Source organism: Watersipora subatra, chromosome 2, assembly GCF_963576615.1.
Source record: "Watersipora subatra chromosome 2, tzWatSuba1.1, whole genome shotgun sequence".
Taxonomy (NCBI): domain Eukaryota; kingdom Metazoa; phylum Bryozoa; class Gymnolaemata; order Cheilostomatida; family Watersiporidae; genus Watersipora; species Watersipora subatra.
The window spans coordinates 71,472,599-71,616,777 of NC_088709.1; the positions used below are offsets into that span (position 1 = coordinate 71,472,599).

The 144,179-nt window shown below is 32.5% G+C and overlaps 2 protein-coding genes across 2 annotated transcripts; both read left to right on the forward strand.

Moving 5' to 3' along the window:
• Window positions 1-17,563: 17,563 nt before the first annotated feature.
• On the forward strand, window positions 17,564-60,418 carry LOC137388514 (putative golgin subfamily A member 6-like protein 19). The gene is made up of 11 exons (XM_068075000.1): window positions 17,564-17,570; window positions 18,759-18,866; window positions 19,530-19,634; window positions 21,512-21,682; window positions 22,002-22,127; window positions 56,114-56,196; window positions 56,527-56,599; window positions 57,404-57,453; window positions 57,926-58,034; window positions 58,978-59,049; window positions 60,273-60,418. Exons 1-11 carry the CDS (start codon window positions 17,564-17,566, stop codon window positions 60,416-60,418), a joined length of 1,050 nt encoding a protein of 349 aa, XP_067931101.1.
• Window positions 60,419-71,786: 11,368 nt separating this feature from the next.
• Window positions 71,787-77,790, forward strand: LOC137388517 (uncharacterized). The gene is made up of 6 exons (XM_068075002.1): window positions 71,787-71,850; window positions 73,041-73,123; window positions 73,450-73,522; window positions 74,039-74,110; window positions 74,679-74,750; window positions 77,648-77,790. Exons 1-6 carry the CDS (start codon window positions 71,787-71,789, stop codon window positions 77,788-77,790), a joined length of 507 nt encoding a protein of 168 aa, XP_067931103.1.
• Window positions 77,791-144,179: the final 66,389 nt, after the last annotated feature.

The window sequence follows — 144,179 nt, forward strand, 5'->3', positions numbered from 1 at the left end:
GCGCAGTACGACCCTGTCATAACAATCTTGAGTCTTCTTTCATATTGACTCTAATCGATAAGCACTGCCTCTTCTCTTATATATTTCCATATTCTTCCTTTGTCTTCCTCAGCCTGCCGAGTCAGCTCACTGGGGGTCGAGTCTTTTGTGGTGATAGAAAGATTTAGCTTGGCTTTGCCAGCACTTGTAAGGTCTGTCACACCAGGCTCTGGTCACAGCGCTCGGCCATAACTCATAGTTAATTTTATTTATAACAAGTTCAACTATCCACTTAGAGTAATTAGCAACATATCACTAGATGTAAATAAGAAACTTTGCTGTTTATTATCAGATCATACTACATTTACCACCAAAGCTGCCATGTACCAGCAGGCACTTGATCAAAGTGGATACGATTACAACCTTGTGTCTAAGCCAGACCAGAAGATTATTGCTCAAAATAACAGCAAAAAGACTAGATGAAAAAAGCCCTATGGTATAATCCACCTTTTTACATGAATGTAGCAACTAACATCGGTGAGATATTTTTCCATATTCTTGACATGAAGTTTTCTCTAGACACATAGTCTATACAAAGTTTTTAATGGAAACTTTAGTAAACTTAGTCACAGCTGCATACACAATGTGAGCAATATTATTAGTGCTCACATTACTAAACTACTGTAACGCCCTAATAAGGCCTCAGAAAATACCGAATCGAGAGATTGCAACTACCAAAATTGTGATGGCTGCTCACTACAAAGAAAGTGCCTGAGATAATAATTTATTTCTAATAGCTGTATGTCCGGCATTGCACAAGTACTGCTATAATTGTTATAGTAGACATCTTGCTCTCCTTGTCTACTACAATCACACTACAATCTACCACACCTTCTTCATCACTACATTTGGCTGGTTTAACAAGACATGCTTGTCAGTCATGATGTAGTCAGTCTAGTCTCAGAGGAGCTTAGCATCGCCAATCTCATTAATCTTATTTTAACTTCCCACTAAAGTTGTGCTTAATTGAGGGCATACTGTTGGCATAGACTTCTGTACAATACACCTGCAACTCGATTACACTGCACAGTGTATGCATGACTGTTAGTTGCTTGCAATCGCTGATGATGTGTTGGATGTTTTCTGGTGCATCCTTACACAGTTTGCATCTAGGCTTATTTTAAGTGTAATCAATCTGGACTTGCCTAGTTGGGACCACTTGCCCCTGTGCTGCCATGATAAGCGCCTCTGATTTGGCTGGTAGATCACCTGTGTTCCATCAAATACAGATCTGTTAGAGGTCACCAACCTCAAATACTTGTTGGTGTTGTATATGTTTTGAGCATCTACACACACGCACCCCATACCACGCACACCGCACACCGCACAGCGCACACCGCACACCGCCCACCGCCCACCGCAAACCGCACACCGCACACCGCACACCGCACACCGCACACCGCACACCGCACACCGCACACCGCACACCGCACACCGCACACCGCACACCGCACACCGCACACCGCACACCGCACACCGCACACCGCACACCGCACACCGCACACCGCACACCGCACACCGCACACCGCACACCGCACACCGCACACCGCACACCGCACACCGCACACCACATTGAGTTTTAAATGCTATATGTCGAACCATTTATTTGATTAGTTTGACTAACAGTTGCATTTTAATACATCTTGTATGACATAATTTAAAAGACATTTCTGCTTGAAACAAAATCATAGTAAATAAAATAGTCTTTAAAATGTATAAAAAAATGCAAACGACTTTTAGTTGACCAATATGCAAGTATGTGACTCGTATGTGGCTGAGACTGAAACTTTACTTTGATCAATACAGTTATACTTACAATGATAAATACTTCTATTAGATGATCATATCATGACTCTCTGTGTGTACACTGATGTGGTCATCAATAACCGTAAATCAAAATTTTGCAAATAGAGTGTAGATAATCATAAACAAACTTTTTATCAATACTGTATAAATATATAATGGGTCTTTCTATAGAACTCGCCCAAAAATTGTGACATGGAGGTCAATATCTCAAATCACCCCTACACTAGATTTAGCATTACTTTTAGGAAGCCCAACTATTCAAATTTTGTAAACCAAACAGTTTTTTGCTGTGTCGTTGGTAAATCTGGCAGTATATTAGTGTTTCTACATCAGGTCAGGGACAGGTTGCCAATGTAACAGGAGACACCATATCATACCTTCAAGTGAATACATTAATTATCAAAAAAAACTCTGACAAATCTAATTACCATGTTTACAATTACTCATCAACAAAGTTGTAAATACCACAAAAGTTACAGACAGAAAATAAAGCGTAATAAGAGTAACGCCACATGGTATGTCCACTTGGTCATCAAAAACTACATAATATGCAGTCACCTTTATTCAAAGATTTTATCAAACAAAAAGACACAAGCTTAATCATCTTTCACCTGTTTTAATACTTGAGTAATCAGGTTACAATGCCATAAGAACAGTTAACTATGGAGTGCAAACAATATACTTTAGCTAAAACAATTGCCTGTCTTATCATACATACGAGTTGCCGATGTAACAGAGACACAAGGGGACACTATTTCCCGGTTACACTAGTAATATTGCCTAATGGTAACACTATGTCATTAATTTGAATAATGTTACTTCCAACATACAATAACAGTGATCATACATGTTTATATCTTTTGATTCCAGTTATTTATGTTAGTTATCCTTAATACAGGTTGCCAATGTAACAGGGACACCAGGTGATGCGGTGTAGCTGATTGATAAGCTTATTTGGCAGAGTGAATTCAACTTTGCAGAGGACAAAAAACGAATTTTCAAAAAAGAGTAATGCTTTCTTTGAATTTATTATCTTACATTTCAGACCCAAATGCTTTCATGTCACACTTTTTGCAACAAAAACTGCCGGGGACAGCACATTATAATGCTTTTTATATCAATAAATGTTGGTCGCTGGAAGTCGTACTTTATGTCTATTGATGTTTGGATTGGTTCTATCCAGGTAAACACTGATCTATTATGATACTGTTTTTACTTTGTGATAATTTAAACGTGAAATATTTGATTTGTTTAATCACACACCTGTGGGCTAGTTCTGTGGAAAGACCCATATACATTCTAGTGTGAATCCCTGCCTACATTTTTTCTTACATGCCATCACTTTTTGTCTCATCTCTAAGTAAGATAAATTTTTCTACATTTTTTATTTTTTCTGGCTATCTTGTAGTCATCGGGTGCTATTATGTCTATCATAGTAGCCCTCTTGTTTTCCTTGTCCACCACTACAGTAGCACTACAATCTACCACACCTTCTCCAATACTACATCTAGCTGGTTTCGCAAAACATTAGTACAATTAATTTATTCTGTACTGTAACACTCTTTATGTTCATACATATATATTCATTTATATAAATAGAGTGTTGAAGCAGGTTAACCTGCACTTAGCTCAAAATGCTAACTTCATACTGGTGTCATAACAGGTCAGTTTGGCACTAGAACATTAGGATGAATATTATTAATTGACTTTTTATTAAATCATTATTTTAACTATAATTACAACTTTTTATTTTAAAAATTTGATTTATATTAATTTTATAGTATTGGAAGTACTAAATAAGGAGAATTCAGCAAAAGATCAAAAAACAGCTGAAATGAAGAGTCCTGAAGATATAGAAAACCACATGCTAAGGCTAAAAGGTTATCAATACTACTCAAATAATTTTATATATAATCTTTGCACACAACAATCATGCTCAAACTATTGTTAAAATTTGATAATAATTTTCCATATTTCAGAAAAAGATCTAGATCGGCAGAGGAGAGACTTGGAGCAGGTCGAAAGAATCTTAAATAAGGAGCGAGAAAAACAAAACATGGAACATGCAAAAATGATGCTGAAAAAAATACAAATGAAAGAATGAATGCTGAACAAGAACTAGAACAGAGGAAGCGAGATCAAGAGCACATGTGGATCGATTATGAGAAAGCAAAGCTTCAAGCCAAAGGCAAGTAAAATATTAGGTAGACAACTCTCATTTCTTAAATCAGAACAACTACTTACTCACATTTGCTGACATGACTCGGTTAGTCGGTTCTTTACTTTGCAAGGTCTTCAATCCTCTCCAGATATTATTATCTAATACTATCATCTATCAGCTAGAAAGATAACATTGTTATATCAGTAATCCAATGTGATACATGATTAAATTACTGAAATTATGAAACCTGTGGCTCATGCAACTCTTAGAATAGTTTCGAAAAATTATTGAACAGGTGCAACTAAAATAATTGAAAATACGGTATATGAAAATTGCTTGACCAATAATTATTGTTTGATTATAGTGGGCTTGATTATAACAGAGCAACTTCCAGACCCTATATATGCGTAACTAGCTGTACCACCTGGCGTTGCCCATGTAATAGAAGCGTATTTGGACAGAAACTTGAATTGTATTTAATATATAACAACGTTTGCCATTCTAACTTTCAAACTACATATCATGAAAAAAATAAAAACAACTGTAAAGGTTTTAAAACTTTGTCAAACATCTGTACCTTTCAAGCTAGTGGCCTGGCATATTGCCAATGGAAAATTCTACAAAGCTAGTTAATAAGGTTAGGCTTCCAATGACGGTAAGCCATGACTTTGAGTCTGCATTGTTGTCCAGCTCAGGTGTTCTAATAATAGCTATAGCCGGAAAACCAACAGATCCACAGACGAACTTTGAGAAATACATATATAGAAGTGAACAAATATAACGTAATTATTATTACTTACTTCAATCATCTATCAGTTATAAAAACAGCATTGTTATGTTGGTGATCCAATATGATACAGAAATAAATTACTGTAAAAATCTGTAGCTCATGCAACTCGCGGTTCAGTTTCATAAAATTATTGAACACGTGCAACTAAATTAAATTTAAACTATATGAGAATGGCTTGACAAATTATTTGGTCATTGTAGGCTTGATTATAACAGAGCAACTTTCAGATCCTATATAAGCATAATGTAAACAAATATAACGTAATACATTATAAACTGAAAAAGTTGGTTTAGTTCATAGCAGTCCAATTTCCATGTACTTTGTTTTTGTAACATGTTTTGATGACAATATCTAGTAATATATTCACAACCTTTGACTGAAATTTTGAACCTTAAAATTACAACATTTATGCACACAGTTGAAATACTTATTTATAGCGAGCTATCTGAGAACGATGGAAATAGAGCTGAAAGAGTATGGAGAAAAGTTGATAAAGGCAAAAGCAGTCGAGAAAAGCCGTTTATGTCTGATTCAATAACTGCTTGTGTTTCAATCATACAATGGCTCAGCTTGCAGCTGTGTAAATGTACACTTTTGATTTGTATAAATAGAGCACATTTAATGATTACTAATTATCTGTGTTATGCATATCTGATATTTTGAGTAATGTTTTTGGGATTTCAAAGTTGTTTGTTGATGTGGGTTAAATATCTGACACTTTTCTGAATAGCCAATGAGAATATATGCTCATGTTATAATTTTATGCTTGTTGTTTCAGTAGATTTTATTAAGAGTTGTTTGCTCTGTGTGATATATTTATTTTACTGCTATTTGTTGTGGTGTATTTATATTTGCTTGAAGAGACTGGCATCAATTATACTTTTTAGTAGTTAATTGATTATAAGTGTGTTTGTGGCAACTGGCTAATTGCATTGATATAAATAAAACACACTACATTATTCCTATTCTTGACACCCCAAACAGCAAAATCAATGAATGTTTGCATTTGACAAAAGTTCATACAAAAGCAGTACCTCAATGCACTCAGTTCTGAATAGATCGTCATGTAACAAGAAGACATATCTGTATATCCCTGTCTAGCATCTCTGTATATCCTTGTCTAGCATCTCTGTGTATCCTTATCTAGCATCTCTGTGTATCCTTGTCTAGCATCTCTGTGTATCCCTGTCTAGCATCTCTGTATATCCTTGTCTAGCATCTCTGTATATCCTTGTCTAGCATTTTTGTGTATCCCTGTCTAGCATCTCTGTGTATCCCTGTCTAGCATCTCTGTATATCCTTGTCTAGCATCTCTGTTTACCCCTGCCTAGCATCTCTGGGTATCCCTGTCTAGCATATCTGGGTATCCCTGTCTAGCATCTCTGGGTATCCCTGTCTAGCATCTCTGACTACCCCTGCCTAGCATCTCTGGGTATCCTTGTCTAGCATCTCTAGGTATCCCTGTCTAGCATCTCAGAGTACCCCTGCCTAGCATCTCTGGGTATCCTTGTCTAGCATCTCTGTATATCTCTGTCTAGCATCTCTGTGTATCCCTGTCTAGCATCTCTGGGTATCCCTGGCTAGCATCTCTGGGTATCCCTGTCTAGCATCTCTGGGTATCTCTGTCTAGCATCTCTGAGTACCCCTGTCTAGCATCTCTGTATATCCTCGCCTAGTATCCATGTGTCTCAATTTCAATAGTATGTACAATACTATTGGCACTTAGACACATGACCATACATATTATTGTATGGTCTGAATAATACGTACAATAATATGTATAATAATACATCTAATACGTATAGTAATTCAAATAATAGTAATAATACGTATAACAACAAAGTGTTCTTGGTTGTCTATTTTTTGCGTGACAATTAGTTGAACTTTCTTGAATGAAATAATTTTCATAAGTTTGTTTATTTGCCGGAAGTAAAGATAAATTGATAGTGCAAATAGAGTGGTAAGATTAAATGACTGGAACTTTTAGAGTGGAAAAATAAAGCAAAAGCTGCATGGATGAGGTGCTTATATGTGAAAGGTTCAAAATGTAAACTAAATACCTCATCTGGACTGTACTAAAAAGTAGCATAATCTTTTAGCCAAAAATTATTAATGATGCCAAATTGTTTATTCTGAGTGGCTCTTAGCAAAGAATAAATTTCCCTGTAATAGCAACATATAGAGATAGTTGCTAAACCAACGAACTAGTTAAAATGAATTAGGTACTGAGGCTAGATAGATTTGTTATGTCATGGCGAAGAAAATATTTTCACAATTTGTATGTTAGAAGTCTTTATTTAGTTAAGCACTTCTAACATAATTTGCATAGAAAATTAACTCGACCATGTCTAAGGTAGTCAGTACATTTTATAACTTGATGTTTTTATGGAATTTGACCTCTGAACTTCTGTCATGCAGCACATTAATTTCATAACTGTAAAGATTAGTTAATCAAGCTAGCATAACCTCAAACTGCTATAGATGTTTATTATACCAGAGAAATGAACATAACTTCAAACTATTATAGATGCCTATGACACTGGAGTAATGAACATAACTTCAAAAGAAGAAATAGGGTCAAATGTAATTCTATTAGCTAATTTATTACTACTGTGTATATTCTATATGACTAACTGAATTAATATAAACAAAACTTTAGTGCATTTTTCCTATTATCAATATGATAAAATACAATGTTAAAATTTTAAATTTCTTTGCAAATGCGAAATTAAGCAATCACAAATCAACAATACAAATATCAAGAGACAAAGTAGAACTCAAATAAATGTGCATAGAAGCTTTAGTAAAAGGCTATAAAATGTGCTATCAGTAAAATTAGCAAAAAATTAAACCAGGCTTCTACTGCAGACGAATTATATGCATAAAGAAACAAATTTTAATAATTAAGAAACTGGAGAGAAGCCAACAAACAAATGCTTGCTTCTCTGAATAAAGGATGGAAATAAAATTTCAGTGTAGTCATTAATATACATTCATTCGCACCAAATCTAAGAATTACATGGATGTATCAATATGGAGATAGTAAAGACTTTTTACGCTTGAAGAGATCAGCTTCAATTGTATTTTTAACAGACAATTGATCGTTAGCGTGCTTGCAGCGTCTGACTCGTTAGATTTACATAAATAATACTCATTGCATTGTTCTCATTATCAATACTGCAGAAAGAAAAATCAATGTAAAATTTTTGTTTACAAAACTTCATATATAAGCAGTACTTGTATGCACTCAGTTCGTAATAGACTACAGTGTACCGACAAGACTCAGTGTAATTGCTATCTGCCTCTCATTGAGTGACAGGGTTTAAGCTGCATGAAATCTTGTCAAGAAGGTAAACTTAAAACCTTGTTTTGGTATTGATTCATTTTGTTACTGTCAAATAAAGTAAAGTGAAAATAAACAACAAGGAAAAGACTAAATCTTGTGAGACCTTTCCTTGAGAATTTCATAAGGCTGCAAATCTAAACTATGCAACCTGTTATATACTAGTATATGCATGTGTATCACCTGAAAAATATTGTCATATTTTGCCTGTGATATAGTTGTGTACGCATGCGTATTACCTGAATAATATTATGATACTCTACCTATGGTCAGCTAGAACATGTACATACATGTATATCACATAACCAGTATTATCATACTTTTTTGTGATATACTAGTATATAAATGTGTATTACTTGAACATCATTATGATACTCTCCCTATAATATACTAATTGCATACATATAAAAATATAATGATATGCTTATAAGCACCGCTTAAATGATATTACAGTAATTTTACTATGATAAATGGTAAATGATTTCTATTATATTGCTGGTATAGTGTGATACTCTACCTATGATTACTAGTATGTATATCATCTAAGGTATAACATGATACTCTACCTATGATTACTAGTATGTATATTATCTAAGCTATAACATGATACTCTACCTATGATTAGTAGTATGTATATCATCTAAGTTATAACATGATACTCTACCTATGATTACTAGTATGTATATTATCTAAAGTATGACATGATACTCTACATATGATTACTAGAATGTATATCATCTAAGATATAATATGATACTCTACCTATGATTAGTAGTATGTATATCATCTAAGTTATAACATGATACTCTACCAATGATTACTAGTATGTATATTATCTAAAGTATCACATGATACTCTACATATGATTACTAGAATGTATATCATCTAAGGTATAATATGATACTCTACCTATGATTAGTAGTATGTATATCATCTAAGTTATAACATGATACTCTACCTATGATTACTAGTATGTATATTATCTAAAGTATGACATGATACTCTACCTATGATTACTATTATGTATATCATCTAAGGTATAACATGATACTTTACCTATGATTACTAGTATGTATATTATCTAAGTTATAACATGATACTCTACCTATGATTAGTAGTATGTATATCATCTAAGTTATAACATGATGCTCTACCTATGATTACTAGAATGTATATCATCTAAGGTATAATATGATACTCCACCTACTGTATAGTTACTAGCATATACCATATTTTATAGTATAATACTCTATCTTGAAAATATTGTTCATTTATTTAGCTAATGCATGATTATCTACTTTAGACCTTTTTTGACTATAACATTGTTGTTTAGAACTTTAACCATCACATCTAAAAAAAAACAACCATTTGTGCATAAAACAGAGAGGTTTTTTGGGTTTATGTAACTATATACCGATGCAATATTCCCTTGCCGGATATATAGTAAGCATTTGAGGCTCATGAAAATCTCTTTTCAACTTTGTACAGATAATGCAGTTATTTACAGCTTTCCAAAAACAGAGTTGCAAATATAAGTTTGTGATCACTTATACAAATGCACAAAAGATAAAAAATAAATGTACAATAGACTTAAATTTTTTTGACTTAAACACAAGTAGAAATATTTTTATATTCCAGTCTAAGCCTTTCTACTTTTATTAATGCAATGACACAGTATGAACATTTTTTATCTTATAACAATATAATTTTCTTTCCTTCCTTGATGTTCTAGTTTGAGTTTTTTTATATTTTTTTTATTTTCATATACATCGTGACATTGCGTATTGAGAGTTTTAATTTTTTAGTTTTAATAGACTAACAAGAATGTTTTAAAGATTTATTGGCCGAAATATCATTAGAATTTATTTATTTTAGCTATTTGTTTTCAATTGAAATTAAATCTTTAGCTTTATAATTACTATTTTTAGTTCTATATTTACAGGATTAAACTTTCTTAAAAGACTTTTGCTGCGGTACTCGGCTACTAAAAATGGACTACTTTAGAAAACTGATTTTTGGAGGTAAGTTTAAATCAACATTTGCAGATGTAAAGTATGTTGATGTTCTAAGATGATAACCAGATTTGCTAGCAAAATATTCTAGGTGTTATACAAAAATACAATGCTGATGCAGAAAAAAATATTGTACTTTTAAAAAAACTATTAAGGCTTTTGCTGCATACTGCCCAACATTTTTATGCAGGCTATAATTTAAAAGGGTCTTAAAAGAGCAAACTGTCTTAAAATTCCCTTTTCATTAAATACATCTAAAGCTAAGTTTTATGTGAATAGTATTTACTAAAGACAAATTAAATAGTTCATATTCTCCAGTTCAGCTGATTTTTTTCATCTGTGAACTAGGCCCGAATTTTTATCTTATACAGCTATGTTTGAGGTTTGTGCTTTGATTGCCATATTAAGAATCTAATGGAAAAATTACTACATAAGAATGTGCTTAATTTAAGATGGACCAGAAGCAGCAGCTAAGGGAGCAATCAAAGGCCTACATGACAGATACCATGGTAGGTGCAATATTTGCATACTTACACCCCTTGAAATGTTTGATGATATGGCATCATTTATATGTTTTGTTGCTTTATGATTAAAAATACACAGCTGAGATCATAGATGAGGTCATAGACGAAATTATCAAAGCTTCATTCGGTGTCCTTCATGCAGTTGCATTAACATTCATTTAATTGTATAAAGGAATATGCTTGTTAAAATGACTTTTACCTTTAATCATTTGAGACTCGCAGATTCAAATGGGAAACAATACTAGTATTAGTAGAACATAACTATATTTGAGTAGATTTGATTTAGTGTTGTCAAGTTAGCTCATACACGACAGCTTCGGCTTTACTCTTGATCTCTAAAAATCAATTACCAACTAAAAATTTTAAATGTAAGCTAAATTGTTAGGCAGAAATAAATTTTGAATCTTGAACCAATTGTGTGTTAAAATGTTATTAAAATGGTTTAGTTTTCACTAATGTTCCTCTTATTTTATTCTCTCGCCCAAAAGTAAGGAAAATAATGTTTGCTATCTTGGATGCATATTAAATAGAGTGCAAATTATTATTAATATGTCAACAGTCCTGTGTGCCAGGACTATACCACTACCAGCATAATTATTTTAATATACTGCATGGTGGTCATATATACATACATACATACATACATACATACATACATACATACATACATACATACATACATACATACATACATACATACATACATACATACATACATACATGCATGCATACATACATGCATGCATACATGCATGCATGCATGCATGCATGCATGCATGCATGCATGCATACATACATACATACATACATACATACATTCATACATACATACATACATACATACATACATACATACATACATACATACATGCATACATACATGCATACATACATGCATGCATACATACATGCATGCATGCATGTATGTATGCATGCATGCATACATACATACATACATACATACATACATACATACATACATACATACATACATACATACATACATGCATACATACATGCATGCATACATGCATGCATGCATGCATGCATGCATGCATGCATGCATGCATACATACATACATACATACATACATACATACATACATACATACATACATACATACATACATACATGCATACATACATGCATACATACATGCATGCATACATACATACATACATACATACATACATACATACATGCATACATACATGCATGCATACATGCATGCATGCATGCATGCATGCATGCATGCATACATACATACATACATACATACATACATTCATACATACATACATACATACATACATACATGCATACATACATGCATACATACATGCATGCATACATACATGCATGCATGCATGTATGTATGCATGCATGCATACATACATACATACATACATACATACATACATACATACATACATACATACATACATACATACATACATACATACATACATACATGCATACATACATGCATACATACATACATACATACATACATACATACATACATACATACATACATACATGCATGCATACATACATGCATACATACATGCATGCATACATACATACATACATACATACATACATACATACATACATACATACATACATACATACATACATACATACATACATACATACATACATACATGCATGCATGCATGCATGCATGCATACATACATACATACATACATACATACATACATATATACATATATATACATATATATATATACTGTATATAAAATTGTTTCCTCACCCCGGATACCCCGTATGGGTGGTAAATTCTGCTCTAACTCGGGTCTCCTACCAGAGACCTGGGAGTTTGAGCACTCGCCTCAAGATCTTAGCTGCTCCCAATAGCGCACTTTTCTGCAACTCACCTGAGTTGATTGCTGTTGGTATTTGGGCAAGCCACATTTTATGCGCCGGTGTTATTGCGCCCAGTGCCCCAATGACTACTGGGATTACAGTTGTTCTTACATTCCAGCATTTTTCAATTTCTTCTCCAAGAGGGAAATATTTCTCTACCTTTTCTTTTTCTTTGCTGGCTATATTGTAGTCATTGGGTACTGCTATATCTATTATAATAGCCCTCTTGTTCTCCTTGTCTACCACCACTATATCTGGTTGGTTTGCTAGGACATGCTTGTCAGTTCGGGTGTAGAAGTCTCAGAGGATCTTTGCGCGGTCATTTTCATTGACCTTACCAGGAGCTTCCTACCAGTTTTGTGGTTTATTAAGGCCATACTCATCACATAGACTTCCATACACAACACCTGTGACATGATTATGCCGCTCAGTGTATGCGTTTCCTGCTAGCTGCTTGCATCCACTGATGATGTGTTAGATGGTCTCAGGTGCATCTTTGCACAGTCTGCATCTAGGATCTAGTCTCTAGTCTCTAGTGTGATAGATTTTCGTTTGGAGTTGCCTTGTTGGGAGCACTTGCTCCTGGGCTGCCATGATTAGCGACTCTGTATTGGCCGTTAGGTTTCCTTTGTTCAGCCACATATAGGTCTGGTGAAGATCGCCAACCTTAGATAATTGTTGGTAGTAAGCACCATGAAGAGGTTTCGTGTGCCAGTCAATTTCTTCATCATCAGGGCGTAGGTCCGTTGTAAGAGCAGCCAATTGAAATTCAGCTAGCAATTTATCTGAAATGGCCATGGAGGCTGCATATGCTTTGATGTTTTGCTCCTCCTCTTTTACTGTCTACTGTACACTTTTGAGTCCCCTACCGCCATCTTTCCTATCAAGATACAATCTAGTAGTATCAGATTTTGGGTAAAGTGCTCCATGCATGGTCAGCAGTTTACGAGTTGCTATATCCGTTTCTTTGATGGCTTTCTCAGTCCACTTTATTATGCCTGCTGGATATCTTATTACTGGTAGTGCGTAGGTATTTATTGCCATGACTTGGTTCTTAGCATTGAGCTGGCTCCGTAAGACCTGCCAAAGGCGTTTTTTGTATTCGGTAATGGCTTTGTGACGTACCTCGGCTTCGTGGTTGATGTTGCTTTGCATAATCCCCAAGTACTTGTACCCTTCTTCTATATCTTTGATGGTACCATTTGGCATTCTTAGGCCATCTGTGAGCATAGAATGACCTTTCTTAAGAATTAGCCTTTCGTATTTCTCAATACCGAAGGTCATTCCGATGTCCTTGCTGTATACCTGAGTGAGGTGTATTAGCGAATCAATGTCCCTTTCTTTGTTAGCGTACAGCTTGATGTCATCCATGTAAAAGAGGTGGTTAATCTTGGTGCCACTCTTAAACTGGTACCCATATTGAGTCTCCTCCAGCATATTGCTTAGAGGGTTGAGGCATATGCAGAAGAGCAGCGGTGATAAGGAGTCACCTTGATAAATGCCTCGCTTAATTTTTACACTCGCCAGCTTTTTGCCATTAGCTTCCAGTTCCGTCTTCCATTTGGTCATTGACATCTTGATGAATGCCACAAGAGCAGGGTGAACATTGTACATACTGAGGCACTCAAGTATCCAACTATGGGGAATTGAGTCATAGGCCATTTTGTAGTCAATCCATGCCATGGCAAGATTGGTTTGCTTTCTCCTGCTGTCTTGACAGACCGTCCGATCCACCAGTAACTGATGTTTGGCTCCTCGGGTGTTGCGCCCAAGTCCTTTCTGAGCACTGGTCATATAGCGACTCATGTGCTCTTCCAGTTTCTCTGCAACTATTCCTGAGAGCAGTTTCTAAGTGGTGGGCAAGCATGTTATTGGTCGATAGATTTTGGGAGTCGGCCCCTGCTTTGGATCTTTTATCAGAAGTACAGTTCGTCCTTTGGTCAGCCATTCTGGATGGTCACCTTGTTCTATTAGGCATTTCATCTGCTTAGCCATTCTAGTGTGAAGTGATGTCAATTTAACCAGAAGGCTTGAATCATGTCATGGCCAGGTGCTGCCCAGTTCTTCATATGCTGCACTCTGCACTTGATGTCCTCTTTGCTGATGATGAGTCCTTGCTGAGCCACAGTGTGTTGATGGCGCTCTTTAAGCCTTTTCAGCCAATTTGCAGTGGTGTTATGAGTAGTTTCTTTCTCCCAGATGTCCTTCCAGAACTTTGAAGTGCTAGATCGGGGAGGCTCAGATATTGGTCTCTGCAGTTCACCTTTGAACTGGGAATACACTCTAGATGGAATATTGATGAACAGTTTTTTCATTCTCTTGTTATCCCGCTTTTTGGTGTACCGCTTCAGTCGTGCCGAGAGTGCTACTAGCTGCTGTTTGGCAGATTCTAGAGCTTCTATTGTGGCGTCCCTTTTTGGACGCTCCAAACTGTGGTTAGATCTCTCACTGAACCTACTAACTTTCTTGCGCAAGTCCTTGATCTTATTTTGTAGCCTCAGCTGCCAGGATGGAATGGCTTGAAGCCTTGTTGGCAGTGGCTTAAAAACCATCTCCTCCAAGATGACGGTTGCTGTACTGTAGATTAAGGCATTAGTCTCATTGATCGATCCAGTTGAGATCGACTCCAGTGCCAAGTTAATGTCTTCTAACAGCTTCTTAGGTATGGCCTTGCTAACTCTTAGTAGTGGTACCCTGCTTCCATAATCATTAGCAGCTGACATCTTGTTGATGATATTTTCCGCAAGCTCTCTCACCCTTGGGTGAAGGTCCAAGTGCATGTCTTCTTTAACCGGTGAGTCAACACATGATCGTGTATCCATGACAGTGTGTTGATATGCACTCCTTGTTGGTTGAGGTTATTTGGGTGAACTGTTCCCTAATTTTATCTGCCTCAAGTTCTGATATGAGGTGCCGCCTGATTATGTTACTCCTCTGAGCTACAAGTTAATTAGCGGTTAGTGGCAATTCAGGGCACATGTTTATCCACAGTTGTCTATCTATATCTAGTTGGATATATATACATATATATATATATATATATATATATATATATATATATATATATATATATATATATAAAATTGTTTCCTCACCCCGGATACCCCGTATGGGTGGTAAATTCTGCTCTAACTCGGGTCTCCTACCAGAGACCTGGGAGTTTGAGCACTCGCCTCAAGATCTTAGCTGTTCCCAATAGCGCACTTTTCTGCAACTCACCTGAGTTGATTGCTGTTGGTATTTGGGCAAGCCACATTTTATGCGCCGGTGTTATTGCGCCTAGTGCCCCAATGACTACTGGGATTACAGTTGTTCTTACATTCCAGCATTTTTCAATTTCTTCTCCAAGAGGGAGATATTTCTCTACCTTTTCTTTTTCTTTGCTGGCTATATTGTAGTCATTGGGTACTGCTATATCTAATATAGTAGCTCTCTTGTTCTCCTTGTCTACCACCACTATATCTGGTTGGTTTGCTAGGACATGCTTGTCAGTTTGGATGTAGAAGTCCAAGAGGATCTTAGCGTGGTCATTTTCATTCACCTTACCAGGAGCTTCCCACCAGTGTTGTGGTTTATTAAGGCCATACTCATCACATAGACTTCTATACACAACACCTGCGACATGATTATGTCGCTCAGTGTATGCGTTCCCTGCTAGCTGCTTGCATCCACTGATGATGTGTTGGATGGTCTCAGGTGCATCTTTGCACAGTCGGCATCTTGGATCGTCTCTAGTGTGATAGATTTTCGTTTGGAGTTGCCTTGTTGGGAGCACTTGCTCCTGGGCTGCCATGATTAGCGACTCTGTAATGGCCGTTAGGTTTCCTTTGTTCAGCCACATATAGGTCTGGTGAAGATCGCCAACCTTAGATATTTGTTGGTGGTAAGCACCATGAAGAGGTTTTGTGTGCCAGTCAAATTCCTCATCATCAGGGCGTAGGTCCATTGTAAGAGCAGCCGATTGAAATTCAGCTAGCAACTTATCTGAGATGGCCATGGAGGCTGCATATGCTTTGATGCTTTGCTCCTCTTCTTTCACTGTCTGCTGTACACTTTTGAGTCCCCTACCGCCATCTTTCCTATCAATATACAATCTAGTAGTATCAGATTTTTTTTGATATATATATATATATATACATAAATATACATATATTTATACATACATATACATATATACATACATATATACATACATATATATACATATATATATATATATATATATATATATATAAATTGTTTCCTTACCCCAGTTAACCCATATGGGTGGTAATTTCTGCTCTAACTCGGGTCTCCTACCAGAGACCTGGGAGTTTGAGCACTCGCCTCAAGATCTTAGCTGTTCCCAATAGCGCATTTTTCTGCAAATCACCTGCATTGATTGCTGTTGGTATTTGGGCGAGCCACATTTTATATGCCAGTGTTATTGCGCCCAATGCCCCAATGACTATTGGGATTACAGGTGTTCTTACATCCCAGCATTTTTCAACCTCTTCCCCAAGAGGGAGATATTTCTCTACCTTTTCTTTTTCTTTGCTGGCTATATTGTAGTCATTGGGTAGTGCTATATCTATTATAGTAGCTCTCTTGTTCTCCTTGTCCACCACCACTATATCTGGTTGGTTTGCTAAGACATGCTTGTCAGTCCAAATGTAGAAGTTCCAGAGGATCTTAGCGCGGTCATTTTCATTGACCTTACCAGGTGCTTCCCACCATTGTTGTGGTTTATTAAGGCCATACTCGTCACATTGACTTCTATACACAGCACCTGTGACATGATTATGCCACCCAGTGTATGCGTTTCCTGCTAGCTTCTTGCAACCACTGGTGATGTGTTGGATGGTCTCAGGTGCATCTTTGCACAGTCGGCATCTAGGATCGTCTCTAGTGTGATAGATTTTTGTTTGGAGTTGCCTTGTAGGGAGCACTTGCTCCTGGGCTGCCATGATTAGCGACTCTGTATTGGCCGGTAGGTTTCCCTTGTTCAGCGACATATATGTCTGGTGAAGATCATCAACCTTAGATATTTGTTGGTGGTTATATATGTATGTATATATATATACATATATATATATTTATTATATATATTATATATATAATAAATATATATATATTTATTATATATAAATATATTTATTATATATATTTATATATAATAAATATTATATATATATATATTTATTATATATATTATATATATTAAATATATATATATTATATATAAACATATTTATTATATGTTTATATATAATAAATATGTTTATATATATATTTATTATATATATTATATATAATAAATATATATATGTATTTATTATATATAAATATACTTATTCTATATTTATATATAATAAATATATTTATTATATACATGTATATATGATATATATATTTTATATATATAATATATATATAAATATAGGTATACAGTTTATATATTCATATATATATATAGTACTTTATTGGCAATAATTTCATTTCACAAACAGAAATGTTTTTCAAATTTGGCCATGCAACAATAATAAAACAAAAAAAGGAAAAAAAAGCAACAGTTAGCCATTAAAATTGAATAAAATTGATTTGATTTTATTGTTTTGCTTCCCTTCATCACACTCATCTTTAACGACATTTTCTTATGCTATTTATCTATAACTTTAGTACTTTTGCAAAAACTGTTTTGAATGAACCTTTGTAAGCATTCTTAATTTTTTGGAAGCAATGAAAAAGCATATTTAAAAACAGACATTATGACCTTTAGCCACCTGAGCACAAGCAGGTAACAGTACGTCAATCTCAAAACAAAGAGCTCCAAACTTCATTGCCTTTACATCCTCAATCCCAACTACAGTTTATTTAGCTGAGAGTGAAGTGGTAAAAAAAGTATTTCAGAACCTGTGGTGAACTGCCTAAGACGTAAGAGCTTGTGTCAAACATAACAGTTGTTTTAGAGTTTGTGGCACACCTATAGCAATTAAGCTACAAGTAAGTTCACTAGAATGTACAACCAAAACACAGCAATCATGTACAGCTAAAGGTTTGTTATAAAATATTGTTTTCATTTTTTTTAAGTGTCGAAGCTTGTTCTAATTTCTTTTTGACAATTTCCCTATTATGACAAGATGTTATATTTATATGTTACAGATAAAAAGTAATTGAAACTATTGAACAGTTTTTAGTGTTCATATTTTTAGATAATCCAGACAAAGAAGCAAAAGAGAAACTAGAGAATGAAAAGCGAGAAAGGCTTGAAGGGCATCAGAAAGAATTGGATGAACGTTCGCAGAAACTAAAGCAAAAGGGTATGCCTTGTCAATGTTTTAAGTATCTCTTTAGAAGTTTTAGTTTTAGGCTGGTAAATAATGTTTTAAGCAGTTTATTTTACAAGGTGCGCTATTTAAAGTGTGCTGGTTAAAGAGGCTGCTTAGAATACGGTCAAGAAATGTGTGAAGCGTGTAGATGGGATTATTTCAAATCTAATGTGTATATAGAGTTTAATGACTATGTAAAGAATGTTGGGAACAGAGTGAAAAATTCAACATCTACAGGGTACACTAAAGGCAAATCGTTTCCATAATTCTGTATTTGCATAAGTTGTAATCTGAAATGATATTCAATAACAACAGCACTCTTAGATAATCAGAGTAGTTTGTAAATTTGGCTAGTAAATTATCAGTTACTATAATAGCTCAATATCAAAACAAAAACTTCTAAAGTGGTTCAACCTGAAACTCAATGAGAACAACACCTTCTAAATATGACAGCTTCAAAGTCTGAAGCAACTAGATTACTTACCAAATAAACACAATCAATCATTTGAGGAAACAAGAAATAGCTATGGGACAGTAGTTTAGATGCTTCTGAATAGACTATACATACTCAAAGTGTATGCAGATGTATAGGTAAACATGTGAACAAACAAAAATCATGTACTAAACTTGCATGTATTTTGTGCCAACTTGTAGAGACAAGGCTTGAAGATGAACATAAAAAACAGGCCAAGAAGGATGCAGAATTATGCGCAAAAGAAAGCCATCTACAAGTTGAAGAAAAATCATTCCGTGAAAGAGGTAACGTATAAAAAACTGCTTTCAACCTTCGTTTAAAAGGAGATCAATTTTATATATATATATATATATATATATATATATATATATATATATATATGTATGTGTGTGTGTGTGTGCGTGCGTGCGTGCGTGCGTGCGTGCGTGCGTGTGTGTGTGTGTGTGTGTGTCCCTTGCTTAAGCTCAGAGCTTAGGCAAGGGACACAAATCCCATTACCAATGAGAGTTGACTTCCTGCCACGAAACAACTAAGTTGCCTCGCAGATTTTAAGAAAGTCAATGTGCTGGCACCAGAGTGCTCAAATCACAAAAGTGATGAGCTTTGCACAAAGGCTAATAGTGCCGCACCTCTCACAGAGTGCTCAACCAAACCGGAGTAAGGGAGCATATACTCATGCTACAGACAGTACTGTTTCGGCTATTGAAGCCTCATCAGTGCAGCTCAGAGCTTAGCTTATATATATATATATATATATATATATATATATATATATATATATATATATATATATATATATATATATATATATATATATATAGTACAAAGATGGAAAAAGTTTTTAGCAACAGTTTAGAGTCATAAACTGTTGCTAAAAACTTTTTCCATCTTTGTACTTATACAGGCTCGGTGGACCACTTTGAGCACTATATGAGTGAAGTCTCAACCATTATCTGTATATATATATATATATATATATATATATATATATATATATATATATATATATATATATATATATATATATATATATATATATATATATATATATATATATATATATTGGACATTGATCATTTTTGCAAAGAGCTAGTTTATTTTCAGCAGGAATATCTCTGGACCTGGATCATTTATGCTGAAACTTGGTCTCAGAGACTAAACTTTGTGGCCAGAACCATTCAAGAGAAGATAAATCTAGTATTTTGAGAAAATGTGACATTGATCGTTTTTCCGTTGAGGTTTTCTTATATATAGCGGGTCTTCATAAATATATGATTGGAGTTATGCACACTTTTGTCAAGAGTATACAACTTCTTTCTTCACTTTCGTTGTAAAAGTTATTGCTACCTGTTGCTTTACATATTTGCCCTCAAGTAGTTTATGTAACAATAATATTTCTCTCTTATTTTTTTCTGCCTAAATCAAAAAATTACAAATTGCCACTATGATGATCAAGACAATTACATATACATATATGCATTAGATATTTCTTCTTTTGAACTTCAGCCTAAAGATGTCTATCTTTGTCAGACATCTCTGTATATTTCTGTGTAACATCCGTGTATTTATTTGATATCAGATGCAGTTCTAATCAATTTAATAGTCATCACAGCTCATTTATAATAAAGCTTGTCTGATACACTTTATGTTTAAGGAATAAAGATAGCGATGATGGCGAGCTTAGCCTGGGAGCCTAGTCTCCATCACATTCATTATCATCGCCTTTACTATAAATGAAGTATTTACTACAAATACCTTTCCTGAGTTATTGCAGGTTGATATCGATTGCCATGTCATACAATACGTATAGGCATGTAATAAATAGCATAATATAAAGAGTAAAGTTGTATAATCAATTCCCATAATCTGATAAGTGATCTTGCAACAGATAAAAGACTTTTATTTATGGCCAGAGTAACTGAACATATACGAGTTTTGTATTACGTTAGCGAGCTTTGTTATCGATTTCAAAATAGGATAGTATAATAAAATAGTATAATAAATATATATAATATATTTATTATAGTAGGATTAATAATAACAATTGCTATTAATCTAAATATTATTATAATTATATTATAATAATTATTATTAATAATGCGAATTTATTTTTAATAGATTAACAATAATTATAAGATAATATTATAAAATGGTGTTTTAGAAGCTAAATTTGAAGAGGAAAAAAAAACTGAAAAGGAACGCATAGAGAAGCAAAGAGAAGATTTTGCAAAAGAAAAAAAAGAAAAAAAAAGACGACTAACAAAGGAAAGAAAACAGATTGATAAGCAAAGATACGAACTGAATGTGAAAAAAGGAGAGCTTGAGATAAAAGGTTGTACAGCATTTGCATGCTTGTCAGTCATCTAGTAGGTTATGCTTGTGTGTTGATGTTTGTAAAGTTGTGTGCTTCTGTGACAGCACTTTGGTGACCATTGACAAGACCAGAAGAGTTTTTTTGTATTTCATAGTTTGCACTTTTTATAATATTGATATATTTTTGTAACAATCAAAAAACTAAGTTATTTTCTGATTAACTATCATGAGCGACTATTGGCTCAGTTTTATACTGATCTTGTAACTTAGTTAAATTGTGTTTTTGGTTTTTGAACAGTTTTTTATTAGTTGAAATTGTACTTTGTGATAACTTTTAGAGAAAAGCATTGAAGAGAAACAGAAGAAAAACGCCAAAAAAGAAGCAGAGCTATGTGCAAAAGAGGACCTGCTTCGAATTGAGCGTGAAAAGATTGATGCTCAAAAAGATTTGATCAGTGCTAAAGGTAACTTATGTTAATTACTGTTTTTAACTTTGTTAAATTACGTGAGATATTCACATCTTTTGAACTGAGGTTTCTTCCTAGTACTTAAACTTTTGAGCCTTTGCACCCAAAGCTCTGCTATTTTCAATTACATATATGTCTTTGCAGTTAGCTATAAATAATCTATATGCATGATCAAAATGCTATAAATTGAAAGTAAAAAACTAGCTTGACCTAGAATTTGTTATACGAATAGCTGAATAAGTAAAGTGAACATAATGTATGTAAAATCGTAGGAAAATGTAGAAACCTGTTCACATCGGAGAACCAAGCTAATGATGAAATCAGGAATTGTTCAGCTATGAGCCTGTGCGATATTGAATTTGCAACACCATGTGCTGTAAATCAGATGAGTAAGGCAAGATAGACAAAAACTCACTAAGCAAGCAGCAAAAACTACAAAAAGAACCTTGTAATTCTATTTAGACAAACAGGAGCAAGCATATATACTAACCAAAAACCTTTACACATGTCTGCATATTTCCATTTTACAATGCTTCATCCTTGATTGCCTATTAATAGCAAAATATTGTGAATGCAAGTTGTCTGCCCCTCCTTAGTATAGCAAACAGAAGTAACTGTTAGCTTTTTATGTTTATTTTTACCCGAAAAATACATTGATTCTTTTTACTTGCTTTCAGAAAAGCCTGCAACTAACCCATATGTTAGACAATAAAACTAAACTAAAAACTGTTGTTTGTAGATAGATTCCTTCTATGTATAATCTATTTTACAACGTTGGAAATTAATTTAAGTTGAATATATACATAGCTTTTAAAACATTAAATGATAAATAAATATGAGAGAAGAAAATTGCTTAATTTATCGCTCGATGCGCATGTCATGACAATAATTGCAGTATTTTATATAAGCTTTAATAAGGACTATAGGTTGAAAAGTGTAGCAATTTTTAAACTGGTCAAAAGATTTTTATGTGATGGCAACAGAATTACTACAATTTTTCACAACTATCTAAGTAATGCTCAATAACTCCTGCAATTTTGCGCATGATTGGAGTTGTACACCTTTTTTATAGAAAAAAACACCACTTCTTGCTTCACTTTCTTTGTAAATGTTGTCCGGGCCTGCTACTGTACAAATTTGCCCTCAAGTAGTTTGCATTACAGTGGTAATTATATTTTATTTCTTTCTGCACAAAATCATGAAAGGAATAAGAATGGCTGCTAAGATAAATGAGACAATTACACAAATGTGTGCTCCTGTCTAACATCTCTGTCTATCTCTGTCAACTATCTCTACATATCCCTGTCTAACATCTCTGTATATCCCTGTCAACTATCTCTACATATCCCTGTCTAGTATCTCTGTGTATCTCTGTCAACTATCTCTACATATCCCTGTCTAGTATCTTCGTGTATACTTGTCTAACATCTCAATGTATCTTTGTCTAACGCCTCTGTGTATCTCTGTCTAGCATCTCTGTGTATCTCTGTATAGTATCTCTGTGTATTCCTGTCTATCAACCTTGTGTATCCCTGCCTATTGTCTAGTATCTTATAATCATCGTGATCAATTTAGTTGACATTTTAGCTCATTTACGTATATTAAAAGGGTTTCAGTTTCACTTTCTTTTTAAGCATTAGGACAGTGATGATAGAAAACTTCACAATTAGAAAGAAATGTCTAGCTGTCTGATGCCTCTTTGATAATTTTTAGAAAGATTGTTGAACTGTAAAGAAATCATGAAAAGGGACAACTCAGAACTCTCTCAAAAGGGCAGCGAAGTCTGCACAATTTTATAAAAAAACTTGGCAACAATCTCGCTATAGTTTTGAAATCAATATGCTTACAGGGTTTTGTGACTTACTAGCGATATCTTTAGCACAGCTATTGTTAGAGTGACTCTTTACATTTGTTTATTTTTATTAGGAATTTATGTTGACGTAGTTTCCTTAAATAACTTGGTACCAATAAACTGTTTTATTAGTTAGAACAGCTTCACTTTTCTGATTGGGAAGAGGAAAGGAATAAAAGGAGGTGAAAAGGAAGAAGCGGGCGCCAAGGCGACGCGAAGGTGGATGGATTAAAATAAATCTTATGAAGACCGGCCAGCTTACTAAAATATTTAATGCTGTAAATATTTGTAATTTAGTAATTGTTGTTAAATCATAATAAGATATTACTGTTAGGCTTTATTTTAGCTTGTATATAGACTTAGTTATTAAAATACAGTCAAACATGGATAACTCGCCCACGGATAGCTCGAACACATGGTTAATTCGAACGGTTTCTTTGGTCCGTTCCCACGCAATGATAAATTGCTATATATAACTCGACCTCAACACTGTTAATTTGAACTGTTTTTTGCCCAATGGCTACCGAAACGGTTGTTATCGCTTTAGAAAATCACTTTATTCAAAGCCATAGAGCTAAACCTCATCTTTTCGTAATTCATAATCGTCGTTATTACCACCATCAGCAAAATATTTTTGTCAATGACTTTTCTAAAGGTTTGGTGAAATTTGATTTATACTGCTATACGATGAATAGCACTGGCTAGCCGGGTCACGCGTGCAAGGATTTTTGCCACGCACATACAAAACAAAAATCGCATGTTGTTTTTGTTTTGTATGTGCGTGGCGAAAATCCTTGAGTGCGTGGTGTAACCCAGCTAGCCCTAGATGAATAGTTTTCTGACGTTGATTCCATGTTGAATCAACGTTGGAATATTGAATGTTTAAAACATCTTAAAAATTGTTGTAATTAAACGTATACGTTGTCTTAGCTACAAAACACTATTCATCTTTTGACCTTAACACAGAATACGTGTGTACATTCAATAAGTATCTATTAAAAAAGCGTGAGTGATATAGAATGTACGTAAAACCTCGTAAAACTTTTAATTGAACTGCCTCGGAGTGTTGCTCTTAATGAATCCCAGGTAAAGTAAGGTAATCTTTGCATAAACTTCAAGAAAAAACGGCAAAATTGATCGTGGGTAAACCCCCAAAAGAAAAAAATGTCTTTTCTTTTGAGCATTTTAACAACGATCAAGTTTTGCCAATGTCAATCTGAAAAACGTCCTGGCAATAACATCACCTCAAACAATGAACCAATCTCAAGTGATAGAAAAATCTCTATACTTTTTGATAAAAAAGTTTTAAACTTTAAATTAGAAGCATTTAATTCGAAACAAGCCATTTGTGCTTTTGATTTATATAATAGTTTGTATATGTACATGTATCTACTAATAAATAAGTAAATACATGGACTTGTGACAGTGCTCTGATAACTTGAACGCTCTGATAATTCGAACACTTTTGCTCGGTCTCGTGAAGTTCGAGTTATCCATGTTTGACTGTATTTCCCATGTGAACGACTGCTCAAATTGGGATTTTGAATTTAAAGAAGAATTTTCGAAGAACTAGATTTGCAAAGCAAATAAAATAGGGTGCGAGCAGGTAAGACCAGCCACAAAGCAGGTAAAAACAAATGTCAAAGCAGGTAAGATAAAGTGCAAAACCAGGCTACAGCTGATAGCCCAGCTCGAGCACAAGTAACAGTGGTAATAGTTTTTATGAGGCGCTATATTGATGTTAGGTGGTACCTTAAGAATTACATTTATGTCTAGCCAACTAGGAGTAAAAATATTAACAAAAATTAGCTATTTACTAATAAAAAAAATCATCTGCTGCTTACTAGTTGTGTGGTGGTATGTGATGTCGGCTCAGAATTGATGGTGTTCAGCCTACAATGATGTGTGTGGCGACATTAGGTGGCTGAAAATTATGAAAGTTACTGGATGTTACAGGAATTAGTTTACATTAAGTATATAATTGTGTTTAACCCAAGTAAACAACATCTTAGATTTAAAAATAATTTACAGCAAGCATTTTTGAACTTCTTCAGGGTTTGTCTGCACAATGCCACCTACTGTGATGAGAGAACACAATCTCTGGTAAAAAATTCAAGCTGTTCTTCTTATGTACCTCAAGCAAGTACCTGGATTTGAATTACAAAGATAGCAATACTAGTTTAACACTGCAGTCCTTGCAGTTACAAGTGCAAGTCCTTGCAGTTGTACAGTGTCTGTACAAGACTTGATACGCATCCAGAGAGATCCAGGCTTTAGCCCTGTCTTCTAGGTTACAAGCAAAGTCTTCGCAACCTTTAAGAAAGGCTAGTAAGAATAGGCTATACACTTAGACTGATTGCTAACTTACAAGCTGAGCTTTGTGTAATTGCATTTAAAGATGAACTTAGACAAAACTTTAATAGATTTTATCAAAAATGTTTTAACGGTGAACTTTTTAACCGCAATCAAACCGCGATCAACATATATATATCTTAAAGGTTAATATAAACAGCAGCCTCTCTAGTTTAATTTGATTTCAAGGTTTGTCTCCACAATGCCACCTACTGTGATGAGAGAAGACAATCTCCAGTAAAAAACTCAAGCGCTTTTGCTTACGTATGTACCTCAAGCAAGTACCTTGCTTTGCGTTAGAGAGATAGCAATATTAGTTTAATACTGCAGTCCTTGCAGTTAGAATCTGTACAAGACTTGATACGCATCCAGAGAGATCCAGGCTTTAGCCCTGTCTGTGAAAAAGTGTTACAAGCAAAGTCTTCGCAACCTTTAAGAAAGGCTAGTGAGATTAGGCTATACACTTAGACTGATTGCTAATTTGCAAGCTGAGCCTCACCCTATTGCTATATAAAGATGAACTTATACAAAATTTTATATATTTTAACAAAAAAATTTGAGTGTTTTAACCGTAATCAAGTTGGTCAATTTTACTCTTAAAATATTCTGGCAGTCAGATCACCTCAAACATCAAAAACAATAGCATATGATAACAAAATGCCGAAGCTGTCTCATAAAACCTACTAAAACGATGTGAAGGCTCATGTTTAAACAAAAAAACAGCAACATATCTAGTTTAAAGGTTAACATAATGTGGAGGTGAAGAACATATGAGTGTGGCAAGGCTCAACATTCGGTAAGACCAGTTAAACAATAAGCCCTTTTTATGTAGAATAATTTTCTTGTATAATTATATATATTATATATATCTATTATATATATCATGTATATAATATTATAACCTATAATATTATATTGTGTTTTGTTGAGTTGTAATATTAACAATATATTATTGATAGGCTTGCTGTAGTACATGTTAATAAAGACGCAAATTGTTGTAATTTTTATGGATGGCGCAAATGGTGCCATTAAATAACGTCATAATAATATTATTATTTTATGCTTGTAAAGATATCGACAAAGCATTCATACTCATACTAGCAATATGAAAACTGCATGGTTTTCAGTTTGTGTTTCATGAACCTTTTATCAGGTATTGCTTGAAGAGAGCAGTAGGCCTACAGCTGAATTTTCAACAGCGCTTGAGCTTACAGCAGACTGAAAGTGACAAATCTAAATTAAACTTTGGCATCAATTAAAACATATTAAAAGTTTGATACTGGAAACATTGAACAAGATTATCATGTCAGTTTTGATTAAACTTAATTTGATAACTGGCAGATGACAACTCCCAACTGCGCTGGTTATAAAACTACCCTTGAGATGTCAGATCCAAGCCATTAAGCGCTAAAATGATAGTCCTTTGTTATATTATTTTCATAAAAATACCAGCAAAGCATTTTGACACTATTCACGAATACAGCAGCCTAAACATATATAAAGTATTAGTTGTCAATCTCGACTGCTTCAGATTTATAAATAGAAGTAATGGCTGTTTGATAAGACATTAAATGTTATTTTCAGCTAATCTCGGTGTAATGTTTAGTCTAACACTGCCAAATCTTACTTAGCTCGTGTGTCAGTAACTTGGTGCACAGCTGGTTGCTCAGCGCACAAATATTTACTTGTGTATTTCTGATGGAAAACATAATAACTATTAGACTACCGATGTTTATTTAGCTTGGTTAATTGATTTCTGTAGTTCATTCCGGTCAAGCATTAGTGTGAATCAAATGGAACTTTTTACAGGTTGATCTGAAGGGTTCACACAGCTTATCACTCAACAAACCTCTTAGTGAATATAGGCATTTACAATATATTTTAACAAAAATGTCAACATACATGTTAAAATAAATATTAACATACATGTTAAAATAAATGTTAACATATATGTTAAAATAAATGTTAACATATAACTATGTTGTAACTGCATAAAATAGTTTAAAAGCATGTACAAGTTCATACTCTAATGTGAAAAGTTTTTCTAAAATAATTTTGGCTAAAATATTCTTCCAAATATTTACACATGTGTCTCACCGCTTTTGCCAATGAAGTTCACTGATAACAACATTTGTTTATTCAGTTCATTATTTCAATATAAGCTAATGAACAATTACTAAAAAATAAAAAAGACAGAAATTAATGTAGCAAAGTTTTACAAGCTAGAGTTGTTGACTTTGAGACAAAGGTTGGTCAAACATCAGCTGAAAATGTTAAAAAAATTAATATATGTATATATATATTACTTTAATGTAATATATACATCATATATATAATATTTATAATATCTATATATAGATATTATAAATATTATATATATATATTATATAATATATATTACTTTAATATAATGTATATCATATATATTATATATATATTTATTATATATGTTTTATTAAAGTAATATATATATATATATATATTATATAATAATGAATCATGAGAATAGGTATGGTTTCAATAATCATAAAGCATTCAGTTCTTTCTCCATAAAAACTAGTTTTTGTCTAAAGATATATTGTTTTTGTAATAATATGAATCATTTTGTGTAAAATTAAAAATTAGGAATTACACAAGTAAAAATTCTTATCAAATTCACCATGGCTAGACAACTTCATTGAGGGTAAGATTGCATCCGATTTCATTTGTATTCCATTTGCTACAAGATTTTAGTAGACAGGTGCTGACTAGCTCATCCTCAGACCCCTGGCACCCTGCATAAGGTCATTAGCAGGCTGTCAGTTGACGTGTGCCTTTCAATTAATCATAGACTTGAGTGCAGAGTTGAGAGTGGTTGTTTTGTCTCATTCCTCAGCTAATATAAATAAACTGTTTGCATAATAAATTCTAGCCATTCTAGAGTGAATAACATGTCAACATTCAGGGGTTCCTGTACCATTCGGGAGAAATAAACACTATCTTTATCCTCTAGTAGTTTGTAAGAAAATATTTAACTTGTTCATATATGTTCAAGCAAGAATTACTATCACTGTTTTTTATGGCACAGTCAATCTACAAGTATTGTATTTAATTGTATTAATTTAAGTATTGTGTTACTACAGTAATTAAGTATTGCGCAAGATGAAAACAACTCAATTCAAAAGACCAGCAAGGTTTGTTGCTTGCAAGTTTCCATTGAATGTTTCACTCTTACAAAAATTAAACTGACACTAGCGAATGATGCGCAAGAAAATGCTGTGCAAGCTATTCCATTTTGAACATTTCCTACATTTCAGTCATTCCTATTTTGATTTGAGCGAAACAGGAGCATGACCCTGTGACCTTTGGTGTAGAATTCCTTATCTTCTTTTATCAAAGCAACCGTGATAATCTGCAATATGCAAGTGTTCATTGAAACATTGGCCCGGTAACTTCATGTGAGCACAATTCCAAATTCACATCATCCCCAGACAAAAACACAGTGAATAATGTTAGAATTCTTCCGATGAGTTAACGCCTGTCAATATTGTTAACAGGTTTCATAACAGACTAACTGCATTGCTTGATTGTTTCGCAAACATTTTCAAAGTAAATTTTAGCTAATACTGATATACTAATACTGTTTTGTAATACTGAAAGATTGTGTAAAACCCTAACCTTTACAAGGTTTTATAGTATGAGAAAAGTAAATTTGTGCAACAATATTTTAACATTAAAATAGAGTTGTTCTATGTATTGGTGGCAATGAATTGACAACATCATAAGTCTCTGTTTCATAAGAATAAATTTATTCTCCTATTGTTTTGGTTTGCAGGGCTTCAGTGTTGGAGTTGTCAGTTCATTATAATGATGAAGTGGCAAAAGCTAATGACAGATCGCGCACTTGGCTGTGTTTATTTTGTAATGGAAAAATTGAGTATTTGTAATTCTAAAATATCTTTTTGCTCAGAGACAATAAAATTAAGTTAATTTTAAATTTACTTCATAAATGACACTGCCTTTTGCATTCTTTAGACACTTCCGTAGCACTGAACGTCTCTCTTACTGTAGATTTACTGCATATTTATTTGTAATAGAGTTTTTTGTTTGAAGTCACATAGTGAGATGAACTTTTAAAATTAACTTTTTATAAACAAGTTCACAGCCATATTTTAGATGCAATTGTAATTCTTTTGTGATATAAATAGACTGTTCGATTTTTTATAAACATTTATTTGATGCAATTTCAACAAAATGTTTTCTATGAGCTTTTTATATAATTTAATTTTATGATTCTTTAATTGAAGATGGTAAAAATTATGCTTTTCAAAAAATAATTGAAATTATTTGTTTTTACTTGAGCAATTTTTGACTGAACTTGTAGGAATTGCCATTATTCACGCAAAACATGTTTTCTGTACTTTTTTGCTTGTTTATAAATAATGGTAGATGCTTAAAAACCAGCATAAAGCAAATCGACTGTAAGATTTTTCTCATGGAAGCAAAATGGCTGACGGGGCAAGAACCACTTGAAGCTGCCTAAATTGTAGTTTATATTACTGCGTGTCAAAGAAGCATATTTCCCTTTCTATCACATACCCCATCAGGCCACATAGTTGCTTGTACTTCTACAACATGCTTATACAAAACATTTTAACATTGGTGCAATTATATTTAGGTTTGTGGAAATTGCACTGGCTGTAGATTCTAATAAAACAGTAATCTAAAGACAAAAAAGCACTGAGTGACATTGCGCAGAGGTCAAAAACTATTGCCACTGGTTGATTTCCAGCAACTGACAGGAGGCTGTGTTTGTTATTTCAACTAATAATTCAACATTATATAAGTATGGCAGTCACCTTCTGTTCATGGTCATTTGGTAGCCAATTCAGGCAAACTTCCGTTAAATACTCTGACAATTAGATAGACTCAGCAAATCTTCTTTCCTGAAAGTTAAAAAATGTGAAGTTCCTAACTAGATAGCAGGAATTTTTATATCTATATTAAAAATAAGATTTGCTTTACTTTAGGCTAATCCTATGATTTTGGTTTGTGGGTAACGTCTGATAAAATGAGTTAGGTAACAGCTTCTGAGGTTTGTGAGTGAATCTTCTTAGTTTTGTTAGTAAAATCTTCCGAGGGTTGTGGGTAACATGCTGATGAGATTTGTGGATAACATCTGCTGTTTTCAATTGTCTTTGCAGTTATCTGCGGATAAGGTTTTCGTATGACTAATCTAAAATGAGAGCTTAATGCATGACCAAAGTGCTATAAATTCAAAGTAAAAAACTAGCTTGAACTAGAATTTGTTTTACGAATAGTAAAATTAGTAAAGTGAACATAATGTAGAATAGCAGGAATATGTAGACACCTGTTCACATCAGTCAACCAAACTAATGTTAAAATCAGTAATTGTTCAGCTATGAGACTGTGAGATATTGAATTTGCGCCATCATGTGCTGTAATTCAGATGAGCAAGGCAGGATAGACAAAAACTCACAATCAAGCAAAAAAAACTATAAAAAGAACCTTACGATTCTATTTTGTTAGACAGGAGCAAGGATGTATACTTACCAAAAGATTTTTACACATGTCTGCATATTTCCTTTTAACATCTCTTCATCATTGATTACATATTAATAACAAAAAATTGTGAATGCAAGCTGCGCGCCCACTCCTTATTATAGTAAACAGAATTAACTGTTAACTTTTTATGTATATTTTTACCCCAGAAATACATTTGATTTGTTTCCCTTGATATCAGGAAAGCCTGCAACTAACCCATATTTTAGCCAATGAGACTAAACTACAAGCTGTTGTTAATAGATAGATTCCTTCAAAGTATAATTTATTCTACAACATTGAAAATGAATTTAAGTCAAATATATATACATAACTTTTAAAACATTAAAAGATAAATAAGTATGAAAGAAGACAGTTGCTTGATTTATTGCTTGATGCACTAGCCACGAAAATGATTGTAGTATTCTATATTAGCTTTAATAATGAGTATAGAATAAAAATTGTTGTAAATTTGATACAGGCCAAAAGATTTTTATACGATGGCAACAGAATTACTACAATATTGGATAGCTTTCCAAGTAATGCTCCTGCCATTTTGTGCATGATTGGAGTTATGCACATTTTCTTAAGGAAAACACAACTTCTTGTTTCAATTTCTTTGTAAAAATTGTCTGTGCCTACTACTGTACAAATTTGCCTTCAAGTAGTTTGCATTGCAGTGGTAATTATATCTTATTTCTTTCTGCGCAAAATTACGGAAAGAGTAAGATTGGCTGCTAAAATGAACGAGACAACTACACAAATGTGTACTTCTGTCTAACATCTTTGTATATCCCTGTCAACTATATCTATATATCTTTGTCTAACATCTCTGTATATCCTTGTCAACTATCTCTATATATCCCTGTCTAGTATCTCCGTGTATCCTTGTCTAACATCACTGTGTATCTCTGTGTAGTATATCTGTGTATTCCTGTCTATCAAACTTGTGTATATTTGCCTATCGTCTAGCATCTTTTAATCATTCTGATCAATTTAGTTAATATTTCAGCTCATTTACAGATATTAAAACGTTCCTGATTCACTTTCTTTTTAAACAATAGGACAGCAATGATAGAAAACATCACAATTAGAAAATAATGTCTAACTGTCTGAAGCCCCTTTAATAATTGTTAGAAATATTGTTGGACTTTAGAGAAAACGTGAAAAGGGAAAACTCAGAAAGCTCTCAACAGAAAAGCAAAGTCTGCACAATTTCATAAGAAACTTTGTAACAATCCCGCAATAGTTTTGAAATCAATGTGCTTACAGAGTTTTGTGACTTACTAGCAATATCTTTAGCACACCTACAGTTAGAGTGACTCTTTACATTTGTTTAATTTTATTAGGAATTTATGTTGGCGTGTTAGTCAATTTCCGTAAATAACTTGGTACCAATAAATTGTTTTATTAGTTAGAACAGCTTCACTTTTCTGATTGGGAAGAGAAAAGCAAAAAGGAATGAAAGGAGGTAGAAAGGAAAAAGCGGGCGCAAAGGCGAACTTAAAGGTAGATGGATTAAGATAAACCTTATGAAGACAGGCCAGCTTACTAAAATCTATATAGGTGCTAAATATTGGTAATTTGGTAATTGTTGTTAAATCATAATAATATATTACTGCTAGGCTTATTTTAGCTTGTATATAAACTTTGTTGTTAAAATAAGTCACATGTAAACAACTGCTCAAATTGGGATTTCGAACTTGAAAAACAAACTTTCAAAGAGCTAGATTTGCCAAACAGGTAAGGCAAGGTGCAAAGTAGGTCTACTACTGATAGCCCAGCTCAAGCAGAAGTAATACTGGTAACTGTTTTTTATGAGACACCATATTGATTTCAGATGGTACTTTAAAAAAGTTACATTTATGTCTAGCCAACTAGGAGTGAAAATACTAATAAAAATTAATTATTTATTAATAACAAAATCCTCCGCTGCTTACTAGTTGTTTGGCTCAGAATTGATGGTGTTCAGCCTACAATGATGTGTGAGGCGACAGTAAATTGCTGAAAATTATGAAGGTTACTGGATGTTACAGTAATTAATTCACATTCGGCATATAATTATGTTTAGCCCAAGCAAACAACATCTTAGATTTAAAAATATTTTAACGCAAGCATTCTTGAACTTCTTCAAGGTTTGTCTCCACAATGCCACCTACTGTGATGAGAGAAGACAATCTCCAGTAAAAAAACTCAAGCGCTTTTGCTTACGTATGTACCTCAAGCAAGTACCTTGCTTTGCGTTAGAGAGATAGCAATATTAGTTTAATACTGCAGTCCTTGCAGTTAGAATCTGTACTAGACTTGATACGCATCCAGAGATATCCAGGCTTTAGCCCTGTCTTCTAGGTTACAAGCAAAGTCTGCGCAACCATTAAGAAAGGCTAGTGAGATTGGGCTATACACTTAGACTGATTGCTAACTTACAAGCTGAGCTTTATGTAATTGCATTTAAAGATGAACTTAAACAAAATTTTAATAGATTTTATCAAAAAAGTTTTAACGGTCAACGTTTTAACCGTAATCAAACCACGATCAACATAATATATATTTTAAAGGTTAATATAAACAGCAGCCTATCTAGTTTAAGGGTTAGACACACATGAGTGTGGCAAGGCTCAACATTTTGTAATAACAGTTGAAAAATAAGCCATTTTTATGTAGAATACTTTTCTTGTATAACATTATATTATCTAGTATTATATAATATTATATTGTGTATTGCTACGTTATAATATTATTAATATATTATTGATAGACTTGCTGTAATGCATATTAATAAAAATGCAGATTGCTGTAATTTTTAGCGATGGCACCAACTATATGTGTTAGGACATTACCATGTACTACATAATCAACTAAGCGTGTATTTTGATGCTGAATATGCTATATTTGGCTATAGAGCTTTTTAACATGCTTTTATGAAAACAATGATTTTTTTCTAGTAAAACCAGATTGCTATCAAACTTTTGATTATATAAATGGGATATATTTTTATCATTTCAGTGTGCACTCAGTTTAGCAAACTAATACATGTGTTCGCGAGAATACTACATGTATAGATTTTTGCTGAAAAATCTATTTAAAGATTTCGTTGAGCTCTGATTACTTTACCTTAATACTTATTTGTGAAGTGAGTCTTACAACATTCTTACATTCTTACATGTGATGACAGGTTAACGTATAATTCCTTTGTGCATCATAAATGAACTGAGTCTATTATGTGCCTCCATCCAGCACCATGAGCAATATTATGTCACTTTTGCACCATTTTAGAAGCCAACAAGGTTTATCACTACTCACATTTTATCTTAGGTATCATCAAAATTACTTACAAACTATAATAATGACTCTTTGAAAGTTTTTTCTGTGCTACCAGTATGAAAACACTACTTTGTTTCGATTTTTGTTATAGAAACTTTTATTGAGTATTGTTTAGTACAGTATAGTTTATCAAGTAACATAGAACCATGTGAGCAACAGACAAAAAGTGATAAAGCAAAATTAAGTTTTAACATTAATAAAAAAATATTAAAACTTTGATACTCGACCCATTTGACAAAATTTCTATGTCACTCTTCACTTAAATGCAATTTGACTACTGGAAGTTGATGGACTTCTACAGTTTGTTTTAGAAAAAAAGTATTATCATGCTCCAATTGCACTGCTCATAAGAATATTTATACGATGGCAAACCTACAATGCTATTAACATAATATTATACAAATAATAATATTATTTTATACTTGTAAAAATATTGACAAAGCATACTAGTACTATGAAACAGCAAGTTTTTCAGTTTGTGTTTCATAAACCCTTATCATGCATTGATTGAAGAGGGCAGTACAGCTGAATTTTCAACAGCGCTTGCGCTTACAACAGACTGAAAGTGACAAATCTAAATTAATTTTTGACATCAATTAAAACATATTAAATGTTTGATACTAGAAACATTGAACAATATTATCGTGTCAGTCTTGATTAAACCCAAATTGATAACTGGTGGATGACAACTCCCAACTGCACTCGTTATAAAAATAACCCTGAGATGTCAGATCTAAACGATTAAGCGCCAAAAATGGCTGTCCTTTGTTATATTTTTCTCGTAAAAATATCAGCAAAGCATTGTGACCATATACAGCAGCCTAAACATACATAAAGTATTAGTTGTCAATCTCGAGTGCGTCAGATCTATTAATAGAAGGAATGGCTGTTTGATAAGACATTAAATGTTGTTATTTTCAGATCATCGGCGGTGTAGTGTTTAGTCTAAGACTGTCAAATTTCACTTGGCTCGTGTGCCAGTAACTTGGTGCACAGCTGATTGCTCAGCACACAAATATTTACTTGTGTATTTCTGATGAAAAACATAATAACTATTAGATTACCGATGTTTATTTAGCTTAGTTAATTGATTTCTATAGTTCATTCTTGTCAAGCATTAGTGTGAATCAAATGGAACTTTCTATGGGCTGATCTGAAGGGTTAACACAGCTTATCACTCAACAAAGCTCTTAGTGAATAGAGGCATTTACAATATATTTTAACATAAATGTTGACATATATGTTGTAACAGCATAGAATAGTTTACAAGCATGTACAAGTTCATATTCTAACGTGAACAGTTTTTCTAAAATTATTTTGATTAAGAAAATTTTCCAAATATTCACACATGTGTCTCACCGCTTTTTGCCAATAAAGTTCGCTGATAACAACAATAATTTATTCTGTTCATTATTTCAATATAAGCAAACAACCAATTACTAAAAAATAAAAAAGCAATAGAAATTAATGTAGCAAAATTTTACAAGCTAGATTTGTTGACTTTGTGACAAAGGTTTGTCCAACATCAGCTGAAAATGTTAAAAAAATTAATATATATATATATTACTTTAATGTAATATATACTTACATCATATATATAATATTTAAAATATATATATATTATATAATATATATTACTTTAATATAATGTATATCATATATATTATATATATATTTATTATATATGTTTTATTAAAGTAATATATATGTATATTATATATTATATAATAATGAATCATGAGAATAGGTATGGTTTCAATAATCATAAAGCATGCAGTTCTTTCTCCATAAAAACTAGTTTTTGTCTAAAAATATATTGTTTTTGTAATAATATGAATCATTTTGTGTAAAATTAAAAATTAGGAATTACACAAGTAAAAATTCTTATCAAATTCACCATGGCTAGACAAGGTTGAAGGTTGAGGTTAAGATTGCATCTTAACCTCAACGGATGCAATCTTAACCACATTGAGGTTAAGATTGCATCCGATTTCATTTGTATTCCATTTGCTACAAGATTTTAGTAGACAGGTGCTGACTAGCTCATCCTCAGACCCCTGGCACCCTGCATAAGGTCATTAGCAGGCTGTCAGTTGACGTGTGCCTTTCAATAAATCATAGACTTGAGTGCAAAGTTGAGAGTGGTTGTTTTGTCTCATTCCTCAGCTAATATAAATAAACTGTTTACATAACAAATTCTAGCCATTCTAGATTAAATAACATGTCAACATTCAGGGGTTCCTGTACCATTCGGGAGAAATAAACACTATCTTTATCCTCTAGTAGTTTGTAAGAAAATATTTAACTTGTTCATATATGTTCAAGCTAGAATGACTATCACTATGTTTTTATGACCCAGTAAGTCTGCAAGTTTAGGTATGTGCAAGATGAAAACAAGACCACCCACAAGACAAGCGAGGTTTGTTGTTCGCAAGGTTTCATTGAATGTTACACGCTTACAAAAATCAAACTGGTACTGGCGAATGATGTGCAAGAAAATGCTGTGCAAGCTGTTCCCTTTTGAACATTTCCTACATTTCAGTCATTCCTATTTTGATTTGAGCGAGACAGGAGTGCGACCCTGTGACCTTTGGTGTAGAAGTCCTTATCTTCTTATATCAAAGCCACCGTAATAATCTGCAATGTCCATTGAAACAGTTGCCCGGTAACTTCATGTGAGCCCAATTCCAAATTCACATCATCCACAGACAAAAACACAGTGAATAATGTTAGAATTCTTCCGATCAGTTAACGCCTGTCAATATTGATAACAGGTTTCATAACAGACTAACTGCATTGCTTGGTTGTCTCTCAACTATTTCAAAGTAAATTGTAGCTCTTATATTTAACATTTTATGTATTACTGAAAGATTGTGTAAAACCCTAACATTTACAAGGTTTTATAGTATGAGAAAAATAAATTTGTGCAACAATCTTTTAACATTAATATAGAGTTGTTCTATGTATTGGTGGCAATGAATTGACAACATCATAAGTCCCTGTTTCATACGAATAAATTTAATCACCTATTGTTTTGGTTTGCAAGATTTCAGTGTTGGAGTTGTCAGTTCATTATAATAATAATAAAGTGGCAAAAGCTAATGACATATCGCACACTTGGCTGTGTTTATTTTGTAATGAAAAAATTGAGCATTTGAAGTTCCAAAATACTTTTTTGCTCAAAGAAACAATAACATTAAGTTAATTTTAAAGTTACTTCATTGATGACACTGCCTTTTGCATACTTTAGACACTTCTGTAGCACTGAACGTCTCTCCTAAACTTGCTGCATATTTATTTGTAATAGAGTTTTTTGTTTGAAGTCACATAGTGGGATGAACTTTTAAAATTAACTTTTTATAGGCAGTTTCACAGCCATATTTTAGATGCAATTGTAATTCTTTTGTGATATAAATAGACTGTTCGATTTTTCATAAACATTTATTTGATGCAATTTCAACAAAATGTTTTCTATGAGCTCTTCATATAATTTAACTTTGTGATTCTTTAATTGAAGATGGTAAAAATTATACTCTTCAAAAAATAATTGAAATTATTTGTTTTTACTTGAGCAATTTTTGACTGAACTTGTAGAAATTGCCATTATTCACGCAAAACATGTTTTCTGTACTTTTTTTGCTTGTTTATAAATAATGGTAGATGCTTAAAAACCAGCATAAAGCAAATCGACTGTTTAGTTTTTACTCATGGAAGCAAAATGGCTAACGGGGCAAAAACCATTTGAAGCTGCCTAAATTGTAGTTTATATTACTGCGTGTCAAAGAAGCATATTTCCCTTTCTATCACATGCCCCATCAGGCCACATAGTTGCTTGTACTTCCACAACATGCCTATACAAAACATTATAACATTAGTGCAATTATATTTAGGTTTGTGGAAGTTGCACTGGCTGTAGATTCTAATAAAACAGTAATCTAAAGACAAAAGAGCATTGAGTGACACTGTACAGAGGTCAAAAACTATTGCCACTGGTTGATTGTCATCGACTGACAGTAGGCTGTGTTTGCTATTTCAACTAATAATCTAGCATTATATAAGAATGGCAGTTACCTTCTGTTCATGGTCATTTGGTAGCCGATTCATGTAATCTTTTTACAAACTTTTGTTAAATACTCTGAAAAGTAGATAGACAGAGTAAATCCTCTTTCCTGAAAGTTAAAAAATATTAAACCCTCAACAAGATAGCAGGAATTTTTATATTTATTTTAAAAATAAGATTTGCTTTACTTTAGGCTTATCCTATAATTTTTGTTTGTGGGTAACATCTGATAAGATGAGTTGTGTAGAGTAACAGCTGCTGAGATTTGTGGGTAATACATGCTGAGGTTTGTGGGTAATACGTGCTGAGGTTTGTGGGTAATACATGCTGAGGTTTGTGGGTAACATCTGCTAAGTTTTGTGGTAAAATCCATTGAGGTTTGTAAGTAACAGCTCTATAGGTTTGTGGGTGATATCTGCCAAGGTTTGGTTAAATATACATGTAATATTGTTGTGAATATTTATAATATCATTATTATGCAATGCCGGAAAATTTTTAATTAGCTCTATAGGTATTCTATGCATAATCACTGCACATTAAAAAGATGTCACGATGCCGCTGCAGTTTTGACAGCTATAAATAAAATTTGCTTTTGGAGTCAGCTATGTTTTCATATAAGCATCACGCCTCAAAGCAAATTTTTAAAGTTAGTGAGGTGCATTCACAAGTGCTGTGAGAATGAGCAAGAAACTGAACCATGTTAGCAGCTCTGCTACGCTAACCATTTTTCCTATGTTAATAGTTTTACCAGGCTAATAATTTTGCTATGTTAGTTGTCTTTTCATGTTAACAGGTTTGCTATGTTAGCAGTTTTGCTATGTTAACAGTTTTGACATGTTGGCAGATTGCCATGCTAACAGTTTAGTTATGTTAAGATGTTAACAGGTGGCGGAAGCAGTTCAATCTAGCAAGCAACTTTGACCAGCAAATAACTTATAAAGTGTTACAATGCTAACGAGTATTCAACAAAAGTATAACACTGACAGACAAAAACTAAACTTTGTTATGACAAAGACAGATGCTATGGCTTCAAACTTTTTTGAAAATAATTCTTTGAAAAAAATGTTTTGTATAGACCACTGATAAAACTATCATTAGAGCTCGGGGAGTATCAACAACTTCTGCTGTTGACAGCTTTTTTTTCTCGTCACTTGCTGCATAAATGAGGTCATAGGTCAGCAGTAGAAAGAATATATTTTGTTATGACTAGCGATGGAAATCTGTATAGCTGCACAATGTATTGACAAAAGGTTTCATTTCAAGCAGGAAGGTTTTATAAGTTATACCATACAAAAACCATACAACAAAAAAGGTAACAGTTAGCCAATAAAATCAGATAAATAGTTGGAAATATAGCTTTTTATCTACCTTTAAAATGTCTGTCTGAAACGCCTTTCTCTGCTAAGAGAACAGATATTAGGTTGAAAATTGTTGAAGCAATCGGCAATAATATTTTCAAAATATTTGTTTGGTGTTGTATGTGATTTGTTCATATAAGTTAAAATGAATTTTTAACGAAACTTTCTAATGTATATTAAAATAAATTATTGGAGCTATGATAGTAAACTTTTAAATAATCTAATGATTTAGCATGCAGGCTGCTGCAATATTTAACTGGATGGGCTGAGGATTCAAATGACCTTTATTGCAGCCTCGATATTCCATTATCTGATCAGATTTGTCATGTCACAAATATGCTATATAAAAGTCATGAATCATTTAAACGAAAGTTTGCGCAGAAATAAAATAGGCCTACATTATTTTGTTAAATTCTTTTGAAAAAAAAATTTTTTATTCTAATTTATTTTATAGGTTCTAATAAAGCTAGTATTGTGAATTTTTAGGAGAGATACGGGAAAAAAGTCATATCCAGCATAGATTCAAATACCCTTGCAACCAACAGTTAGTACAATTTTCGCTTTTGGATGAGTCCAAACACTTTTTAAGATGTCTGACTGTTTTTAAAGGCTATACCTCGTAATTTTATATACTTTTAAATACTTTTATACTCTAACTTTTAAATAAGAGTGTCTGCTTATTTCTGTGTGGGCTATAAGTTTAATTAAGTTTATGCTATATATATATATATATATATTTATCAGTGTTGATGTTGACCAAAGATTAATGCTTTGAATTGACTAAGAATAACATTAAAGTCTATTAAGCACATTGTTTGTTTTATTGGCCAAAATGCTTGCTTACATCTCATAAAGGTTGAGCATGGCCTGGCTTGGGCTTTTTGGCTGATTATCATCTACTGTACACGCTACTTTATGAAGCATGTATTGTGAGTCCTGGCCTAGTGATAGAGAATATCTTACCTGCAAGTGAGAGACCCAGGTTAAATTCACAAGAAAAGTCATTGGTGGTGGCAGGAATGGCATCCAAGCTTAAGTTGCTCTGCACAACTACTAAAACTACTCTTGATCAATGACTGGGGTTTCTTTACCACCCGGTTAGGCATGTTCAACCGGAATCACAGATGCAATGTCTGCGCGAAACATCCACAGCCTTTTCTTGCAGTAAGCCAAGCAGACGTCATACTCAACTTTTAGTTGATTACTCACACTCATACATCTGCTCTCAAGATATAAAATTAGAAATGAATGGAAAAGTTGTGTGTAATTCTTAGCCCTCTTACCACTAACAAGTCTTTGTATAATAAAAGTTAATTAGGCAGCATATATGGTTCAGGAAATTGAAATTTGCAGATCTGATATATTAAACGCATTCCTTAATCTTTTTATCAATATTGTCTGGCATTTGCTACAAGTTTTAAAGCTTTGCTCCTCTTTCCGATGTGACAAAAGCAAAGGTAAGTAAACTAAAGGAACATTGACGATAAGGGAGTTTGGACCAATAGAAAGCCATCCCTCCTGTACTGCATGCCACACATATCTGGTGATATGAACTTCGCATCAAAATTTATAGTTTGTTATTTTAAAGGTTTCCGGTCAAAGAGAGACAGCATTTCTATCATTGGCTAATCCAAAAACAAGCAAACATCAGGGGAGTCATTGAATGTCACTAGTTTATAATAAACCAACAAAGATGTTGTGGTTAGTCAGAGAGCTCTGTCTAGCATCAGTAAAAATAAACTCTTGGCTCACTTCAAGTGCAGTGTCATTATGCGGTTGCACAATATTCGAGTTTGTTTTGTTTTTGAGTACGAGCTGTAATAAGGACCAAGACACTTTCTATATTAAACGTTACAAATAGGTTTATCTATTGATTAGATAGGAATTAGAGTTTATGTCAGAGCCTATCCGTCTTGTTCTTTGTTTCTCAGTCTTTTAGACAAAAAGTTCTTTTAGCACGACAAGCAAAGTTGATGTTAAACTTAATTTTATTTTGCTTAGTTTATAAAAAAAATTAAAATCTGCTTTATTTTTGTCACAATATTAATCCGATTCAAGTTAGTAATATATGGCAACAAAATCTATTAGTGATAATCAGATAGCCCGTTATCAGAGCCCCGATGTTCCCCATAATAAAAGTTGGGTCTGTACGTATGTCCTACTGTCCGTCCAAAGCCAGGTTTTGAGGTTAGGATGAAAGATTGCTTTAAACTGGTCGCAAGCTCATGACATCCAGCTTGATTGATTGACATAGATTTTAGTACTTTCAGACTAATTGTATCCATACTTATTCTATGTGTTGGATGCTCACACCTGACAGCCTCTCATGGCATATTAGACTGCTAGGGTACTAGTGATGTTTAGTACGCAAACATCTTGCCACCGATTCAAATTATTTCTCAGCTAATTTTCTATGAAACTAGTTTAGCTTGTGTTCATGAGTTTACCTTAATCTCTTAAAGGACATCAATTACATAATTTTTTTATCATATATTTCAATACATCAGAGTCTTGGCTTTCGAATGAGCCATTGTTTGACCTGGTGAGACAGACGTTGGTTGGTGTTTATAGGATTTTCTCAGCGCTCTACTACAAAAATGTTCAATGGTATAGACTCGAAAATTCTGATGTCACAATTTTTATATGCGGTGTTGCGCGCTCTTACCGCTTATTTTATCGCTTACCGCTTATATTTATCAACTACGATAATGACTCCCGTGTCAGGCGAAGGTAGGACAACCCCAGAGAACCTATGAAGGTGAAAAAGGAATCAGTGTCATTAGTTCTCTATGTACAGATTATTTCTATGATAAATAACTCAGATTCCAATCACCATACTATGTTTTCTCCGATGATATTATGCACTAGCCCTCTCATTCTATTGTGATGTTGAGGGTCATGACTGAGACTAATTAATTTCCAGCATTGCGTGATCTTGCGAAAGTGCGATTGACCTTTATCATTGACAGTATATTTATTGAAGCATAATTAAGCCAGAACATTTGTTTGTATTGATCAGGCGTTAGCACGATCCCCGAGCATTGTTGATTATCTAGAATTCTAGTTTATTATTAGCGCTCTCTGGGTTTAACAGCACCGATTGTCACGGAAAAGCGCAGCCTCAATGGCAGCGAAAGGGTTCGATTACCTAAGGCTAAATAATAATTGTGACATCACATTGTGGGAACCACAACCAAGTGTTTTTTTATTGCAGGACATACTTTTGACACCCTGTTTTCATAGTTATATTATTCTTTGTGTATTGAATATAGGCTCATTTGAAAGCCAAGACTCTGATGTATTGAACTATATAATAAAAAAGTTATGTAAATTATGTGCTTTAAAGCCTTTGTCAATACTTCAAAAATGAAAGTGGTGACATTCGTATTGTCTGAGAATGATGTGAAAAATGATGCTATTACTGTAGATTTCCAATTTTTAAAATACGCCTCTTCAAATCATTCAATATTTCCACGTTTCTGTCTTTATATTTAATTTTTTTTGGTATGTACTGATAAAGATAATTCTGTTCATGCTTACCAATGCCAATAAAATGTATATATACATTAAGAACTTTCATTCATTTTAAGAACTCCGGCTACTAGGCTGGCAAATGAAAAATGAAGCTATTACATCTGCTGTCCTTGCTAGACAAATATTAAAAGTAGATATAAGAGATCGTCAAAGCTTTGCTCTAGTACAAAGTAAGGGGAAGAGAAACCTGGAATAAAACTCATGAAATCATAAAACCATCTGATAGGTAATAAAGACCTGCTATGGCTAAGAGCACAGCTTTCTCTTTTTGACCTTTGACAAGATCTTGTAAGAGTACACAACACACCATGAGGGAGCGTAGAAACCACTTCTATCATTACTTGTAGTCTGTGGTCTAAGGTTATGACAAACACTAGAGATTATAATTTGTGCTCAGCATGAGGATGACCGTAAATCAACCAATACTACTAATAACTTGTTATCTTTAGAAACACTTGACATATATTAATAGACTAATTAGGGACACACTTCTCTAACTAGTGTCACTGTATATAAAACTAATAATAAGATTATGAAATGTTCAATTGTGTATAATACTAAAAGTTGATGTGTGGTGTCAAGAGCACTATTTGACAAGTAAGAGCAGGTGAATCATTACCTTCTATGGGCATAACAAATCAAAATGAGTATTGGTTGTCATATAGAGATTTTCAACTGATATTGTTAGAGTTATCAAATTTAAGTTTTGTTGACATCTAATGAAAATTTTGAGATGTATTCGAGTATTTTACACAAACGCTTGATGTCTGATATCATACACCATATTTGTCAAAACTTCCTGTTGTCATTTTTGTAGTTTTTGAGCTTTGAGGATTTGCTAACAGAGACTGAATTTAAGTCCTAGTAGTGCTTATTTTTTTCTTTTAGCTTAAATTTAAAGTGTACAGTTTTCTGAATTTAATTTGTCTTTTTTGTTAGCTTTGTTATTGCTTTACAGGCAATAATTTTATACAGGAAATTTTATCTAAATTATGCCATACAAGAATCACAAAAAAACAACAGTTAGTCAATCAAATCAGACACAATAAATGGTTGGACATACGACCTTTTTCTGTTAAGTAAATGGGTTTAAGGTGGAACATTGTTAAATTGGTTAGCAATAATATTTTCAAAAAGGTTTAAAGAAGTTGTATGCAATTTGTTCTAGCTTAGCTTTATCTTGTACGATGTTCTGAAATAAAATTCTAATAAAACAGTATAGATATAGCAGTCATCTCAACGCTTAACAAAGTACATTACTTTATGCGGTGTTTCAGATCATTCAAACACTTGTTAGGTGGTTAACTCTGTGGTAGTAATCAGCTATGAATAACCACTGTAACAACCTAATTAATGGTTTTCATAAAACCCAACAACAGCTAATGAGATGTATAGAGCTATAATAATAGTCTGACACCATACTGAGTGCTGACTTTTTCAAATAATTACATTGCTATCAATAATAAAAGTGCTTTTGTAAGCGCACAATCTTGAGCCCACATATTTGAGCCTGGTGTAGCATGCTCTTGCAAATCTTGCATTTGGCCTTTACTTAAGATAAAAGATAAAGTTACTTGTGATGAAACACAACATTAGCTCACTATCATGCTTATAACTTTTGTCTACTATTAAAATGGAATAAAAACAAGCAAATTATTAGCAAGCAAGTTATTAGTAAGGAACAAAATCAGCAAATCATCTTCTCAAATCAGAGTCAAGTTGTTTTTTCTTAAGTTTAAGTTTTTTGGAAATTATCCTGAAGTAATCAAAAAATTAAATGAATGTAAGTACTGGTAGCATATACAGTTGGCATTTTGTAAATATACTGCTGCACTACGAAGCCATTAGAGTAGTGACATCACAGCTCGTTTGAAATGGCTGCAAATGGTTGAATACCAGAAAGTAGCATTTATATATGTATATAAAGTACAGCACCTCATCATCGCGCTGACTGAAAGTGTTTCTAACATGTTTGACAGCAATTAGTATTAGTATCAATTAGAAAAATAAAACAGTTTCATTTTTTTAAACAAAATTAAAACTGTGCTATTTAAATAATATATTACTTACTATATAGATAGTAAGTATGTTAATATCTAGATCACTATTTACAATAAAACCAGGTATCATGCTTTTTGGTTTTTAAGGTTTAATTATCAAATTATATGTTTTAATAATATAAAGGGTTTTTGGCTAAAAAAATTAACATTTTTCTGATGTGAAGGGCATCAGAGTAATTACAACAGTACTAGTAAATGTTTGAAGCTGCCTTTGCTTAAAATGTCATAAAAGCCTACTGATTACATTTACTATATTATAAAACTCTAAATATGCAATCTTTCTGGACCCCAACGTACTGAAAAAATACCGTAATATCTATAAGTTATTTTTAGAATATTGCTTTGTACAGCCACTCTTGTTTTACTACTAGTATTATATAAAACCTGGACCCATAGGAACAAAGTATGATAGATATAAATGTTGTTGCAATTTCATTAAAATTCCGCATTTTTATATAAGCTGAACAATAAAATCATCAGCTAAGTGAAAGTGAGTAAAAACAAATTAATTTGTGTTTGTATTATGTCTTTCAAAAGTAAGTTGGCAGATAAAGTAGAACCGGCAAATTCTCTGGTCACTATCTTTAGTCTAATACTAGTACTGGCAGCATACACTGGTACTGGCAGCATACACTGGTACTGGCAGCATACACTAGTACTGGCAGCATACACTGGTACTGGCAGCATACACTAGTACTGGCAGCATACACTGGTACTGGCAGCATACACTAGTACTGGCAGCATACACTGGTACTGGCAGCATACACTGGTACTGGCAGCATACACTAGTACTGGCAGCATACACTGGTACTGGCAGCATACACTAGTACTGGCAGCATCCACTGGTACTGGCAGCATACACTAGTACTGGCATCATACACTAGTACTGGCAGCATACACTAGTACTGGCAGCATACACTGGTACTGGCAGCATACACTAGTACTGGCAGCATCCACTGGTACTGGCAGCATACACTGGTACTGGCAGCATACACCGGTACTGGCAGCATACACTAGTACTGGCAGCATACACTAGTACTGGCAGCATACACTGGTACTGGCAGCATACACTGGTACTGGCAGCATACACTGGTACTGGCAGCATACACTAGTACTGGCAGCATACACTGGTACTGGCAGCATACACTGGTACTGGCAGCATACACTGGTACTGGCAGCATACACTAGTACTGGCAGCATACACTAGTACTGGCAGCATACACTAGTACTGGCAGCATACACTAGTACTGGCAGCATACACTGGTACTGGCAGCATACACTGGTACTGGCAGCATACACTGGTACTGGCAGCATACACTAGTACTGGCAGCATACACTAGTACTGGCAGCATACATTAGTACTGGCAGCATACACTGGTACTTGCAGCATACACTGGTACTGGCAGCATACACTGGTACTGGCAGCATACACTAGTACTGGCAGCATACACTAGTACTGGCAGCATCCACTGGTACTGGCAGCATACACTAGTACTGGCATCATACACTAGTACTGGCAGCATACACTAGTACTGGCAGCATACACTGGTACTGGCAGCATACACTAGTACTGGCAGCATCCACTGGTACTGGCAGCATACACTGGTACTGGCAGCATACACTAGTACTGGCAGCATACACTAGTACTGGCAGCATACACTAGTACTGGCAGCATACACTAGTACTGGCAGCATACACTAGTACTGGCAGCATACACTAGTACTGGCAGCATACACTAGTACTGGCAGCATACACTAGTACTGGCAGCATACACTAGTACTGGCAGCATACACTAGTACTGGCAGCATACACTAGTACTGGCAGCATACACTGGTACTGGCAGCATACACTAGTACTGGCAGCATACACTGGTACTGGCAGCATACACTGGTACTGGCAGCATACACTAGTACTGGCAGCATCCACTGGTACTGGCAGCATACACTGGTACTGGCAGCATACACTGGTACTGGCAGCATCCACTAGTACTGGCAGCATACACTAGTACTGGCAGCATACACTAGTACTGGCAGCATACACTGGTACTGGCAGCATACACTGGTGCTGGCAGCATACACTGGTACTGGCAGCATACACTAGTACTGGCAGCATACACTAGTACTGGCAGCATACACTGGTACTGGCAGCATACACTAGTACTGGCAGCATACACTAGTACTGGCAGCATACACTGGTGCCTACTAAAACTACTAGTGAATCAAAAGATTTAACTGCGATAAATCACACTTTTGTATGATCTGAGCTTTTCAACTGCGATAAAGTTTTGTCAATTTTAATTTGCAAACTTCCTGGTAGACAGATCAGCTCAGACATCAAAAACTATTGCAAGTGATAGAAAAAGACCGTTTTTTTGTGGTCAAATTTACTAAAACATTTGAAGTTTATAATTTAGTGGTTGAATACATTTATAGAGTCGACGTTAAAGTAACTCCAGTTTTCTTTTTAGGTTTATGCATACATATAGCTCTCATGTCGTCACTTCATAAACGACTTTAGGAGGAGTTTGGCAATTTGTGGTTGCGAAAGCTGGTTAACTTGCCAAACCATGAACCTTAATTATAGCAGGACAACACAGTTACACATGAATTCATGGAGGCTATGAAAAGAGGTGAGGTTACAAGGTCATTAAATGATTTCATCTTTGCTAGAGTAAAAACTGTGTTTGTTTGTCAGTCCAAAGCCATAGCTAGGGTTGAAAAAAATTACATTGTACTGGGCTTTAACTTGTGGCCTTTTGCTTAGAGGTTAACATTTAAACAACTGTACCAACTGAAAAAACTTCATCGTTTCAGAATAAATGTGGCAGTTACTTATTCTCTGGGCTTTTTTGGCACCGCCATAGACCTATTAACTATACAGTTAATGTATAGTTAATAGGTCTATGGGCCCACCTAATTATCTCTTTCAACACACTAAACTGCCAAGGTATTAGTATATATTAATGATGGATAGAGTGGCTACTATTTTATTTTTTAATATTAAATTTGTAAAAGCATAAAAATTTCCTAGTAAAATATTCATATTTTATTTCATATATAGACAAGTACGGTGAAAAAATGTTGGGGATATGAGCTTACTGTCTTCTGATGTTATATATCTTCTGACAGTAGTACGTTAGTTTATACACTTGTTTGAGTAAGCATGATCCTCTATAATATTCGTTCATCGTTGTCTACAACACATTATACATATGTGTCGCTAGTACTCTCTCTATAACTAGTACTCTCTCTATAACTAGTACTCTCTCTATAACTAGTCCTCTCTCTATAACTAGTACTCTCTCTATAACTAGTACTCTCTCTATAACTAGTACTCTCTCTATAACTAGTACTCTCTCTATAACTAGTACTCTCTCTATAACTAGTACTCTCTCTATAACTAGTTCTCTCTCTATAACTAGTACTCTCTCTATAACTAGTCCTCTCTCTATAACTAGTACTCTCTCTATAACGAGTACTCTCTCTATAACTAGTACTCTCTCTATAACTAGTACTCTCTCTATAACTAGTTCTCTCTCTATAACTAGTACTCTCTCTATAACTAGTACTCTCTCTATAACTAGTCCTCTCTCTATAACTAGTACTCTCTCTATAACTAGTCCTCTCTCTATAACTAGTACTCTCTCTATAACTAGTCCTCTCTCTATAACTAGTACTCTCTCTATAACTAGTACTCTCTCTATAACTAGTCCTCTCTCTATAGCTAGTACTCTCTCTCTATAACTAGTACTCTCTCTATAACTAGTCCTCTCTCTATAGCTAGTACTCTCTCTCTCTATAACTAGTACTCTCTCAATAACTTGTAATCTCTATATAACTAGTATGACTTCATATGTATGATGTTCATATTTTCATTCTAAACTCTAAGTGCTATTAGATATAGGTGCTGCTCAATCTGTAGCATTCTGAAATTAAAAAGTATAGAACATAAGTCGAAGCAGAGAGATCAATGTGTTGCAAACTAGAAAAATCAACGCCCGTCAAAACTATGATAAATTTATTTGGCAGCATCAGATAAGCCATTTATGCTCCTTCGTATTCAAATACTGGAATTGCTTTCAGCGCTAAATAATTTTGATGGTGTCTAGACAGCTGTTCAGCATGTATCTGCTGTTGGTTGATAAATAGGAATTTTCTATAAGCTGTTGTACTGTCAACTTAAAGTTCTATGTCATAACATATTACCAGCACACTTTGTAAATTTGTCATCGGCTAATACCTCCGGTCAAACTTGTGCTCAATGGCTCTCATATTCCAACTGGATTACGAATTAAACAAAAATACGCAGAAGTTATTTGTCTGTCAGCAAATTCATTTATTGTACAGCGGTCATTAAACTCTCAACAGGATGTTATATTTTAAAAACAAAAGACTTGAAAATCTGAAGAAAAATACAGTAAACTACCAATATAATTTTAAAATGGGTTCTTCAGTTGAGAAGCTTTTCTAGCAGCCTTTAAACACTCAGAGGTAAAAAATACAAGAGAAAACTAAAATAAATTGTCTAGTTGCAAGCTAAAAAGTTATTGGAGCCCAAGATGATTCAAAGCTATAAAATTACAAACAGAAGTTTGAAAGAAAAAATTCACCCCCGAACACACTTACTAATTGACGAACTGAAAAAAATAAACAAGTCTGAGAAAAAAAAGATTGTAAAATATAAAACTAGTGAATAAGGTAGAATTAGGATTTAGTGATTCAAGCTATTAAAGCAAGAGAGTTGTAAGTAAATTGAAAGTATGTATGGAGAATCACGAAAAATGGGCCTTTGAACAAAAGTCAACTTTCATCTCTAATTTAAAATTTTTGTTGGTGTTCTTGGGAAAAAAATTGCAGACAGCTCCGGAAACTTTCACTTCACTGTGGGCATTCCATTTGCCTAAAATCATTAGATAAGAGAGGTGAGATGATGTCAGCTTTCAGCACTTTTCCATGAAATGTAAGATCATCAATCAATCATCTATCAGCAACAAGAACTCTCTGGTCTGCAAAATGTATGGTATAGTCTAGCACCGGATTTGTATTATAACACTTTTGGTTCATTTCTGAGTTGTTTTCCTTTCCATTACTGAACTTGCTATAGTGTTATATATACATATATGTATATATGCATAAATTAATAAATATATACATATGTACACATATATGTATGATGTATATGTACATTGACCTCTCACTATATTGCCCTTCATCTTTCACGGCTTCTTGGATTTTTTTACAGTGCATCGTGCTCTGAATCCTGATTTTTTACAGTGCTTTGAATCCTGATTGACTCAAGGGCTTTACTGTTGTCTAGAAGTAAAATATTGATGCTGTTCTGTATTATTTTTCACTTGTCTACAGTTTTCGTTTCTGTACATTCTGCTGAATTTGCGTTTGCAAATTTTCTCCATGACAAAACCCACACTGTCGAAGAAATGTTTTGCAGTGACATAGGGGCCTCAAAATGTGCCAAAGAGGCCGAAGAAGATGCTACTGTAACTATTGCAGAAAAAAGTTATGGACATGCTAAAAGAAGGTAAAAGCTATGTAGCTGTAAGGCGCCAGTACGGAACAAATGAATCTTCAAATAATTTCTATATTTTTGAATAATTCGAATCCTTGAACAATTTTAATACTACTATATTAAAATTATTGTTTTTCAAACATATTGAGGGCTTTAAAATAAGTTGTGATGGTTAGTTTCATTTTATAGTAGGCTACAATATTGCATTGTAAAATAAATTTAAAAAAAACCTGACCAGTTCATGGATTTCACTTATCACCGGTGATTTTTGGAACACAAGAACACAACTCTTGCGATAAATGAGTGATCACTGTATACCATATATATGGTGATCTATATATATATATGGTGATCTATATACATGTGTACATATATGCATATATATACATATGTATATATTTATATATGCATATATATATGTTTTTTATTATATATATACATTTAGTAAGAAATTTATTAAAATTTGACCAAGCACTGCTTAGTCAAATTTAAATAAATTTCTTTTCAAATTTATAGTAATCTTTACTTCAGTATCGAGCACTTTATGCCGAATTTTAGAATGAATTTTATTGTGTATAGATATATTATACAAATATGTATATATAGATCAGTACTAAAAATACCAACAAAAACAAACACGAATATATATATATATATGTAAGACTTATGCAAAAAGACTTGACTAGTCGCGCATGATGTAATCTCATTGGCTTGTAGGTATTCCTGACAGAAAGTTATTTCTGCCCAACTCTCAATAATGGGTAAAGATACCCTATGCATTATACAAGCTGTACTTATGTTTATTCATTATATGCTTTATTGTGTGAGTTTATAAACTAACCATGAAGACACAGAGAAATTTTGTCCAACAGTTCTGTAAATTTTAAGAACACCGTAATCTCTAACAACCATTCAAAAATAGAATCACTAAGATACTAAGATACACTAAGTACTGCAAGCTACCAGAAACATCTGGATTTCTTGATTGGTAGATTTAAATATATATATGATGTGCCAGCTAAAGTTTCCTTAGTTTCCTGTTTTATCCAAAGTGGGCATCTAGGTGAAGGATCTACAGTTGGATGTCTCTCTGTATTTAATCACTCATCACAACTTCAACCAACTGCCTTTATTCTAATATTTTGATTGTAATGTATCTTTAAAGTGTTTGAGTACATTTATTTTTTTTGAAATGTTCATAAAAATTCTGGTAAGTGCTAAAATAACTTTGAAAAAGGTTAAAAAAAGCAAAAGATGTTTTAGCAGTGGCTGGTGAAAAGTTTTGGTTCTAAATACTACAAGCTCGTATAAACAAAAATTTCATAATTTCTAAAATATGTCTTGTAGCTATAACTTTGTTAGATACTCGCGCATATGAATCTTTACTATAATAAGAGGAGTGTCTGTTTGTCTGTTCGATGCCATGCTAAGTGTGTTAGGAAACAAATTGCTTTAAACAGAATTTGAAATATGCGTCTTACAGTTCGGAGCTTTAGCCACTACACCACTCAGCTGCTTTGCCACTTCCTGTGTTAATTGTACAGATAGTGATTACTCATTACGATCTCCCATGGTGCAGGGGACAGCCAAACATACTAGTTTATAATAATGACTTTATGGTGCAGGGGACAGACAAACATACTAGTTTATAATAATGACTTTATGGTGCAGGGGACAGCCAAACATACTAGTTTATAATAATGACTTCATGGTGCAGGGGACAGCCAAACATACTAGTTTATAATAATGACTTCGAAGAGTGGCAATGATTACTTTATTGATGTTTTAAAAACATTAAAATATTCTGATATAATATTCATATTTGACTGAGCTAATAGCAAGTACAATGACAAAGTTTGAAAACATGCGCTGTCAGTGGTATACCTTCTGACAGCGCTACCTTAGTTTATAAATCTGCTGTGATTAAACATTTTACTTCTTCTGTGAGGCTATTTATAGGACACATTCTGTTGGTAGCAAAGTTTTACCTCCCTAAATATATTATCATATTGGTTTTGCTCAAATAACCACAGCAAAAATAATATAATAACCAGCCACAACAAATGACTACAACAATACTAACAAAAGTTTTTTTTTAGGGATATGTCAAAACATGAGTTTACATGTACATAACTTCTATCAGTTAATTGACGTTAATCTTTCACAAATGTTGTATTTCCAGAGCATTTTTGGGTTTATTCAAACTATACTTGTGTAAACCACTCTAGCTAAATTGGTTTAGAGTGGAGGTAACAATCAAAATATTGTATCTTATTGTATTATAAATAGTTATTTTCTATAATTTGTTTTTTATTGTTTGTAGTATGAGTTAAAACCTCAAGTGATGAGTAAACTTTTTAAAAAATTAGTATTGAGTTTTAAAAATTTAGCAGCACCTGATGATAATTACCTCTAACACAAGATATGATAAGTTATTAAAGTATATACTGTAGAGACCCAATTTCTTGTCATTACTACTTCTACTTAGAAAATATCATTATATATATATTATATACTCAGGTGGTTAGCCAGTCACATAAGGTAAGCACCTCAGATTTTTCAAGCAGCCCAGGTCAAAGGTCATGCTACTCAATGTACTAAACCGCTTTATAATTTAACTGTTGACTCTGCATGAAGCAAACAGACGGTTAGCTGAAGGCAAGATGTTGAGATTACTGCTGTCACTCACCGTAATTATATCAGGAGCTAATTCCCTCGTGCTGCCTGGTAAGTTTACAGACACAATCTTGTTATAAAAGAACATTCATGTTTACAGTTTAGTAATCGATAGCGTTGAAATTGTGGCCAAAAGCTAACAGATTTATTATTTTTGCTGCCAGTCAAATTTGCCATTCTGGTTAATAATAAGTTCATAGACATAAGTTATTATTTTTTGCATATTTTTTCTCTACTTTCATTAGCCTGTGCGATATTTGTAAACACAAATCATTCAATGTATTACATTCACCTTCTTTCTTTTTATTCAATTTGAAATTCTCAAGTTTTTGGTGCACAACATGTGTCAGCTAAGCTCTGAGCTAGTTTAGTGTTTGGTATGTGTTGGAGATGTAAATCCTTGCTAATTCTCAGCATTCTGTTTAGCTCCCAGGTTGCTACTTGTAGAAATTATCTTTACCGTTACATTAACATTGAGTTATGAGAAATTTTTGTTTGTATAAGAAGTTAGTGTGTTCAACATTGCATAAGAGAGTCAATGCTAATGCAAAATCTAAATTTCACTTGCTGCTTACCACAGGCCATAGTCGTAGGCACCTTCTAAAGCATAAGTACTTGCTATAAGTCATCATATATCACTTTGACTAAGAATATAATCGCTAAGGTACACGTACAGTACACTTTTTAATGTTGTGGTCATACAAGTCGTCTATTTCCAGCCAATGTGACATATATCCAACCTTATAGCTTTATGGCCTTTTTAAATTTTATTTTAATAAGGTGATTTTTTTGGTGTTTGTTGAGATGCTTTCAGTCACAAATTAAATGCAGTAAAAATACAAGTATTTTACATAGCCTGAATCCAAAGTACAGTAACAGTAAAATTTTTGTAGCATATGCATTGGTCTATCTATATATATATTTCTCAAAGTCCGTCTGTTTTCCGGCTACAGCTATTATTAGAACAGCTGCGCTGGACAACAATGCAGACTCGAAGTCATGGCTTACCATCATTGGAAGCCTAACCTTATTAACTAGCTTAGTGGAATTTTTTATTGGCATAATGCCAGGCTACTAGCTTGAAAGGTAAAGTTGTTTGACAAAGTTTTAAAACCTTTATAGCTGTTTTTATTTTTCTCTTAATTTATTTCAATTACATGACACACTTCTCTCGTGATATGTAGTTTAAAAGTTAGAATGGCAAATTTTGTTATATGTTAAATACAAATCAATTTTTTGTCCAAAGACTCTTCTATTACACGAGGAACGCCGGGTGGCACAGCTAGTTGTTGATAAGAATGTTCACTGCAGCAGACAAGAAGAAAACTGCTTTAAAAATATATCATATTCTGATTTTATATTGCATTTTTTATGGTTTTTATTTTAAGTTTTATAGTTTATATTTATTTCTGATACAGATAATATTACATCTAATGGTTTAATTTATGTTGAGACTGGCTTGCGGCCTGTCAGTCAGAACGTAATGCAGTCGCGAGTCAACAATGATCTGTACATGAAAGCAAACCCTCATCTTAAAGGAAGTAAAAACAAATGCGAATGATGACGCCTTTATATTTGGCACAGCTACTACTATTAAATGGCAAGATTCAGTACAATAAGCTCTCATTATATCAGCAAAGCCAGAGAAAAATACTAAAGTTTAAATAACATTTCTTTATTTTATTGTCTAATTGTTGTAGGTCAACAACTGGATGATTCATTATCAATTATGTTTGCTGAGGTTGAAAAGTTGAAAGCTCGTGTGGCTCGTTTGGAAGAGCAGGTAGGTAGCTATCAACAAAATGTCTGTTAGAAAAATGCTAACATACGTCAGCAGATAAGAGCCTTGAAATGTTGTGACAAATAATAGATAAAAGCTATGTGTGATAATTATTTATGCAGAGTTTTCTGTAAATAACATAATTTAGTGAATGTGTATTAGATCCAGTTAATATTGTATTTTTTTGCCATTTAAATTTATGTATATTACAATAGTAATATGTCTTATGATTTTAATATGTACTATGTGACAGCATTCATTTTGGTTCAATTGCTATAAGTTTATTTGGAGGTTTTTGCAAACATCAACCTTTACATACTTGATATATTTTAGGCTATGAAACAAAATTCTTCTAGAAATGATTTAGATGAGACAGAGCATTCGGAGCTACAGTCTGCTAGTGAAGGTAACTCCTTCTAAAGAATTATTTTGCTATAAGTAGTTGAATTTAAGAGTCTAAAGTATTTAATATGCAGTTTAACTTATTAATGAGCATTTCTTGCGCTAGAAAAATCAGATTTAATTAAAGGCAAATAAACTGCTACATGGATAAAATATGAATTAAAAATCGTGAACTTGTCAACTTTGTTTGTGGACACTGAGACGTTGATGACTGTTGTGTTCAGTTAATGGTATGTTGTGTTCAGTTATTGGTCTGTTGTGTTCAGTTATTGGTCTGTTGTGTTCAGCCATTGGCTTATATTTTGCTTGAACTTTAGACAGTTTTATAAAGCATGGTACATGTATATCACCACATTTTAAATTTGTTCAAAGCAAACAGAACTTCTTTCGTAAAGAGAGAAAAGCATTGAGCCTCAAAATATATGCTAATATATTTGTTATGAGATGCTCAACTGATTCCTATTGCAATTTTATCACCATAACAATGTCTAACGTTATATTCCTTGTTATGTTGTAGAACCACTGTATGGACAGCCACGCCATCACAGTACACGAGATCTTAGCAGAAAAAGTCAAAATATCCATTTAGGTAAAAGTTTTAATCTCTCAGAAACATTTTTATTCACTATGCACTATTGGCATGTCGTTTCTGTACTCTTGCAGTTATAACACTTATAGCCAAAATATAAATATGTTCTTACATGTCTATTAACCAGCGACTAGCCTATTATAGCAGAAAAGTTTTTTACAGCAAGAACAACAGCACTGCCTGTGATAATCATTAAAACAATGATGCTTTGTTTTGCAGCAGCTGAATCTGCATTTCCAAAAACTCAGGGCGCTTCAGACATTATTAAGGTTAGTAATTCTTTTAAATTTTTTGAATAAAATAGTCATTTGAATGATTTTGTCGAGGAGACAACTTTGAAGTATTAAAGTTGCTTGCGGAGATTTAAGATTTGTTAGTTCTTGCTAAAATCTTTGATTTTGGTCTCAATGACCAAAAGGTCAGTCTTAATTTGTTATTGCATTTAATTAGATGAAATTTTGCATTTGAGTAAAGCAGTCTATGATTTTGATAAATCCAGACAAAAAAACAATGTTTACAGTGTTGTTACAACATACTACAATGTGTTTGTTTTTTAAAATATTTTCACGCGCTTTCAACAAAACTTTCTTTTATTTAATTCTATTACAACTGTGTTATCTTTGAAGCAAGTTTTTGGTGGAAATTTTTAAGTAAGTTTTTTTATGCCATTCCAGCAGTACATTCATTCATCTGCAGAGAATTCTAGCAATTTCCTTAATTTTAAAAGGTTATATATTGTAGGATATAAACAGTAGATCTCCATTAGAGCAGATTTATAAAGAAACAGCCCCTCATATAGCTACAACTGTTTATACAACCCAAGATGTGGCTGCTTCTCGTAGTATAGCAGGTAACTATAGCACTTGAGACTTGAGAGAGATATTTTGACTGTCGAGTCTTGTTTATTTATCATTGCAATTTTATGCATTATTCAGATGATTATTTAACACTGAAATATTTATAAAGATTAATCACAGTGTTTTAATCACCACCAGCTGATTAATTAAACAATCTACTGAAGCTCTCAGAAAATTGAATCAAAAAGCACTTGATTTTTAGATTTTTACATTCACGCACAGACAGTGTGTGCTCGCTCGCACATACCGGTGCTTGCACACATGCACACACACACACACACACGCGCATATGTGTGCATGTGTGTTCTTCACAAAAAACTTTACCGAAATACTTAGCAACATGTTAGAAACACTTCTCTCATTATATGCAGACTGAAAGCTAGAATGGCTGATGTTATTATATGTTAAATACAAATCAATTTTCTGTCCAAAGATTTTTTTATTACCAGGCAACACCGGGTAGTAAAGCTAGTAAAAATATATTTAGCAATTCTAAATAAAGGCAGAAAACAGGCCAAAATAACCAAATCTACTATGGTTATCATGGTTACTATGGTTGCCAACATGATAGTAGCTAAAGAGAGAGAGAGCTAAAAAGAATGCTGAGATTTTACAAAGTTTTGCATTTTCGACACATATCAAACATGCTCGTCGGTAAAACTTTCTGGAGACCAGATATATTTTTATATATAATATATTTTTAATGTTTGATAAACAGTATGACTCATCAGAAGATTGTCAGTCAAATTCTATCCAAAAAATTAAAATCATATAAAATTGTTGTCCAAAAGGTTAACAGATTTTATATCATTATTTTAAGAAGACCAATTTAGAATAAATATTGCTCACTACTACTGATAATTTTGTAAAAAGTCAGCGATGCTGTATTTTTATCTAGCTAACTTTAGTGGTTCTGTTATTTAATGTTCTTTACAGAACTAAACTATCAAAAGTCTTACTCTGACTGCCCGAGAGATCACATGGGATTTGAAGAAATAAAACAGTTGGGTAAGTTATGCATCAAGTCTAAAAATTGTACCTAAGTTACATTTCACTATCAAATATTTGCATTTTTTGTTCACAAAATAAACATAATTAATAATATAAAAAAAATACTATAAAAAAATAGAATATAATTTGAAGCGGTTGGCAGCCTTTTATACTTTCAGCAGCTTTATCTAGGTGATACCGAGAGATGAAAATGATGGTTAAAATATACCTGGAAGGAAGGAATTCTGTTGAACACCATTTTGTGATGCTGGCATTTATTATTCTCAGCAGTTTTATTCAGCAGAATAAAGCAGTTTTTAATTCACTTTTTGTTTCATATCCACCAGTGAACTTAAATTTCAAAAACATCAACTGTTGTCTTACACAAACGTTGTTCAAATATAAATATTGTTATATTATTTTAGTGAGTTTAAATGTTTTTTTAACTATTTGATAAATACTTGTGGCTATCAAAATGTACATACAGAAAAAGAGGTAAAGAATTGTAAAATTATTCACCTTAAAAATCATAAGTAAACACAGTACCAATCCTATATGAGGCTTTTTGTTTGTTTAAAACAAGGTTTTGTAGAATTGAGCAGTCATTTGATAGAAGAGAGTTCAGCTCTGCAAAGTATAAGGAAAAATATTATTTTACACCAGCAAGCTAGAAACATAATATAACTACTGATATTTGTATGAAATTTTGACAAAATAGATGCTTGGTTTTTATATAATCTTCTAATTAAAGAAGGTAGTGAGGTAACAGGTTCTTCCAAGTTATACTATGAAAACTTCAAACTAGAATAGTCAAATATAAAAATTTCTTTTGAAAAATAAAATTGAACTCAAGAGTTTTGATAACAATGAGTACGTCAAAGCACAGCACAAATTGCTCCTCTAAATGGCAATTTGCTTCGGCAAAAACAATAAACTAATAAATACGTCTAGGAAAGCTGTTATTTTTGTTTGCATTCTCTCCAAAGTAGTGTGTGATACTTGCAACCCAGATTTCAGAATTGCAACATAATCATAATGGCTTTGTTCTTTTGGCGTGTTCTGAGCTTGAGATCTTTATTGTGATCTAGTTCTCATAGGATTTACAGACATGAATCCTTTATTTTCACAGCAACTAAATTTAAGAAGCTTTAAAACAATCTGGGGAGCCTTCAAAAAGAAACTTTATTTCTAAGAGTTGAAAGCAATGTTCAAGTTAATTTAACATGGATGCTATGTTTCAGAGCGACAGATGGGAGGATTATCAAATAATATTGTCTACATAGACAGTAAAAGAGGCAATAAGATTTGCCATTATAGAAGAAGCGCTCCCATTTGCACCTATGCAGGGTTAAGCGTAGTGCAGGGTGTTTACATCTGCAGGGACTAGTTCTGTTGAAGCTTCATGGAGTTGCCTGCTTTCGCTTGTAATTTACATTCCAATGTTGAATAGCGTACATATTGCATTCCATGCCAAACAATGATAAATAATTTTTTTATAGTACTTTAATATTTTGCTTACACTTTCTGGCTTTATTTAATGAAGAATATTATTTTTGAAACTCTCCAAAATATTGAGAAAATGTCAAATTATATTTTATGTACATAATTTAGTGAAGCTTATGACATAGAGCTGTTGAAAAGTTTGTCTGTATTTGTTAGCATATACCGGTATGCTAAACCCACTAATATGTTTAGCTTATAAACAAGTGAATTGAGTATGTGATGGTTATGTTTATGAGCTCTTTTTTTTTATTTAGAACTTTGACTTGATTATGTCAAAAAGTTTTTATTACTTATATTTCTACTCAGGCATAATAATATATAATAAAGTTTGCGATTTTTTCAATATTCCTTTTTTAAATGTTTGCAGTGATTAAAAACAATGCATGTCAATTTGTGTTTAGTTCAGTCAGACTCTCCAATCTGAGTTCCCAAAGTGTAAGCAAGAAAATTGGTAACTGCAATATCTTCTTTTGCAAAAAACTTTTGCATGTGACAGTGAAATCTGGTTGGTTAATTGGTTACAGCTTTGCGCATTGCAATTTCACTAAGATAGTGACACATAGCTAAAAATTCAAGCCTGCTCCCTCAGCTAGTTAACGACCAGATCACGAACCATAAAAAATATTTTTGACTTTATTCATCTTTAATTCACACTCTAATTAAAAGCCTTTTAGCAGCACAAACAGGAAACAGTTCAATAAATTCACCTTACATCTGACTGCTTAGAATATGTTTGGAGCCATGAACTCTGCAATATTCCTTTTATCTCTGTTCATCTTCAGTCAAGGGCAGACAAGTCTTAAGACTGGAAACAAATGTTTGTCATTCAAAGATTTGTTTATCCTAATAATGGCAGGTGCATACAGGTAAAAAAATGTGTGCAAACTGCAGTAAAGACTAAAACCTTTTAGTTTCTCCAGATAAATTAGAGATATTTCAAATTATAGCTACCAGATATATATGTATATTTGGTATTTATATATATCTAGTTCTGGAAATTTGATATATATTCAAGGGTCATGTTTTATCAACGAAGAACTTCTAAGTCATTTTAAATTAATTTCCAAAGAAGCTGATTCCAGAAAAAATTACAAAGAAAATTGTAATCTACTCAATTAGAATAAGAGACTTCAACCAATCAAAAACCATGCTTATCGAGTTATTTGACAATCATGGAGAAGTACATACATTCATACGATGAGTATGTACCACAAGGTACTGCTGAAAATCAGTAAGTTTATATTGAGATTTCAAAGCAACTTAGACAAAGGATGAGCAGATAACTTGAATCAGGGTGAGGAATTTGAGTACTGCACCGTGATAACCCCTGAGTACTGCACCGTGATAACCCCGATCTGTTATGTGAATATATTATTTTAAATATTCACATCTTCACTTTTGGAAAAGCTATTTTACCAAAAACACCTCAGACAGGGTTTATGTAGACATTCATAGGATGTTATTTTGTATGTTATGTTTGCGCAAAAACCTGAAATGGCTTCCGCATGAGTGAATTTAAAGGAAGTGACATACATACAATATTTGTCGGCGGCTTCAACTTATAAGATGAAAACTGTATTAGATTTTCACAAGTCTGTGGTACATAGATTTTTCACACACACTCACTTGGAAACAGAGGGTATATCTGCCTAAAAATATCAGACAACAGTGGTGGCATATCCATTTATTATAAATATATAACACATACAGTGATAGCACATTCATTTGCTATTGATATAATATTTTTTCTTTAAAAGCATCACCTAGTACAGCAAACAGGAAGGTTATTCACATCAGCAACTTTATAAGATTATACCAAATCTGCAGTTGAAAAACTTTGTCTTTTTATAACTTCATAAATTTTAGCCTGCTTTGAATTTATGAAAGCCATCTATCTTATATTGCCGTCATGTAGTTTAGCTTTTAAACACAAAAAAATTTAAGTTTAGCTGTTGTACCTTATCTCTTTATTGATATCCCATTAAACTCTTTTACTAATTGACGTATCATTAAAATTATTTGGCTATTTTGGCCTGTTTCCTTACTTAATTTAGAATTGCTAAATATATTTTTATGCACAAATAGCAAAGTTCCAAATTTGAACTGCATATCTAAAACATGTATTAATTTTACAGCTTTTGAGAGAAAATTTTTTTTTTGTTTTCAATTTTTAAAAAGAGATATTTGAAACGTATTAAGTTTCCTCAATAGGAAGAAGTACCCAGTTCAAGTCTCTAAGAAACTAGCTGTACATAACTACAGACAGTTGTAGGTTATATATTTATATTTCAAACAAAGCAATGAGTTTGAAGAACAAAGCTAAAACCATGAAACTAGAACTGGAAGGTAAACAGGCTTAAAGAGGAATGTACACAAAATCTATAGTAAATTTTATGAAAAAAATCAGTATTTGCTTATTTCTTTTCTTTTAATGTTTGAGATGAGCTGAGTGCCAAGATGTTCCAAGATTAATTTTGGTAAAACTGAATTTAATTAAAACACTCAGATCAAGCAAAACTGTGATTATCACATCTACAGTTGCAAAGAGACCTACAGAATGGAGATGTGTAATGCTACAACTTGAATGCAATAGTCGATATCAACTATAGCAACAATAACAACTAGTGACATCATTTCACACTTATTTCTCTTCTGTGTGTTTTAACCAGGATCAAGTTTTGTAGATTTTAATTTTAAAACATCCAGACAATTATTACACCACAAACATCAAAAACGATTGCAGATAATAAAAAAGACCGATACTTTTTAATAAAATCAGCAACATATTTGTGTAAGTTCATTTTGAATGGTAGGTTCTTATGTAAGCGAAGCGCCTTGACATCGGTTTCCAAAAAATGTCAAAAACCACCTGGAGTGTGCCAGTCAAATAAATAAATCTCTCTTGTCTAGTTTTAATTAATGTTCAATTGCTTGTTGTGTATCATCTAGTAAAAAGGAAACTGTTTACATAATAAGTACACGGTCAACCATTCTGAGGTAAAAGGTTTCTATCATTGTTCAGATAGCCTGTATGCTTATGTTTGACAACGGGTGCTCACTTTGATCCCTAGATGTGTGAAAGAAAACAAGACTTACTGGTAGAGACAGATTCTTGATGAAATGGCATTCACTACCGGTGATGTATGTTTGATTTGAAAGAGTGGTGGAGAATGATTGATGGTGGCACGCTTTCTGGCGGTGTTCCGGAATGACCTTTCCCTAATAGGCGTTTAAAGCAATGAACCTTGACAGCTGTCAGAACAAAAAGGGTTCATGATGCTAGGCATTAGGTCTTTGCATCCCACCAAATATTAAAAGCAATTCACCTCGGAAATAAATAAATGCGAAATTTTGCTTGCCTATCAATTTGGCTGTTTGAAATTATATTATTATTATTAGTATTATTCTTTTTAATATTATTGATTTTATTCGTTATTATACGAGTATGACCTGTTATTGTTTTGGTCACTTTGTCTACTTGCCTGTCATTTATAAATTTTCAAGCTTGTGTTCTGCCTGTTTATACTTTTAATTTATATTTTCTGTTGATCTTTAGATTAAGGCTCCATCAGTTGTATTTATTTAGCCTTATGTAAGTATCTATTAAATTATCAGACTTTCTTGAATGTACCTCATAACTATCACTATAGTCAAAGTGTCTGTCTCTGAAACTTTCATCATTTAAAACTATAAAAATACAAAAATTGTTTCAAGATGTATGAATTTGCTGACAGATAGGTAAATACCAAGTCTTTCATTTCTATCTGTTGAATAGTTTATGTAATGATGCGTAACGTGAGACCCTTTGAAGATGAAAGCTCATGTACAGAAAACATTTACAAAGTGTGCGGGTGAGATGTTATGACATACAGTAGGTAAAATACCAGGTTGATTGTACAAAGGGTTATAGAGAATTCCTGTTTATAAATACAAAAGAATGTGTGCAGATAAGACTTCACAAGTCTGGTCCCCATCAGCAGTATGTAGTGCTGCAACACAGGAATCATTTTTTATGGTTCAAGTGTTCTGAATGGCTAAAGGAAGCAAAAAGTTAATTGAACCAAGTGAAATAAAGTCAAACTTCGTTGTCAATTTTTACTACATGCACTTACTGCAGGATTTCACTAAAGCTTTGCGAGATGGGGATTTAATTGCTTGCTTATGATTTCTACAGTAGACAATTTATAAATCGCTTTTATTTGAAAAGATATCGCCAATTGTATAAATAGTATAATCGTGTAATGGCAATTCACACCTGAATATTTTCAAAGTTATACTGGAACTAAAATGCCTGGCCCTATCAGTCGTATATTAAGCTTATTCCATGACCTTCTACTCACACGGGCATTCATAAAATAAATGATTCTAACTATCCCAAACCAGTTTCATTTTGAACTACAATATACAGAAGATATTAATAAAAGTTTTAAGTACTTTTTATGTAATAGTAATACCAGAATATATTGCAAATTGTCTAGTGATTGTTGCAAGTCATGAAGCTCTAATTATCATTTATAAATTATCACAATAAAGATTGCTCATATATATTTAGTTTTCTTCAAATCTGATTTGTTGATCCCATTGATAGTGAGCTAACTTTGTATTTCATCACAAGTAACTTTATCCTGTACCATAAGAAAAGGCCACATGAAAGATTTTCAAACGCATATCACACTAGGCTCAAGTATGAGGCTCTTTGAATATTGAGATTGTGGGCTTACAAAAGCACTTTTATTTGAACAAGTCAGCACTCAGTATGGTGTCAGACTATTATTATAGCTCTATAGATCTCATTAGCTGTTGTTGGGTTTTATGAAAACCATTAATTAGGTTGTTACAGTGTTTATTCATAGCTGATTACTACCACGGAGTTAACCACCTAACAATTGTTTGAATGATCTGAAACACCGTATAGAGTAATGTACTTAAGTGTTGAGATGAGCTCTATATTTATACTGTTTTATTACAAATTAAATTCAGAAGATTGTACACTTTAATTTTTAGCCAAAAGAAAAGAATAAGCACTACTAGGGCATAAGCTCAGTCTCTTTTAGCAAATCCTCAGAGCTTAAGAACTACAATAATGACAACAGGAAGTTTTTACAAATATGGTATATGATATCAGACATCAAGTGTTTGTGTAAAATACTCGAATAGATCTCAGACCTTTTCATTATATGTAGCTAAAAAGTTTCCCTGAAAATAATTAAAAATGCAACATATGATGTCAACAAAAATTAAATATGGCAACTCTTACAATATCAGTTCAAAATCTCTATATGACACCCAACAGTCATTTTGACTTGTCATGCCCAGAGAAGGTATTGATTCACCTGCTCTAACTTGTCTAATGGTGGCATGACATCAGACATCAACTTTTAGTGTTATACACAATTGCTCATTTTATTATTAGTTTTTATATCTAGTGACACTAGTTAGAGAAGTGTGCCCCTAATTAGTCTATTAATGTATGTCAAGTGTTTCTAAAGATAACAAGTTATTAGTAGTATTGGTTGATCTAAGGTCATCCTCATGCTGAGCACAAACCATAATATCTAGTGCTTGTTATAGCCTTTGACCGCAGACTACCACAAATCATGCAATGGGCTCACTCGCTAGGTTCTGCTAGGGTGTCACTTGTACTCTTACAAAATCTATTCATAAGTCAATAAACGGCAGCTTTTAGCTCTGAAGTCTTGGTAGATTGTCTTCTAGCCCATTTCCTGTTACCTTTTATTCTTATAATGCTAATGTTTCTTCTGAACTACTAAATTTGCTTGCGCTGTCACTTTGCAAGATTTTCGTGTTTTTAAAATAAAAATAATAAGCAATTTAAATGCATGTATGAGTCTAGCATTGGATCTTTGCAATCTGATAATAAATTAATCTCTGTAACTGACTGTTTGTAGTCCTTCTATGTACAGTATATAGTTTTTAATTGATAAACTATTGCCGAAGTTTATAGATTATTCAAAGCTCTTATCTCAGCTTCAAGTTGATCCTAATGATAACCAGCTTATTAGTGTATAGACACAATACAAAACCATTGGTCATCAGATCAATAATATGAACAAGGTCGATCTGTTGTTGGAATATAACCAAATATATTTATGTATAGTGTCTCAGCAAAATATTTAATAACCTAATTGAAAAACCTTTGAAATAAGATTTGATTTTTAATATAAGGCACTGCTTGCTTATCTACAAAAACAAAACTTCTAGAAAATTCCTGAATAAACAGGAGCATTCTACATCGACTTGTATATTAATTGCGCAATCATGAGAAATGCATAGTGGTTCATGCAGTGATCATGTACAGAGTGTATTCTAATAAACTATACAGTAGTTACAGTAAACCATGTTATACTGTATATCGAAAAACAGTGCATAGTGCCACAAATGATAACATTATTAAAAGAAAAGCAAAGGTTTTGCTAAAACCGAAAAAAAAAACTACTTATTTATTACATTGCAAAACAAACAAGAGAAAAACCAAGGTTTCCTCTAGTTGACATGTTTTAAAAATTGACTGCCATAAATGTGAATTAAACATAAGGCAGTTGTTTTTACTTGTGTTTTTAAAACAACGCCTGTTCTTCACAATACAACCAAGAAAATTTGTTTATTAGTGTACTGTAACTATGGATTCTCTTCTGTTGTAACAAGTTTAGAATAAAAGCTATATGTTTTCATGTATCAATAAAAAGTGACAATGTTTATAATCATGGCTTGCAGTTAATTATAAAACAGCTTTATTGTTCAACAAATGAGTATTAGGTAAATGTTGTTTTGAATATCAAAGGCAATACACCTTACAAGCATTACATGATAGATATCCCCTACATGATAGAGGTGAGCCATAGATGTGCCTGTTAAATCTACAGCTCAACCTATGGACTTTTTGTAACATTTAATATAAAAAGTGTCAAGGTCATTAATCTTGTTAGTACTCAAACACAAAACAATATTGAATGTTGTGCAACCGCATAATGACACTGCGCTTGAAATGAGCCAATAGTTTATTTTTACTGATGCTAGACACAGCTTTCTGACTAACCACAACATCTCTGTTGATTTATTATAAGTTAGTGACATTCAATGACTTCCCTCATGTTTGCTTGTTTTTGGATTAGCCAATGTTAGAGATCCAAATTTGTTTTGCCAAAAAAATTAAAATCAGCAAGCCCAAGATATTCTTTCTCAATGCTAAAATGAACAGAGTCAACTTTTTGTCACATTTTTATTTATTTTAAATAGAGCTATTAATAGCACAATATTAAATGATGTTTATAATGTGTCAATTTATGAATTTGAATTGTGATAAAAAGTGCTGTTTCCTATTCTTCTCTTTAGATATTTAGATATTTTACTGAATAAAAGTCACTTATACTATTAAGTCATGGATACTAACATGCATTTGTTATTGTATATAAAAAGGTTGTGTGACAGTCATCTAAACTACTTGACTTACCAGCAGCAATATGATTTGGCTATTTGTGGTTAATTAAATTAATTACTATTCAAGAGCAGTAATCAAGGTAATCAATGAACCGCTGTCTAGGAAACAAGTTTGACCCCAAAAATGTCGATCTATTACAAAATCAGCAAGAATATCCATGGTCAAACATCTCACCAGTAGTATCAACAGTAGATATAATTGTTACTAAAGTTAGCAGAAGATTTGTCACGGTATTGCAAAGCAAGAAATATTGCGATTAAAAGTTTTATTTGTTTATAAATATGGTTGAACTAAAACGTACAATTGCTATAGAGCCAGTTACTTTTAGAAATTTTCAGCTCGCGGTATGATGCTGATGCACCTATTATACGCGTGGTTCTTAGTAGTTATTACGGGTCATACTGAAGCCAATAAAGAGATTTGTTTTATGTATTATAGTCCACCAGACAAATTATACAATTCTATGTTTCAGTAAAAAAGATTTTTCAGAAAGTCAACATAGGTAATGAGCTCTTTAGGATGATAAAAGGCTGATACTTCAAACTAAATCAACCAAAAATCAAAAAGTTATTTAGATACTATCTGATAACTTTTAGTCCGAAAACAGAGTTTTAAATGCCTATCTTTGCTGCTGAGATGTTACAGTGTTGAGTTAGCTTAAACAAAAACAAAATATCTCATGAATTTACCAGATATAAACGTTTCTTATTAAAACCTTATTTTTCACATTCATTCAAATTATCTTTCTTATTATATCTGCTAAAATTTTAAATCTAAAAGTTTGAAACAGTTTTAGTATTACAGTCATTAGATAATATCCCTACATTTAACTTTGTCAGAAAATAAAGCAGAGCAGAGTTTATCTGATATGAAATTGGCGCTGTTGACAGAAGTTGCTTCAAATAGCTTTTGAGTTTATTACTTTAAATAAAAGTTAACAGATTTCTATTACAAAATTCTATCAGCAAAAGTGTAATCAGACATTATCTCTTGTCACTTTTGTACCAAGCCAACCACTAAAATGCTAAATTCATTCCAATCTAAATTTAGTTTTACAAAATAAATATGTTCCTGCAACACGAGTAGAGGTTCAAGATAGTTTTCACTTCTTACCAAACGTTTATTGCCAAGTGGACTTTGTAAGAAAGATTTTTTTCTCAAATATTCACCGAAGAGCTTATTGTGTAAACCAGTTGTTTGGATTAGTAGATGGATGATACAAAACATACAAATTGCATGAGCGTAAAAAGGTAGCACGCATGTTTCATTATGTGTCATTACCGGGTCACACGGTGATGGAATGGTGACCAGTACACCTGTTAACATTTTATTGAGGTTCTCATTCAAGTATATAAGAAGTTTTTACAGCATACTAATAAAAAAACACAACACATTTTATGAAACAAACAAAAACAGGACGATAACACATTTAACTACTCGTCAAACACACATAAACCTAAAAATACCATTGTTTAAATCAAAAACTGGTCAACTTTGTTTGGATTATCAAGAGTCATTGCTATGGAATCTACTACCGGTTACACTGCGTAAAATTGTAAATGCTAATTCTTTCAAAAATGAACAGAAGCGCTACCTCAGACCACCAGACTAGACTAAACCAACTAGACATACTTCTGCTGACTCTACATTCAGGTTCCGCGCCTTGATTAGCACTGCTATTGCGCACAGGGACCTCATCATCACCTTCCCTGGAGTGACATTTGTTTTCTATTTCTCTTGTCCTTTTATACTGTAAGAAACACTCTTCATATTATTTTTTGTAGTTTTATTATAGATAAAAATAAACAAACAAACAAAGTATTCAGAAGTTAAACTAAAACCGTAAAGAGTAACCAAATGCAGCGCTAAGCTGTTGAATATAAGTTCGTTAAACCAGCTATTCCCAGATAGTGACGTCAAATCCTAAAAAACAGTCAGTTATACAGCTTATGTATTACAAATGGCAAAAATGTTTCGTAGTCAGCAGATAGGCTGGTATTCTAACAGTAACATGAACCTTAGGAATTTCCTTGTTCTGTTACCATCAATTATGGACATTGTAGCAGATTTTATTATAGATATACTGCCAGGTTGTTTTTTAATTTAATTAGTTTTAACATTATATGGATTAATAAAAATGCATGTACCTCATAGAAGAAATAAAAATTTACCTATATATAAGCTGAGGGAAAGCGTAATTTCTGTAGGCAATCTACTTGCACGTTTAAACTGGCTATGCATGTAAAGCCTCCTATTTGTTGACAAAAACGTTGATTTTTTAAAGATAGTGATTAATACTTAGGTCTTTGATTTTAATTGGTTTAGTAGTTTTGTAACAAAACAGGTACTACTTGTAGATCATTTGGCATTCTGCTTAAAGCAGGTTTAGCCTTTAACCAGTTTTTAACTTAAAAATATAAATTGTAGAAAAATTTAGTGGAAAGGCTCTTTTTTGCAATAGACCAAGAGATGTTTACATGTATTGATCTTCTGATGTATTGAAATGTATGATAGAAAAATTATGTAATTTATGTGCTTTAAAAACTGTAACGGTTTACAAAAGATTAATCTGCATTCTGAGAATAAAGTATACCTGATATTTGATAGATAATTGTTTAATTCTGTAAGAGTCCTTATTTAAGCAGCTTATATAGTTATTGGTTTGAGAGCAAGACAGGAAGCAATGCAATTATCAGATGCTAAAAATATGCACCGAACTGCAATGTTTATTTAAAGACTGTATGTCAGCCTGTAAAAAATAACAACTTGCTAATGAGTGTCAGGCACACAAGATTAGCAAAAATGTCTTTGAGGGAAGGGAGTGGGTGCGGTACTACCCTATACTTTTTAAAAGCTGTCAAAGTAAGTCTGAAAGTTAAAAAAAATCAGTTTACCATCAGTGTAATAGTTTACTCCTACTATTTTTAATAGAAAAATTATTTTCCTAATAAATTTATTTAAAGCAGCAATTCATGTAATTCGAAAAACAAACCAATATTTTTGCCATGAAATTTTCTGACTATAAATGTTTCGGCTTAAACCTTTTGCAACAAACTGTGTTTGCTCTATCAGGACATAACTGGTGATATGAGAGAAGCTCAGATGACATATAGGTGAGAGCATAAGCTGCCTGTAACACAAAGGGACTTACATTAAAAACCTTAATTTGATTTGTTTCATACCATTGTATTCCAAATTACGGTTTATCAAGCACTGAAATATTTTATCAACAGCTTTCTAATCGGTATTGTGATATTCCTCATGGCTAGAACAGTGTGTAAAAAGTGACTTACAAAAAAACAAACAGACACCAACCAGCTTTTTATTAATTGCTATGTTCTCCCTGTAGTAAACCAGAAGTATAGGACTACACAACGGGTTGGATTATGCAACCACCCACTTTGCCGAAGCAATTACAGTAATAATACTTATGTCCTCATCACAGCACTATTTACAGAGCACTGCAATATAGCAGCTAGTTGTGACATTGTGTTGCTGAGTTAGAGTAATTAGAGTATATAGGTTGACTAGCTCTACAAACCGTTGTTGCTCGAGTAATAAAAAAGTCTTTGGACAGAAAACTGATTTGTATTTAACATATAACACCATTTGCCATTCTAACTTCATCATATTTATTATATACTCAGGTGGTTAGCCAGTCGCATAAGGTAAGCGCCTCAGATTTTTCAAGCAGCCTAGGTCAAAGGTCATGCTGGTCATTGTACTAAACTGCTTTATTATTTAACTGTTGACTTTGCACGAAGCAGCGAACAGACGGTTAGCTGAAGGCAAGATGTTGAGGTTACTGCTGTCACTCACCGTAATTATATCAGGAGTTAATTCCCTCGTGCTGCCTGGTAAGTTTACAGACACATTCTTGTTATGAAAGAACTTCGTAATGTTTACAGTTTAGTGATCTAGCGTTGAAATTGTTGCCAACGGCTAACAGATTTACCATTTTTGCTGCCAGGTAAATTTACCATTCTGTTTACCATCCATATTTCTTTTCATCTGTCATTAGCGATATGTGCGATATTTGTAAACACAATTCATTCAATATGTTATATTTATTTTTTTTCTTTTTATACAGTTTGAAATTCTTGAGTTTTTGGCACAAAACGTGTGTCAGCTAAGCTCTGAGCTAGTTTAATGTTTGGTATGTGTCGGAGATGTAAATCCTTGCTAAATCTCAGCATTCTGTTTAGCTCCCAGGTTGCTACTTGTAAAAATTATCTTTACCGTTGCATTAACATTGAGTTATGAGAAATTTTTGTTGTATAAGAAGTTAGTCTGTTCAACATTGCATAAGAGAGTCAATGCTTATGCAAAATCTAAATTTCACTTGCTGCTTACCACAGGCCATAGTCGTAGGCACCTTCTAAAGCATAAGTACTTGCTATTAATCATCATATATCACTATGACTAAGAATATAATCGCTAAGGTACACGTACGGTACACTTTTTAATGTTGTGGTCTTTTTAATGTTGCGGTCTTTTTAATGTTGTGGTCATACAAGTCGTCTATTTCCAGCCAATGCAATTTATAGCTGGCCTTACGAATTTACGGTTTGCATTTTATTTTATTTAAGTGATTTTTTGGGCTCGTTGAGATGTTTCTAGCCTTAATTTGAATACAGTAAATCTAAAATCGTTTTCCATAGCCTGAATTCAAAGTAAAGTAACAGTAAAATATTTGTAGCATTTGCGTTAGTCTATTGTTGATAAGAATGTTCACTGCAGCAGACAAAAAAAAGATTGCTTTAAAAATATATTATATTCTGATTTTATATTGCATTTTGTATAGTTTTCTTTTATTTTTCTTGATTGTATTTATTTTACTGGCTTGTGATCTGTCAGTCACAATGCAATGCAGTCACGAGTCAACTATGATTTGTACACAAGAACAGCCTGACTCATTTACATTTGGCACAGCTCCAACTATCAATGGCAAGATTTAATACAATAAGCCCTCATTAGATCAGCAGAGCTAGAAAAAATAAAAAAGTGCATATAATATTTTTTTTCTTTTATTGCTTTGTTGTTGTAGGTCAACAAATGGACAATACCCTATCAATTATGTTGGCTGAGATTGAAAATTTGAAAGATCGTGTTGCTCATTTAGAAGAGCAGGTAGGTGGCTATTAACAAAATGTCTGTTAGAAAAATTCTAACATGCATCAGCAGATGAGAGCCTTGAAATGTTTTGAGACATAAAAGATATGTGTGATAATCATTATTTTATGCAGAGTTTTTTGTAAATAACAAAATTTAGTGAATTTGTATAAGATCAAGTTAATACTGTTTTGTTTGCACTTTAAATTTATTTATATTGCAACAGCAATATGTATTATGATTTTAATATGTGTTATGTGACAGCATTCATCTAAGTCCAATTGCTATGAGTTGATTTGCATGTGTTTTCATACATCAACCTTTACGTACTTGATATATTCTAGGCTATGAAACAAAATTCTTCTACAAATGATTTAGCTGAGACAGAGCATTTGGAGCTACAATCTGCTAGAGAAGGTAACTCCTTCTAAAGAGTTATTTTGTTATAAATAGTTTAATTTAACAGTCTAGAGTATTTACGACGCAGTTCAATTTATTAATGAGAATTTCTTGCGCTAGAGAGATATGAGTTAATTAAAAAGACAACTTACAATGCTACTTACTGGATAAATTAGTGGTGAAAAGCGTGAACTTGTTGATTTTTTGTGTAGATACTGAGATGTTGACGCCCGTTGTGTTCAGTTATTGGCCCGTTGTATTCAGTTATTGGCCCGTTGTGTTCAGTTATTGGACTGTTGTGTTTAGCTATTGTCTTATATTTTGCTTAAACTTTAAAGAGCTTTATAAAGCGTGGTATATCACTACATTTTAAATTTGTTCAAAGCAAACAGAGTTTGGCTACGGAAGAGCGAAAAGCATTGAGCCTCAAAAGGATATTATGCTAATATATTTGTTATGAGATGCTCAACTGATTCCTATTGCAATTTTATCGCCATCTATATATCTACAAGAAATATTCTGATTTTGTTGTAGAACCACTGTACGGACAGTCACGCCATAACAGTACACAAGATCTTAGCAGAAAAAGTCAAAATATCCATTCAGGTAAATATTTTAATATCTCAGAGACCTTTTTATTTACTATGCACTACTGGAGTTTCGTTTCTGCACGTTTGTAGTTATAACTTTTATAGCTAAAAAATAAATATGCACTAACATGTCTATTAAACCATAACTGCCACAGACAATGTTTATCGTTTTTTCTTAGGTAAATCAGCGTTTAGTTTTACAGCGTTTCAATATCGGTATCAAAAACAACACAACCGGCACAGCAAGCTTCGCCCATAAATAACTCGTAGCTTGTTGCAAGATGTTTAATAGGCTGAATGCCAACATAAATGGGCTCAAAAAGCGTGAATTTTCCTACAAAATAGCACTTTTATCGCGTTTTCAAAATTCAAAAGCATCCAACATCTTTTGAAAAGATATGACTGAAATGTTTGCAGCTGAACCACACAAAAAAGATGCAAGAGATTTCATCTCACTTTATGTAAGAGAGGTGACAGTCCTCCAGTTCTGATCAACTTTCTCTTCTAAAACTTAGGCAGCTGTTTTTGATACCTGAAACCACTACCTTACCTTCTTTGTATTGTTCTTCCCATATTTATTGCAGAACCAAACTACCAGCGATCATATAAAGCGTGCCCAGTAGATCACATGAGATTTGAAGAAATTAAAAAGTTAGGTAAGTCAGCAATGAAGTCTAATACTATTAGCTGAAAGTTGCTAGTCAGCTGGCAATGGAATATAAATGAAATCGTTGATTTTACTCCTAAATACAGTACATATGAGAGTTAAATGAGAAAGGACTAAAACTGAGCTACCCTAGGACACTTATATTTCGCTAGTATTTAGTTTCGTGAGTAGCACACAGAGTAAAATTTCGCTGCAACTTAATTTCGCAGCTCTGATGAGTGCGAAAATATAGTGATGTGAAAATAAATACCGTGGAACAAACAAATTAGATTCCTCAGGTCCAGTCCTCTAGTAAAAAAAGTTTTTATATTTGCGACTAGTTTGTATTTGTAACCCGCAGGTATAAATGTATGGCAGAAATCGATAATTCAACGTGATCGCTTGCTGCCATTTGTTTCTTGGACTATCAATGACGTCTCGGTCCTTTCCGTCGTGATCGATATGGTACCAATATTAGATCTCTAGTATTTATAGCAAGCGAGGGCCATGGCACGTTTTGAGTTCACAATATTTCAAATTAAAAAAAAATCAAATACAGTACATGTCTCATAAAAAAGAAAATAGATAACAACCAACATCACAACCAGAACTGTATAACATGGTTGGACCTGGTGAGGGTTGTTATCGTTTTTGGTTGGCAGTAAAAATCATCACTACAATAAGTATTATTTAATTGTATGACTTCACCTACCAGACTTTCATCCTCATCAGTTACAAATTCGGTGACTAAAGTGATATCATCATCTTCTTCGTTTGTCTTGACTTTTCCAAAAAAACTTGTTATCTTAATTTGCTTTGCCATGCTGCTCATTCGGTGTATTAACGAATTTACTAGAAATTTCCCAATGAGCTCAATCACACACAAAATTATCTGCATTTCTAATATCACGATTTTGTTGTGGATATCAATGAACTACAGGGCCGTCTTCCCTTGGACAGCTGGCCGGCTAAGACGCCCCAACTTTTTAGGAATTTCATAGTCCAACGGCTATAGAAAGGTTTTTATCGCTGTAGAATATCACTTTATTCGAAGCCATAGATACAAACATCAACTTTTAGTAGTTCTTAGGCGTCATTATTATCTTCATCTGCGGCAAAATATTCTTTTATAAAGGTTTGCAAAATATCAAGTTTTAGCAAACATCTGCTTGCCCATATCCTACTTAATGAACTTGAAATAAAATCGGCAAAAATGATCTTTGTTAAAACGCTTAAAAGAAAAAGATGTCTTCTTTCTGAGCTTTTTAACTGCATACAAGTTTTGCCTGTTTTAATTTTAAAACGTTTTGTCAGTCACATCAGCTAAAACAAAGCAAATCTCAAAAAATAGAAAAATGTTGATACTTGCCAAAAAAAATTTTTAAAACTTCACGTGAGAGGCCCGGCTGAGGCCTTACATAAGAGAAACCTGTTGGGAGCTTACAGCACCCCCCCCCTCCTTCTCCACACCCCAGATGTTCGTAACTAGTCGTCTAACATTAGCCCCCCCAACTTGCAACCAGTGAATACAGGCCTGTGTAGAACATAGCTCTTTAATTTCGAATTTTCGCTAGTTCGTTATGATAGTTTAGTTTCGCGCATGAATTTTTCGCGTGATGATGACTCCGCGAAAACGCGAAAATTAGATGCCGCGAATACTTAAGTGTCCTAGGGTAGTTCAAACTGACTTGTTAAAAGTGTATTAAGTTACTAAACATAGTCTCTGCTAAAAGTAAGTATAGCAGTATTTCCTAAACACATCCCACTGACCTTGCTGAAACATCTTGGATTGCTTCACTGAATCTTCAATAATTAAACATCTCCCAAAGATAGTAGCAATCATAATAAATACTGAATATTAAAACTCAGCGTAAAGTATAAGGTCTATTTATCCATCTGTGATACAATTAATTGCAATTTCATACACTACATAGACCAAAGGTTGTATAGAACGAGAGAAATAAACATCTTCGTTAAGTACACTTTGTTAACCAATGTAAGAGTAAACTTTTAACCTTTGAACTTGTTGAGTACTGCTGCCTGAGTTTTCATCAATTTACAGTTTTATGCAATTTTTCACATTTACCGTAAATACTTCTGTACACAGAGTTACTTACAGCGGAAAGATGAATACCCATAAGCCTATGAAGGTCATGAAAATTTCATATTAAACTGAAACTAGATAAGTTAGAAATTTTTTATTTTATAAATAAACAATCAATATTTTAGCTAGTTGATAACAAAAGTTAAACTTTGAAAACAATTTTTATGGCAATTACTTTTAGCTGACATATTCCTTCTTTTTAAGTATAACCAGAATAAACGCTGAAAATAAAAGAGCTGCAAGAATGAGTGGATTTTAGTTTTTAACCATGTTATAATCTCTGGACACCTGCTCATACATCTCACTGTATGAAATAAGCTTTTAACCGTGTTATAATCTCTGGACACCTGCTCATACATCTCACTGTATGAAATAGGCAATTGAAATTTAGTACAACCACAAGGAACACAACATGTTCCAACTTGATACAAAACCTTAGCAATATTGATTGGCACTGTAATAATTTAAACACATTAAAGCCTTGTTTTATTGGAGTAGCCTTAGCTCAGTAGTTAGTCTGCTGACCAATGATCAGTAGGTTAGTGGTTTGAGTCACACAAAAATCATTGGTGGTATCAGGAAGGGAATCCAATTACAACTGCTCCTATGCTACATAGATTTAAAGTCTATAGACACAGCATAAAACGTTTCAGACTTTTTCACAGTCATAGCAGACTATAATCAATTTACAAGTTTTGTTATAATTTTTGCAGTTAACAGAGTTTTATTTTTACATCAGATCAAAAGAAAAAAAATCTTGTAGTATTATACTTATGCATTTATTTTATACTATTTGTTTGTAGAGACAAAGCTGGGACACTTTAACAAAAAAATCATATATTTGAACCAAGGCATCACCAACAAGATATGCCAGTATAGGCGAAGTTTTCCGATCTGTCGCTTTTCAGGAATGGATTCGACAGGCTGGTACATCTGTACAACCTAAATGCTGTTGAACTACTAGAATAACCTATGACGATATGTTTTCACACGTTATTATACCACATTCCATAGATATGAATTTAGCGTGATGTGCATGATGACACTACAATTGGGTTACAAAACATTCCATGTCTATGTTTATGTCAATGGCCTTCATTGCTTGGCTTTCAATAAAGCTGATTATATCATTAGATTCAAAAAGTTTCAAACTGTCCCTAGAATAATATTTTTCTGTGCAAATATTTGTGAATATACATTGTATGGCTATGGCTGTGTAGTTTTTAACCATTTTGTCTTCAGTAAAACTGATTATATTATTTGAGTTAAAATATTTTGAGTTACTACTAACATATTATATAATGATTTATACCAAAAACATATTTAAAAACAGTTGCTTCAACGCTAAGCCATTATATTTTCTAGCATTTGCTTTGTATATTCTGTATAATCATAAGGCTATATTTTAGTGATAATTACCATAAGAAGCTGTTGGTAGTAGCTTAAGAACCTTTCACAAAGATTCACAAATAAAGTGACTAGATTTTTATACAATTTTGGTGAGTTTGTTGAGAGCTCGTGGAAGATGTGGTGATTATAAAGCAGCTTGTTTTCTTCATACTCATAACTATTGATACACCCGCAAACAAATGCATTTCTACTAATTTCAATCATCATAAATAATAATGATATAATATTGCTACTAATATTAGTGATATTTTGAAAATAACAATTCAAAATATTACGCTTTGCTATAATAAGAGCCGTGTCTGTCGTTCTGTCTATCCTTCCGTTTGTCCGTAATCAAGCTAAGAACATTCGAAAGAATTATTAGATCGCAAAGGAATAGAACCAAAAATTCCAGGTCCCAGAAACAATTTATATATGTAAGGTCTAATCCAAAAGTTCCAGGAATGGAGCTACAACTCCAAATGAGTTGCTTCACTTTACATATCTAGTTAGTCTTCGTCAAAATTTTCTCCTTGGATATCGATCCACTTGTCTACCCCGTCTGCCTCGATGCCATACAGTGCTGAAAGTTATTGGCGTTGATGCTGGTCATCTCTCTTGTTGTTGCACGTTGAATCCATTCTACGCTGTCAAATCTGGTCTCTTTTATAGTAGGTTTTAACTTTGGAAATAGCCAGAAGTTGCATAAAGACAGATCTGGGAACATGTAAAAAAAGAGGTAGCATGGCAACGTTGTTTTTTGTCTTGTACTAGTTATCAAAAAACGCAGTGTGGGTGCAGAGTTATCATGGCGCAGCACTCAGCTTGCACACCATAATTCAGGTCATCTGTGCCTAAATATTTCTCTATGTTGTCTCTGTTGTTGATAAAACATAACCTTTAAATCAATATCAAATTGCCAGAACTATAGATATATATAAATACCAGATATATATCTGGTAGCTATAATTTGAAATATCTCTAATTTATCTGGAGAAACTGAAAGGTTTTAGTCTTTACTGCTGTTTGCACACATTTCTCTACCTGTATGCACCTGCCATTATTAGGATAAACAAATCTCTGAATGACAAACATTTGTTTCCAGTCTTAAGACTTGTCTGCCCTTGACTGAAGACGAACAGAGATAAAAGGAATATTACAGAGTTCATGGCTCCAAACATATTCTAAGCAGTCAGATGTAAGGTGAATTTATTGAACTGTTTCCTGTTTGTGCTGCTAAAAGGCTTTTAATTAGAGTGTGAATTAAAGATGAATAAAGTCAAAAATATTTTTTATGGTTCGTGATCTGGTCGTTAACTAGCTGAGGGAGCAGGCTTGAATTTTTAGCTATGTGTCACTATCTTAGTGAAATTGCAATGCGCAAAGCTGTAACCAATTAACCAACCAGATTTCACTGTCATACGCTCTAACTTTTTTGCAATACAAGATATTGCAATTACCAATTTCCTGCTTACTCCAGTCCGACTGCTAAGTCAGAGCGGAGAGTCTGACTGAATTAAACACTATTTGACATGCATTATGCTCAATGATTGCAAACATTTAGAGAAGAAAGTTTGAAAAAATCTCAAACTTTATTGTATTTCATTATGCCTTAGTAGAAATATAAGTAATAAAAACCTTTTGACATAATCAAGTCAAAGTTCTAAATAAAACCTAGGAGCTCATAGACATAAGTACATATGTACACCATTCAACATTGAAATGTAAATCAGAAGAGAGAGCAGGCAACTTCACACATAGGCAACAAATCTAGTCCCTGTAGATGTAAACACGGTGTACTACGCCTAACACCGGATAAGTACAAACTGGAGTGTTACTTCTGTAGTTGCAAATTTTATGTGTGGCAATGCTATTAGTGCGCACACACGCTTTTTGATGTGCAACACACAAGCTTATTTTTGCTTATAGATGTGGTACACACAATTATTTCTTTAAATTCTGTTCATGTTCGGTCAAGGGCAGACAAGTCTTAAGACTGGAAACAATTGTTTGTCATTCAAAGATTTGTTTATCCTATTAATGGCAGGTGCATACAGGTAAAGAAACTTTAGCGAACTCAGCAAAGACTAAATCCTTTTAGTTTTTCCAGATAAATTAGAGATTTCAAATTTTAGCCACCAGATATATATATCTAGTTCTGGCAGTTTAATACTGAATCAAAGGTCATATTTTATCAACAATAGAGACAACATAGAGAAAGATTTAGGCACAGATGACCTGAATTATGGTGTGCAGGCTGAGTGCTTCACTATGATAACCCCGCACCTACACTGCATTCTTTGATAACCAGTACAAAACTAAAAACAACGTTGCCATGCTACCTCTTTTTTACATATTTACCAGATCTGGCTTCTTGCGACTTTTGGCTATTTCCCAAGTTAAAGCCTACTATAAAAGGGACCATATATGACAGCTTAGAATGGATTCAAAGTGCAACAACAAGAGAGATGACCAGCATCAACGCCAATGGCTTTCAGCACTGCATGGCATCATGGCAGACGAAGTAGACAAGTGAATTGATATCCAAAGAGAGAACATTGACTAAGACTAACTAGATATGTAAATTGAAGCAACTCATTTGGAGTTGTAGCTCTATTCCTGGAACTTTTGGATTAGACCTTGCATACATAAATTGTTTCTGGGACTTCGAATTTGTGGTTCATTTTCTTTGGGGTGCTATAATTGTTTCTAATGTTCTTATCTTGACTACGGACAAACGGAAGGACAGACAAAAGGACAAACACGGTTTTTATTATAGCAAAGAGTAATATTTTAAACTTTTATTTTTAAAATTTCACTGTTTTCAGTAGCAATATTATATCTTGATTATTTTTGATGATTAAATTAGCAGAACTGCATTTGTTTGCGAGTGTAACAATAGTTGTATGAAAAAACACGCTGTTTTATGATCACCACGTTCTTGACAAGCTTTCAGCAAACTCACCAAAACTGGTATAAGAATCTAGTCACTTTATTTGTGGATCTTTGTGAAAGGTTCTTAAGCTACTACCAACAGCTTCTTATGGTAATTATTGCTAAAATTATAGCCTTATGATTATACAGAATGTACAAAGCAAATGCTAAAAAATATAATGGCTTTTATTACATATATTATATATTATTATATATATATATTATTTCAGCAGTTCAAAGGGCAATTAGATTAGGCATATATACCAGCCCTGAATCTTTCCCATCCAGGCATAGCGACAAATAGGGATTGTTTGCCTATACTGGCAAATCTTGTTTGGTATGCCCTTGTCCAAATATATGATATTTTTAGAAGAAAAAGCCTTGTCTCCCAGCCTTTTCTCTACAAACAAATAGCATAAAATAAATGCACAAATATATAACTAAAATGTTTTTTCTGTGAAACTTACGTAAAAATATAACTCCTTTATCCACAAAAATGATAACAATACTCGTAAATTGATTATAGTCTGCTATGACTGTGAAAAGTCTGGAACGTTTTATGCTGTGTCTATAGACTTTAAATATATGTAGCATAGGAGCGATTGTAATTGGATTCCCTTCTTGATACCGCCAATGATCTTTGCGCGACTCAAATCACTAACCTACTGATCATTGATCGGCACCCTAACCACTGAACTAAGGCTACTCCAATAAGACAAGGCTTTAATGTGTTTAAATTATTAGAGTGTTAATCAATATTGCTAAGGTTTTGCATCAATTTGGAACATGTCATGTTTCAACTTGATGCAAAACTTTGTTCATGTTCCTTGTGGTTGTACTAAATTTCAATTGCCTATTTCATACAGTGAGATGCATGAGCAGGTGTTCATAGATTATAAAAGAACCAAAAACTAATATCATTAAGTCTGTGTAGCTCTTTCATCTTTACCGTTTACTCTTGCTATACTTAATAAGAAGGAATATATCAGCTAAAAGTTATCAAATAAAAAAAATTTCAAAGTATAATTTTTGTTATCAACTAGCTAAAATAGTGACTGTTTATAAAATAGAAAAATTCCTAACGTATCTATTTTTAGTTTAATATGACACTTTCATGACCTTCATAGGCTTATGGGTATTCATCTTTCCGCTGTAAGTAACTCTGTGTACAGAAGTATTTACGGTAAATGTGAAAAATTGCATAAAATTGTAAATTGATGAAAACTCAGGCAGCAGTACTCAACAAGTTCAAAGGTTAAAGGTTTACTCTTACAGTGGTTAACAAGGTGTACTTAACAGAGATGTTTATTCCTCTCTCTCTCTCTTTCTACAAGCTTCGGTCTATGTAATTTATAAATTGCAATTAATTGTATCACAGATGCATAAATAGGTAGCATACTTTATTATGAGTTCTAATATTAGGTTATTATTAGCAATTATTTTACATGTCTTTAAGAATTTCTTTAAATTTTGTATAGTGGTTCAGAGGTGCTACTGTTAATTATGATATCTACATGCTTTGGGAGAAATATGTTTAAATATGGAAGATTTAGTCAAGCAATGCAAGATGCTTCAGCAAGGTCAGTTGGATGTGTTTAGGAAATACTGTTATTTACCTTTATCAGAGACTATGTCTAGTAACTTAATATACTTTTAACAAACCAGTTTGAACTAGCTCAGTTTTAGTCCTTTCTCATTTAACTCTCATATGTACTGAATTCAGGAATCAAATCAACACTTTTATTTATATTCCATCGTCAGCTGACTAGCAGCTTTCTGCTAATAGTATTGGACTTCAATGATGACTTACCTAACTTTTTAATCTCCTCAAACCTCATGTGATCTACTGGGCAGTCAGCGTAAGACTGCTGGTAGTTCGGTTCTGCAATAAATTTGAGAAGAAAAATACAGAGAAGATTTGATAACGATTTCAGGTATAAAAAAAGCTGCCTAAGTTTTAGAAAAAAGGCTGACTAGAAAAATGGTATCTCTTGCATCTTTCTTGCATGGTTAAGCTGCAAACATTTCAGTCATATCTTTTCAAAAGATGTTGGACGCTTTTGAACTTTGAAAATTAAAGAACTAGTACAGCCAGTTACAACCGGTTATAAGCAGGTTATGACTAGTTATAACTGATTATAATTGGTTATAACCAGATAACAAGTTAAATCGGCTGCACAATCTTTGTAGGCTCTACACATTGTTAAAAAATGCACATAACTTACCACCTAAGGAATATTGCTCCTGTGGATTTAGTTTTTTTAACACTTTAGTTATTCATTAGCTTTATTTGCTAATTTATTATGGTTTCCGAGTAACACAACTCATTTCAATTGACAGTAAATATTTTACCAGACATAGTACTTTAAGTTGCAATTTAAACGCTAGAGCACCGAGAAATCATCTGATTTAAAAAATGAAAAAGTGTGACTATAGTTTATATTTAGCAACAACTGGTGTCTTACAAAGTTAACAATAAAATACCCGCAAAATTTTGTGAAGTTTGATAAATTTTTAAATATGTAGGCGGCTTTTTTCAACTGTTTTGATTTATTACGGTCAGATTAAAAATAAGATTAGGTAATTTTTATGACAAAAAGTTTTCATACTGCTACTTTGTAGTTACCTGCTTTTTCAGTTGGCGCCGTCAGATGCCTAGAAACTCGGTGTGAGTCTTTCTTAAAATGACTGTCCATTACTTGCTGCAAAAGAACTGAATTTTTTGTATATGTATTTTAATAAGCTAAGAGGTGACTGCCTGATGATAGACTATTGTATGATTGCTATCAACCTACACCAGGATCAACATGTCTAGAACCGAGATGTGTTCAAAGAAAACAAATGGTCATAATCACTAAAAAGGAATCATGGTAAAAAATTTGATGTAGCGAAATTCAAATAGATTTAGTCAGAATATTTACAAATGAACTAGATTTTAGGTTATTTAATGAAAAAGTTTACATTTGTATGTCTAATTATGCTAGAAAGCTTTTTTAATCAGAGACAATTGCAATCAGAGAAAGTGAAAGTATAGTTACTAAAGTGAATGTTTAAAATATTTTGGACAGATCATGTCATAAATGTGGAAATATTAAAAAGAGCAGAGAGGGAAAAAACTTATTAAACACAGTCAAGAAAAGACAGCTGGAGGTTTTCGAGCACGCTATGCAAAGTGACGGTTTAAAGAACTTGGCGGTAACAGGAAAAGTGGAAAAAATGGAGGAGGTTTAGGCATCGGCTGACCTACTCGGCAAGCCTAGGCAAATTGATGGCAGCTCAACTACAAAAAAGAGAGGGAGAGAGAAGAAAAGAGAGAGAAAAAAAAGAGAGAGGAAAGAGAGACATTTTACATTGCTTTAACATCTAACAATTACATGGTAAAATGCATGAAGACAACTGCCTTTGCCAAATATTGGATACCGAGGAGCTGTCTCTACAAAAAATTCATTTTCAACAAAGTCTGTAATAGACTTAACCCTAATCTCAATTTTGAAGTAAGCAAAGAAACTGACCTGGTTGGTAGCTTCAGTGTCTGTAGAACTTACAGCCTCTGTGGTTGTGCCTAAGTTTTGAACTGTAAATATGAGAATTACGATTGATAGAAACATAAAATTTAAATATGAACATGACTATACCACATTGAATGCCATCTGCTTTAATCTTCCATTAAATTTAATAACAAAGCATTTTATTTTGAGAGGCCAAAAAGAGGGAGAAACAGGAGAAATTTGAGATCTACTGACTCATTCAAGTTTACCACTTTTTACCACAATTTTAGTATTTATTAACAAGTGCAAAACCAAAAACAATTTTTTCCAAGTGTCAGGTGAATTCAATGTTTAGTGAAGCAGCATGGAAATATGCATGGTCAAAGACCAGAGTGGTAAACATTAATATATTTAACTGACAACCATACTAGGTTATATGCTTTTTGTTAATCTTCGCAGTTTGAATTATTTTAGAAGTTTCGGACGAATTTTTAGATGACATCAAATGTGCTACAGCAATAATCAGTCAATTTCAGATAAATGAGTTACCGGGTACATGAAAGCCATGTAGACGGTAAACAGTCAGTGAGATGCAAGTCTAAGGAAACAACATGAAGAACATTCTAAAATGACCCGATCACCACAACCTCTAATAATTTAGCCTCAACACAATGTACTTTTACAGCAGTTGCAGATAGAGATTAAAAAAATCTCTATCTGCAACTGCAAAACTTAGTAGATGTAAGAAGGTGAAAAGTACAAAGGTAAATTTCAAAAACATTCAAATGAAGAAACATTGACTAGCTACAAAATGTTAGCATATTCACCCGCTTTGTCTTTTTCATCTGAGACTCTGCTGTTTGGTCTACCAAAACCTGGGTTCTAAAATAAGAAAGAAGTTTCTGTAATAAAACAAATCTAGAAAAATGTCTTCGTGTTTGTAATTATCCAAATTACGTCTGCTAAAGCTAGCTGATCTTTTCAAAGTGGCTGTGAGTGCTTTGTGGAATAAGTTATTACTAAATTGAAATATTCAACAGTGAATTTCGGATATAGTGAGGTCCCTAGTCTGTTGATGCGTTAGAAATAAATTGATATTGTACCACCTTTTTTGTCAATTCATCATTTAGAAATAGTTAACCAAGTTGTTACAATATTCAAGTTACCATAGGTGAAGTTTTTAAAACATTGATGCTAACAGGCACATCGGTGGATAACTGTGAAGTGGCATGCAAAATATTAGCAGAGGAGCCGATAAAACTTTGTAGGTTTTAAAGCTAGATTTTTCTTCTTTTCTCACGCTACTTATTTAGCCTTTGGACCTTAAACTAAAATCTACACATCATTTAGTTACTTCCTATTGGTAATCACAAATTAGCCTGATTTTTTCTATTTACAGAAGCTGGAGTAGTAGTTGTAGAAACTTGAGGCTGGTTGCTGATGTATAGAATGTATGCTAAGAATATATCATGAATACAGCAATTACTAGAGCGGTAGAACTACATATATAACCATGTGTAATATCTTTCTCAATAGCACATATGTAACAAACTGTAGCACAGGCCAAAAAGTGATATATGTCAATAGTTCAGGTGCTTGCTTTAAACAAACTATAAATTTCTGCAATGAGTCATTTTTATACTAACCTGCTGAGGGTGTCAAAACATTTTAAAATTACTACCTACTGACATACATAGGCTTTCAATCGGCCCACTTTCTTTGAATATATTTAAGTAAAATATGTTTAAATGGCTTTTTTTAAATACGGGCTTCTCGGGCTTGTTTAATTCAGCAAATTATGTTTTTGATTACGGGTTTTGTATTAATATAATGCAATTTAAAAATTTTATAGCAATGAAAAGATGATTTCATATTGCTAGGTTATGAAGTGTACTTACAACTACACATAATATTAATAAAAATATTATTTTTAACAATATATTAAAAATTTATTGTTTTAATACATTATTAAAAAAATATATATTAACATATAATATTTTGAAAAACAACTAAAAAATATGATTTAATTTTTTGAAACTTGTGCAAGATTATAAATAAATATGATTGTTTTCACAACTTAAGGAGTTGGTCGAAAGTATGACTAAGCTTAGTATTGCCTCACCACTTGTACTTCTCACTGACTTCCTCAAGGAATCACCTGAAGTTTTAGGTAACACTAGGTTTCTTCCACAGTGTTTGATTATAGAGAACGGTGTTTATTAACAAATAAATTATTAGCTATTAATTTGTTAAAGAAATGTTTATTTGCGAAGTAAAAGAGAAACACATACAGTGTAACTCTAGTTGGTACTAGGCTGGTTGGCAACCAGAGACCATGAGCTTAACCATCGCAAATATATTATATGCTAGAGCATACAATTTCATTTGTAGAAACATTTTTATAGAATTTTCATTAAACTGAATATTCAACAGCGGCGTGATTGCGCACAGAGAACACAGGCTACTAGTGCACCCATCCATTCCTACATAAGTAAAATTAGACAAAACTTACTAGCCCTTCTAGAACGTCCACACGAGTTCTTAAAGTTTCCACTTCAGAGAAAAGGTTGGAGAGTAAATCATCTAATGGTTTGCCTATCAAAGTAAACAAATCAGATGAGTATTTAATATCAGCACTGTAGCTCCTTTATCAGTCAGCATCTATTATTAAACCTGTTCTATTGCATATAACTCTACGGTTACCTTTATGGGTAACTCGATGGGTAACTCGATGGGTAACTCTATAGATAACTATATGGGTAACTCTATAGATAACTCTACAGGTAACTCTAAAGTTCAATTATTTATTTCATTTTGTTCTCTGAATAAATCATCACATTCTATTATAAATGACTAACTGTACTACCCGACATTGCCCAAGTAATAAAAAAGTTTTTGGACACAAAATTTATTTTTATATACTTACCCTTCCGTATACAACATTAACCATTCTAACTTTTAAACTTTATATCATGGAAAAATATTTTTAAGCAGTGCAAATGGATGAAGAGGAAAAAGAAACCACTGTAAAGGTTTTCACGCTTTTTCAAAGAACGACTTTTAACTTTCATAACTTGAGAGAAGTGTTTCATTGAAATAAATTAAAATGAAAAACAAATATGTAAAGGTGTTTAAATATAAATGCGAAATCATTAGCGAGTGATGGCAAAATATAGTCTATTTTGCTACGATTACAAACCAAAATTATTCGATATACAATTATATTTCAGTTCGTTTCAGTGTTGGCTTGCAAAAATTGACATGTTGGCTAATATCATAGGCTATAGAAACTAATCATCATCATTAAAATAGTGCTAAAATACTATGTTAACCTTAGTAACTATAGGTTAGGTACCTACAATGACTTCAGTTAATTTAGTGGCTATGGTCTGCGTTCCCAAGATAATATAACATTGCAATGTACTACGTGGAGAGTTTTTACCTTCAAGATAAACGTACAACGTAAACGCCTATAATAACTTAAATGAAGTTAGTTTACTAAAAACATGCATGAAAAAAGTTTTAGTATGTATTTTAGTAAACCTTAAACTTTTAACATTAGTTTTATTATTGCGAGATGTTTTTATTTTAATGGATACCGGATATACCGTATAACGGATACAGATAACTCGCCATGGCAAGTTCAGCAATTATAACGTATATAATCAGTTCACAATTTGTCAAATGTTAATTTTGAGATTAATTATATCGTGGGGTCAAACAAATTAGCCCTAACGAAAAAAGACAAATAAGCATCGCGCTGCATATACTCAGGTCCCAAAATAGTTCTAAAAAGAAACATCATAACTCGCTAAAGGCTAAAATGCGTAAAGGCTAAAAAAATTAGCATGCGCATTGTGTATCCGTTATATTAAAACGTCTTTGACCACGGTGGCATTCTAGCTCAGTGGTAGAGCGTCCGGATTAGAAAGTTGTCATTAAATCATCGTGAGTCCAAATCCATCAAAATGGGATATTTAAATACCAATATTTTAAGATCTATAGCCGGAATGCAGACAAATGACAGACATACTTTGAGAAATAAATGTATATAGAAAAACCATATTACCTCTAGTCAGAACAGCCCAAAAAGCCTCAAATTAGCCTCAAAACAGAAGTCACGAGTTGGTGATATATAATTTGTGACATAATAAATCACTGTCTTGAGAAACAGTGATATTTCTGTTTCTCAAGAGAGTGATATTTCTAATTTGTGGATTCAACATTAATATTTGTAATTTTAATATTAGTACATTATAATCAAGAACAATATGGAACATTTCATATTTATTCGTTTCTTTAAATAGTAACAACAATCTTTATCTACATACATTTATTATTTTATATCTATCTATTATTTCATTTGTTCCTCATTTAGACTACTTAGCTATTTTGATAGCATCTACATCATAGTTTATGTGACTTTGCTTTGCATTACAACAATTTCAAAATATATTTGATAAGATATTTAAGCAAATTATATAAGTATGCCAGTAGTTTTTAAAGGTAGCAAAAACAGCTTACACTTATAAAGGACATTTTAGTACTAAAAGATCTATCCCAAAAGAATGGAGATACTGAGATATTACAGAAAATTTGGTACACAAACGGGGGAGAGCCAGAAACGTATTAAGTATGCAATAAGAACAACACTCTAACCATGGTATCATTTCATGAATACATCTATAGCAAAGAAAATACCATTCCAGTTTTACAGAGCTTACCATTCTGGTTCTACAATAAGCCAGTAAAATAATTTCAATTTGCCAAACTCTCCGCACATGTCAAACTTTTGCTGTTCTTACCTGGCAGCAGTAGTGAAATGGCATTAGGTACAGTAACACTGAGTAGCAATAATAACCGTAACATTTTGGGTTGAGTTGATAAGCTCTCCTGTTTGCTGCTGTCTAACTACTGTATATATAGGGGTGACTGGCATGTGCTCAGTTGATGAACTTTGACCTAGACACTTCTGGAGATTCAATCACTATGTTTCCATGATGCGCAGTGCTTCGGAGTTGCGCTATCTCCGAATCATGGAAACGGCGTCTTCGCACTGAAATCACTGCGCACTGATCAGTGCGAAGCCAGTGCAAATTCGCAGCAAGGAAACAGCAACTGCGCAGTGGCTGCGCATAGCTCTCATGCCGTGGAGACGGATTTTTCGATGGCCATAAACTAGTACAAAGGTTGTCCTGCTAATCTTGTTTTTTCACTATTCTTCCGATCTTCTTTCACATAAATTTAATTATGGTCTGCATTCACGAGGATGATGAGGTGATTACTTTCCTGGACTTTGTTATCAATGCCAACACTTCGAAAAATAGGTGGCAAGTCCTAAGTTAACGTTTAAATAATATATTACTTAAAAAATACTTATTAAAAATATATTACTATGTAAAGCGTGTGTTAAGGTTTGTAAAACCTTGTGAATGTGTATTGTAAATAAAAGTATAATGACGACAGAATCATAAAAAAGACTGTTTATGACGTTCGGTATCCGTGATCGATTCTATTTCTCCATCAGGCGATTCGATTTATACAATTTCTCTTCTCTGGCTAATTTGCGGTATTTGCTGAAAACCACTGCGCAGCATGGAAACGTACAATCCCCTCGACTTCGGAGGGGGCTGCTTCGCAGTACTGCGCACCATGGAAACATAGTGAATGAGATGAGTAGCCGGCCCATTTACACGCTTCCGAATCTGGCCAATCAGCTGCATTTGTAATGTTTTCTGCCAAATAAAGTCAAAGTAAAATGGTTAATGCAACTTTTACACTTTTTTTAGTATAAGCAATTTATTTCATCAAATTTATGCCAAATAAAATTGTACTCTGGTTTTATTACAATTTTTATAATAAGATAGTACTGTGCATATCATAATTCAATATTTATATAATAAACTGTAAAATGTTACTAACTTTAGAATTTTATATGATTTCTGTAAACAAATTACTACTAATACATTTTGTAAAGTATTTATCTGAGTTGTAAAGGAACACGTCTTAGCCTAGACTGGTTTTATAACAATAACATATTATTTAATATGCATAAACCAACTTTAATCTAAAGTAAAACATAAAAAGAAAATCATAATTTACTAGTAAAATTTATGGCAAAGGTGTGCTTTGATGCTTGAGAGTATAAAAATAATATATTTGTTTTGTAAAGGTTTTGTCAATTTTAAATGCATTAATAAAAAAAATTTGAATAAAAAAAAAATGAATATATAAAATATCTATATTTTTGAGAACTGAAACTAGTAAAAGTTCACTTCAAATTCTTTGATGCCTGAATAACTAAAGTATTTATATTATGTATCAATGACAACAGATATATCTATTTATTTATATAAATTTCAGAGTTTGTCTGTCGTTCGTCTGTCCAGCTATAGTAATAAAATTTTACAAACAAAAAATCAACTTTGCACTGGATTTGAACTTGGAACTTCTACTTCTACCGACCAGTGAGCTAGAATAATTATGCGCATAATCATTACACCCATTAATATACTCACCCTTAAAGCGCTTGGGAAAATACTATTGGTTATAACTAGCACAGTTGATCAGTATGTGTAATACATAATTATTATTATGCTGGCTTCACTTACTGCTATTATTATAGTGAAGACTTAGACTAGCTCAAGTTACTAGCTTACTAGCTTAAGTTACTAGCTTATCAGTTAAGCCGCTAAAATCCATTGGTTAATTATTTTATTACCCGTGCAAAGCTGAGCATTTAGCTAGTTTACTATAAATATGATTAAAGCAAAGAGATAGTGCATCTATTAACCATAAATATATCACAAATACAATCATAGTTCCTCTCTTTGCTATTAATATGTCACACACTGAGGTAGTATATCTACATTTTGTTATTCGCACATCAGTTTACCATAGATATAACTCTCTTTCACAACAATCATGATATTTTGTCTTCCTCTAAAAACAAACTTACACAAAATTTTAGCAGATTATATCAAAGATTAAGCGGTATATTTCAATCATTTGTTATTTCGATATTAATATATATTAATTCGATATTTTTCTATCATTTGTGATTGTCTTTTGTTTGAAGTGATCTGAGTGTCAGGATGCTTCAAGATTAAAATCAACAAAACTTTATTGCAGTAAGAAAGCTTAGAAGAATTTGTGCTGGAATGATGTCACTAGTTGCTATGGTTGCGATAGTGTATATAGTCTATAGTGTCCAAGTTGCAGCGTTACACGTGTCTATTCTGTCTGTCTTTTTGTACCTATAGACACCCATGAGGACGAGTATAACTAGAGTGGCTCAGAACCTGGTCACGTGACAGGGGAATTTTCTGTTTTTGTCTAATATTTAATATCTCATGCCAAATCTTATCAACTTTTTTGAGATTTATGTTTTTTTATACATTTCTCTATCTTTCTATACATTTTTCAAATACCTCTCTGTGTACAATAATCTTATGCAAGATTCTGCAACTATTTATGCACATTTTTGCATAATATCTTATCTTATATTTCTTAACAGTATTGGGTTATTAGTAGTGGGTTATTGCAATATTGCTGTGATAGAATATAGCATTGTGGCCAGTGTCTAATATTAATCATGATACATGATTAAATGCAACTGGGCATGTGCCAGACATCTGACAAAAACAAAAAATTCCCCCGTCAAGTGACCAGGTTCTGAGCCACTCCAGTTATACTCGTCCACACCATAATGGCACTTTTACTTGATCTGAGTTTGCATTTGCAAAAGCAAAAAAGCTAAAGATTTATTTCTTTGCAAAACAAATAAGAGGAAAACAAAGCTTATCTAGTGTATATGTTTCAAAAACCAACTGCCATATATGTGAATTAGATTTAAGGCAGAGTTTTTCTTATTTGTAGGTGTTTTAAAACAACACCTGTTTTTCACAATATAACCAAGTATATTTGGTTTATTAGTGTACTTCAGCTATGGATTCCTGTTCCGCTGTAACAAGTATAGGATAAAAGCTATATGTTTTAATATACCAATAAAAAGTGACAATGTTTCTAATCATGGCCTCCAGTTAATTATAAAACAGCTTTATTGTTCAACAAGTAAGTATTCGGTATACAGTCATACTTCAACTTACGAGCTTAATGCGTTCCGAGACTGAGCTCGTATGTCAATTTACTCGCATGTTGGTGCAATTTATTTATATATAGAACAATTAAATATATATTGATTGGTTTCCATAATCTAAAAAAAGCAAATAAAACACTCAAAACAAGATATTGTAACAGAAAGAACATGTTGGTTATTGTTTTTACGTACTACATGCTTTCAAAAAGCAACATATAAAAAATAATGCAAGAAAATGTGATTAATTAAAATGTAAAATTAAATACATACAATAGCAGTTAACACTCGCATTTGCCAGGGAGGGAGATATAAGTTATCCTTCGTTACAACAGTTGACTTTGATAAATTTGGATTTTGTCAAAGTGTTAAAAGACAAACTTAGAAGCAAACCTAAAAGCAAACTTTCATTTTCAACTAAACGTAATTAAATTTTCTTCGGCGTTCATAGTTTGAAGTTTGTCGCTGGTTAGCGAGAAATTTTTTCCTTTTTTTCGCTTTCACGACTAGCCGGCCGTTTTAAGATAAACCTATCTAAGGACGTTTGCCTTTGTCGCCCTTGCAACATGTTGCGATTAGGACGAACACAGGTGTCGTCACAAATGCGACGATCACTAGCCAGCTTGTCCGAATGTCTATTAAACAGTTTGGATAGATAGCTCCGGTTTTTCACATAGCATCAATTCAGTTACGCTATCACCGGCCAATTGTTTGTCCAATGCCATCAGCAGTCGTGAAGATCGCTGCACCGTTTAGAAACTATGGTTAGTCCTTTTGCGAACTAAATGCCCTGAATATAATCCTTCTGTTTGATAATTATGAATGTAGTTCTGTCATATTGCCGAGCTAGCTCAATCACGCATACACATTTCGCATATTTTTCAATATTTTTCCGTTTAATATCAATTGTTATCATTTGCTTTTTCTTTGTATTATCTTTCATTTTACTGGCAAACTTTCGGTCTACGCACAGTACGTTTAATTCACATAATTCTGAACAGAAAATCGTGCACAAAAAACACGGTACAACAGTATAACCTGAGCAGTTGAAAAATACAGAGTGATGCTGTTCTCATAAACACCTCCGGCATACTTGGCAACTGACTCAAGTGCTCGTATCTCAAACATGGCTCGTATGTTAGTGCTAAAACTTGCTTGAAAGCTGGCTCGTATCTCAAGTTTCTCGTACGTTGGAGCCCTCGTAAGTTGAGGTATTACTGTATGAGTGTTTTGAATATTGAAGGCAACACACATTGCAAGCATTACATGATAGAAAAGAGCCATATAAATGCCTATCAAGCCGGCAGTTCAACATATGGGCTTTTTGTAACAATTAATATGGAAAGTGTCAAAGTCATTAATCTTGTTAGTACTCAAACACAAAACACTCGTGAATATTGTGCAACCATATAATTAAACTGTACTTAAGAAATCCAGGAGTTTATTTTTACTGATGCTAGACACAGCTTTCTGTCTAACCACAACATCTCTGTTGATTTATTATAAATTAGTGACATCCAATGACTACCCTCATATTTGCTTGTTTATAGATTAGCCAATGATAGAGATCCAATTTTGTTCTGCCAAAAAAATTAAAATCAGCAAGCCCAAGATATTCTTTCTCAACGCTAAAATGAACAGTCAACTTTTTGTCATATTTTTTAGTTGTTTTAAATGGTGTTTTAATAGCAAATTGTGAATAACATTCTCTTTTGAGAATGATATTTATGCCAAATAAAAATATAAAAACTTTAAAAACAAAAGTTTTCAACTGGGATAAAATCTGCTGTTTTCTGTTCATCTCTTTAAATATTTAGACATTTTACTGAATAAAAGTCATCAATACTATTAAGTCATGGAGACTAACATACATCTGTTATTGTATATAAAAAGGTTATGTGACAGCGTTCATCTAAACTACTTGTCTCACCAGCAGCATTATGATTTAGCTATTTGTGGTTAATTAAATTAATTACTATTCAAGAGCAGTAATCAAGGTAATCAATGAACTGCTGTCTAGGAAACAAACTTGACCTAAAAATGTCAATATAATACAAAATCAGCAAGAATATCCATGGTCCAACATCTCACCAGTAGTATCAACAGTAGATATAATTGTTACTAAAGTTAGCAGAAGATTTGTCTATAAATATGGTTGAACTAAAACGTACAATTACTATAGAGCCAGTTACTTTTATAAATTTACAGCTCACGGTATGATACTAAAATTTACAATTGCTATAGAGCCAGTTACTTGTAGAAATCTTTTGTTTACACTTATGATGCCGATGCAGCTCCATCAGTAATTATATGCATGGTTCTTAGTAGGTATAATGAGTCATACTGAAGACAATAAAAAGGTTAGTTTTATGTATCATAGTCCATCAGACAAATTATACAATTCTATGTTGTTCTTTAGGATGTTAGATGGCTGGTACTTCAAACTAAATCAACAAAAAATCCAAAAATTATTTAGATACTATCTGATAACTTTTAGCCCAAAAAGAGGGTTTTAAATACCAACTTTTGCTGCTGAGATGTTACAGTGTTGAGTTAGCTTAAACAACAACAAAATATCTCATGAATTTACCAGATATAAAAGTTTCTTATTAAAACCTTATTTTTCACATTTATTCAAATTATCATTCTTTTAATATCCGCTAAAACTTTTAAATCAAAGAGTTTGAAACAGTTTTTAGTACTATACAGACATTAGATATTATTTCCTATACACTTGCCTTTGTCAGAAAACAGAGCGGAGCAGATTTTATCTGATATCGAATTGGCGCTGTTGACAGACGTTGCTTCAAATAGCTTTTGAGTTTATTGCTTTAAATAAAAATTAACAGATTTCTATTAAAAAATTCTATTAGTAAAGGTGTAATCAGACATCATCCTTTGTCACTTTTGTACTAAGCCAATAACTACAATGCCAAAATCATTCCAATCTGAATTTATTTGTTTTCTGAATTCTCTATTGTTTTTTATGTTTGAAGTTGGTTAATGTTAGTGATTAGTAAAATAGAACTGTAACTGCATTGTAACTGCATAAAACTGTAACTGCATTACTAACTGTAACTGCATTGTAACTGCATAGAACTGTAACTACATTACTAACTGCAACTGCATTGTAACTGCATAGAACTGTAACTGCATTACTAACTGCAACTGCATTGTAACTGCATAGAACTGTAACTGCAACTGATTAATTAAATTAGAATTAATGATTGCCGGAATATTTCATGATTAAAATTGAAAAAACTTGATTGCGAATAAAACACTCAGAAAAAACATAGTTACAAAAGGGCATCACTAGTTGCTATCACTGCTATAGTCAATATCAGATATTGCGTTCAAATTGAAATGTTACACGTCTCTATTCTGTCAGTCCCTTTGCAACTATAATAGACACCATAATAGCACTTTTACTTGATCTGAGTATTTTAACCGCGATCAAGTTTTTTCAATTTTAATCTTCAAGCTTGCTAGTAGTAAGACTTTATCAAACATCAAAAACTATCGTAAATGATAAAAAATACTGATACTTTCTGATAAAATCAACTAAGGTTTTCTGATATCATCTATATTCTATATTCTATAACAATGACAGCAACTAGTGACTTCATTTCACAGTTCTATTTTCTGTATGTTTTTAAGTTTTGTAGATTTTAATTTTGAAACATCCTGACACCACAAACATCAAAAACGATTGCAGATAATAGAAAAAGATCAATACTTTTTAATAAAATCAGCAAAATATTTGTGTAAGGTCATTTTGAATGGTAGATTATTATGTAAGCGTAGCGCCTTGACATCGGTTTCCAAAAAATGTCAAAAACCACCTGGAGTGTGCCAGTCAAATAAATAAATCTCTCTTGTTTAGTTTTAATTAATGTTCAATTGCTTGTTGTGTATCATTTAGTAAAAAGGAAACTGTTTACATAATAAGTACTCGGTCAACCATTCTGAGGTAAAAGCTTTCTATCATTGTTCAGATAGCCTGTATGCTTATGTTTGACAACGGGTGCTCACTTTGATCCCTAGATGTGTGTAAGAAAACAAGACTTACTGGTAGAGAAAGATTCTTGATGAAATGACATTCACTACCGGTGATGTATGTTTGATTTGAAAGAGTGGTGGAGAATGATTGATGGTGGCACGCTTTCTGGCGGTGTTCCGGAATGACCTTTCCCTAATAGGCGTCTAAAGCAATGAACCTTGACAGCTGTCAGAACAAAAAGGGTTCATGATGCTAGGCATTAGGTCTTTGCATCCCACCAAATATTAAAAGCAATTCACCTCGGAAATAAATAAATGCGAAATTTTGCTTGCCTATCAATTTGGCTGTTTGAAATTATATTATTATTATTAGTATTATTCTTTTTAATATTATTGATTTTATTGGTTATTATACGAGTATGACCTGTTATTGTTTTGGTCACTTTGTCTACTTGCCTGTCATTTATAAATTTTCAAGCTTGTGTTCTGCCTGTTTATACTTTTAATTTATATTTTCTGTTGATCTTTAGATTCAAGCTCCATCAGTTGTATTTATCTAGTCTTATGTAAGTATCTATTAAATTATCAGATTTTCTTGAGTTTATGGAATGTACCTCAAAACTATCACTATAGTAGTGTCTGTCTCTGAAACTTTTATCATTTGAAACTCTAAAAATACAACAATTGTTTTAAGATGTATATATTTGCTGACAGATAGTGATACCAAGTCTTTCATTTCTATCTGTTGAATAGTTTATGCGATGATGCGTAACGCGAGACCCTTTGAAGATGAAAGCTCATGTACAGAGAACATTTACAAAGTGTGCGGGTGAAATGTTATGACATACATAGGTAAAATACCAGGTTGATTGTACAAAGGTTTATAGAGAATTCCTGTTTATAAATACAAAAGAATGTGCGCGGATAAGATTTCGCAAGTCTGGTCCCCATCAGCAGTATGTGATGCTGCTACACAGGAATCATTTTTCATGTTTCGAGTGTTCTGAATGGCTAAAGGAAGCAAAAAGTTAGTTGAACCAAGAGAATTATGGCTAAACTTCAATGTCAATTTTTACTACATGCACTTACTGCAGGATTTCACTAAAGCTTTATGAGATGGCGATTTAATTGCTTGCTTATGATTTTTAGAGTAGACAATTTATAAATCGCTTCCATTTAAAAAGATATCGTCAATTGTATAAATAGTATAATCGTGTAATGGCAATTCATCTCACACTAGACTATTTTCAAAGCTATGCTGAAACTAAAATGCCTGGCCCTATCCGTCGTATGATAAGCTTATTCCATAGCCTTCTACTCACACGGGCTTTCATAAAATAAATGTTTCTAATTATCCCAAACCAGTTTCATTTTAAGCTACAATACACAAAAGATATTAATAAAAGTTTTGAGTACTTTTTACATAATAGTAATACCAGGATATATTGCAAATCGTGTAGTGATTGTTGCAAGTCGTGAAGCTCTAATTTTCATTTGGCTTTCTTCAAATCTGATTTGTTGATCCCATTTATAGTGAGCTAACTTTGTATTTCATCACAAGTAACTTTATCCTGTACCAGAAGAAAAGGCCACATGAAAGATTTTCAAACGCATACCACACTAGACTCAAGTATGGGGCTCTTTGAATATTGAGATTGAGGGCTTACAAAAGCTTACAATATTCATAGCATTGTGATTATTTGAACAAGTCAGCACTCAGTAGGGTGTCAGACTATTATTATAGCTCTATACATCCCATTAGCTGTTGTTGGGTTTTATGAAAACCATTAATTAGGTTGTTTCAGTGTTTATGCATAGCTGATTAGTGATTACTACCACCAAGTTAACCAATTAACAAGTGTTTGAATGATCTGAAACACAGCATAAAGTAATGTACTTATGTGTTGAGATGAGCGCTATATTTATACTGTTTCATTACAAATTAAATTCAGAAGATTGTACACTTTAAATTTAAGCCAAAAGGAAAGAATAAGCACTACTAGGGCATAAACTCAGTCTCTCTTAGCAAATTCTCAGAGCTCAATAACTACAAACATGACAGCAGAAAGATTCAACAAATATGGTGTCTGATATCAGACATCAAGCGTTTGTGTAAAATACTCGAATAGATCTCAAACTTTTCATTATATGTTTGTTTTGTTTGTTTGTTTGTTTATTTTCATCTATAATATAACCACAAAAAAATAATATGAAGAGTGTTTCTAACAGTACAAAAAGACAAGAGAAATAGAAAAAAAAATGTCACTCCAGGGAAGGTGATGATGAGGTCCTTGTGCGCAATAGCAAGGCTAATCAAGGCGCGGAACCTGAAAGTAGAGTCAGCAGAAGTATGTCTAATTGGTTCAGTCGTCTGGTTGTCTGAGGTAGCACTTCAGTTCATTTTTGAAAGAATTAGCATTTACAATTTTACACAGTGTAACCGGTAGTAGATTCCATGGCAATGACTCTTGATAATCCAAACAACATTGACCAGCTTTTGATTTAAACAATGGTATTTTTAGGTTTATGTGTGTTTGACGAGTAGTTAAATGTGTTATCGTCCTGTTATTGTTTGTTTCGTAAAATGTGTTGTGTGCTTTTATCAGTACTTTGTATTTGTATAACTTTTTGATAGTTAAAATTCTATTTAGGTTGAATAGCGGATTAGCAGAAAAATCATAAGCTTTCTTGTTAATTATTCTGAGTAAATGGTTTTGAAAAACTTTAATTTTGTTTAAGTAGCAGTCTGGAGCATTTCCCCATGCCTCAACACAATACGAGAGTTTGGAATTGATGAAGGAATTGTACAAAATTAGCAAAACATCCTTAGAGAGATACTGAGACAGTCGAAAAAACAACCCAGCATAAGGTCTAAAGTCTTTTAACAGTTTGGATATATGATTGCTCCAACTCAGCTGAGGGTCAATAAGTACTCCCAAAAATTTTATATTGTCAGATTTATTTATTGCATGACCATTAATTAGTAGGGATTGTTCATTAAAGTGGTACGAGTTCTGTGGGTTTTTTAATAAAATGTAGCAAGTTTTGTTAAAATTAATTGTTAGTTTATTTTGGTTGGACCAACTCTGAAGAATTTTTAGGTATTTATTTATCAAATGTATTTGCTTGTGAAGGTCTTTGGATTCAAAAAAAGATTAGTATCATCTGCATACAATATTGGTGAAAGTACTTTTAAATGACATGCTAAGTCATTATTATATATTAGAAACAAAGTTGAACCCAATACAGATCCTTGAGGAACACCACATTTTATAGATTGTGGTGTTGAAAGGGTAGTATTTATTTTTGTTCTTTGACTCCGATCTTTTAAGTAGTTTTCTATCCATTTAATAGCTGTTAATTTGAAACCAATAAACTTCAATTTTAATAACAATATATCATGGTCAATGGTATCAAATGCTTTGTTGAAATCTATAAATATACCAAGAACACAATTTCCCTTGTTAAAAGCTTGGAATGTTTTGTTTGTAAAGGAAATAATTGCATCTCTTGTTCCAATACATTTTCTAAAACCAAATTGATTAGAGTATAGAATGTTATCGCGTTCAAGATAGTCCATGATTTGGAAATTTATAAGTTTTTCTGTGATTTTGCTAAATATCGGAAGAACTGAGATAGGCCCATAATTTTCACGTTTATTTATGTTTCCTTTTTTATACAGAGGGTTAATTCTTGCAATTTTCATACCATCTGGAATAATTTGTGTAGTTATGCTTTTGTTTATGATGCAGGAGAGTATACAGCTTAAAGAAGTAGCATTGCGTTTAATAACTTTGCTTGTAATACCATCTAAGCCAGCAGCTTTCTTTTCGCTTAGAGAATTTATTGTGTCTATAATCTTTTGGCTGGTAACTGGATGTAATTTAAAGCTTGGATTGTAATCGGGTAGTTTGTAGCTCAAAATTTTAGTTGGAAGCTTTTTTGCTAGTGAGGGTCCAACGTTAGTAAAATATGTATTTAGTTCATTAGCTATTTCTATATCTGAACATAATAAATTGGAAGCGTTGGAAATAGCTTCAAGTTGGGTTGGCACTCTGCAAATGTTTGATGTTGATTTGTTCAATATTTGTGTGTTAATTACTTTCCAAGTTTCTGAAGCATTAGAGCAATTGTTAAAACTGTCCTTGAAATAAGAAAATTTTGCATTCTTCAATTCGGTTGGCAGTTGATTCTTGAATTTGTTGTATTTAAATTTTAATTTTGTATTATGAGGAGACTTAGAAAACTGGCGGTAAATATTGTATTTCTTTTTAATTTTATTCAGCAAAGCATTGGTCAGCCAAGGTTTGGTATATTTGAATCTCTTGTTCCCGAAGGACCCAGACCTCTCAAGAGTGCATTTTGCTATCAGATTTTGAAGTGTTTTAATAAAAAGAGTTTAATTTGTGCTGAGACATTCAGAAATGAAGATATTATCCCAATTTGTTTTTTTTATATATTGTGCTAATCTATCGTAATGAATATATTGTTTATTTGTGGTTGAAAAGTTACTGATTTGATCGTTAAAATTAGAGTTTTTTGTACTTATGTAAAAAGTAGGTAGATGATCACTTAAATCACATTTAATAGTTCCTGAAAATATGTTGTTTTCCATTGTGTTTGTTAAAATATGATCTAAACAGGAATGCTTTTGCTTTGATATTTTTGTTGGAATTGTAATAGCGTTTTCAAAATTATATAAGGAAACTATGTTTTTTATAGTTTTCACTTGCTTTTTTATCTAGATAATCAATATTGATATCACCTAAAATGAGGTACTTAGACTCTGAGGTAGTTGCAAGAAACTGGTCAATGTCATTTAGAAATAAATCAAGGTCGGAACTAGGCCTACGATAAATTATAATTACCATAAGGGAATGAACTGAAGCGCCACCAACTAGTCTAAAAGCGTGTAGCTAATGTGTCCTCTGAAAATAATTAAAAATGCAACATATGATGTCAACAAAAATTAAATATGGTAACTCTTACATTAGCAGTTTAAAATCTTTATATGACACCCAGTACTCATTTTGACTTGTCATGCCCATAAAAGGTATTGATTCACCTGCTCTTACTTGTCATATGATGCGCATGACATAAGACATCAACTTTTAGCGTTGTACACAATTGCACATTTTATTATTATTTTTTATATCTAGTGACACTAGTTAGAGAAGTGTGTCCCTAATTAGTCTATTAATGTATGTCAAGTGTTTCTAAAGATAACAAGTTATTAGTAGTATTGGTTGATCTAAGGTCGTCCTCACGCTGAGCACAAACCATAATATCTAGTGTTTGTTATAGAATTAGACCGCAGACTACCACAAATCATGCAATGGGCTCACTCGCTAGGCTCTGCTAGGGTGTCACTTGTACTCTTACAAAATCTATTCATAAGTCAATAAACGGCAGCTTTTAGCTCTGAAGTCTTGGTAGATTGTCTTCTAGAACATTTCTTGTTACCTTTTATTCTTATAATGCTAATGTTTCTTCTGAACTACTAAATTTGCTTGCGCTGTCACTTTGCAAGATTTCCATGTTTTTAAAATTAAAATTATAAGCAATTTAAATGCATGTATGAGTCTAGCATTGGATCTTTGCAATCTGATAATAAATTAATTTCTGTAACTGACTGTTTGTAGCCCTTCTATGTACAGTATATAGTTTTTAATTGATAAACTATTGCCGAAGTTTATAAATTATTCAAAACTCTTATCTCAGTTTCAAGTTGATCCTAATGATAACCAGCTTACTAGTGTATAGACACGATACAAAACCGTTGGTCATCAGATCAATAATATGAACAACGTCGATATGTTGTTGGAATATAACTCAATTTATTTGCATATAGTGTCTCAGCAAAATATTTAATAATCTGATTAAAAAACCTCGGAAATAAGATTGATTTTTAATATAAGGCACTGCTTGCTTATCAACAAAAGCAAAACTTCTAGAAAATTCCTGAATAAACAGGAGCATTCTACATCGATTTGTATATCAATTGCGCAATCATGAGAAATGCATGGTGGGTCATGCAGTGTTCATGTACAGAGTGTATTCTAATAAACTATACAGCAGTTACAGTAAACTATGTTATATATCGAAAAACAGCGCATAGTGCCGCAAATGGTAACATTATTTTTAAAAAAGCAAAGGTTTTGCTAAAACCGACAAACAAACTACTTATTTATTACATTGCAAAACAAACAATAGGAAAACAAAGCTTTCCTCTGGTTGACATGTTTTAAAAACCGATTGCTATAAATGTGAATTAAACATAAGGCAGTTGTTTTTATTTGTAAATGTTTTTAAAACAACGCCTGTTCTTCACAATATAACCAAGGAAATTTGTTTATTAGTGTACTGTAACTATGGATTCTGTTCTGTTGTAACAAGTTTAGAATAAAAGCTATATGTTTTAATGTATCAATAAAAAGTGACAATGTTTATAATCATGGCTTGCAGGTAATTAAAAAACAGTTTTATTGTTCAACGAGTGAGTATTAGGTAAATGTTGTTTTGAACATTGAAGGCAATACACCTTGCAAGCATTACATGATAGATATCCCCTACATGATAGAGGTGAGCCATAGATGTGCCTATCAAACCGACAGCTCAACCCATGGGCTTTTTGTAACATTTCATATAGAAAGTGTCATGGTCCTTATTGCAGCTCGTACTCAAACACAAAACAAACTCGAATATTGTGCAACCACATAATGACACTGCGCTTGAAATGAGCCAATAGTTTATTTTTGCTGATGCTAGACACAGCTCTCTGACTATCCACAACATTTCTGTTGGTTTATTATAAGTTAGTGACATTCAATTAATTAATTAATTGATTAAGTAATTAATTAAATTAATTACTGTTCAAGAACGGTAGTTAAGGTAATCAATGAACCGCTGTCTAGGAAACACGCTTGACCCAAAAAATGTCGATATATTATAAAATCAGCAAAAATACTCATGGTCCATCATCTCACTAGTAGTATCAACAGTAGATATAATTGTTACTAAAGTCAGCAAAAGATTCGTCATAGTGTTTCAAAGCAAGGAATATTGCGATTAAAAATTTTATTTGTTTTTAAATATGGTTAAACTAAAACGTACACTTACTATAGAGCCAGTTACTTTTAGAAATTTACAGCTCACGGTATGATACTGATGCACCTCTATCAGTAATTATACGCATGGTTCTTAGTAGTTATTATGATTCATACTGAAGTCAATAAAAAGGTCAGTTTTATGTATTATAGTCCATCAGACAAATTATACAATTATATGTTTCAATAAAAGGGATTTTTCAGAAAACAAACAAGGTAATTAGTACTGTAGGATGATAGAAGGCTGATACTTCAAACTAAACCAACCAAAAATCAAAAAGTTATTTAGATACCATCAGTTATATTTTAGCACAAAAAGAGAGTTTTAAATACCAATTTTTGCTGCTTAGATGTTACAATATTGGGTTAGCGTAAACAAAAACAAAATATCTCATGAATTTACCAGATATAAAAGTTTCTTATTAAAACCTCATTTCTCACATTCATGCAAATTATCCTTCTTATAATATCTGCTAAAACTTTAAATCTAAAAATTTGAAACAGTTTTATTATTACAGACATTAGATATTATCCCTACACCTAACTTTGTCAGAAAACAAAACAGAGCAGAGTTTATCTGATATGAAATCGGCACTGTTGACAGACGTTGCTTCAAACAGCTTTTGAGTTTATCGCTTTAAATTAAAGTTAACAGATTTCTATTACAAAATTCTATCAGCAAGGTTGTAATCAGGCATATCCTTTGTCACTTTTGTACCAAGCCAATAACTACAATTCCAAATTCATTCCAGTCTGAATTTAGTTTTACAAAATAAATATGTTCCTGCGACACGAGTAGAGGTTCAAGATAGTGTCCACTCCTTACCACAAGTTTATTACCAAGTGGACTTTGTAAGAAAGTTTTTTTCTCAAATAGTCACTAAAGAGCTTATTATGTAAACCAGTTGTTTAGATTAGTGGATGGATGATACAAAACATACAAATTACACGAGCGTAAAAAGGTAGCGCACATGTCTCATTATGTGTCATTACCGGGTCACACGGTGATGGAATGGTGACCAGTACATCTGCCAACATTTTATTGAGGTTCTCATTCAAGTATATAAAATGTTTTTACAGCATACAGATAAAAGCACACAACACATTTTATGAAACAAACAAAAACAGGACAATAACACATTTAACTACTCGTCAAACACACATAAACCTAAAAATACCATTGTTTAAATCAAAAGCTGGTCAATGTTGTTTGGATTATCAAGAGTCATTGCTATGGAATCTACTACCGGTTACACTGCGTAAAATTTTATATGCTAATTCTTTCAAAAATGAACTGAAGCGCTACCTCAGACAACCAGACTAGACTAAACCAACTAGACAGACTTCTGCTGACTCTACTTTCAGGCTTCGCGCCTTGATTAGCCTTGCTATTGCGCACAGGGACCTCATCATCACCTTCCCTGAAGTGACATCTTTTTTCTATTTCTCTTGTCCTTTTATGCTGTGAGAAACACTTCACATTGTTTTTTGTAGTTATATAATAGATGGAAATAAACAAACAAACAAACAAAGTATTGAGAAGTTAAACTAAAACAGTAAATAGTAACCAAATTCAGCGCTAAGCAGCTGAATATAAATTCGTTAAACAGGCTATTACCAAATCTTGATATCATAAAAAACAGTATATTATGCAGCCTATTTATTACAATATTGCAAAAATATTTTGTAGTCAGCAGATAGGCTTGTATTATAACAGTAACATGAATCAGAAATTTCCTTGTTCTGTTACGATTAATTATGGGTAGTGTAGCAGATTTTATTATAGATATACTGCCAGGCTGTTTTTTAATTTAATTAGTTTTAACATTATATGGTTTAATAAAAATGCATGTACCTTATAGAAGAAATAAAAATTTACCTATATATGTAGAAGCTGAGGGAAAGCCTAATTTCTGTAGGCAATCTACTTGCACTTTTAAACTGACTATGCATGTAAAGCCTCCTATTTATTGACAAAAACGTTGATTTTTTAAAGATGGGCTGAATTGTGATTAATACTTAGGTTTTTGGTTTTATTTGGTTTAGTAGTTTTGTAACAAAACAGGTACTACATGTAGATCATTTGGCATTCTGCCTAAAGCAGGCTTAGCCTTTAACCAGTTTTTAACTTAAAAATATAAATTGTAGAAAAATTTATTGGAAAGGCTCATTTTTGGAATAAACCAAGAGATGTTTGCATGTATTGATCTTCTGATGTATTGAAATGTATGATAGAAAAATTATGTAATTTACGTGCTTTGAAAACTGTAATGGTTTACAAAAGATTAATCTTCATTGTGAGAATAAAGTATACCTGATTTTTGATAGATAGTTTTTTAATTCTGTAAGAGTCCTTATTTAAGCAGCTTATAGTTATTGGTTTGAGAGCGTGACAGGAAGCAATGCAACTATAAGATGCTAAAAATATGCACCGAACTGCAATGTTTATTTAAAGACTGCATGTCAGTCTGTAAAACATAACAACTTGCTAATGAGTGTCAGGCACACAAGATTAGCAAAAATGTCTTTGAAGGAAGGGAGTGGGTGCGGTACTGCCCTATACTTTTTAAAAGCTGTCAAAGTAAGTCTGCAAATTAAAAAAAAGTCAGTTTACCATCAGTGGAGTAGTTTACTCCTACTAATTTTAATAGAAAAATTATTTTCCTTATAAATTTATTTAAAGCAGCAATTCATGTAATTAGAAAAACAAACCAATATTTTTGCCATGAAATTTTCTGACTATAAATGTTTCGGCTTAAACCTTTTGCAACAAACTGTGTTTGCTCCATCAGGACTTAACTGGTGATATGAGAGAAGCTCAGATGACATATAGGTGAGAGCATAAGCTGCCTGTAACACAAAGGGACTTACATTAAAAACCCTAATTTGATTTGTTTCATACCATTGTATTCCAAAATACGGTTTATCAAGCACTGAAATATTTTATCAACGGCTTTCAAATCAGTATTGTAATATTCCTCATGGCTAGAAAAGACTGTAAAAAGTGATTTACAAAAAAACAAACAGACACCAACCAGCTTTTTATTAATAATTATGTTCTCCCTGTAGTAAACCAGAAGTATAGGACTACACAACGGGTTGGATTATGCAATCACACAGTTTGCCGAAGCAGTTACAGTAACAATACTTATATCCTCATTGTAGCTGCTATTTACAGAGCACTGCAATATAGCAGCTACAGTACTTGTGACATTGTGTTGCTGAGTTAGAGTAATATGAGTATGTAAGTTGACTAACTGTACAACCCGGTGTTGCTCGAGTAATAAAAAAAGTCGTTGAACGGAAAACTGATTTGTATTTAACATATAACAACATTTGCCATTCTAACCTCATCACATTTATTATATACTCAGGTGGTTAGCCAGGCGCATAAGGTAAGCGCCTCAGGTTTTCCAAGCAGCCCAGGTCAAAGGTCATGCTACTCAATGTACTAAACTGCTTTATTATTTAACAGCTGACTCTGCACGAAGCGAACAGACGATTAGCTGAAGGCAAGATGTTGAGGTTACTGCTGTTACTCACCGTAATTATATCAGGAGTTAATTCCCTTGTGCTGCCTGGTAAGTTTACAGACACATTCTTGTTATGAAAGAACATTCGTAATGTTTACAAGTTTAGCGATCGATAGTGTTGAAATTGTCGCCAACGGCTAACAGATTTACCATTTTTGCTGCCAGTTTAATTTACCATTCTGTTTACCATCCATATTTCTTCTCATTTGTCATTAGCCTGTGCGATATTTGTAAACACAATTCATTCAATATGTTATATTTATCTTTTTTTCTTTTCATACAATTTGAAATTTTTGAGTTTTTGGTACACAATGTGTGTCAGCTAAGGTCTGAGCTAGTTTAATGTTTGGTATGTGTCAGTGATGTAAATCCTTGCTAAACCTCAGCATTCTTTTTAGCTCTCTCAAGTTGCTACTTGTAAAAATTAGCTTTACCGTTACTTTAACCGCGAGTTACGAGAGATATTTTTGTATAAGAAGTTAGTGTGTTCAACATTGCACAAGAGAGTCAAAGTTTATGGAATATTCATAACACCTTTTTTGTTGATAAATTTTTTTAGTAGTAATCATGCTGCCAATTCTTTGCAACTACATTAGTTATTAAGATTTCGTCTAGATCCAAAACGTATTAATATCTTTTACACAAAATTCAAATTTCACTCGCTGCTTACCACAGGCCATAGTCGTAGTCACAAGTACTTTCTAAAGGATAAGTACTTGCTATAAATCATCATATATCACTATGACTAAGAATATAATCGTTAAGGTACACATACGGTACACTTTTTAATGTTGTGGTCATACAAGTCGTCTATTTCCAGCCAATGCGACTTATATCCGACCTTACGACTTTACGGCTTGAATTTTGTTTTATTAAAGTGACTTTTTGGGCTCGTTAAGATGTTTCCAGCCCTAATTTAAATACAATGAATCTAAAATTATTTTTCATAGCCTGAGTCCAAAGTACAGTAATAGTAAACTTTTTGTAGCGTACGCATTAGTCTATTGTTGATAAGAATGTTCACTGCAGCAGACAAAAAGAACGCTGCTTTAAAAATATATTTTATTATGATTTATATTGCATTTTGTAGAATTTTTATTTTACAATTTTTGTTTTATATTTTAATAGTTTTTATTTATTTTCGGTACAAATAAAATTACATTTAATGGTTCAATTTACATTCAGACTGCCTTGTGGCCTGTCAGTCAAAACGCAATGCAGTCACGAGTCAACTATGATTTGTACACAAGAGCAGCTTGAATCATTTACATTTGGTACGGCTCCAACTATCAAATGGCAAGATTTAATAAAATAAGCCCTCATTAGATCAGCAGAGCTAGAAAAAATAAAAAAGTTTATATAATAGTTTTATTGCTTTGTTGTTGTAGGTCAACAACTGGATGATAACCTATCAATTATGTTGGCTGAGATTGAAAAGTTGAAAGATCGTGTTGCTCATTTAGAAGAGCAGGTAGGTAGCTATCAACAAAATGTCTGTTAGAAAAATGCTAACATACATCAGCAGATAAGAGCCTTGAAATGTTTTGAGACATAAAAGATATGTGTGATAATCATTTATGCAGAGTTTTCTGTAAATAACAAAATTTAGTTAATGTGTATCAGATCCATTTATTACTGTTTTGTTTGCACTTTAAATTTATTTATATTGCAACGGTAATATGTATTATGATTTTAATATGTATTATGTGACAGCATTCATCTAAGTCCAATTGCTATGAGTTAATTTGCATGTGTTTTCATACATCAACCTTTACGTACTTGATATATTTTAGGCAATGAAACAAGATTCTTCTACAAATGATTTAGCTGAGACAGAGCATTTGGAGCTACAATCTGCTAGAGAAGGTAACTCCTTCTAAAGAGTTATTTTGTTATAAATAGTTGAATTTAACAGTCTAGAGTATTTACGACGCAGTTCAATTTATTAATGAGCATTTCTTGCTCTAGAGAGATATGAGTTAACTAAAAAGACAACTTACAATGCTACTTACTGGATAAATTAGTGGTGGAAAGTGTGAACTTGTTGATTTTTTGTGTGGATACTGAGATTTTGATGCCCGTTGTGTTCAGTTATTAGCCCTTTGTGTTCAGTTATTGGTCTGTTGTGTTCAGTTATTGACTTATATTTTGTTTGAACTTTAAAGAGCTTTATAAAGCATGGTATATCACTACATTTTAAATTTGTTCAAAGCAAACAGAGTTTGGCTACGGAAGAGCGAAAAGCATTGAGCCTCAAAAGGATATTATGCTAATATATTTGTTATGAGATGCTCAACTGATTCCTATTGCAATTTTATCACCATCTATATATCTACAAAAAATATTCTGATTTTGTTGTAGAACCACTGTACGGACAGCCACGCCATAACAGTACACAAGATCTTAGCAAAAAAAGTCAAAATATCCATTTAGGTAAAAATTTTAATATCTCGGAGACCTTTTTATTTACTATGCACTACTGGAGTTTCGCTTCTGCACTTTTGTAGTTATAACCTTTATAGCTAAAACATAAATATGCACTAACATGTCTATTAAACCATAACTGCCACGTACAATGTTTATCGTTTTTTCTTAGGTAAATCAGCGTTTAGTTTTACAGCGTTTCAATATCGGTATCAAAAACAACACAACCGGCTCAGCAAGCTTTGCCCATAAATATCTCGTAGCTTGTTGCAGGATGTTTAATAGGCTGAATGCCAAGATAAATGGGCTCAAAAAGCGTGATTTTTCCTACAAAATAGCACTTTTATCGCATTTTCAAAATTAAAAAGCGTCCAACATCTTTTGAAAAGATATGGCTGAAATGTTTACATCTGAACCACACAAGAAAGATGAAAGAGATTTCATCTCACTTTATGTAAGAGAGGTGACAGTCCTCCAGTTCTGATCAACTTTCTCTTCTAAAACTTAGGCAGCTGTTTTTGATATCTGAAACCACTACTTTACCTTCTTTGTATTGTTCTTCCCATATTTATTGCAGAACCAAACTACCAGCGATCATACAAGGCGTGCCCAGTAGATCACATGAGATTTGAAAAAATTAAAAAGTTAGGTAAGTCAGAAATGAAGTCTAATACTATTAGCTAAAAGTTACTAGTCAGCCGATGATAGAATATAAATGAAATCGTTGATTTTACTCCTAAATACAGTACATATGAGAGTTAAATGAAAAATGACTAAACTGAGCTAATTCAAACTGATTTATTAAAAGTATATTAAGTTACTAGACATAGTCTCTGCTGAACGTAAGTAGCAGTATTTCCTAAACACATTCAACTGACCTTGCTGAAACATCTTGGATTGCTTCACTGAATCTTCAATAATTAAACATCTCCCAAAGATAGTAGCAATCATTTGAAACACTAGCAAACTTTTGAACCACTATGCACAGTTTTTTAAAAATTGTTAAAGACATGCAAAATAATTACTAATAAATACTGAATATTAAAACTCAGCATAAAGTAGAAGGTCTATTTATCCATTTGTGATACAATTAATTGCAATTTCATACACTACATAGACCATAGGTATAAAAAGAGAGAAAGAGAGAGAAATAAACGTCTTCGTTAAGTACACTTTGTTAACCACTGTAAGAGTAAACTTTTAACCTTTAACCTTGTTGAGTACTGTTGCAAAATTTTCATTCTTTTGACAATTTTATGTAATTCTTTACATTAGTCTTTTGTATACAGAGTTGCTTACAGCGGAAAGATGAATACCCATAAGCCTATGAAGGTCATGAAAATGTCATAATAAACTAAAAATAGATAAGTTAGGAATTTTTCTGTTTTATAAATAAACAATCAATTTTGTTAGCTAGTTGATAACAAAAGTTATACTTTGAAAGCAATTTTATGGCAATTAGTTTTTAAAGTAATTGCAGCTGACATATTTCTTCTTATCAAGTATAACCAGAGTAAACGCTGAAAATAACAAAGCTGCAAGAACGAGTGGCTTTTAGTTTTTAACCATGTTATAATCTCTGGACACCTGCTCATACATCTCACTGTATGAAATAGGCAACTGAAATTTAGTACAACCACAAGGGACACAACATGTTCCAACTTGATACAAAACCTCAGCAGTGTTGATTAACACTCTAATAATTTAAACACATTAAAGCCTTGTCTTATTGGAGTAGCCTTAGTTCAGTGGTTAGTCTGCTGACCAATGATCAGTAGGTCAGTGGTTTGAGTCACACAAAGACCATTGATGGTATCAGGAAGGGAATCCAATTACAACTGCTCCTATGCTACATATATTTAAAGTCTATAGACACAGCATAAAACGTTCCAGACTTTTTCACAGTCATAGCAGACTATAATCAATTTATAAGTTTTGTTAGAATTTTTGCAGTTAACAGAGTTTTATTTTTACATCAGATCAAAGGAAAAAACATCTTTTAGTAATATACTTATGCATTTCTTTTATACTATTTGTTTGTAGAGACAAGGCTGGGACGCTTTAATAAAAAAATCATATATTTGGACCAAGGCATCACCAACAAGATATGCCAGTATAGGCAGAGTTTTCCGATCTGTCGCTTTTCAGGAATGGATTCGACAGGCTGGTACATCTGTACAACCTAAAAGCCGTTGAACTACTGGAATAACCTATGACGATATGTTTTCACACGTTATTATACCACATTCCATAGATATGAATTTAGCGTGATGTGCATGATAACATTATAACTGGGTTCCAAAACATTCCATGTCTATGTTTATTTCTATGGCCCTCATTGCTTAGCTTTCAATAAAGCTGATTATATCATTAGATTCAAAATGTTTCGAACTGTCCCTAGAAAAATATTTTTCTATTCAAATATTTGTGAATATGCATTGTATGGCTATGGCTGTGTAGTTTTTAGCCATTTTTTCTTCAGTAAAACTGATTATATTATTTGAGTTAAAATATTTTGAGCTACTACTAACATATTATATAATGATTTATACCAAAAACATATTTAAAAACAGTTGCTTCAACTCTAAGCCATTATATTTTTTAGCATTTGCTTTGTATATTCTGTATAATCATAAGGCTATAATTTTAGTGATAATTACCATAAGAAGCTGTTGGTAATAGCTTAAGAACTTCACAAAGATCCACAAATAAAGTGACTAGATTTTTATACAATTTTGGTGAGTTTGCTGAGAGCTCGTGGAAAATGTGGTGATTATAAGGCAGCTTGTTTTCTTCATACTCATAACTATTGATATACTCGCAAACAAATGCATTTCTACTAATTTCAATCATCATAAATAATAATGATATAATATTGCTACTAATATTAGTGAAACTTTGAAAATAACAATTCAAAATATTACTCTTTGCTATAATAAGAGCCGTGTCTGTCATTCTGTCTGTCCTTCCGTTTGTCCGTAATCAAGCTAAGAACATTCGAAAGAATTATTAGACCGCAAAGGAATAGAACCAAAAATTCCAGGTCCCAGAAACAATTTATGTATGCAAGGTCTGATTCAAAAGTTCCAGGAATGGAGCTACAACTCCAAATGAGTTGCTTCACTTTACATATCTAGTTAGTCTTCGTCAAAATTTTCTCCTTGGATATCGATCCACTTGTCTACCCCGTCTGCCATGATGCCATACAGTGCTGAAAGCCATTGGCGTTGATGCTGGTCATCTCTCTTGTTGTTGCACGTTGAATCCATTCTACGCTGTCAAATCTGGTCCCTTTTATAGTAGGTTTTAACTTAGGAAATCGCCAGAAGTCACATAAGGACAGACCTGGGAACATGTAAAAAAAGAGGTAGCATGGCAACGTTGTTTTTCGTCTTGTACTGGTTATCAAAAAACGCAGTGTGGGTGCAGAGTTATCATGGCGCAGCACTCAGCTTGCACACCATAATTCAGGTCATCTGTGCCTAAATATTTCTCTATGTTGTCTCTGTTGTTGATAAAACATGACCTTTAAATCAATATCAAATTGCCAGAACTAGATATATATATAAATACCAGATATATATCTGGTAGCTATAATTTGAAATATCTCTAATTTATCTGGAGAAACTGAAAGGTTTTAGTCTTTACTGCAGTTTGCACACATTTCTCTACTTGTATGCACCTGCCATTATTAGGATAAACAAATCTCTGAATGACAAACATTTGTTTCCAGTCTTAAGACTTGTCTGCCCTTGGCTGAACATGAACAGAGATAAAAGGAATATTACAGAGTTCATGGTGCCAAGCAGTTTAAGCAGTAAGATGTAAAGTGAATGTATTGAGCTGTTTCCTGTTTGTGCTGCTAAAAGGCTTTTAATTAGAATGTAAAGTAAAGATTAATAAAGTTAAAAAGTTTCTTTTATGGTTTGTGATCTGGTCGTTACCCAGCTGATAGAACAGGTTCCAACTTTTAGTCATGTGTCACTCTATTGGTGGAATCGCAATGCAAGAGCCTGTAACCGATTACCCAACCAGACTTCACTGTCATACGCTCTAACTTTTTTGCAATACAAGATATTGCAATTACCAATTTCCTGCTTACTCCGGTCCGACTGCTAAGTCAGAGCGGAGAGTCTGACTGAATTAAACACTATTTGACATGCATTATGCTCAATGATTGCAAACATTTAAAGTAGGAAATTTGAAAAAATCCCAAACTTTATTGTATTTCAATATGTCTAAGTAGAAATATAAGTAATAAAAACTTTTTGACATAATCAAGTCAAAGTTCTAAATTAAACCTAGGAGCTCATAGACATAAGTACATATGTACACCATTCAACATTGAAATGTAAATCAGAAGAGAGAGCAGGCAACTCCACACATCTGCAACAAGTTTAGTCCCTGCAGATGTAAACACGGTGTACTATGCCTATCACCGGATAGGTACAAACTAAAGTGCTTCTTCTATAGTTGTGCATTTTATGTGTGGCAATTCTATTAGCGCACACACACGCTTTTTGAAGTGCTACACACAAGCTTATTTTTGCTTATAGATGTGCTAGACACAATTATTTCTTTAATCTGTGTTCATGTTCGGTCAAGGGCAGACAAGTCTTAAGACTGGAAACAAATGTTTGTCATTCAAAGATTTGTTTATTCTATTAATGGCAGGTGCATACAGGTAGAGAAGCTTGAGCAAACTGCAGTAAAGACTAAATCCTTTTATTTTCATCAGACAAATTAGAGATTTCAAATTTTAGCTACCAGATATATATTTAGTTCTGGAAATTTAATACTGATTCAAAGGTCGTAATTTATCAACAATAGAGACAACATAGAGAAATATTTAGGCACAGATGTCCTGAATTATGGTGTGCAAGCTGAGTGCTTCACTATGATAACGCCGCACCCACACTTTGTTTTTTGAGAACCAGTACAAGACGAAAAACAATGTGGCCATGCTACCTCTTTTTTAAATATTTACCAGATCTGGCTCTTTGCGACTTCTGGCTATTTCCCAAGTTAAAACCTACTATAAAAGGGACCATATATGACAGCGTAGAATGTATTCAACGTGCAACAACAAAAGAGATGAACAGCATCAACGCCAATGGCTTTCAGCACTGCATGGCATCATGGCAGACGAAGTAGACAAGTGAATTGATATCCAAAGAGAGAATGTTGATCAAGATTAAATAGGTATGTAAATTGAAGCAACTCATTTAGAGTTGTAGCTCTATTTCTGGAACTTTTGGATCAGACCTTGCATACATAAATTATTTCTGGTACTTGGAGTTTTTGGTTCAATTCCTTTGGGGTGCAATAATTGTTTCTAATGTTCTTATCTTGACTACAGACAAACGGAAGGACAGACAGAAGGACAAACACGGTTTTTATTATAGCAAAGCGTTATATTTTAAATTGTTATTTTTAAAATTTTACTTTTTTCAGTAGCAATATTATATCTTGATTATTTTTTATGATTAAATTAGCAGAACTGCATTTGTTTGCGACTGTAACAATAGTTGTATGAAAAAAGCAGGCTGTTTTATAATCACCACATTTTCCACGAGCTCTCAGCAAACTCACCAAAGTTTGTATAAAAATCTAGTCACTTTATTTGTGGATCTTTGTGAAAAGTTCTTAAGCTATTACCAACAGCTTCTTATGGTAATTACCACTAAAATATAGCCTTATGATTATACAGAATATACAAAGCAAATGCTAGAAAATATAATGGCTTAGAGTTGAAGCAACTGTTTTTAAAAATGTTTTTGGTATAAATCATTATATAATATGTTAGTAGTAACTCAAAATATTTTAACTCAAATAATATAATCAGTTTTACTGAAGACAAAATGGCTAAAAACTACACAGCCGTAGCCATAGGCCTACATTGTATATTCACAAATATTTGCACAGAAAAATATTATTCTAGGAACAGTTTGAAACTTTTTGAATCTAATCGCTAAAATTATAGCCTTATGATTATACAGAATATACAAAGCAAATGCTAAAAGATATAATGGCTTTTATTACATATATTATATATTATTATATATATATTATTTCAGCAGTTCAAAGGGCAATTAGGTTAGGCATATATACCAGCCCTGAATCTTTCCCATCCAGGCATAGCGACAAATAGGGATTGTTCGCCTATATTGGCAAATCTTGTTTGGTATGCCCTTGTCCAAATATATGATATTTTAGAAGAAAAAGCCTTGTCTCCCAGCCTTTTCTCTACAAACAAATAGCATAAAATAAATGCACAAATATATAACTAAAATGTTTTTTCTGTGAAACTTACGTAAAAATATAACTCCTTTATCCACAAAAATGATAACAATACTTGTAAATTGATTATAGTCTGCTAAAAGTCTGGAACATTTTATGCTGTGTCTATAGACTTTAAATATATGTAGCATAGGAGCAGTTGTAATTGGATTCCCTTCCTGATACCACCAATGGTCTTTCTGTGACTCAAATCACTAACCTACTGATCATTGGTCAGCACCCTAACTACTGAACTAAGGCTACTCCAATAAGACAAGGCTTTAATGTGTTTAAATTATTAGAGTGTTAATCAATATTGCTAAGGTTTTGCATCAAGTTGGAACATGTCATGTTCCAATTTGATGCAAAACCTTGTTCATGTTCCTTGTGGTTGTACTAAATTTCAATTGCCTATTTCATACAGTGAGATGTATGAGCAGGTGTCCAGAGATTATAAAAAAACAAAAACTAAAATCATTAAGTCTGTGTAGCTGTTTCATCTTTACCGTTTACTCTTGCTATACTTAATAAGAAGGAATATATCAGCTAAAAGTTATCACAATAAAAAAATTTCAAAGTATAATTTTTGCTAAAATAGTGACTGTTTATAAAATAGAAAAATCCCTAACTTATCTATTTGTAGTTTAATATGACATTTTCATGACCTTCATAGGCTTATGGGTATTCATCGTTCCGCTGTAAGCAACTCTGTATACAAAAGACTAATGTAAAGAATTACATAAAATTGTCAAAGGATGAAAACTTATGCAACAGTACTCACCAAGGTTAAAGGTTAAAAATTTACTTTTACAGTGGTTAACAAGGTATACTTAACAGAGATATTTATTCCTCTCTCTCTCTCTCTCTACAACCTTTGGTTTATGTAGTGTAAGAAATTGCAATTAATTGTATCACAGATGGATAAATAGACCTTCTAATTTATGCTGAGTTTTAATATTCAGTATTTATTAGTAGTTATTTTGCATGCAATTTTTAAAAAACTGTACATAGTGGTTCAAAGGTTTGCTAGTGTTTTAAATGATTGCTACTATCTTTGGGAGATGTTTAATTATTGAAGATTTAGTGGAGCAATCCAAGATGTTTCAGCAAGGTCAGTTGGATGTTTTTAGGAAATACTGTTATTTACTTTTAGCAGAGACTATGTCTAGTAACTTAATTTACTTTTAACAAATCAGTTTAAATTAGCTCAGTTTTAGTTCTTTTTCATTTAACTCTCAAATGTACTGAATTTAGGAATCAAATCAACACTTTTATTTATATTCTATCTCCAGCTGACTAGCAGCTTTCTGCTAATAGTATTGGACTTCAATGATGACTTACCTAACTTTTTAATATCCTCAAACCTCATGTGATCTACTGGGCAGTCAGCGTAAGTCTGCTGGTAGTTTGGCTCTGTAATAAATTTAATAAAAAAATACAGAGAAGATATGGTAATGGTTTCAGGTATAAAAACAGCTGCCAAGTTTTAGAAAAAAGGTTGACTAGAAAGATGACATCTCTTGCATCTTTCTTGCATGGTTAAGCTGCAAACATTTCGGTCATATCCTTTCAAAAGATGTTGGACGCTTTTGAATTTTGAAAATTAAAGAACTAGTACAGCCAGTTACAACCGGTTATAAGTAGGTTATGACTAGTTATAACTGGTTATGACTAGTTATAACTGGTTATAACTGATTATAACTGGTTATAACCAGAAAACAAGTTAAATCGGCTGCACAATCTTTGTAGGCACTACACATTGCTAAAAATTGCACATTACTTACCACCTAAGGAATATTGCTCCTGTGGATTTAGTTTTTTTTAACACTCTAGTTTTTCATTAGCTTTATTTGCTAATTTATTATGGTTTCCAATTAACACAACTCATTTCAATTGACAGTAAATATTTTACCAGACATAGTACTTTAAGTTGCAATTTAAACGCTAGAGCACCAAGAAACCATCTAATATAAAAATGAAAAAGTGTGACTACAGTTTATATTTAGCAACAACTGGTGTCTTACAAAGTTAACAACAAAATACCCGCAAAATTTTGCGAAGTTTGATAAATTTTTAAAGATGTAGGCGGCCTTTTTTAACTGTTTTGATTTATTATGGTCAGATTAAAAATAAGATTAGGTAATTTTTATGACAAAAAGTTTTCATACTACTACTTTGTAGTTACCTGCTTTTTCAGTTGGCGCCCTCAGATGCCTGGAAACTCGGTGTGACTCTTTCTTAAAATGACTGTCCATTACTTGCTGCAAAAGAACTGATTTTTTTTGTATATGTATTTTAATAAGCTGAGAGGTGACTTCCTGATGATAGACTATTGTATGATTGCTATCAACCTACACCAGGATCAACATGTCTAGAACCGAGTTGTGTTCAAAGAAAACAAATGGTCATAATCACTAAAAAGGAATCATGGTAAAAGATTTGATGCAACGAAATTCAAATAGATTTAGTCAGAATACTTACAAGTAAACTAGATTTTAGATTATTTAATGAAAAAGTTTACATTTGTATGTCTAATTATGCTAGAAAGCTTTTTTTAATCAGAGACAATTGCAATCAGAGAAAGTGAAAGCATAGTTACTAAAGTGAATGTTTAAAATATTTTGGACAGATCATGTCATAAATGTAAAAATATTAAAAAGAGCAGAGAGGGAAAACACTTATTAAAACAATCAAAAGAAGTCAGCTGGAGGTTTTCGAGCACGCTATGCAAAGTGACGGTTTAGAGAACTTGGCGGTAACAGGAAAAATGGAAAAAAATGGAGGAGGGTTAGGCATCGGCTGACCTACTCAGCAAGCCTAAGCAATTTGATGGCAGCTCAACTACAAGAAAAGAGAGGGAGAGAGAAGAAAGAGCGAGAGAGAGAGAAAAAAAAGAGAGAGGAAAGAGAGACATTTTACATTGCTTTAATATCTAACAATTACATGGTAAAATGCATGAAGACAACTGCCTTGGCCAAATATTGGGTACCGAGGAGCTATCTCTACAAAAAATTTATTTCCAACAAAGTCTGTAATAGACTTAACCCTAATCTCAACTTTGAAGTAAGCAAAGAAACTGACCTGGTTGGTAGCTTCAGTGTCTGTAGAACTTACAGCCTCTGTGGTTGTGCCTAAGTTTTGAACTGAAAATATGAGAATTACGATTGATAGAAACATAAAATTTAAATATGAACATGACTATACCACGTTGAATGCCATCTGATTTAATCTTCCATTAAATTTAATAACAAAGCATTTTATTTTGAGAGGCCAAAAAGTGGGAGAAACAGGAGAAATTTGAGATCTACTGACTCATTCAAGTTTACCACTTTTTACCACAATTTTAGTATTTCTTAATAAGTGCAAAACCAAAAACAATTTTTTCCAAGTATCAGGTGAAGTCAATGTTTAGTGAAGCAGCATGGAAATATGCATGGTCAAAGACCAGAGTGGTAAACATTAATATTTTTAACTGACAACCATACTAGGTTATATGCTTTTTGTTAATCTTCGCAGTTTAAATTATTTTAGAAGTTTTGGAAGAATTTTTAGATGACATCAAATGTGCGACAGCAATAATCAGTCAATTTCAGATAAATGAGTTACTGGGTACATGAAAGCCATATAGACGGTAAACAGTCAGTGAGATGCAAGTCTAAGGAAACAACATGAAGACCATTCTAAAATGACCCGATCACCCCATCCTCTAATAATTTAGCCTCAACACAATGCACGTCTAATGCAGTTGCGAATAGAGATTAAAAAAATCTCTACCTGCAACTGCAAAACTTAGTAGATGTGAGAAGGTGAGAAGTACAAAGGTAAATTTCAAAAACATTCAAATGAAGAAACATTGACTAGCTACAAAATGTTAGCATATTCACCCGCTTTGTCTTTTTCATCTGAGACTCTGCTGTTTGGTCTACCAAAACTTGGGTTCTACAATAAAGAAAAAGTTTAGGTGATAAAACAAATCTAGAAAAATGTCTTCGTTTTTGTAATTATCCAAGTTACGTCTGCTAAAGCTAGCTGATGTTTTCAAAGTGGCTGTGAGGTTTTTGTGGAATAAGTTATTACTTAATTGAAATATTCAACAGGGAGTTTCGGATATAGTGAGGTCAATAGTCTGTTGATGCGTTAAAAATAAATTGATATTGTATCACCTTTTTTGTCAATTCATCATTTAGAAATAGTTAACCAAGTTGTTACAATATTCAAGTTACCATAAGTGAAGTTTTTAAAACATTGATGCTAACAGGCACATCGGTGGATAACTGTGAAGTGGCATGCAAAATATTAGCAGCGGAGCCGATAAAACTTTGTAGATTTTAAAGCTAGATTTATCTTTTTTCCTCACGCTACTTATTTAGCCTTTAGACCTCAAACTAAAACCTACACATCATTTAGTTACCTCATATTGTTAATCACAAATTAACCTGATTTTTTCTATTTACAGAAGCTGGAGTAGTAGTTGTGGAAACTTGAGGCTGGATGCTGATGTATAGAATGTATGCTAAGAATATATCGTGAATACAGGTTACTAGAGCGGTAGAACCACATTTATAATCATGTGTAATATCTTTCTCAATAGCACATATGTAACAAGCTGTAGTACAGGCCAAAGTGTGATATATGTCACTAGTTCAGGTGCTTGCTTTAAACAAACTATAAATTTCTGCAATGAGTCATTTTTATACTAACCTGCTGAGGGTGTCAAATTATTTTAAAATTACTACCTATACTGACATACATAGGCTTTCAATCGGCCCACTTTCTTTGAATATATTTAAGTAAAATATGTTTAAATGGCTTTTCTTAAAGACGTGCTTCTCAGGCTTGTTTAATTCCGCAAATTATGTTTTTGATTACAGGTTTTGTATTAAAATGGTGTAATTTAAAAATTTTATAGCAATGAAAAGATGATTTCATATTACTAGGTTATGAAGTGTACTTACAACTACACATAATATTAATAAAAATATTAATTTTAACAATATATTAAACATTTATTGTTTTTAATATATTATTAAAAAAATATATATTAACATATAATATTTTGAAAAACAACTGAAAAATATGATTTAATTTCTTGAAACTTGTGCAAGATTATACATAAATATGATTTTTTCACAACTTAAGGAGTTGATCAAAAGTATGACTAAGCTTAGTATCGCCTCACCACTTGTACTTCTCAGGGACCCCCTCAAAAGAATCACCTGAAGTTTTACGTAACACTAGGTTTCTTCCACAGTGTTTGATTATAGAGAATGATGTTTATTAACAAATGAATTATTAGCTATTAAATTGTTAAAGAAATGTTTAATTGCAAAGTAAAGGAGAAACACATGCAGTGTAACTCTAGTTGGTACTAGGCTGGTTGGCAACCAGAGACCATGAGCTTAACCATTGGAAATATATTATATGCTAGAGCATACATTTTCATGTTTAGAAACATTTTTATAGAATTTTCATTAAACTGGATATTCAACAGCGGCGTGATTGCGTACAGAGAACACAGGCTACTAGTGCACCCAGCCATTCCTACGTAAGTAAAATTAGACAAGACTTACTAGCTCTTCTAGAATGTCCACACGAGTTCTTAAAGTTTCCACTTCAGAGAAAAGGTTGGAGAGTAAATCATCTAATGGTTTGCCTACCAAAGTAAACGAATCAGATGAGTATTTAATATCAACACTGTAGCTCCTTTATCAGTCAGCATCTATTATTAAACCTGTTCTATTGATATACATATAACTCTAGGGTTACCTTTATGGGTAACTTGGTGGGTAACTCTATAGATAACTATATGGGTGACTCTGTGGATAACTCTATGGTTAGCTCTAAAGTTCAATTATTTATTTCATTTTTTCTCTGAATAAATCATCACATTCTATTATAAATGACTAACTGTACTACCCGACATTGCCCGAGTAATAAAAAAGTCTTTGGACAGAAAATTTATTTTTATATACTTACCCTTCCGTATACAACATTAACCATTCTAACTTTTAAACTTTATATCATGGAAAAATATTTTTAAGCAGTGCAAATGGGTGAAGAGGAAAAAGAAAACCACTGTATAGGTTTTCAAGCTTTTTCAAAGAACGACTTTTAACTTTCATAACTTGAAAGAAGTGTTTCAATGAAATAAATTAAAATGAAAAACAAAAATGTAAAGGAGTTTAAATGTAAATGTGAAATCATTAGTAAGTGATGGCAAAATATAGTCTATTTTGCTACGATTACAATCCAAAATTATTCGATATACAATTATATTTCAGTTCGTTTCAGTGTTGGCTTGCAAAAATTGACATGTTGGCTAATATCATAGGCTATAGAAACTAATCATCATCATTAAAATAGTGCCAAAATACTATGTTAACCTTAGTAACTATAGGTACCTACAATGACTTTAGTTAATTTAGTGGCTATGGTCGGGGTTCGCAAGATAATATAACATTACAATGTACTACGTGGAGAGTTTTTACCTTCAAGATAAACGTATAACGTAAACGCCTATAATAACTTAAATGAAGTTAGTTTACTAAACACATGCATGAAAAAAGTTTTAGTATGTATTTTAGTAAACCTTAAACTTTTAACATTAGTTTCATTATTGCGAGATGTTTTTATTTTAACGGATACTGGATACACCGTATAACGGATACAGATAACTCGCCATGGCAAGTTCAGCGATGTATATCTATTAATAACGTATATAATCAGTTCACAATTTGTCAAATGTTAATTTTGAGATTAATTATAACGTGGGGTCGAATAAATTACTCCTAACAAAAAAAGACGAATAAGCATCGCGCTGCATTTACTCAGGTCCCAAAATAGTTCTAAAAAGAAGCATCGTAACTCGCTAAAGGCTAAAAGGCGTAAAGGCTAAAAAAATTAGCATGCACATTGCGTATCCGTTATATTAAAATGTCTTTGACCACTGTGGCGTTCTAGCTCAGTGGTAGAGTGTCTGGATTAGAAAGTTGTCATTAAATCATTGTGAGTCCAAATCAATCAAAATGGGATATTTAAATATCAAGATTTTAAGATCTATTGCTGGAATGCAGACAAATGACAGACATACTTTGAGAAATAAATGTATATAGAGAAACCATATTACCTCTCGTCGGAACAGCCCAAAAAGCCTCAAATTAGCCTCAAAAACAGAAGTCACGAGTTGGTGATATATAATTTGTGACATAATAAATCACTGTCTTAAAAAACAGTGACATTTCTGTTTCTCAAGACAGTGATATTTCTAATTTGTGGATTCCACATTAATATTTTTGATTTTAATGTTAGTATAATCAAGAGCAATATGGAACACTTTATATTTATTCTTTTCTTTAAATATATTTAAATATACATATATTTATTATGCTATATCTATCTATTATTTCATTTGTTCCTCATTTAGACTACTTAGCTATTTTCATACCATCTAAATCATAGTTTATGCGACTTTGCTTTGCATTACAACAATTTCAAAAGATATTTGATAAAATATTTAAGCAAGAACTATATAAGCATGCCAGTAGTCTGTAAAGGTAGCAAAAGCAGTTTACACTTATAAAGAATATTTTTAGTACTAAAAAAACTATCCCAAAAGTATGGATATACTGAGAGATTACAGAAAATACAAAGTACACAAACGGAAGAGCCAGAAACGTATTAAGTATGCAATAAGAACAACACTCTAACCATGGTATCATTTCATGAATACATCTATAGCAAAGAAAATACCATTCTAGATTTGCAGAGCTTATCGTTCCGGTTCTGCAATAAGCCAGTAAAATAATTTCAATCTGCCAAACTCTCCGCACATGTCAAACTTTTGCTGTTCTTACCTGGCAGCAGTAGTGAAACGGCATTAGATACAGTAACACTGAGTAGCAATAATAACTGTAACATTTTAGGTTGAGTTGATAAGCTCTCCTGTTTGCTGTTGTCTAACTACTGCATATATAGGGGTGACTGGCATGTGCTGAGTTGTTGAACTTTGACCTACACACTTCTGGAGATTCAATTTGATAAGTAGCCGGCCCATTTACATGCTTCTGAATCTGGCCAATCAGCTGTGTTTGTAATGTGATCTGCCAAATAAAGACAAAGTAAAATGGTTAATGCAACTTTTACACTTTTTTTCAATATAAGCAATTTATTTCAACAACTTTATGCCAAATAAAGTTTTACCCTGGTTTCATTACAAATTTTATATTAAAAAAGTACCGCGCATATCATAATTCAATATTTAAAAAATAAACGGTAAAATGTTACTAACTTTAGAATTCTTTTATGATTTTTGTAAGCAAATTACTACTAACACATTTTGTAAAGTATTTATCTGAGTTGTAAAAGAACCCGTCTTAGCCTAGACTGGTTTTATAACAATAACATATTATTTAATAGGCATAAACCAACTTTAATCTAAAGTAAAACATAAAAAGAAAATAATATTTTACTAGTGAAATTTATGGCAAAGGTGTGCTTTGATGCTTGAGAGTATAAAAATAATATATTTGTTTTGTAAAGGTTTTGTCAATTTTAAATGCATTAATAAAAAAAATTGGAATAGAAAAAAATGAATATATAAAAATTCTATATTTTTGAGAACTGAAACTAGTAAAAGTTTACTTCAAATTCTTTGATGCCTGAATAACTGAAGTATTTATATTATGTATCAATGACAACAGATATATCTATTTATTTATATAAATTTCAGAATTTGTCTGTCGTTTGTCTGTCCAGCTATAATAATAAAATTTTACAAACAAATAAATCAACTTTGTGCTAGATTTGAACTTGGAACTTCTACTTCTGCCGACCAGTGAGCTGGAATAATTATGCGCATAATCATTACAACCATTAATATACTAACCCTTAAAGCGCTTGGGAAAATGCTGTTGGTTATAACTAGCACAGTTGATCAGTATGTGTATTACATAATTATTATTATGCTGGCTTCACTTACTGCTATTATTATAGTGAAGACTTGGACTAGCTTAAGTTACTAGCTTTACTAGCTTAAGTTACTAGCTTATCAGTTAAGTTGCTAAAATCCATTGGTTAATTTTTTTATTGCCTGAGCAAAGCTGAGCATTTAGCTAGTTTACTATAAATATGATTAAAGCAAAGAGATAGTGCATCTATTAACCATAAATATATCACAAATACAATCATAGTTCCTCTCTTTGCTATTAATATGTCACAAACTGAGGTAGTATATCTACTATTCGCTACACGCAGTAAATATCTTACACTTACAAAGTGATGGTACATCATCTGTTTACTATAGATATAACTCTCTTTCACAACAATCATGATATTTAGTCTCCTTTTAAAGATTAACTTACACAAACTGTTAGCAGATTTTATCAAATAGCGGTATATTTCAATCATTTGTGATTGTCTTTTATGTTTGAGGTGATCTGAGTGTCAGGATGCTTCATGATTTAAATCAACAAAACTTTATCGCAGTAAGAAAGCTTAGAAGAATATGTGCTGGAATGATGTCACTAGTTGCTATGGTTGCGATAGTGTATATAGTCTATAGTCTATAAAAACAGAAAATTCCACCGTCAAATGACCAGGTTCTGAGCCACTCCAGTTATACTCGTCCACACCATAATGGCACTTTTACTTGATCTGAGTTTGCATTTGCAAAAGCAAAAAAGCTAAAGATTTATTTCTTTACAAAACAAAAAAGGGGAAAACAAAGCTTTCCTAGTTGATATGCTTCAAAAAGCAACGGTCATAAATATGAATTAAACATAAGGCAGTGTTTTTATTATTTGTAGGTGTTTTTAAAACAATGCCTGTTCTTCACAATATAACCAAGTATATTTGGTTTAGTAATGTACTGTAGCTATGGATTCTGTTCTGTTGTAACAAGATTAGAATAAAAACTATATATTTTAATATATAAATAAAAAGTGATAATGTTTCTAATCATGGCCTGTAGTTAATTATAAAACAGTTTTATTGTTCAACAAATATGTATTCGGTATATGAGTGTTTTGAATATCAAAGGCAATACACCTTGCAAGCATTACATGATATAGATATCCCCTACATGATAGAGGTGAGCCATACGAGTGCCTATCAAATCTACAGCTCTACCTATGGACTTTTTGTAGCATTTAATATGGAAAGTGTCAAGGTAATTAATCTTGTTAGTACTCAAACACAAAACAAACTCGAATATTGTGCAACCATGCAATGAAGCAGTACTTAAGTAAGCTAGGAGTTTATTTTTACTGATATTAGACACAGCTTTCTGACTAACCACAACATCTCTGTTGATTTATTATAAATTAGTGACATCCAATGACTCCCCTGATGTTTGCTTGTTTTTGGATTAGCAAATGATAGAGATCCAATTTTGTTTTGCCAAAAAAATAAAAATCAGCAAGCCCAAGAGATTCTTTCTTGACGCTAAAATGAACAGAGTCAACTTTTTGTCACATTTTATATTTGTTTTAAATGATGTTTTAATGACACTTTATGAATAGCACTTTCTTTTGGGAATGATATTTTTGCCAAATAAAAATATAAAAACCTTTAAAACAAAAATTTTGAATTTTGATAAAAAGTGCTGTTTTCTGTTCATCCCTTTAAATATTTAGACATTTTACTGAATAAAATTCATCAATCCTATCAAGTCGTGGACACTAACATACAATTTTTATTGTATATTAAAAGGTTTTGTGACAGTGTTCATCTAAACCACTTGTTTTACCAGCAGCATTATGATTTAGCTATTTGTGGTTAATTAAATTAATTACTGTTCAAAAGCGGTAATCAATGAACCGCTGTCTAGGAAACAAATTTGACCCAAAAAATGTCGATCTGTTATAAAATCAGCAAGAATATCCATGGTCCAACATCTCACCAGTAGTATCAACAGTAAATATAATTGTTACTAAAGTTAGCAGAAGATTCGTCACAATTTTTCAAAGCAAGGAATATTGCAATTAAATATTTTATTTGTTTTTGAATATGGTTAAACTAACAAGTAAACTCAATATAAAACCAGTTATTTTTAGAAATTTACAGCTCATGGTATGATGCCGATGCACCTCAATCAGTAATTTTATGCACGGTTCTTAGTAGTTATAATGAGTCATACTGAAGCCAATAAAAAAGTTAGTTTTATGTATCATAGTCCATCAGACAAATGATACAATTCTATATTTCAGTAAAGAGATTTTTCAGAAAATCAACATAGGTAATGAGTTCTTTAGGATGATAGAAGGCTGATATTTCAAACTAAATCAACCAAAAATCAAAAAGTTATTTAGATGCAATCGGTTATATTTTAGCCCAAAAAGAGAGTTCTAAATGCCAATTTTTGCTGTTGAGATGTTACAGTGTTGAGTTAACTTAAACAAAAACAAAACATCTCATGAATTTACTAGATATAAAAGTTTCTTATTAAAACCTTATTTTTCACATTCATGCAAATTATCCCTTTTATTATATCTTATATTCTTATTATATCTGCTAAAATTTTAAACCTAAGAATTTAAAATAGTTTTTAGTATTACTGACATTAGATACTATTTCCTACACTTGACTTTGTCAGAAAACTAAACAGAGCAGAGTTTGTCTGATATCGAATTGGCGCTGTTGACAAAAGTTGCTTCAAATAGCTTTTGAGTTTATCGCTTTAAATAAAAGTTAACAGATTTCTATTACAAAATTCTATTAGTAAGGTTGTAATCAGGCATTATCTTTTGTCACTTTTGTATTAAGCCAACCAGTACAGTGCCAAATTCATTCCAATCTGAATTTATTTGTTTTCTGAATTTTCTATTGTTTTTTTATGTTTGAAGTGATCTGATTGCCGAAATATTTCATGATTAAGATTGAAAAAACTTGATTGCGAATAAAACACTCAGAAAAAACATAAGTGCAAAATGGCATCACTAGTTGCTATCACTGCGAAAGTTGATATCAACTGTGGCGACAATAACAACTAATGACATCATTTCAAACTTATTTTTCTGCTGTGTGTTTTAACCAAGTTTAGGTTTTGTAGATTTTAATTTTAAAACATCCTGATGATCAATAAACCACAAACATCAAAAACAATTGCAGATAATAGTAAACAACAGCAAAATACCGATGCTTTTTAACAAAATCAGCAAAATATTTGTGTTAGTTCATTTTGAATGGTAGGTTCTTATGTAAGCGTAGCGCTTTGACATCGGTTTCCAAAAAATGTCAAAAACCACCTGGAGTGTGCTAGTCAAATAAATAAATCCCTCTTGTCTAGTTTTAACTAATGTTCAATTGTTTCTTGTATATCAGTTAGTAAAAAGGAAATTGTTTACATAATGAGTACTCGATCAACCATTCTGAGGTAAAAGGTTTCTGTCAAAGATCAGATAGCCTGTACGCTTATGTTTGACAACGGGTGCTCACTTTGATCCCTAGATGTGTGTAAGAAAACAAGACTTACTGGTAGAGACAGATTCTTGATGAAATGGCATTCACTACCGGTGATGTATGTTTGATCTGAAAGAGTGGTGAAGAATGATTGATGGTGGCACGCTTTCTGGCGGTGTTCCGGAATGACCTTTCCCTAATAGGCATTTAAAGCAATGAACCTTAAAAACTGTCAGAACAAAAAGGGTGCACGATGCTAGGCATTAGGTCTTTGCATCCCACCAAATATTCTTAACTGAAAAAGCAAATAATTAATTATAAATTTTATGTTTGTATTTTTTGCTTATTTGTTTGAAAGTTATAATAAATATTACCATTATTATTTATGTCACAGATAAATTGTTATCACTTGGGAAAAAAATTATAATGCTTTGATACAATGTTGAAAACACTTCAGATGCATTATTAATATATGTGAAATTTAGAAAACTGAACAGAGGATCTTTCTGGTTTCAGCTATATTACTCAATAGATTTGTTAATCTACTAACTTTTTTCTATTTCACTAACAATTATTACAATTTTTTGGCTTATTAATAGAAGAAATATACATAATCATAAGCTATGAAAGAAATATTATTAAAATATTCTATCATTCTAAAACTCTATAATACTTTCAACGTGATAGAATTTGGCTTGACAGTGCTAAACAGAAACAATACTGTTAAATGTTTTTTAAACATTAGATTTATTTACAAATAAAATGTAAACATATCTACATGTATGTTATACTGACTGCTATCTTTAGGTTTTTCAATCACCTGCCAAAAGGCTGACAGCCAACACCATCTTATACTCTTGTTATTTAATATAGAGTTTAACGTGTGACCAAATATAATCAGATAATTTATAGAAGACTATAGCAGGGTTTTATTTATGAATGAGAGGAAACTGCTGAGTTATAAATTGGATAAATGATAGTTTTACTCATTTAATTGATATTTTACAGCTTGCAGCACAACTCAACACTTTTTATTCATTTAGACCTTTTAACCATTCACCTTGTTTATTTTATTTATTTTATTTATTGTACTTATTTTATTTATTTTATTTATTGTATTTTTTGTATTTATTTTATTTATTGTATTTGTTGAATTTATTTCAACCATTTTCTTTTTCAACTGTTCATTTATCTAAATTTCTATTCCTTTATTTGCTGACTTTTATTCCTTCATTAATATCTTTATTGCTATACTTTAAAATTCTGTATGTTTTCATATTTTTATGTTTATCAGTCAATATATCTGTGCATTTATTAGTTTATCCATCTTTTTCTATATTGTTAATATACCGTTGTACTTACTCTTGTTTATGGACCCTTTTTCTTACTAATTGTTCAATTCTTATATTCTTAATAACTTTTCTATAGACGCATTGATGGTGTTACAGAATTTATAGAAAATAAATAAATACGAAATTTTGCTTGCCTATCAATTTGGATTTTTGAAATTATATTATTACTTTTATCATTATTATTATCATTATATGTTATTGGTTATTATACGAGTATGACCTGTTATTGATTTGGTTACTTTGTCTACTTGCTTGTCATTTATAAATTTTCAAGCTTGTGTTTTGCCTGTCTATACTTTTAATTTATATTTTCTGTTGATCTTTAGATTCAGGCTTCAGTTGTATTTATTTATTCTTATGTAAGTATCTATTAAATTATCAGATTTTTTTAGTGTACCTCAAAACTATCACTATAGTAGTGTCTGTCTCTGAAGCTTTCATAATTTGAAACTCTAAAAATACAACGATTGTTTTAAGATGTGTGAATTTGCTGACAGATAAGTGATACCAAGTCTTCCATTTCTATCTGTTGAATAGTTTATGTAATGATGCGTAACAAGAGACCCTTTGAAGATGAAAGCTGATGTACAAAAAAAATTTACAAAGTGTGCGGGTGAAAAGTTATGACATACATAGGTAAAATACCAGGCTGATTGTACAAAGGTTTATAGAGAATTCCTGTATATAAATACAAAAGAATGTGTGCAGATAAGACTTCACAAGTTTGGTCACCATCACCAGTAAGTAGTGCTGAAAGATAGGAGTCATTTTACATGGTTCGAGTGTTCTGAATGGCTATAGGAAGCAAAAAGTTAGTTGAACCAAGGGAATTATGGCTAAACTTCAATGTCAATTTTTACTACATGCACTTACTGCAGGATTTCACTAAAGCTTTGCGAGATGGCGATTTAATTGCTTGCTTATGATTTTTACTGTAGACAATTTATAAGTCGCTTCCATTTGAAAAGATATCGCCAATTGTATAAATGGTATAATCGTGTAATGGCAACTCATCTCACACCTGACTATTTTCAAAGCTATACTGAAACTAAAATGCCTAGCCCTATCAGTCGTATAATAAACTTATTCCATGGCCTTCTACTCACACGGGCATTCATAAAATAAATGTTTTTAACTATCTCAAACCAGTTTCATTTTAAGCTACAATATACAAAAAATAATAATTAAAATTTTAAGTATTTTCACATAATAATAATACCACGATATATTGCAAATTGTCTAGCGGTTTTTGCAAGTTGTGAAGCTTTAATTTTTATTTGGTTTTGCCCAAATCTGATTAGTTGATCCCATTGATAGTGAGCTAACATTGTATTTCATCACAAGTAACTTCATCCTTTATCATAAGTATAGGCCATGTGCAAGATTTGCAAAAGCATACCACATCAGGCTCAAATATGTGGGCTCAAGATTGTGGGCATAAAAAAGCACTTTTAATATTCATAGCAATGTGATTATTTGAACAAGTCAGCACTCAGTATGGCCTCAGACTATTATTATGTAGCTCTATAGATCTTATTAGCTCTTGTTGAATGTTTTTATGAAAACCATTAATTAGGTTGTTACAGTGTTTATTCATAGCTGACTACTACAGCATAGTTGACCAACTAACAAGTGTTTGAATGATCTGAAACACCGTATAGAGTAATGTACTTAAGTGTTGAGATGATCGCTATATTTATACTGTTTTATTACAATTTTAATTCAGAACATTAAACACCATAAAACTAAACTAAAACAAATTGCATACAACTTCTAAAAACTTTTTGAAAATAATATCGCTAACCCCTTTAACAATGTTCCACCTAAAATCCGTTTACCTAACAGAAAAATGCCGTATATCCAACCATTTACTGTGTTTGATTTGATTTACTAAATGCTGTTTTTTGTGATTCTTGTAGGGTAAAATTTAGATAAATTTTCTGTTTGACATGAAATTATTTCTAATAAAGCAATAAAAAAGCTAACAAAAAAAGACAAATTAAATTCAGAAAATTGTGCACTTTAATTTTAAGCCAAAAGAAGAGAATAAGCACTACTAAGACTCGAACTCAGTCTCTGTTAGCCAATCCTCAGAGCTTAGGAACTACAAACATGACAACAGGAAGTTTTTACAAATACAGTGTATAATATCAGACATCAAGTGTTTGTGTAAAATACACGAATAGATCCCAAAATTTTCATTATATGTTGCTAAAATGTCCCCTGAAAATAATTAAAAATGCAACATATGATGTCAACAACATTAAATATGGTAACTCTTACATTAGCAGTTTAAAATCTCTATATGACACCCAACACTCATTTTGACTTGTCATGCGCATAGAAGGTATTGATTCACCTGCTCTTACTTGTCAAATGGTGCGCATGACACAAGACATCAACTTTTAGTGTTGTACACAATTGCGCATTTTATTATTAGTTTTTATATCTAGTGACACTAGTTAGAGAAGTGTGCCCTTAATTAGTCTATTAATGTATGTCAATTGTGTCTAAAGATAACAAGTTATTAGTAGTATTGGTTGATCTAAGGTCATCCTCATGCTGAGCACAAACCATAATATGTATCTATTCTATGTATCCAATCTGAATTTATTTGTTTTCTGAATTTTCTATTGTTTTTTATGTTTGAAGTGATCTGATTGCCAAAATATTTCATGATTAAGATTGAAAAAACTTGATTCCGAATAAAACACTAAAAAAAAACATAAGTGCAAAATGGCATCACTGTATAGTTGCTATCATTGCTATAGTTGACATCAACTACTGAAATCAAATTGAAATGTTACTCATCTCTATTCTGTCCGTATCTTTGCAACTATAGACATCATAATGGCACTTTTACTTGACCCGCGTATTTTAACCGCGATCAAGTTTTTTCAATTTTAATCTTCAAGCATGCTAGTAGTAAGACTTTATCAAACATCAAAAACAATCGTAAATGATAAAAAATACTGATACTTTTTGATAAAATCAACTAAAGTTTTGTGTAAATCTATCTTAAAAAGCACTACTTTGTACAACAGACAGAAAGTTCATAACTTCGTAGAATTGTACCAAATCTACCACCTACACCCGCATCAAAATATGTACTGTTTAGATCACAAAACGCAACAAATATGCATTTCTTATGTGAATATAATATTTTAACTCTTTACATTTTATTTTTGTGAGCGCTATTTTTAACGAAAACGTTTCAGACAGGGTTTATGTAGACATTCATAATATGTTATTTTGTATGTTATGTTTTAGCAAAAACATGAAACGGCTCCTGCATGAGTGAATTCGAAAAATTTGTCTTACACACAATATTTGTCGGTGACTTCAACTTATAAGATGAAAAATGTAATTTTCACAGGTCTATAGTACATAGTTTTTACTCACACACTCACTCGAGAACAGAAGATATATCTGCTCAGCCTAAAATATCAGACAACAGTGGTGGCATATCTATTTATTATAAATATATCAAACATACAGTGACAGCACATTTATTTGCTATAGATATATCACACATACAGTGACAGCACACTTATTATTAATATATCATACATACAGTGACAGCACACTTATTTGCTATTAATATATCACACATGCATTAATTGCATATAATATATTTTCTTCAAGTGCATCACCTAGTACAAAGAACAGGAAGTTTATTCACAGCTTCATAAGATTATACCAAATGTGCGGTTAAAAACCATGTCTTCATGTCTCTTCAAGCCTACAGCTTTATAACTTTTAGGCTGCTTTGAGTTTATGGAAATCATCTATCTTATTTCTTTCTGGTGTAGTTTAGCTTTTAAACACAAAAATTTAATTTTAGCTGCTGTACCTTATCTCTTTATTGATATTTGATATTGAAAGTGATTTGGTTATTTTGGCCTGTTTCCTGACTTAATTTAAAATAATTACTAAATATATTTTATGGCCTAATAGCAGAGATAAGTTCCAAAGTTTGACTGCATATCTGAAAAACATGCATCAATTGTACAGTTTCTGAGTGAAAATCTTTTTTTCAGTTTCCAATTTTAAAAAGAGATATTTAAAACATATTAAGATTCCTTGATAGGAAGAACTACCCAATTTTATTTGCTAAGAAACTAGCTGTACATAACTACAGTTGTAGGTTATATATTTATGTTTCAAATAAAATAATAAGTTTGAAGAACAAAGCTAAAACCATGAAACTAGAACTGGAAGGTAGACAGGTTTAAAAATGAACATCCACAAAATATTTAGTAAATTTTATGAAAAAAATCAGTATTTGTTTATTATTTGCGATTCCTTTTGATGTTTAAGATGATCTGAATGCCAGGATGTGCCAAGAATTAATTTGGTAAAACTGTATTTTGATTAAAATGCTCAGATCAAGTGAAAGTATGATTATGACGTCTATAGTTGCAAAGAGACGGACAGAATCGAGATGTGTAATGCTGTAAGAACAGTTATGATGTCTATAGTTACAAAGACACCGACAGAAGAGAGATGAATAACGCTGCAACTTGAAGACAATAGCCGATATGAACTATGGCAACTATAACAACTAGTGACATCATTTCAAACTTATTTTTCTGCTGAGTGTTTTAACCAGGTTTAAGTTTTGTAGATTTTAATTTTGAAACATCCTGACGATCAATAGACCACAAACATCAAAAACAATTGCAGATAATAATAAAAAACAGCAAAAGACCGATGCTTTTAAATAAAATCCGCAAAATATTTGTGTAAGTTCATTTTGAATGGTAGGTTTTTATGTAAGCGTAGCTCCTTGACATCGGTTTCCAAAAAATGTCAAAAACCACCTGGAGTGTGCCAATCAAATAAATAAATCTCTCTTGTCTAGTTTTAACTAATGTTCAATTGTTTTTGTATATCAGTTAGTAAAAAGGAAACTGTTTACATAATAAGTACTCGGTCAACCATTCTGAGGTAAAAGGTTTCTATCATTGTTCAGATAGCCTGTATGCTTATGTTTGACAACGGGTGCCCACTTTGATCCCTAGATGTGTGTAAGAAAACAAGACTTATTGGTAGAGACAGATTCCTGATGAAATGGCATTCACTACCGGTGATGTATGTTTGATTTGAAAGAATGGTGGAGAATGATTGATGGTGACACGCTTTCTGGCGGTGTTCCGGAATGAACTCTCCCTAATAGGCGTTTAAAGCAATGAACCTTAAAAACTGTCAGAACAAAAAGGGTGCATGATGCTAGGCATTAGGTCTTTGCATCTCATCAAATATTCTTAACCGGAAAAGCAAATAATTAATTATAAATTTTATGTTTGTAATTTTTGCATATTAGTTTGAAAGTTATAATAAATATTACCATTATTATTTATGTCGCAGATAAATTGTTATAACTTGCCTAAAAAATTCTAATGCTTCATTACAATGTTGAAAACACTTCAGATGCATTATTAGTATATGTGAAATTTAGAAAACTGTATAGCGGATCTTTCTGGATTCAGCTATACTACTTAATAGATTTTTTAATTTATTAACCTTTGTCTATTTCACAAACAACCACTACAATTTTTTGACTTAGTAGTAGAAGAAATATACATAAACATCAGCTATGAAAGAAATATTATTAAAATATTCTATCATTCTAAAACTCTATAATACTTTCCAGGTAATAGAATTTAGTTTGACAGTGCTAAACAGAAACAATATACTGTTAAAAAAAATTTAAAAATTAAATTTATCTACAAATAAAATGTCAACATATCTACATATATGCTATACTGACTATTATATTTAGGTTTTTCAATCACCCGCAAAAAGGCTGACAGCCAACACCATCTTACTCTTGTTATTTAATATAGAGTTTAACATGTGACTGAATATAATCAGATAATTTATAGAAGACTATAACAGGATTGTATTTTATAGTATTTTATGAATGAGAGGAAAACTGCTGAGTTATAACTTGGATAAATGATTGTTTTACTCATTTAATTGATATTTACAACTTGCAGCACAACTCAACACTTTTTATTTATTTAGACCTTTTAACCATTCATTTAGTTTATTTTATTTATTTTATTTATTGTACTTATTTTATTTATTTTACTTATTGTATTTTTTGTATTTATTGTATTTATTGTATTTATTGTATTTATTTTATTTATTGTATTTATTGTATTTATTGTATTTATTGTATTTATTTTATTTGTTGTATTTGTTTAATTTATTGTATTTATTGTATTTATTTCAACCATTTTCTTTTTCAACCGTTCAACTATCTAAATTTCTATTCCTTTATCTGCTGACTTTTATTCCTTCATTAATATCTTTATTGCTATACTTTAAAATTCTGTATATTTTCATATTTTTATGTTTATCAGTCAATATATCTGTGCATTCATCAATTTATCCATCTTTTCTTTTATTGTTAATATACCGTTGTACTTACTCTTGTTTATGGACCCTTTTTCTTACTAATTGTTTAATTCTTATATTCTTAATAATTTTTCTATAGACGCATTGATGGTGTTACAGAATTTATAGAAAATAAATAAATACGAAATTTTGCTTGCCTATCAATTTGGATTTTTGAAATTATACTATTACTTTTATCATTATTATTATCATTATATGTTATTGGTTATTATACGAGTATGACCTGTTATTGCTTTGGTTACTTTGTCTACTTGCTTGTCATTTATAAATTTTCAAGCTTGTGTTTTGCCTGTTTATACTTGTAATCCTACAACCAAACACGAACGAAGTGATTGTTTGGGAGGTTTATGATAAATGCATTTGTGCACACAACTCACGGAAATTATTCATTAACGGCCGTCGCAAACCCTTGTACCGAATTCTCATCAACAAATTTAACCATTTTTCAATAGAGCCGTTTAAGTATAATAACAATACAAAACACATATAAACCTATTTAAATATGTTACCAAGTTTTTATTATTTGTAAAAAATTTCCTAAACCTTATCTATCTGATCGGATTATACATAAATAGACAGATTCATTCGGCCTAAAATCGTTGTTAAAACTTGACAAGCCTTATGTTTATCAAAATTAAGACCGGCCAACGAAATGCTGAGCGACAGAGAATAGAACCATTAAGTTGTGCGCATTTTACACAAAACCGTGCACATTTGACCAGTCTATAGCATGGTCCAATTGCCGAAGGTTTCTGTAATTAATGTAGAAGTACTGAAAAGTTCATTTCTTCTTTGCCGATTTCAAAGTAACTGACACTTTAGACACTTAGGAGTACTTTGGTATTCCAACTGATGTCCAAAGCAGTGAAAGTAAAGGAAATGATGATGATATTTTTTCTAATGATTCTTATGAGATTATTACAATATTTAATTGTAAGAATAATTATTCGATTTTATAAGATTCAATTATAAGAACAAGCATTCGAATTTACAAGATCGAAGTATATAGTGACCGATGTTGGGCAATATGTTACTGTTATTATTTTTTCTAAATAGTTTTGTTAAATAAATTTTCTAAAATCTATACAAATATCACAACTTTTTGACATTGTTAGCTATGACGTTTTGAAATATAAACAAAATTGTGCATTGGTTTTCTATTATTACTGCATTACTATATTAATAATAATGGTTATTCTAATAATATCAGTGCATTTTGCTTCTAATATTGCATTTCTCCTATTGCGGGAGAGAGATACAAACATATAATTTTTTCCTTTCATTATTGCTGTTTTTTGTACATAATAACACCCAGTACATTACAGCTACCATTGCAGTTATCCTATTGCAGTGCAGTGCCATTCGACTGCTAATATTGCATTTCTCAACCATCAGTACCCTTTATTATTTTCCAATATCACTTTGGTCATGGACTGTATGACAGGGGAATTTCTAGTTTATATTTTCTGTTGATCTATGTTTTAGATTCAGGCTCCATCAGTTGTATTTATCTAGTCTTATGTAAGTATCTATTAAGTTATCAGATTTTTTTAGTGTACTTCATAACTATCACTATAGTGGTGTCTGTTTCTGAAACTTTTATCATTTGAAGCTCTAAAAATTCAACAATTGTTTCAAGATGTGTGAATTTGCTGACAGATAAGTGAATACCAAGTCTTTCATTTCTATCTGTTGAATAGTTTATGTGATGATGTGTAACGCGAGACCCTTTGAAGATGAAAGCTGATGTACAAAAAACATTTACAAAGTGTGCGGGTGAAATGTTAAAACATAGGTAAAATACTGGGTTGATTGTACAAAGGTTTATAGAGAATTCCTGTTTATAAATACAAAAGAATGTGCGCAGATAAGACTTCACAAGTCTGGTCCTCATCAGCAGTAAGTAGCGCTGAAATACAAGAGTCATTTTTCATGGTTCAAGTGTTCAAGGAAGCAAAATGTTAGTTGAACCAAGAGAATTATGGCTAAACTTCGTTGTCAATTTTTTACTACAAGCACTACTTTAGAATTTCACTAGAGCTTTATGAGATGGCGATTTAATTGTTTGCTTATGATTTTTATAGTAGAAAATTTGAAAATTTCCCCTATTTATATAGATATCACCAATTGTATAAATGGTATAATCGTGTAATGGCAGCTCACACCTGATTATTTTCAAAGCTATACTGAAACTAAAATGTGTCGCCTTCTAGTCATATAATAAACTTATTCCATGGCCTTCCACTTACACAGGCATTCATAAAATAAATGTTTCTAATTAATTATCTCAAACCCAAAACAGTTTCTTTTTAAGCTAAAATATACAAAAAATAATAATTATAATTTCAAGTATTTTCACATACTAGTAATACCAGGATATATTGCAAGTTGTCTAGTGATTGTTGCAAGTTGTGAAGCTCTAATTTTTATTTGGTTTTGCTCAAATATGATTAGTTGATCCCATTGATAGTGAGCTAATGTTGTGTTTCATCACAAGTAACTTTATCTTTTACCTTAAGTAAAGGCCAAATGCAAGATTTGCAAAAGCATGCCACACCAGGCTCAAATATGTGGGCTCAAGATTGTGCGCTTACAAAAGCACTTTTATTATTCATAGCAATGTGATTATTTGAACAAGTCAGCACTCAGTATGGTGTCAGACTATTATTATAGCTCTATACATCTCATTAGCTGTTGTTTGGTTTTATGAAAATCATTAATTAGGTTGTTACAGTGTTTATGCATAGCTGATTACTACCACATAGTTAACCAACTAACAAGTGTTTGAATGATCTGAAACACCGCATAAAGTAATGTACTTTGTTAAGTGTTGAGATGATCGCTATATTTATACTGTTTTATTAGAATTTTAATTCAGAACATTGTACACCATAAAACTAAGCTAGAACAAATTGCATAAAACTTCTGAAAACTTTTTTGAAAATATTATTGTTAGGACTTTTAGCAATGTCCCACCTAAAATCCGTTGACCTAATAAAAAAATGTTATGGGTCAAATCATTTACCTACTGTGTCTGTATTGATTGACTAACTGTTGTTTTTATTGTTATTTTGTAAGGCATAATTTAGATAAAATCTCCGCTTGACATGAAATTATTGCCAATAAAGCAATAAAAAAGCTAACAAAAAAGACAAATTAAATTCAGAAAATTGTAAACTTTAATTTTAAGCCAAAAGGAAAGAATAAGCACTACTAGGACTTAAATTCAGTCTGTCATAGCAAATCCTCGGAGCTTAGGAACTACAAACATGACAAAAGTAAGTTTTGACAAATATGGTGTATGATATCAGACATCAAGGGTTTGTGTAAATACTCGAATAGATCTCAAACTTTTCATTATATGTAGCTAAAATGTCCGCTGAAAATAATTAAAAATGCAACATATGATGTTAACAAAACTTAAATATGGTAACTCTTACATTAGCAGTTTAAAATCTCTATATGACACTCAATACTCATTTTCACTTGTCATGCCCATAGAAGGTATTGATTCACCTGCTCTTACTTGTCATAAGGTGTGAATAACACCAGACATCTTCTATCAGTGTTATACACAATCAAACTTTTAACAATCTTATTATTTTTTTTAATATCTAGTGACACTAGTTAGAGGAGTGTGTCCCTAATTAGTCTATTAATATATGTCAAGTGTTTCTAAAGATAACAAGTTATTAGTAGCATTGGTTGATCTAAGGTCATCCTCATGCTGAGCACAAACCATAATATCTAGTGTTTGTTATAGCCTTAGACCGCAGACTACCACAAATCATGCAATGGGCTCACTCTCTAGGTTCCGCTAGGGTGTCACTTGTACTTTTACAAGATCTATTCAAAAGTCAATAAATGACAGCTTTTAATTTTGAAGTCTTGGTAGATTGTCTTCTAGCACATTTCCTTTTATCTTTTATTCTTCTAATGATATAATGTTTCTTCTGAACTACTAAATCTGCTTGTGCTGTCACTATTCAAGATTTCTAGATTAGTTTTGTTTTAGGTGACTGATAAGACATTTTTAAATTAAAATAGGCAAAACTTAACCGCAATTAAAACGATCAGAAAAAAAAACATCTTTTTCTTTTGAACATTTTAACAAAGATCAATTTTGCCAATTTTTTTTTAAGTTCTTACAGAGATTTTCGAGCTTTCGATGGGACATGGCCAAGCCGATGTTTGGTAAAACTTGATATTTTGCAAACCTTTATAAAAGCCGTTAACAAGAATATTTTGCCGCTGATGATGATAATAATGACGCCTAAGAACTACTAAAAGTTGATGTTTGTTTCTATGGCTTGGAATAAAGTAGTGTTCTACAGCGATAAAAACCATCTCCATAGCCGATGGGCAAATAACTTTTCGAATAAATGATGTTGAGGTCGAGTTATCTGAAACAATTTATGATTGCGTGGGAATGGACCAAACAAATCCACTCGAGTTAACCATGTGTTTGAGATAAAATGTTACATTTGATCCGAGGGCGAGCTATTCGAGTTTGCCTGTACTTAGCCGCGGAAAGTTCCCAAAAAAGTTGGAGCTGCTCAGCCGGCCAGCCGCCCCAGGGAATACGGGCCTGGGTATTTTGTCTTCTAGCACATTTCCTCTTATCTTTTATTCTTATAATGATATAATGTTTCTTCTGAACCACAAAATATGCTTGTGTTGTCACTATTCAAAATTTCCATGTTTTTAAATAAATTATAAGCAATTTAAATGCATGTATGTGTTTAACATTGAATATTTGCAATCTAATAATCAATTAGTCTCTGTAGCTGACTGTTTTAGTAATTCTAGATACAATATATAGTTTTTAATTGATAAACTATTTTCAAAGTTTATACATTATTCAAAGCCCTATATCTCAGCTTCAAGTCGATTCTAAAGAGGACTAGCTTACTAGTGTATAGACACAATACAAAACCGTTTTTGATCAGATCAATAAGATGATCAAGTTTGATCTGTTGATGGAATATAACCAAATTTATTTATGTATAGTGGCTCAGCAAAATATTTAATAACCTGATTAAAGAGCTTCTGAAATAGGATGGATTCTTACTGCAGGGCCCACCTGCTTATAAACAAGAACGAAACTTCTAGAACATTCCTGAATAAACAGGAGCATTCTACATCTATTGTGCAATCATGAGAAATGCATGCTGAGTCATGCAGTCATAGACCTATCAACTCTACTATATTAAGTATAGTTAATAGGTCTATGCATGCAGTGATCATGTACAGAGCATATTCAAATAAAATATACAGTAGTCATAGCAAACTTTGCTATATGTCCACAAGCAACACAGAGTGCCACACATTATAAAATTATTTTCCAAATCAAAAAAGCTAAAGATTTATTTCTTTGCAAAACAAATAAGGGGAAAACAAAGCTTTCCTAGTTGATATGTTTAAAAAACCAACTGCCATATATGTTAATTAGATTTGAGGCAGTTTTTTTATTATTTGTAGGTGTTCTTAAAACAGTGCCTGTTTTTTACAATATAACCAAGTATATTTGGTTTATTAGTGTACTGTAGCTATGAATTCTGTTCCGCTGTAACAATATATAATGAAAAATATTTATTGTAATGTATATATACATTTTATTGGCATTGGTAAGCATCAACATAATTATCTTTTTCAGTACATGCCAAAAAAAATTGAATATAAAGACAGAAACGTGGAAATATTGAATGATCTGAACAGACGTATTTTAAAAGTTGGTAATCTACAGTAATAGTGTCATTTTTCACATCATTTTCAGACAATACGAATGTCCCCACTTTTATTTTTGAAATATTGACAAAGGCTTTAAGAGATTAAGGTAAACTCATGAACACAAGCTAAACCAGTTTCATAGAAAATTAGCTGAGAAATAATCTGAATCAGTGGCAAGATGTTTGCGTACTAAACATCACTAGTACCCTAGCAGTCTAGTATGCCATGAGAGGCTGTCGGTGTGAGCATACAACACATAGAGTAAATATGGATACAATTAGTCTGAAAGTACTAAAATCTATGTCAATCAACCAAGCTGGATGTCATAAGCTTGCGACCAGTTGAAAACAATTTTTCTTCCGAACCTCAAAACCTGGTTTTAGATGGACAATTGGACATATGTACAGACCCAACTTCTATTATGGTGAACATCGGGGCTCTGATAACGGGCTATCTGATTATCACCAATAGATATTGCTGCCATATATTACTAACTTGAATCGGATTAATAGTGTGACAAAAATAAAGCAGAATTTTAATATTTTTATAAACTAAGCAAAATAAAATCAAGTTTAACAGCAACTTTGCTTGTCGTGCTAAAAGAACTTTTTGTCTAAAAGACTGAGAAACAAAGAACAATCCGGATAGGCTCTGACATATATTCTAATTCCTATCTAATCAATAGATAAACCTATTTGTAACGTTTAATATAGAAAGTGTCAGGGTCCTTATTGCAGCTCGTACTCAAACACAAAACAAACTCGAATGTTGTGCAACCGCATAACGACACTGCACTTGAAGTGAGCCAAGAGTTTATTTTTACTGATGCTAGACACAGCCCTCTGACTAACCGCAACATCTTTGTTGGTTTATTATAAACTAGTGACATTCAATGACTTCCCTGATGTTTGCTTGTTTTTGGATTAGCCAATGATAGAGATCCAATTTTGTTTTGCCAAAAAACTAAAAAGGAACAAACAAAAGATATTTTTACTAAAAGCTAAAATGAACAGAGTCAACTTGTTGTAACATTTTTTTTTAAATGATGTTTTAATGGCACGTTATAAATAACCTTTTTTGGAAACATTATTTATGTCAAATAAAAATATAAAACCTTTAAAACCAAAAATTTTGAATTTGGATAAAAAGTGCTGTTTTCTGTTAATCTCTTTAGATATTTAGGCATTTTACTGAATAAAAGTCACTAATACTATTAAGTCATGGATACTAACATGCATCTGTTATTGTATATAAAAAGGTTATGTGACAGCGTTCATCTAAACTACTTGTCTTACCAGCAGCATTATGATATGGCTATTTGTGGTTAATTAAATTAATTACTATTCAAGAGCAGTAATCAAGGTAATCAATGAACAGCTGTCTAGGAAACAAGTTTGACCCCAAAAATGTCGATCTATTACAAAATCAGCAAGAATATCCATGGTCAAACATCTCACCAGTAGTATCAACAGTAGATATAATTGTTACTAAAGTTAGCAGAAGATTTGTCACGGTATTGAAAAGCAAGGAATATGGCGATTAAAAATTTTATTTGTCTATAAATATAGTTAAACTAAAATGTACAATTACTATAGAGCCAGTTAATTGTAGAAATTTTCAGCTCACACTTATGATACTGATGCAGCTCTATCAGTAATTATATGCATGGTTCTTAATAGTTATAATGAGTCATACTGAAGCCAATAAAGAGATTTGTTTTATGTATCATAGTCCATCAGACAAATTATACAGTTCTATGTTTCAGTAAAAGAGATTTTTCTGAAAATCAACATAGGTAATGAGTTCTTTAGGATGATAGATGGCTGATACTTCAAACTAAATCAATCATAAATCAAAAAGTTATTTAGATACCATTGGTTATCTTTTAGCCCAAAAGAGAGTTTTAAATGCCAATTTTTGCTGCTGAAATGTTACAGTGTTGAATTAACTTAAACAAAAACAAAATATCTCATGAATTTACTAGATATAAAAGTTTCTTATTAAAACCTTATTTTTCACATTCATGCAAATTATCCTTCTTATAATATCTGCTAAAGTTTTAAATTTAAAAATTTGAAACAGTTTTAGTATTACAGACATTAGATAATATCCCTACACCTAACTTTGTCAGAAAACAAAACAGAGCAGAGTTTATCTGATATGAAATTGACGCTGTTGACAGAA

Excerpts from the sequence above, each read along its gene's own strand:
- LOC137388514 (XM_068075000.1), top strand. Across the intron at positions 21,683-22,001 it reads AGGAGAGCTTGAGATAAAAG|AGAAAAGCATTGAAGAGAAA; the intron begins GTTGTACAGCAT and ends GATAACTTTTAG. Across the intron at positions 59,050-60,272 it reads TGAAGAAATAAAACAGTTGG|AGCGACAGATGGGAGGATTA; the intron begins GTAAGTTATGCA and ends GCTATGTTTCAG.
- LOC137388517 (XM_068075002.1), top strand. The coding sequence starts at position 71,787 with ATGTTGAGGTTACTGCTGTCACTCACCGTAATTATATCAGGAGTTAAT. Across the intron at positions 71,851-73,040 it reads TAATTCCCTCGTGCTGCCTG|GTCAACAAATGGACAATACC; the intron begins GTAAGTTTACAG and ends TTGTTGTTGTAG. Across the intron at positions 73,124-73,449 it reads TTGCTCATTTAGAAGAGCAG|GCTATGAAACAAAATTCTTC; the intron begins GTAGGTGGCTAT and ends GATATATTCTAG.